Source organism: Cervus elaphus, chromosome 15 (assembly GCF_910594005.1).
Source record: "Cervus elaphus chromosome 15, mCerEla1.1, whole genome shotgun sequence".
Lineage (NCBI taxonomy): Eukaryota > Metazoa > Chordata > Mammalia > Artiodactyla > Cervidae > Cervus > Cervus elaphus.
In genome coordinates this window covers 84,213,113-84,357,291 of record NC_057829.1, presented here as the reverse complement: position 1 = coordinate 84,357,291, position 144,179 = coordinate 84,213,113, and the positions used below count along the sequence as shown (strand labels likewise).

Genomic DNA, 144,179 nt, shown 5'->3' with positions numbered 1-144,179 from the left:
GATTCCTGGAATTCTCCATACACTGGCTCAGCCAGTAATCATGAGAGCAGACCTCAAAACAATGATCCATCAACATTTCAGCTTCTGGCCACCCTGGGTTTTGCCTAAAAGCCCTTGAGCGCTCCTCTCATTGCAACCTCATTCCCCAAAGCTTGGAAGGAAGGGCCATAAAACAAACCAATAAAACGAAAAGAAAAATTGGCAACTTTTTTTTTAACCTCATGACGCAAGCCAACAACTTCTTTCTCTTCCTCGCAGAGTATGAAGTGCTCCTGTTACAAAAATATTTTTGTTGCTGAATCTGCAGAAGCCACCATGTCCACCAGCTGCCCAGCACATGCATTTCTAAAGGGCTGAGGCTCACGGGCTGGTCCTATGTGTCCGATGAAGTTTGCTTCAAAGGCTGATGTTGCAGGAACTGGTTGAGACTCAACTAAGTGATTCAATGTGGTCTTCTGGAAGCAGTTATGCTAACCTTTCATTTTCTTTAAAAAATATGCAATGGGAGGAAAAGGGCACGTACCCCAATCACAGTAAGGAGCAGTGCCACTGAACTTGCGTGCTTCCTAAGGAACAGCAAAGTAGACCATAGAGTTCAGGGGGATGTCAGCAGCTAAGACTTGCCTGAGACATGGGGATCCATCAAGGAGAGAAGTGAGCCCACGAGGGGCTGAAGGACAGTGGATGAACCAGGGCTCTGCAACATAATTTGCAGGGCTCAGGATAAAATAAAAATGTAGACTCCCTTGTTCACAAAGTACATAAAAAGTGCCATTAAAGGCACTAAGATATAAGGTTTTTTTTTCTTCTACTGCTCTCTCTCTCTCTCTCTCACCTCTCCTGATGTTTTTATTTGCTGTTTAGTGTCATGCTCCCTCGGGAACGAAGTTGTTCATGGGGTGAGTACAGACCCAGAGCTTCAGACTCAGTACTCTGCTCACCAGCTATCGGACAGACCCATGCACTGTGCCCAAGCAGGGACTCGGAAGTTGAGCCAGGCCTCTCCCCATCCCAAAGGCCCACTGCCCCAACCCACAGAGGACAGAGTACCCCCAAGGGTGCTGCAACTTCCTTTGGTGCCAGGATGCACCAGGTACCTGGATGGGGTGGGCAGGGCTTGGCTCTGCCTTGCTGCTGGCAGAATGAGTTGTAGAGTCATCTACCCGCTGCCCAGGATGCTGCAGGGGATACGTACCCCATGTCCGTACTCCCTGGGGGAAAGAGGGTGGCCGTGACTGCTGGGAAGGGGCCAGGGGTCCCAAGGGCCAGAGCAGCAGGGTAGCCAAGAACTCATCCTGGGGAAGTGGGAAGGCCACAAGGAAAGGAACAGCATGGAGGCCAAGGCTCCAAGCACCCAGCACATACTCTGCCCATCGGACTTCACTTACAAAGCACAAATTCAAAGATGAAACCAAAAGGGAGAGGGCATCCCTGGCGGCTCAGTGGTAAAGAATCTGCTTGCCAGTGCAGGGGACACGGGTTCAACCCCTGATCTGGGAGGACCTCACAGGCCACAGAGCAACTAAGCCCACGTGCCACAACTTTTGAGCCGGTGCTCTTGAGCCCAGGAGCCATAACCACTGAAGCCCTCAGGCCCTAGAGCCCATGCTCGGCAACAAGAGAAGCCACTGCAGTAAGAAGCCTATGTCCTGCAATGGAGAGTAACCCCTCACCACAACTAGGGAAAGGATCTCACAGCAACAAAGACCCGGCACAGCTATAAATAAATAAATAAAATCATTAAAAACTTTAAAAGAGACCTCAGAGCATTAATTGGAGAAGGAAATGGCAACCCACTCCAGTACTCTTGCCTGGAAATGGAAAAATCCCATGGACAAAGGACCCTGGTAGGCAACAGTCCGTGGGATCACAAAGAGTCGGACATGACTGAGCAACTTCACTTTTCAGAGCATTAAACCCTCAAGCAGGGTTCTCTTCTGTGAATGCACATGTCCTGTGCCCATAAAGCAGCGGTACCAGGGGAGGAGGAGGCGGATGAAGAATGAGAAGCTTGGGATTCAGATCAGAGAGGGTGGAGGTTATCAGTGATGACAAGGTCAAGGGTACAACCAAGGGAGGGGGGCTGCAGGGAGCAGGTGAGCCGAGAGGCCGGGCCAGGAAGGATCTCCTGCATGGCGCTGAGATCACAGCATACACAGAACTCGGAAGGACGGTGTCATCAAGTTACCGCCATCCATTTCCACAAATGGACATGTTCTTATTGCTGTACCGGGAGGGGAGGAGAAGAGGTGGGATGTGCGGGGTGGGGGGTGGGGGGCGTTCAGGTGGGACAGAGAAGAGAAGTGATGGAGAAGGAGAGAAAGAGAGAAAAGAAACAGAGGATGGTTACGGAAAAACAAAAGCGAGAAAAAGCAAATGAACCAACCTAGTCCTCACTGTTTACCCACACCACCATGATGTTTAGTCTCCCTTAAGCTATATCGAGAAACGCTGGCATTTCAAAGATCCCCTTACTCTTGCTGTTTAAACTGCAAAATGTCAACATTTTTATACAGAAGCCCAAGGGCCAGTGACTGTATATATTCTCTAGCATCAAGAGGAGGAAAAATATTGTCTCATTGAGTGCAACTTGCCTTCCCCATCCACCAGCTCCTCTGCTTCTATCCGGTGACTTCAAGTTGGCTAATGCTGCTACAGTGGTGTTTGGCCAATAAATATTTATGAAAATCAAGGGATGTGAAAGTGAATATATGAATGAGTAAACAAATCAGATCTTAAAAGATCCATCAGGATCCTAAAATTGGGATTAGGCCAATACTGGGGGTTAGCCAAGGCCTGGCATTTCAGTTTGGGTAACTGACTCTGGACGTAGCCTGGTTTTCTATGAGGCTACAGGCTTGGGGCTCAGGTAATAGGAGACAACTTATACCTACCAGTTCCACAAAGGGAAGGGTGTGGCCTCACTCTGTCTGGTAGGTTCAGTGCTCACCTTCTTGGTATCTGCTAAGCTGAATTGAAGGCAGAGTGGACCCCCAATACCCAGGACCACTTAGAGTGTGTGTGGCTCCAGAAGCAGGGAAGTTGCCCAGGATATATCATTTTCATATTATTTATTCTAAAAAATTCTTAAAGACGTATGCATGCTAAGTCACTTCAGCGATTCTATGGACTGTAGCCCACCAGGCTTCTCTGTCCATGGGATTCTCCAGGCAAGAATACTGGAGTGTGTGGTCCTGCGTTGGCAGGTGGGTTCTTTACCTCTAGCATCACCTGGGAAGCCCAAAGATGTATAACTTTCTTTACATAAAAATAATTTGGGTTAGTCAATGACACAGGGCTTATTACAATAAATTAATTCTTACATATTCATGACATAAAATGGCAGCATAAAAAATATTCTAGCCACAGGGCCAATGATTTCTATGAGTCGCCTGGCAGCCAAAGCAAAGAGGGAAATACCATGAGTCACATGTTCTCATTATCAGATTGTGGTGCCTTATTCAACAAAAGTGACTCATTAACTAGCACAATTATTAGAATAACCAGTCCTCAACTCACCAGAATGTCTTATTTATGCCTTGCCATGGAAAATGGTTGGTTTTAGGAAAGCACTTTTGGGAATCTACTTCCATCCTGCCATGAATGAGGCAACCAGCTCATTATGAACCCTCTGGACTTCTAGACTCTCAGGAGACTGACTGTATAAGAAAGTGGAGCTTTCCAGAGTGCGACCAGGAACCCCAAGGCCAATAAAAGACATAGACAATATGTGGAGGAACCAGTTAACGTGTGTTCTGGAAGCCTCTAGTAAACTCACTGGGAAATAAGGTTGCACTTGGTCCAAGGTCCACGTCCTCAGGCTGGGCAGAAAAGGAAAATGAAGCAACTCTAGGCCCCCCTACTCTTTCCCTTGGCTGGCTCTGTCTGTTCTTCACAACTCAGCATGGATGTTATCTGCTCAGACAAGCCTACAATAGCTTCAGAGGGCACCCCAGCCTCCAGTGCCTCCTACTGCTTTCTCTGTTTGTTCCTTCATTGAACCAATCACCATATTTATTCCAGTCTGCCTGTTTCTACACCAAACAGTAAGCTCCATGGCTTCTGTCCATTGCTTTTATATCTTCAACACAGTGTTTAGTCAAGTAGATGTTTATGTTAGTGGCTCAGTCGTGGCTGATTCTTTGTGACTCCATGGACTGTAGCCTGCCAGGGCCCTGTGTCCATAGGATTCTCCAGACAAGAATACTGAAGCAGGTTGCCATTCCCTTCTCCAGGGGATCTTCCCAACCCAGGAATCAAACCCAGGTCTCCTGCATTGTAGGCAGATTCTTTACTGTCTGAGTCCCCAGGGAAGTCCCCAAAATAGATGCTTAATAAATATTTATAGACACCATGTATGAATAAAGAATAACGGAAACAATGAGTGAATCAGACCATTAGGATTTAAAACTAGATAATAATTCAGAATTCACAAAATTTGAATTCACAAATTCCTATCAATGTTATAGAGAAAGAGGTTAAAACTAAGGCCTCTCTCTGCTTAATCCATCAAGACCAAAGCATCTTCTTCAGCAAAGAAGCACAGTCCCCACAAGAGCAAATGAGATCAGCTTCTCTGCCCTTTCCCCTGTGTTACCTCGGGCTTCACCTCACTTGGATCTAAAGAGCATATTTCAGTCCAAGCACATTTGGCTCCCCTGGAGCAAGGTGTTAATCATCTCACACTGGGGTTGGCAAATTTTTTCTGTGAAAGGTCAAAAAGTAATAACTGTTGGTTTCATGGACCAGGTGGCCTCCATCCCAACTACTCAACTCTGCTGCTGACCAGTAAGAGCAGCTGTAGACTCTACCAAAGCAAACGGGCATGGCTGTGTCTCAATAAAACTTTATTTACAAAAGCAAATGGAGGGCCGGATTTGGACTGCAGGCCACAGCTGGCCAACCCCAGGTCCCAACACACTGCTACATACACACTAACGAAACTAGCAAGTGGAACCAATGCATGCCTTCCCCCTCAGTGAAGGGGACATTCCCCATGGGACACCTACAGATTCACTCCCAACAACCTGGGAACTGCTTTGCCAGAACCATAAATAATAGTCTTGGTTGAATTCCCTGAAGAGAAATCACCAAAGTGAAAAAAAAAGCATTACCATATTAAGAGAAAAACATAGCCAAAGAATTTCCTTAACAATCAACTAAGTTCTTGAAATGGGGCCAGAAAACACACTAGGGCTCTGGTTTTTGATGGTTTGGGGAACTGAAATATTTTCACATTCCATGAGAAGCTGCAATCAGAACAACGAGAAGCCTCGTCCCCATGAGCCCTTGGGTGAAGGCCGACCCAGAGCAAAAATGCCAGCTTCCAATCCAGCGTCTGGATGAACATCATCTAATGAAATATTGATCTGCATCCCCCTAAAAATGGTAAAAAATCAATACGGTAACAGGAGCCTCTTAACATCGAGAAGAGTCTGTGGCCTCTTTAGCCAATGCAATGCCAGCCTCTCAGTTCAGGGAGGAAAAAAGAGGAGAGACCACAGAACGCCCAGGACGGAGGGAGTGGAGAAAAGAATTCAAAATGGAAAAACACAGAAACAAAATACCAGGGTAGCTATGGTACTGGGAGCTGCATTCCAGCTCCTGGTTACTTTACGAGGATGAGTGACAGGCTCCAGAAGACGGGGAGCCGGTCCAGCCCGGGCCCTGTGTTATCTGATTCACTTTTGGACAAGCTCGGGCGGCTGAGTCAGCGCCTTCTGACAATCAGGTTGTCTGAGGAGAGCTGGCTGGAGGCGGGGGGGGGGGGGGGGGGGGGGCATGAGTCACGCCCGCAACCCCGTCCCCTCCCTCGCCACCGTCCCCGGGTCACCTGGACCCTCCTCGCTCCGAGAAGTCGGGGCAGGCCCGCCACCAGCAGGCCAGGCTCTGACAGACAGGCCTGGAGAGAGACGAGAGCCACTCAGCAGCTCCTGAGACTCGGGGGTGAGGGTCTGGGACCCTCACTCTCCCAGAGCCATCCGGGTTCTACATTTCACAGTCAGGAGGTGTCAGCTCTTCTGGCCCCAGCAGCCAGCTCAGCAGGAAAACGACCCTCTGGCAACAGAGCAGCCCCCCAAGCCCAGATGTGTCACCTTCAGCCACTTCAAACAGCGGTAGGTGGCGCCTGGCCCAAAGATGGCCGCGGATGCTGCAGGCCCGGCCTGGAGGTGCAGGAAGAAACCCACTTCACAAGACGGGACAAGCCTGCTTCCAAACATCCACTGGGGGTGCTGGCGTCAGGGAGAAGTGCCCACAGGAAACCTCACTGCTCCCGGGGCTCTGCAGGACCAAGGACCACAGAGCCCCCGGGGCCTGGCAAGGCCATTGTCCCAGCTGCAGGAATCAGACGAGCACCGGCCTCGCGGAGTCTGGGGTGGGGGTGGAAGCGCTGCCTGCAGCCCGCTTGCTGTGGGGTCACCTCCTCTCCTGAAAGTGGGGAGCAGCCACTGCAGGAGCCCCAGCGCCTTCCTGCCCCACCGCCCCCCCCCAACTCCACAAGCAGCCGGCCTTGCCTCCTCCGAGCGGAGGACTCTGAATTCACCCTCTGCGCACGGCTGTTGAGCCCTTACAACATGATAAGTGACTAGGACGGCCGTGGCCCTCACACCCCAGCGGCAGAGAGAAACTGAAATCCGCAAGCAAACACGACAACTGGGAGGGAAATATGAACAGTGACGTGAGATCCCCTCTGGGGTTACGCGTCCCCCGAGTGAGGAGGGGGAGACAGGGACACGGACCCTCCCTGGATGGGTGTCAGGGAAGGACTCTCCGGGGCAGAATGTAACCTGAGGCCTGAAGGACCTGGGGCGTCCCCAGTGGCTCAGCGGTAAAGAATCAGGTGCAATGCAGGGGCTGCAGGAGCCACAGGTTCGATTCCTGGGTCTGGAAGATTCCTGGAGGAGGGCATGGCAACCCACTCCAGTACTCTTGCCTGGAGAATCCCCGTGGACAGAGGAGCCTGGCGGGCTACAGTCTGTGGGGTCGGGAAGAGTTGTAATGACTGTAGCGACTTAGCACGCACACACGGAAGGTCACCCTTGGAGGAGCTAGAAGGGGGACACCCTGGGGAAGGCAAGACCAGGGGCCCCAGAGAACAGCCCTGCTTTGTGGGAGGCGGCGGGGGATGTGGAGTAGTGGAGGGTTAGCAGAATGGGGGAGGTGTGGAGAGAAGAGTTGCAGGAGGGGAAAGTGGGACCCCCAACAGGCTGGGTGCACCTTCAAGTCCCTGGTTAAGTCGTTAAGATTTCTCCATCAGCAGAGAGAGAGTGTGAAGGGCTTCATAGAGGCAGACAGGACCCGATCTGAAAGCTGCAGTCCTGGGACTGGGGGTCAGGGCGGAGGGGACAGATGCTTTTCTCCTTCCTGTTTCTTAATCAACACAGCTGGAAAAACAGCTGCAACAAAAGTAACTTTCCTACCTTCTTCAGTATATCCCCAGTACTTATTCCTGTCCTGCACTCTGACCTAAAGAAACCAAATATATATTTTTTCTCTCTCTCTTTTTTCCTGAACTACTCAGCAAAAAAAAAAAAAAATGCTGCATGGACAAAACACGGCCTCTGGAGAAAAAATTTTTAAGTGTTCTGCACACACGGCCAGCGTCATGTTCGACACATTTTGGAATCCGTTTTTATCTGAGGCTGAACTAGTTTGCCCTCAAAGCTGCTTTCTATTAAACTGTTTGCATGCACACTATCCTTCCTTCCTGCAGCTGGCACCACCCCCCGGGCCCCAGGCGAATGCTGGCCCCCGTCCGTGGCCCTGAGGAAAGGGCAGTGGAAAGACATGTCTGGGCAGGCGGGCTGCCTTTGGAGGGGACGCCCTCCTTCGCCAGCTTGGCGGAGGCCGGCACCCTGCTCAGGGAGGTTCCCCCCAAAGGTTCTCCCCTGCTCAGACTCAGCAGGGGAAGTCAGTGCACATAAGTCGCTCAGCAGTGAGGAGCAAAAACGCTCTTTGGTCACAAGCCCAGAAATGTCTCTGGCAAGCTCAAGCCGAGGCGGGTTTACAGAAGATGTGAGGGGGCCTTGAAGAATGAAAGGGAAAGTAGGCTGGCTGATCAGGCTCTGAAAAGGCAGGAGCTCAGACAGCCCGGGGGTCCCAGCGGCAGGGGCCACACTGGCTTCCCCATGTCATTTTCCTGCGGTTGGCATTCAGCTACTGCTCCAAGCGAAGGATCTGCTTGGTCTGATGGATCCGGTGTCCCATGGCCCCAGAGGGGTTGGGGGGGGGGGGCGGCACCGTGACTGGTGCCCCCACAAGACTGCCCAGGGGGCTCAGAAATAGATCCAGAAGGAGATGCTGGCCTCTGCACCCAGAAGACGTGGGCAGTGACCACAGGTGTCCCTAGTAATTTCCATTCATTAAAAGTGGCAGGAATAGCACACTCAGGAAGGAGGGTCTCGGTGTTAGTGACGGAGAGCCCTTCACGTGAAATCCTGGCCCTGGGGGAGGAAATGGGCCCAGATTATAAGACACCAAGTTGACCACTGGGCCCGTGTATGTGGCGGGCAGTCACCCCAGTTTCACTGGGTTATGAGCAAATGGCCCTGGGGAGACTCAGCCATGACCTCACATGGCAAGCGGCATTCAGAATGAGTTCGATCCTCAAGTCCAAGTTTTATTGGGTCTGTTCTGCCTCCTCTGAGATTCCCTGCTGTTTCTTGCCCCCGAGGTGACACGGTGCAAGGTAAGCTCCCCGCTCCTTCCCCCACTCCCAGCACTGCAGACACATTTATAAAATCCTGTGCTGGGGCACAGTAGTCTTCACTGAATCAAGGGGCTCCTCCCAAACTGAGCCTCATTACAAACCAGTCCCTGCCCCCCTCTCCTAAATAATCAATCCTCCAACTAAGGGAACAAAATGGAAAGAGCTGGAAGAGATGTTTTCACTCTCCCCATTTCCAACTACTATCAGCAAAAAAAAAAAAAAAAGCAGTTTAGTCAGTGGAAACCAGCCTCTTGTGTGGGTGTCTGCAATTTAATATCCTTTCATTTCCGATTCCATTTTGCAAAGCCACATTAGTTCGACTTTAAATTTTCAAGCTCTTTTTTCTGGGGCTAGAAACTCATCTCAAATAGCCTGCTGCTGGCAGGAAGACTAGCCTCCCGGGAACAGCAAGAGCCAGGTCAGAAACACCCTGCAAAGCTGGTTTATCAAGATAATCCACATCCTGCTGGGACCTGCCAGGGATGACAGGAGAACCCACTCTCCACGTTGGCTCAGAAGCTGAAAAGAATATCCCCCGGCCACAGCAGCTGCATGGGATGCGCCCACGCGTGCCAAACATGAGATTACTCAGCGGGAGCAGCTCACGCAGGGTCCAGACCAGCACCCTGCCTGCAGAGAGAGCCCGCACGGCTGGCTGCCTCCCCAGGGCTCGGCGGAGCTGAGTCCTGCGTGTGGCCACAGGATGTGCTATTCTGGCCAGCCTCCTTCCGGTGAGACTACCACATCCTGGACACCTTGCGAGCTGTATGATCCTACACCGGGGTGTGCCAGCCTCCCCGTGGGTTATTTAAAGCCAAGCCATCTCATCACACCAAAAGGTCAGGCTTTATCCCTCCGTCATGGTCACGGGCTTGGGCACTTGGGGAACCTGGCAGGCTTGCGTGTGTGTGCTCAGTCACTTCAGTCGTGGCCGACTCTTTGTGACCCTATGGCCCGCAGCCGGCCAGGCTCCTCGGTCCATGGGACTCTCCAGACGTGAATACTGGAGTGTGTTGCCATACCCTCCTCTAAGGGGATCTTCCCGACCCAGGGATCAGAACCGCGTCTTCTGCGGGAAGCCCCCTGGCCAGCTTAGGAGGCTATAATTTCACCACAGTATTAGCTATGTGGTCTCAGGCAGGTGACTTAAGCTCTTTGAATCCCTATTCCTTCCTATGTAAAACGGGAATGATAAAAGCCATTGACCGAATAGGTGAAAGTTATAAATGAAGGCAGAGCCTGGTCCAGTTTTGGAGCTTATCAAGTAAAGTTAGTATGACTATACTGTGACCCATAAACACATTTTGAAAGATGAGTTGTTACAGAAATCCCATGGTAACCTAACAGAAATAGTATGCAATCGAGACCTCTCTAAAGGTCAGTTACCCACGCTGGGCACAGGGCCTGTTTCTGCCCTGATCAACAGCACAAACGAAAACAGCCTGTGCTATCTCACTGAGGTCTGACCTCACAGCTCAGATCGGGTAAAGGGCCCAGAGAGCCGGAAAAGAAGACCACTCTCTGCCTCTCCGTTATGACCTTTTCCTGGTCCAGAAACAAGATTCCAGTCTATCCCAATTCCTCCTTCCAGATGAAGTCTGAAAAATGACAAAGTGTGGAGAAACCAGAAAATCTCACCACGCACCTGCCGCTTAGCAAACCAAACCTCTGTTATCAACATACCAACAAGTGGGAACTGTTGATGGTCTAATAAAAATCGGACTTGATTTCAGCCAAGATTTTGGGCTTCCTTGGTGGCACTAACGGTAAAGAACCTGCCCGCCAAATGCAGGAGACGCAAGAGACGTGGGTTCAATCCTTGGGTTGGCAAGATCCTCCGGAGAAGAACATGGCAACCCACTCACTCCAGTATTCTTGCCTGGAGAATCCCATGGACAGAGGAGCCTGGCGGGCTACGATCCATAGGGTCGCATAAAGTTGGACACAACTGAAGCAACTTAGCACGCACGCATGAAGATTTGGCTAAACAAATCAACAGAACAAAAATGACTACAAGGAGAATATTTCAACAGAAAGCAAGCCATTTACCAAACTGAGCTCTTTACATCTCAATTTAAAAAAAAAAAAATCTACGCTCAGATAGTTGTAGTTCAGAGTCACACTCTTGCAGGAGGGTCCCATGCATATTAGCATAAGAAAAGCTTTGAGAAGTGCTATGAGGACAAAATCCATTAGCTTTGCTTCTTTATAAGCCTACTGCTTTGATAAAAATTTTGAACATTATTATTAAAACCCTGATCTTATAGCCTGCTTATTCAAGAAGCTTCCATGAGATCCCACCCTTTCCCCACCCGAGACCACACTCAGCATCTCCCAAATGCTCTCCTTTGATCCAGACCTGACTGGCTCGGTCCCACTTGAGAAACTCACAAAATCAGGGAGCTCTGGTGTCTTTGGACCTCTCCGGATTTAGCCAAGCATCAGCCAAGGCACCTGAGAACTTGGTCCTGCAGGTGGGAAACCCACCTACCTGGTGGTCGATTTTGATAAGGGCAATGTCCGCCTTCTCGTCCACGTCTTTGATCTTGGCCTCATAGGTGGCGCCGTTCTTCAGCTCGACTTTGACCCGGTGCTTGTTGGTCACCACATGGGCATTTGTCACAATCAGTCCATCTTCGGACACGATGAATCCAGACCCGCTCGCCACCGGCACTTCCCTCTTAGAAAAAGGAAGCCTAGAACCAAAAAGAGTACCCGGTTAAAGCTGAAACATTTAAAATCGACCCTCTGACACATTGATGCATTGGTTCTATAACAGCAACAGACACCTGTTACTAGCAATTGTTACTCTGCACAATGGCTTTACTAAACTTTAAAAAAATAGAATGAAAATAAAATAAAATTAAAAAATAGAATGTTAGACTGACTTTTATTTGCATCCCCAAATTCCACTTAGAAAATATTCTTAGGGAATCTCTTCAGAACCAGAGGCTCTTAAAAACATGTAGAAGGGTCAAGAATGTAGATTTCAATAGGCAAACATGAAAATATCCCAAGGGAGAAGAGCTTATCTTCTTGTAGGACTGTATTCAGTGATACTCTAAAGTGTCTCAGAAATAGTTCTGATGTTTTGCTTATGGCAGCAGTTTTCGTGGGAGCTTCGGAGACTGGGGGAAAAAAGGAAGGCGCTCTTTACTTGCGAAACAGTTCGATGTGAACCACGGCAGGAGCTATCTTCTCCACGACATCGGCAATAAAGTTGTATTTATGGCGCAGACTATTGGGATCTTCCTGACCTAAGAACAGAAACAAAGACAAGACACTTAAAGATCCTGTGCTCTGTGCTATGGGTTAGAAGAACCAGAAAACCTAAAGGAGGCTGAAGACAAAATCCCAGACCTGGGCTCAGAAACAAAGATCTTTCCCGCACTTGAGGAAATTCCCACTCAGATGCATGTGCGTGTGTGCTAAGTCACTTGAGTCATGTCTGACTCTTGGCAATTCTATGGACTGTAGCCCACCAGGCTCTTCTGTCCATGGGATTCTCCGGGCAAGAATACTGGAGTGGGTTGCCATGCCCTCCTTCAGGGGATCTTGCCAACCCAGGGATCGAACCCACATCTCCTATGACTCCTGCATTGTAGGTGGACTCATTACCACTGAGCCCCATATAAGGGAAGCCCCATATAAGACACCAATACCCACCAAAGATGACCTCTTTGCTTGGCTTCCTTGGTCTCAACTGTTTCATCACGAAAATGTTTAACCAGAGGCATCAGCAGACACCTGGGCCTCCTTTAGTATTCCAAACAGTGGATCGCCCAAGGGTCACCTTGACATGGTACCATCCACCAGTGTCCCTTCCCTGACTCCCCCAGAACCACAGAGCAGCCCTTCTCAGCATACCACCGCCGTCGAGGGGAGGGCTGAAGCTGTTTCTGATGAGATGATACCCATCAGACGTTAGAGATTTAAGAGGCTACTATGAAAAAGCACTAAGGCAAAGGCACAGATAGTGTCTTCCCCACTGTCTGTCCCCACAGCAGTTTTCCATCTTAATCATTCACTCCACTCCTCCCACACCAGGACATCCCAGGCCAAAAGATGCCTTGATTCTACTGGGGGAAAAAAAGGGAAAAATCCAATGACCAAAATTCTCTATGTAAACATATGCACTATAATTAGGGAATCCCCATACCGTGGGCATTTGCAAAGCCACTTTCAGACAAAGCTATCACAGATCCCACATAGGGTTTCAAGGAAGGCAAGAAGTTAGTTGCCACCAACCCGAAGCATGCACCCATGGCACCTGACTCAGAAATGAGCTACTGGAGACTCAGGGTACCGAGCCCCCATTCTGTGGGTACCTGAGTGGCAGAGGCAGTCTGAGCCTCTTACTTTGACCCCAAACCTGTGCCACCTGGTCATACCCCAGAATACAAGTCTCTCTGCTTGGACGGCAGAGTGGTTCCAGGTCAGTCTGCAGCCAAGAATCCCACACCCTGCCTTCCCCTCCTCTCTGCCTCGGCCATGAGTCTAGCTTAGGGCAGCACCCAGCGCTCTGCCAGCCTCACTGCCACCCAGCCTGGGGGGAAGGGACTCACAGGGAGTTTCCAGAAACCTACAAAGAAATTTGACAGAGAAATATAAAAAATTTTTTAATAGAGCTGGTTGTGTCTTTTCTTATTATTGTCTTTTCTCATTACTACATCTTGGTAGTAATTCATTTTTAGCGCATTCTATGAATGTATTGATCCATGATGGGGAGGAAATAACAAGGAAAGGAACCCTGATCCTTCACTACAGGTGGTCTGAGAGGCCCTGGTCTGCCTTCCTCACCATTCACACAATGGGGTTCACAAGAAGCCTGAAGTTTAAAAGGAAACCACTGGCCTGCAAAACTGCCCCTCATGAACAAAGGGTCTGTGCACCCCACCCCCAACACACAGACACACACACACAAGCCCACACCTACACTTACACCTTCATGAATACTTGCTCACACACACATATACACACATTCACTCTCATACTCATGAGCATGCACACATACACACACTCACAGGTACACACATATATAAAGACATCCACACACACTCATGCACACACATATATACAAACTCCATGTGATTCTTACAGAAACACAGCTTCATATATACACACACACTCTTACATTCACACACATACCCAGTTATGTTCACATATACACACATACATGCACTCTTACACACACACACACACACAGGATGCCTCCATGCCTGGGGCACAGCCACTGCTCCAGGCTGTGAAACCTGTGACATTCTCAAATTCTCTATGTCTCTTGGAACTGCATATCCACAGGTATCCCCAGCGGCTGTGTGACCCCACCAGGGACCTCAGTTCTCGGCTCTATACCCCTAGGCACAGAGACATCTTGGGGACCAGCCTGCCTCTCCCAACTTTCCTTCCTAGAAGTGAGAGACCATCAAAAAACAAAGGGCCCCTCTCTGTCCCAGCTCCTGGACTCTGCACTGCTTTATTTCAGGGCTGGAATCCACTCCCTTTATGCACAGCTTGATTGTTCTAAGGTACAGTTAAAAAGGTCTGCAACTACTAGACAAGATTAACTAACTCAGCAAATTTACTGCAGCATCATTTTTGTTATCTTAGTTTTCAGGACCCTTTCATATGGTACCATCAGAAAACCTTCCCTCATGATCCGCTTCCTGTGGAAGAGGAAAATTGGATATTGTTCCCATGTGCTTTAGAACTGTGGTGCTGGAGAAGACTCTTGACAGTCTCTTGGACTACAAGGAGATCAAACCAGTCCATCCTAAAGGAGATCAACCCTGAATATACACTGGCAGGGCTGACGCTGAAGCTCCAATACTTTGGCCACCTGATGTGAAAAGCTGACTTGTTGGAAAAGATCTGGATGCTGGGAAAGACAGCAGGCAGGAAGAGAAGGGGTTGACAGAGGATGAGATGGTTGGATGGCATCACCGACTCAATGGACATGAGTTTGAGCAAGCTCCAGAAGTTGGTGAAGGACAGGGAAGCCTGGCAAGCTGCAGTCCATGGGGTTCACAAAGAGTCGGACACAACTGAGCAGGTGAACAACAACAACCTTTAGAGACACTGAGGCTCACAGACTAAAAGTGATTTCTGTGTAGACACTAAACTTTCTCCATAGAGTGTACGAATCACAGAAAAACCTGAGCAAATATACAACATTTCCAACCTAACACTGGCCCCAAACATATCTGCTGTCCTCCCAGGATTCCACGTAGTTGTGGTGATTTAACTGGTGTGTCTCCCCGAGGTCTCCAATGGGAGAAATAAATAAGGGGATAGAAACATTCCTCCCCAACTCAGAACCTGGCGAACATCACCCAGAGACAGCTGTAAACAAGTGCTTCTGGGCTTCCTTGGACCTGCTCCCTGAGAAAGGCCAAGAGGAGGCTTAACTCCAACAAGACCAGCAACCCCAGAGAAGTGTGGAGATTCTGAGAACCTCACAAGAAGGACAATTACTAGAGCCCTGCCACTAAAAATCATCCCCTCACTTCCTCTTTCTACTTCCCACAAAGGCCTGGGAGAATCTGCCTACATTAGGGATGAAAATGAGCATGGGTTTTTCCAGCTAAAATGAGAAGCAGTTGCTTTCTTCCACACACTGGAGAAAGGGGCTCCAGGGTCTACCCAGCTGGGACAGCAACATGGGAGAGCAGTGTCCAGAGCTAGCCTGGACACCAGAAGGCCCAGGTTCCAGCCACAGCCTACTGGGTGGTCTCCATTTCCCCGTCTGCAAAATGGAGCCAACTACCTCTAGAATGAGCTGTGAAGTCTATTCCTGCTCCAACATTCTGTGATCTAATCCCTGTCTCTCCCTCTCATTCCAACACGCTACAGCAAGAGGAGATTGTGGGATCTGAGATTGGGCACAGGACTTGCCTAATTCTGCAGATGAGTAAACAGAACACAGGGGCAGTGGGAACACAGACCACACTGAGAAGCCCAAGGGACAAGCCTTAATTGTGCAGCTTAGATGAAAAAGCAACGAGTGACCTCTGTTATCATTGGTGGATCCGTGTCAATGGGAGACATAAACAGAGCAGAGAAACTGAACCGAAGCAGGATCAACCAGTAGTCCATATATGGGCAAAACGTCAAGCCAAAGAAGTGTTTGCCTTCTCCAAACACGATTTTCGAATGAGAAATAAAAGGGTCGCTAAGAGCAGCTTGACTCAGTGTCAGAGTCTGGTTCCATTTAAAAAGTTGTCCATCAAACTAGAGGAAGCTGCTGCTGCTGCCTCATGATCTTTAGAAACCCTGGTTGGCCCCATCTGCTGTGATTTCAACTGTGAGTCAACCATCTTCCTCCAAGAGGGGTCAGCTTGGGTGAAGAATTCCAGAGATGGACCTGGCTCTGCCATGACCCACTCTCCGAGTGATGGAGGCGGACGGAGGGCTGGGGCATCCAAGCCACTCAGCATGGGGAGGATGGGTCACAGCACCGGCTCTGGTCTCAGAAGGATCAGAGTGTGACACCTGGTCCAGGATTTCCTGGCTGTGTGACCTTAGGCGGAAGACGCCTCCAAGTCTTATTTGGTGGTTAGTCACTGAGTTGTATCTGACTCTGACTCTTGTGACCTCTTGGACTGTAGCCCGCCAGACTCCCCTCCTCCATGGGATTTTTCAGCCAAGAGTACTGGAGTGGGGTGCCATTTCCTTCTCCAGGGGATCTTTCTGACCTGAACCCCAGTCTCCTGCATTGCAGGAGGACTCTTAACCAACTGAGCTACCAGCAAAGCCCATCTACTTTCATGTGTGTGTGTGATTTTTTTTTTTAAGATGTTTTTAATGTAGACCATTTTTCAAAAGTCTTTATTGAATTTGTTACAATATTGCTTCTGTTTTGTGTTTTGGGGTTTGTTTTTTGTTTTTTTTTTTTTTTGGCCCCAAGGCATGTGAGATCTTAGCTCCCCAATCAGGGACTGACTGGCACCCCTGCATTGAGAAGTGAAGTCTTAACCACTTGACCGCCAAGGAAGTCTCCTACTTCCACATGTTTTTGACACTGACTTTATGAGCTACTGTGTATGATAAAGTGCTTGGCCAAGTTATGGCATAGCTTAAAAATTAAAAAAACCCAAAAGAACTGGTGGAGTTTCTCACTAGGCAGGTCCAGACAGGGTTGAGCACCAATCACCTCTGTAGCACAGCAGAAAAGGAAAGGGAGAGATGAACATGTCCAGAGAACCACTCTCCCACTCAGCAAATGTGTGTATGTCTTGGAGACTCCTAACAGGGCCATCATGGCCACTAGTGCAGAGGCAGAGATCAAAGTAAAGCTGTGTGGTAAGCCAGTTTTTCTGGCTTTGATGTGTACCTCCATTCCCCAGCTTACAAGAGCACCCCATAGCCACTGCAGAGCTAGATGAGCACTGGGTCAGCAGAGTAGCCAAGCCTGAACCGAAGCCCAGTCGCACTCTCAGATTCCCTTGGAGCAACCAAGCTGCCCCAGAAGACAAATATAACTCCCTCTGTGAAGTGAGGGACTTGTTTAATTAGGCCAGAACTGACACCGCAGAAGGTAGTGAGGTTGGGAAACCTCAAGCAGAGTCGAGGCCTGGGCCTTCTAGCTGCTCCCTTATCACAGAAAGCTAGAATTGGCTGGCATTCAATAGTGGCCGGCCATTTATAGAAAGCTGACAACTCAGAAGCACTAAAGTAAGGTATTGTCTACATTCCTGATTAATGTAAAAAAGATAAAAGACAAAAAATGGCCAACGTAGGGAGTCAAAGAGGGAGCATCACTACAGATCCTACAGACGTTAAAAGTATGATAAGGAAATATCATGAACAAAATCATGCACATAAATTCTACAGCTCAGATAAGATGGACAGATTTTTTTAAAGCCATAATCTATCAACACTCACTCAAGAAGATATTGATAACCCAAACAATACTATATCTAGTAAAAAAAAAAATTGTAGCTGTAGTTTAAAACCTTTCCACAAAGAAAATGTCAGGCCCATAGGACTTCATTGGTGCATTCTACCAAACATTTAAGAAAAAAACAATACTAACATTTCACAAACTTTCTCCAAAAACAGAAGAAGGAAACTACTGTCTAACTTATTTTATGAACTCAACATTACTCTAATATAAAAGACAAAGATATTATAAGAAAATTATAGGCTAATATTCAGTATGAACATAAAACTAGTATTAGTTGCTCAGTCATGTCCTACTCTCTGTGACCCCATGGACTGTAGCCCACCAGGTTCCTCTGTCCATGGGACTCTCCAGGCAAGAATACTGGAGTGGGTTGCCACTCCCTTCTCCAGGGCATCTTCCCTATGTAGGGATCAAATCCAGGTCTCCTGCATTATGAGTATTCTTTAACATCTGAGCCACGAGGGAAGCCCGAACATAGACTAAATGTCCTTAAATTTTTCAACAAATAGAATTTATCAATATAATAAAAAGGATACCATATCATGACTAAGTGAGGTTTATCCCAGGAAAGGATAAATACAATTGGTGTAACATCCGAAAATCAAGCAATGTAATTCACTATTCAGTTCAGTTCAGTCACTCAGTCATGCCCGACTCTTTGCAACTCCATGTATTAACATATTAGGAAAGAAAACATGAACAATCATCTCAATAGATACCAAAAAAAAAAAAGACTCTACAAAATTGAACATTCATTCATGATTAGAAAAATAAAGCCAACCTCATCAAACTAGAAATAAAAGAGACTTTCCTCAATTTGACAAAAGGGATCAAAACAAAAATCCCTAAAACTCACATCATACTTCATGGTGAAAAAAATAAATGCTATGCAAGAGACACAGGTTCTATCTCTGGGTCTAGAAGATCCCCTGGAGAAGGAAATGGCAAAGTGCTCCAATGTTCTTGCCTGGAAAATTCCATGGACAAAGGAGCCTGGTGGGCTACCGTCCATGGAGTTGCAAAGAATGGGACACGAATGAGTGACTGAGCATAGCACACACAGCTAAAAATGGGAACAAGGCAGGGACATCTATTCTTACCACTTCTATTCAATATTTTATTAAATCCTTAGAATAATTAATTAGAAAAAGAAATTTAAAGGCATAGAGATTGGAAAGGAGAACATAGGACTGTATTTGCAGATGTCATTAAGGGTCTACAAAAAAAAAGAATCTATAAATATGCTACCTAGAATAAGCGAGTTTATCAACATCACAGGGTTACAGGTCAATATGTACAATCAATTGTATTTCTAGGCTTTATCAGTAAACAACTGGAAACAACAGTAAACAACTTGAAACAAAATTTCAAATTATAACACCACCAAAAATATTAAATACTTGGGTGCTGTGCTTAGTCACTCAGTCCTGTCCAACTCTTTGAGACCCCATGAACTGTAGCCCACCAGGCTCCTCCATCCATGGAGTTTTCCAGGCAAGAATAATGGAGCAGGTTGCCATTTCCTTCTCTGGGGGATGACTCTGACCCAGAATCTAACTCATGTCTCTTGCATCTCTTGCACTGGCAGGCAGGTTCTTTACCATTAGCACCACCTGGGAAGCCCATTAAATGCTTAGGAAAATGTTTAATAAAATATGTGCAAGCCCTGTACACCGAAAGCTGCAAAGCACTGCTGAAATAAAGAAAACATAAATAAATGGACAGAGACATCATATTTGAGTCAGAAGACTCCCTCTTATTAAGCTATCAATTTTCCCAAAATTGGTCTATGGGTTCAACATAGTCCCAGTGAAAACTCCAGCAGGAAATTTTGTAGAAACTGAGAAGTTATTTCTAAAATTTACGTGCAAAGCAAAGAATGCAGGATATCAAAATAATTCTCAAAAGGAGAGAACTGAAAGGTACATTACGTGATTTTATTTCAAACAGAAAAATTTCTAATAACTAGGATTAGCAGAATGATAAGTCACGACATTTTACAAAGACGGAGCTTTCCACTTACCTAGTAAATATTTATCATTACTGATTTTAACACAACCAATGACCCACTAAGAACAGCCATTTCCTATAGTTCTATGAGTTTTAAAATATATTCCCATCCAAAGATAATAAATGATTCATCTTTCCTCTTTATAAACCCCTAGTCACGCACAAAACTCCACAAATGTTGCTTCCTTGGAACCCTCATCTCTGGGGTTTTACAAGTAATACTTCTCAACTATTTTCAACAACCTCCTAATAGGAGGAAAGGGAAACACACACATACTGTTGATAAGTTTTGATGATTATTATCAAAATTAGAATAACAGGGAGTTCGCTGGTGGTCCAGTGGCTAAGACTCCATGATCTCAATGCTGGGGGCCCAGGTTTGATCCCTGGTCAGGGAACTAGATCCCACATACCTCAACAAAGAGTAACGATCCCCTGTGCCACAACTAAGACCTGGCACAGTCAAATAAATATTTTTGTGTAAAAAAAAAATTAGAATAACAGACTCTTCCATTATAAAGTGTTTAGTGAACAAAGGTCAGGCAGTAAGTGAAGTATTTGACATACGTTATCACATTGAAGAAAAGTGGCTGCAGTGAAAATGAAAATCACAGTGAGGGGGCTATGAATCAAAGGCCAAACTTTTACCTGCCTTTCTCTCCAAAGACTTGGCACACAACTGCACATGTGCTTTAAACACATTAAACCATGTGCTTCTTTCGTCTTTAAGGCAAAACAGTCAGGTAAAGATAAGGTGTGAAGCAGGAAGCAATCTTTCCAGTCCTAATGCATTCATTCTCAAACTCAGCCCAAAGCCACCCCAGAGTACCACGGCAAACTCCCGGGATATTTCATGTTTCCTGGGAAGACGCTGTTGAACACCTTGAGAACGAGCCCTCAGCAGTTCACAATCTCAGAATCAGGCTGCATTACATTCTTTCAGCGATTCCGTACGTTTGTCAATCTGGATGCCGGGTGGTGGTGGTCGCTGTGATTAAAAGCCAGCACCATACAAAAACCAATGTTGAATCGGAAATGGGTGGCACTGTCCAATTTGAATCTAAGATTTGAGAGGCTGTGTGGTTCTCTGTGAGTGCACATAGATCATACGTATTAATTTTATAAGTAACTGTGGATAGTGACTAATAAAACTAAAATGTCACTTTTCTTTCTTGTTTATTTGGCTATGCCGGGTCTTAGTTGGGGTACTCGGGATCTTCACAATCTTCGGTGCAGTCTGCGGCATCTTTAGTTGCAGCACGTGGGACCTAGTTCCCCCGAGCAGGGATCAAACCCAAGCTCTCTACACTGAGAGGACAGAGTCTTAGCCACTGAACCACCAGGGAAGTCCCTCTTCCTTTTCGTGTTTATGTCCGACGACTACTGCGTTACAAGGACACAAAAACTTATTAAGTTGTTGGGACCTAATTATCTGATAAACAGAACTGTCAGACCCTTCTTTCGGCCCAGTGTTCAGTCACTCAGTCGTGTCCGACTCTTTGCGACCCCGTGGACTGCAGCACACCAGGCTTCCCTGTCCTTCACCATCTCCTGGAGCCTGCTCAAATGCATGTCCCTTGAGTCGGGGATGCTATCCAACCATCTCATTCTCTGTCGCCCCCTTCTCCTCCCACCTTCAATCTTTCCCAGCATCAGGGCCTTTTCCAATGAGTTGGCACTTCGCATCATGTGGCCAAAGTACTGGAGCTTCAGCTTCAGCAGCAGTCCTTCTAATGAATATTCAGGGTTGATTTCCTTTAGGATTGACTGGTTTGATCTCCTTGCTGTCCAAGGGACTCTCAAGTCTTCTCCAACACCACAGTTCAAATGCATCAATTCTTCAGCACTCCCTTCTTTACCATCCAACTCTCACAGCCATACATGACTACTGGGAAAAACCATAGCTTTGACTAGGTAGACCTTTGTCGGCAAAGTAATGTCTCTGCTTTTTAATACGCTGTCATAGCTTTTCTTCCAAGAAGCAAGTGTCCTTTAATTTCGTGGCTGCAGTCACCATCTGCAGTGATTTTGGAGCAATTACTAAGACACCCAGTGTGCACAAACCACGAAACTATGGGAACCTCGGCCTGGTCTCCGGGGCTCTCTCCAGTGGATAATGCTGCAGCCCAGCACAGCTACAATAATCAAAGCAGAAGAGGATTTATAGGGAAGGTAGTCAAGGTTTTGGCCTAGAGCCTGCATTTGCCCCATGAGGGCCCTAGCAAAGCATTCAGTTGTTAAAAGCTTCTGGAAAATCTGCAGAAGTGAAATATTTAAACTACAATTGGTTAAAACCTTGTCTCCTTCCCTCTGTCATCTCCTGTCTGCTGGAGTGCTGTGGACAGTCAGGGATATGGCTACAGGGAAAGTACATCTAGGAGGATCATTTTTCTTTGGGTTTAATTAATAAATACATTTATGTGCTTTGAAGTCACTTCTGGGTCTGATTATCTACCCTAGGACAGAAATGGTTTGCAGCGGGACTGCCCTGGCAGTCCAGTGGTTAAGACTCTGTGCTTCCAATGCAGGGGGTTCAGGTTTGATCCCTGGTTAGGGAACTAGGGATCCCACACGCCAGGAGACCAAAAAATAAAACAAAAATAAATAACAATTTTTTAAAAATAAATAACAATTTTTAAAAATTTCAAAAAGAGATGGTTTCCTAGGAGACACAGGAAGGCCAAGCTGGACTCAAACCCCAGAACGTTCCCGAGTGAGAGCAGCATAAAAAGCGTTAAACCCACCCCTGTCTCGAGGCCACAGGCTGGGCTATCACTTTCCAGCTCTCCACCCTGCACTCAGCCTCCCAGGCACATATCCACACCTCCCAGAGTTTCCTCCTCACTTCCAAAACTTCTAAAAATCCCACTTGTACATTCTAATTCAGGCAGGTCGGTTTTCGATGTCTCCCTTCAGTAATTACCACTTGGAGTACATGGACTTACTGCAGGACTCCCACGGCCACCCCCATCTCACCCACAACTCCCTCCATCACGTGGCTATGAGTCCCCAACTCTATCTCCCAAGATTCCTTAATGCACATTCTTCACGTGTGCAAACCTCTCACCAAGCCTCCAAAAACACCATTCTCCACCCCATGTCCTGCATTCACACACACATTTTCCTTCCTGGCCAGGATACAGATTCTCCTCCCCAACAGCAAGTCAAATCCCACCCAGCTTTCAATCTTGGCAATAAATAGCACCAACAATAATACTACTATACATTTACGGAGCATCTACTATGCATGTGTCAGGCGCAAAGCTAGGCACTGAATACCTGTTCTCTCTAATTATTCCTGCAAGCCTGCAGGAGGCTGTTACCCCTGATCTACAGAGATGCGGAGACGGAGGATCACAGAAGTCAAGCACGATGCTCAAAGTTTCAGAGCTGGCGAGCAGCAGAGGCGGGAGGACGACCCCGTCTGTCTGGCTGCCTAGCTGGAGCTCTTTGCTCTGTCTCTGCGGTCTTTCACCCAGCCTCCAACCCCCTGAGGCCCCTGCGGTTGTGGGAACCAGCTTCTCACTTCCAGGCCTGAGAACTCAGAGCCAGGATTTAGGATTAACAAGCCAACCTTCGCTTCCAGCAAGAACAATCGCGCTTTCCAAATTCTCCACAGGGTTGATAAGTAGGGCTAATTTGGAAAACAGAACGCAGTGTATTCGAGGGAAAAGAAATAAATCCCCCTTTATTCAACAGGAACAACATGTTCTCAAAATTCAAATCAGTTGCAGGAGCAGATTGGTCAAATCACTGGCATTTTAATGCCCCGTCCCACATTGAGGACCAGCTCGATACTTTGCAGAGCCCAGGGCAAAAGGAAACTGCAGGGACCCCTTGTCTCAAAATTATCAAGAACTCCAGGATGATGAGCAGAGCATTAAGTCAGGAGTGGGGGTCCTTCTGAATAGATGGCACACCCATGAAGCAGACCCTGCCTATATTCCAACCTCATCTGATTTAAAATCCAAAGTGCTTGTGAAGAACTGAGAAGCATCAGTAGGTCCCTGATCTAGAGGTAGCAACAACACAGGCATCTCACTGTGAAGACTAAGAGGTGAATTCTGTCCACAACCAGTGGGCTTGGAAGAGAATCCTGAGCCTGGGCAATGTCTCAGTTTCAGCCCAGGGAGGTGATGAGCAGAGCGAACTGTGCCTGGGGACCTTTTCATGTAACTTGAGATAATGACTTTGGGTGGTTTTAAAGCTGCTTCGTCTGTGGTCCTTCATCACCAGCAAGAGAAAACTAAGATGGGCAGGAGTGATGGTCTCTAAGACATCCCAACCCTGTGAAAGCTCCAGACAACTAGGGAAATCTACCAAAACTTGAAGTAAAGACTACAACAACAACACTGCTTTGCTATGATGCCACTGCGCAGGACCTGCTGGAGATGATGCCTTCATCTGGCTGCACCTAGGCAGACTCAGCCTGCCTAGGAGCAGGGGAAGCACCCTGTGTGCTGGAAGGCAGGTGTCTATCTCCTATGATCTAAGGTGCCTGGACCAGTTCACTCTCCACGAGGCAAATTGTGCAACCTCAGGCAAGCCCCTCAAGTCGAAGGTTCCTCCACTGTAAAATACGGAGGCTCAACTGGGGGGCTTCCAAGGTCCCTCCTGGCTCCACAGAGAAAGGGAAGAAGTCATTTGTGATTTTTCACCTAATTTCTTCAACTTTAAATGTCAGCAAATACTGTCATGACGCTTCGTGCATGCTCAATCGTGTCTGATTCTTTGTGACCCTATTGTGGTAGCCCACCAGGCTCCTCTGTCCACGGGATTTTTCAGGCAAGAATACTGGAGTGGGTTGCCATTTCCTCCTCAAGGGGATCTTCCCAAATCTGGCTACAATGCTAGGAGATACAGGAGACCTGGGTTCAATCCCTGGGTCGGAAAGATCCTCTTGAGGAAGAAACAGCAACCTACACCAGTGTTCTTGCCTGAAAAATCCCATGGACAGAGGAGCCTGGTGGGCTACAGTCCATGGGATGACAAAGAGTCAGACACAACTGATCACAAGCACACACACACAAAGACAGTCATCCTTTAAAAACTACTAATCATAGCACAGCCTGGTCCTGACAACTGACAGCATGTAGGGGAAAGGAATACCAGATCACCTTACATGTCTCCTGAGAAACCTGTATGCGGGTCAAGAAGCAACAGTTAGAATTGGACCTGGAACAACTGACTGGTTCAAAATTGGGAAAGGAGTATGACAAGGCTATATATTGTCACCTTGCTTATTTAACTTCTATTTAGAGTAAATCTTGTGAAATGCCAGGTTGGATGAATCACAAGCTGGAATCAAGATTGCCAGGAGAAATATCAACAACCTCAGATATGCATATGAAACCACTCTAATGGCAGAAAGTGAAGAGGAACTAAAGAGCCTCTTGATGAGGGTGAAAGAGGACAGTGAAAAAGTTGGCTTAAAACTCAACATTCAGAAAACTAAACTCATGGCATCCAGTCCCATCATTTCATGGCAAACAGAAGGGGGAAAAGTGGAATCGGTAACAGATTTTATTTTCTTGGTTTCCAAAATCACTGTAGATGGTGACTGTGGCCATGAAATTAAAACACGCTTGCTCCTTGGAAGGAAAGTTTCAACAAACCTAGACAGCGTATTAAAAAGCAGAGATATCACCTTGCCCACAAAGGTCCATATAGTCAAAGCTATGATTTTTCTGGTAGTCAGGTATAGATGTGAGAGTTGGACCAAAAAGAAGACTAAGCGAGGAAGAAATGATGCTTTCAAATTGTGGTGCTAGGAGAAGACTCTTGAGAGTCCCTTGGACTGAAAGGAAATCAAACCAGTCAATCCTAAAGGAAATCAACCCTGAATATTCACTGGAGGGACTGATGCTCACACTGAAGCTCCAATTCTTTAGCCACCTGAGGCAGAGAACCAACTCATCGGAAAAGACCCTGATCCTGGGAAAGACTGAAGGCAGGAGGAGAAGGGGACAACAGATGGTTGGATGGCATCACCGACTCGACGGACTTGAGTTTGAGCAGAGATAGTGAAGGACAGGGAAGCCTGGCGTGCTGCAGTCCCTGGGGTCCCAAAGTGAGACACGATTCAGTGAGTGAACACCAGCAAAGGGGAAAGGACAAAATAGGAAGAAAGCAACTCAAAGTGATGACTGGATTCGTCCAGGGTCTACTTGCCAAGGGGCTGTGGCAGACCAGTCAGGGCAGCCACTGTCCTGCATGGCTGGCTCTCCTGCACTTGACGCAGTCCCCCAGGCACTTTGGGTCCAGCCCTCTCTTCCTTGAGAGTACCTGGGCATAAGTGATCAAAGTTCTTCTTAAGGCAAGGGCACAAATGCATTGTACAGAGGTTGGAAATGAAAGACAGTGGAAAACCTTTCTGTTTTCATTGGAAAGACCAGGAAGAGTAATTACCCCTGAGATGCCAGCTTGGACCCACCACTGCTCTCTGCCCGGAAGCCTTGGGAAATTTCTCTTGGCCACCAGCAGACACAGCCAGCCAGTCTCCCATAGGCTCAGAAACGGTAAATAAAGGAGCAAGCATAGCAGGCTTGTAGTGGGTGTCAGGGAAAGTTTAAATAGCCTTGGGAATGGCTCAGTTGAGTAAGGGGTCTGGGATGCACTCCTCACCTGTCATCAGGCAACCCTCCCACAGTCAAAGCACCCCAAGAGGGTGCTCCCCATAGGAGGTCCAGTCTCTGCAGCCCCATCTTCCAAGGACCAGCCTAGATTCAGGCCTAGAATCCAGTGACCCCTCAGAATGCATTGCCAGGGGGTGTACGCCTGAGGCTGTCTCCTTCTTCATCTGTAGAGGGTCCCAGGGCCACATGTCAACATTTCTTTGTCCCTAGTAGGGCGAGATTAAGAGTAACTATGAAGAGGCTACTTGCTTGGTAAATAAATCCAGGCCCAAGTGCACAGAGGACCCCTCATCCCCAGGAAGAAATTATCACTCACACACCATCCACATGGGCCCAGGGGCCCAGTCTCACTGGTCCGGTTCCACTCACTGCTCAGTACCTTTACCACGAGGCCAAGTGGAGCCTGGCAAGGCTGGGGAGGGGTGGGGGACAGGGATGTTGGGCATCATACTGCCCTGAGCCAAAGGCCCCCCAGCTCCTGATGGGGCCAGAACAGACCCGAGAGAGGGAGAGGGCTGCAGGCCAAGGCCAGCCGCCGGCACCGTGGAGAAACAGAAGCCGGAAGACTGAGCTTTACCGTGAACGGCGAGCCCCGCCACGCTGCCCCCCACATCGGGACTTTGGATGGCAGGCCTCCACACCTCTGGCGGAGCTCGGGCACCCAGGGCCCCAGCTGGACACCTGTGCCAGGGGAGTAGGCGCGTGGAGCCGGACCGGGAGGCAGGCGGTTAAGTAACCTGACACCGCACAGCTGGGAGAGCGGCTGGTCCACATCCCAGGGAGGCACAAGGATGCTTTTCTCACTGAGCAAAGCTCTCTTTGTGAGGGTGCATGATGGATTGAGCATTACCTCGAGGGGCACAGGAGGAGAAGGGCTGGCCAGCTGAGGGGGAAGAAGGAACAGCAGGCAGCAGTTAAAGGAGCCAGGGCACCAGAGGCGCTCAGGACACCTCCTCCTCTCCCACTGACCTTGGACTACCTTCCCCCTGAGGGTCAGGAGAGACATTGACTTAAACAGGTTCCTAATGGATAATGACCCAGGATGTGCAAAGAGGCTTGTTGTTTAGTTGCTGAGTTGTATCTGACTCTTTGCGACCCCATGGACTGTAGCCCACCAGACTCCTCCATCCACGGAATTTCCCAGGCAATAAAACTGGAGTAAGTTGCCATTTCCTTCTCCAGGGGATCCTCCTAGACCAGGGATCGAACCCATGTCTCCTGCGTTGGCAGGTAGATTGTTTACTGCTGAGCTACCTGGGAAGTCCACAAAGGGGATGGGGCCTCCATTTTGGCAGAGCACTTGCTTGGAGAAGAAAAAAGCATCACCCAGCGAAGGTGGCAAAGATGCCCTGCCAGACACATTTTCTCCATGTTTTCAGTTTGAGCGACTGCATTCTGTTTGCCCCACTCCATTAGATTCCAAGGACATGTGTCAGCCACGGCTCCAACGTGGAGTCTGGCCCCGCGCTGGTCTGGAGCGTGGAGGCAGCAGAGACAGAAGCGAGACCTTGCACATTCCAGGAAATCAGACCCCCATTCTAATCAGTGCTGTGACTGCAAATTCCAGGGCAGAGGGGCCCGTGCAGCCAGGTTTCTCTGAGCCCTGCAGGGAGAACACACAGGAGGGACAGAGAAGCATCACTTGACTGAGGCCGAGCCGGCCGACTAAGGTCTGAAATCCACCCAGAAATCCTGTGCATCATCAGGGCCACTGTCTGCAAACGTCAGGAACCACGCAACAGAAAAGACAAAGCTTTGGAATTGAGGGTCCCGGGCCCAAAGGCCCTCAGCCCCATTCTTGTGAAAAGAAACTGAATATTCACAGGTAGCAACTGTTTTTTGGTTTTTTATTTTTTAAGATTCACAATTGGATGGAGGACCACTACACTCTCTCTTTTGCAGAGAAATAAAAAAGCAAGATGGAGGGGAGTTACTTGTGACCCATTTTTCCGCTCCTACTGAATAAAGGAGGAAGACGGGGCGGAGCCGGGGAGGCTGGCCTCGATTTCCAGCCCGCACTGGCACTTTCAAGGCCTGGCAGCTCCTGGCTTTCCGGCACAGTCTCCCAGACGGCTCAGAGTGGGAAAAGCTCGCCCGACGCCAGACCTCAGGCTGCAAACCCGTCCCCCACCTCCACGTGCCCTGAGAGGGTGCCTGTCTGCAGGGACTGGGCCGAGGCTGCCACCGAGGATGCTGGAAAAGACTCGGGCAGGTGAAGTGAAGGAGGAGAGAGACAACCCAAACAAGTCGAAGACAGCCTCCCCGGAGGAGGAGAATGGCTTTCAGGGGGCACCCGGCCAGCTGGCCAGTCAGTCATAAGCAAGGCCCAGTTCTCTGCAGTTTCAACTTTACTGGTAAAAGGCCTTTTCCAGAACAATGCGTCTATGTTTAAAGGTGCCTGTCATTGATAATCGCTTTTCAGTCTCACTGGCAAAAAAGAAAAAAGTCCTCGCTTGCATACCCATGCTGAATGCTTGGGTTTGCTGGGTATTGTTGCCTTTCATAGGTTTGTTGTTTGTTTGTTTTTTTTTCTGACGTGTTTGACGTATTAGGGGAAAAAAAAAAGAGTTTCCAATCCATTCCACCGCACAATTTCTTTTTTCAGAAGTCTCCTGAACACCCAGCATGATGTGTCTATTATTATCTTTGGGGAAACGGCTGACTACTCAGCTCACAAAAACACTATTAACTTTCCTCCTGATAAGCATCTGGCTCCGGTCTTGACCTTCCCAGATTTCTCAGCCCCGTTCTCTTCCTGCTCCAGCTCCTCCTGCTTGTTGTGTCTGAAGTGGCCAAGGCAGTTCAGGCTTCTGCGAAGCCTCCAGCCTCAAGCAGCGGGCTGGGAGGTGACCGGTCTGTCAATGAAGGGCCTGGGACACACTCCTGGGCTCTCAGCAGCCACCCTCCTACAGGCCCTGGTGGAGAAGGGCAGGCCTGGGGCTTGGGGTTAGAAGATGGGAAAGTATGGGGGCAAGGATGTGATGGTGAACCAATACCCTCCATCTGGGTAGGGACCATCCAGAGAGGTACCCCCTCTGCCCATTTACTGATAAGTACTATCCTTGAGCTTCCCAGGTGACTCTGTAGTAAAGAATCCGCCTGCCAAGCAGGAGATGCAAGTTCAATCCCTGGATCAGGAAGATCCCCTGGAGGAGGGCATGGCAACCCACTCCAGTATTCTTGCCTGGGAAATCCTGCGGACAGAGGAGCCTGGCGGGCAACAAAGGGGATCGCAAAGAGTTGGACATGACTTAGCAACTAAACGGTAAACCGTCCTCCGGTTAAGAGCAGGGTAACTTGTAAAACTGAGACAAAACTCAGAAGAAATCTTTGACTCAAGTGAGAAGTAAAAAGTGGGTCTTAAGACGTAAGACGAGCCATTTCCCTTCTCTGAGCCTCAGTTACCTCATCAGTAGGATGAGGGGGCTGACTAAACCATTTCCAACATCCTTTCCAGCTCCCAAAAAAATTATATGATCTAATATATCTGAAAAGTGCATTTCCTGATCTTTCCCTTTCAGTACGTAATTCCCATCCTTATAGAATATTCTTATTTTCCATCTTGGCTTCCTGCAGCCTGTGTTCCAGCTTCTTCTGGGCCGCCTCAGCTGTCTAGACTTTCAAAGTGACGTTTGGGGCTGGGATTAGGGAAACCCTAATGAAGAAGAGGGGATAAAATAAAAGTCTGGCCTTCCTATATTCACACAACAGAATATTGTTTGGTCATAAAACAAGGTGAAGCATGGACACCCATAATGTGGATGAACCTTGAAAATATTACAGTCAGTGAAAGAAGGTAGTTACAAAGGACCACAAATGTATGATTCCATTTATATGAAATGTCCAGAACACGGAAATCCATAGAGACGGAAAGCAGATTCGTGGTTCCAAGGGAAAGTATGGAAAGACTGGAAAGTATGAAGAGACTGCTAATGGGTACTGGGTTGCTTTTCGGAGTGATGAAAGTATTCTAGAATTACACAGTGATGACAGTTGGCACTACTCTGTAAATATATTGACCTGTCTGCTTTAAAGGGGTGAATTTTATGGTATATGAATAATATCTCAGTAGAATTGCATAGTCAGTTTCTTTTTACTTCTTTAATGTGGCTACTGGAAAATTGTATTTTGTATATGTGGCTCCTGTTGTATTTTGGTCTATGTGTAACCAAACATTCCAGTAAACATATTGTTCATTTTTCCAAACAAGCACAAACAGTCTGGCCTCCTCCTGCATCCTGAACTGAGTTGGCATCCGGGAGACTGAGAGCAGAGAGCCCTGGGCTGGGAGTCCAGGGACTCAGAGCCTCTGTCACATCCTGGCTTGTGACCTTGGGTTTTCACAGCCCCTCGCTGGTCCTGGCCCCGCAGGGAAAACACAAATGTTGGACCACGCAATCCCCATTAGGTCAGACAGCCCTGGTGGCTCAGATGTAAAGCATCTGCCTGCAATGCAGGAGACCCAGCTTCAGTCCCTGGGTCAGGAAGATCCCCTGGAGAAGGAAATGTCAACCCACTCCAGTCCTCTTGCCTGGCAAATTCCATAGACGGAGGAGCCTGGTGGGCTACAGTCCATGGGGTCGCAAAGAGTCGGACACAACTGAGCGATTTCACTTTCTTTTCTTTCACTTTCAGCAGGTAAAATCAAATTTTAAAAGTTCTTATTCTACCCCAAACATTATTTATCTCCTAAAAGCAGTCGACTTGGGAATAAAAGTCACATAAACACAGACCAGCTAATTTACTGACGAAGCAGAGTGACTGGTTTAGTACCATTGATTCCATTTATCCTGATGGATTTCTTTGGGGACAGTTTCTTCCTGGTTGCCCCAGCTTTCAGTGATTTAGGAGATTGTTAATTCTGTAGCCAATGGCAATGTATATGGGTATAATCCCCTCGAAAATACTTTGGCAACGTACACCATGGGCCATTAAAAACTCTTACCCTTTCATCCAGTCATTGTGCTTTTTAGTATCTATCCCCAAAGAATAACCAGATACAGAAAGCCATAAACACAAAAATGTTTGGTTTGGGAAAAACATGGCCCAAATGAACACAAAAAGGACTTGCTAACCAGATGGTGATAACGTTCGGGATAGAAACGATGAAGCTGCTGGAATAACAGTGGAATCCCAGATCTTTTTTATTCTTTTCTTTTTGATGTGATTAAAGTATAACTTCCAAAAACTGGCATAGTGTAATATGCCATCAAAGCATTTCCCATGATGTCTAAGCAGCACGGTGAAGAGAAATTAAAAAGAGCCTTTATGCTGAGAGAGGAAAATCTTAGTATATTCGTCCCCAAGAAAATCAAACCACAGCATAAAAGATATTGAAGCATCTCAGCCCTGACTTATCTGGCATGTCCACTATGATATTTATACTGACTTTTTTCTTTTTAGCAGGAGGACTGTAATTATGGTTCAAGGGCATTAATAGGTGCTTAGAACTCGTAAGAGGAGAAGTCAGTCATTATATGGATAGCCTTTTGATCATCTTCCAATCCAAGCAGATTATTTTTGGCGGGGGTGGAGGAAGCTTTCTTTAGCATCATTTTGTAATGAGACTAAATGAAAGTGCCCACTGTCTCCCTGCCTCATGGAAATGGTGTGCATGGACCCCCGCCTCTCCCAAACAGCCCCCTGATTTAGCAGGAAGGGACAGCTGAGGAGGGAAGGGATCCAGTGTGGAACCCACACCGGCCCACCACCCTCCTACCCCGATGAGCTAAGCAGCTTGTGAGAGTCATGTTCCCTTTGGATGCCTCTCTCTAAAGTGAAGGGTTGGGCTATGGGACCTTCGAGAACCGTCCACACTCAGATTTCGAGCTCTGGGATTCTGACCACAAGCCAACTGGTGGTTCTGACCAGTCAACAGTGCCTCTGCAGGGAAGGAGGTGTCTTTGTCCACAGGATCCCAGAAAACATGAAAGTGGAGAGTTGATGAGGTTAGAGATGGGTCGTGGAAGGTGTGTGCACACAGTTGTACGTGTCAGAGGATGGAGGAGACAGCAGTTCTGAGCTCCAGAAAAGACCCCGGAGACATTAACACCTATCTTTCAGGAACCAATAGACCAAGCAGGCAGGAAATCAGTAAGGATGCATTTGACCCAAACGGCATTATCAATCCACTAGACCTAAATGATGTTTACAAAACACTCCATCCAACAATACCAGAAAATTCTGCTGTTCACATGGACCGTTCACCAAGAGACACCAGAGAACACGTTCTGGACCAGAGAACACATCCTAACCAATTTAAAAGAACAGAAATCACGCAGAGTATGTTCTTAGACCACAGAGAAACTGAACCAGAAATCAACAGAAGGCGAGCTGGAAAATCCCCAAGGGTTTGGAGATTAAATAACATGCTTCTAAGTAACACTTAGGTCAACGATGTCTCAGGAATAGTTGGGAAATGAGGCAGACTGGGGTTCAAATTCTGGCTCCTCCTCCCTCTCCTGAGTAGCTCTGGAGAGTTATCACTCACTTCTCAGAGCCTCATCTACTCCTCAGCTGGACAATGAGATAACACTCCTCTCTCCCTGGGTGGCGATGAGGGATGCACGAGGTGGGCCCATGACACCAAGGGCACAGCACCCAGCTCCCAGGAAGCACCCAGCAGTGGGAGCTCTCCCGGTCATGGTTCCATCCACAGCACCTGGTTGTCCAGGAGAATACTGACCCTTCTCCCCTCTCCCCCAGGCTAGCTCAGTCTCTGCCAGAGAGACGTACTTGTGACTGCCGAGTGCCAAGCCTTCGCTCCTCTGTATCCAGTTGGCAGCCATCGGCCTGGGCAACCCCAGCTGGCAAAACCCTCTGTGTCCATCCATCCCCACCAAGTGGTGACGACCACTTGGAATACTGGCCACAAAGAGAGGGCTCTCCTAGTCACGGGGTGTGAGATGACTCAACTGTTGGATGAGCGAGTAAAACCTCGCCTGAGGCTGTGTGCAAGGGAACTCTACTGCAGATCTTGCCAAACTCGGAGGGAAAAAAAATTCATCAGGCAGACAGGCCTACCGTCTTCTTCTCGAGATCAGATTGCACAATTAACGAGAAAGATGTTTCCTGAGGTTTGAAAATATTGCACAAGGCTCTGACTCATTAAGACAGAGCTTATTCAAATTTGAAAACTATCGCAAATTCCAGCCACAACAATGTGCCCTCTGAAACCACCATGTGCCCAAGGAGATATAATTATCTCCTGATGAGGGACCAGCCGCTGTCACGTGACGCTGGGTAGGACTGCTTTTATGGCAAGTGCTGACATGCCAATTTGTACCGGGGATCGAAAACAATAGGCCACCCGTGGACTCTCAACTTATGTATTTTTCCCTTCAGATGTGACAAATCTTTCCTCATAAGGAATTCCCGAAGCATGGAAAACAAACCAAGCATCAGTCAAGAGGGTCTCAGGGTTTCTATGCACTGCTCTGTCCTGGGCATCACAAACCCTAGGAAGGGTGAACCAGATGACATTTGGAAAATCCCAGCTGTCCCAGACAGGCATCTCTTCAGTCCAGAGAAGTCACAAGCTTCTTAGGTGATGCAGACAATGACTGGGGGATTCAAAGGGTGACAGGCAAGGTGGTGTCTGAGTCCTTCTGCCCAGAGAAGCTTTTCTAACACGTTTGTTTGCAAACTCCAAGTCAGCCTCCAGGACACAGGCCTGGTGTCACCCTCCTCCTCTGTGATGCCTCCTTTAACCCACACACACCCCTTATCCCCAGGAAGACATCAAGACAGCACCACCTCCACTGAGCTGACTCCTCCTTGGCTATCTCTGTGATAATGATGACAATGATAATTATGACAACTAACACAGACCCAGTTCTAGTAATGCACTAGGTATGGTCCTAAGCACTGAGGGCATATAATTAGCTGCTTCCATCTTTCAACAATCCTATGACATAGGTATGTACGCACCATTATTTTCATTATGATTTTACTGATGAAGAAAATGAAACTGAGAGAGTCTGTCACATAAGAGACGTCATCCCTTTAGAGTGTGGTGATCTGACTCAAGAGAGTTCCAGAAAAACATCTATATCAGCTTCATTGACTACGCTAAAGTCTTTGACCGTGTGGATCACAACAAACTGTGGAAAATTCTTCAAGATATGGGAATACCACACCACCTTACCTGCCTCCTGAGAAATCTCTGTGCAGGTCAAGAAGCAACAGTTAGAACCGGACATGGAATAACAGACTCGTTCCAAATTGGGAAAGGAGTACGTCAAGGCTGTATATTGTCACCCTGCTTATTTAACTTACATGCAGAGTACATCATGTGAAATGGCAGGCTGGGTGAAGCACAAGCTGGAATCAAGACTGCGGGGAGAAATATCAGTAACCTCAGATATGCAGATGACACCATCCGTATGGCAGAAAGCAAAGAGGAACTGAAGAGCCTCTTGATGAAAGTTAAAGAGGAGAGTGAAAAAGCTGGCCTGAAACTCAACATTCAAAAAATTAAGATCATGGCATCCAGTCCCATCACTTCATGGCAAACAGATGGGGAAACAATGGAAACAGTGACAGACTTTATTTTCTTGGGCTCCAAAATCACTGCAGATGGTGACTGCAGCCATAAAACTAAAAGACGCTTGCTGCTTGAAAGAAAAGCTATGACAAATCTAGAAAGCATATTAAAAAGCAAAGACATCACTTTGCTGACATAGGTACATCTAGTCAAAGCTATGGTTTTTCCAGCAGTCATGTATGGATGTGAGAGTTGAACCATAAAGAAAGCTGAGCACTGGAGAATTGATGCTTTTGAACTGTGGTGCTGGAGAAGACTCTTGAGAGTCCCTTGGACAGCAAGGAGATCAAACCAATCAATCCTCAAGGAAAGCAGTCCTGAATATTCATCGGAAGGACTGATGCTAAAGCTGAAGTTCCAATTCTTTGACCACCTGATGAGAAAAACTGACTCATTAGAAAAGTCCCTGAAGCTGGGAAAGGTTGACAGCAGGAGAATGGGTTGACAGAGGATGAGATGGTTGAATGGCATCATCGACTCAATGGACATGAATTTGAGCAAACTCTGGGAGTTGGTGATGGACATGGAAGCCTGGCGTGCTGCAGTCTATGGGGTCGCAAAGAGTTGTACACAACCGAGCGACTGAACTGAACCGATCAGGCTCCTTAAGCTGGGTGTGATACGACCTACTACAAACTCCTCGACATCATGGACTACCCAGCCTTACTTACCTCTGACTCCTTCTACCTGGACGTTTTGAGTACACAGTAGGTGTTCAATAAATGCTCTGAATGAACTTAGAACTCACGTCGTTAATTCCAAAAGCTGAAATCTGAGCCCTTCCAGCAGCAACAGACATGCCTCTTCAATGGAAGCCTTTTGGAAAAGCATGTGGGATGGCTACGCTTCTCAATTTCTCTGTTGACATTAATTTTCTTTCTTTTTAATAGCAGGGTAGATGGGGAAGGAAAGAGAAAAGACTCAGGAGGGATCTTGCTCCAGAGGACACCTGCAGCCCAGCCTGGGAGCCCCTGGGAAGCAGGGAGGACCAGCAGGTTCAATGCAGCTCACCTCCTGCGTCTAGACGTGTCTCCACAGTGGTCACTGGGGAACTGCCACAGCCGGCACAAAGCTGCAGTCCAAGGCCACCGGGCCCTAGATGGGCTACAGGCATCAACGCCCACCTTGGCGTTAACTCTCAATAACTTAAGAAAAAGAAATAACTCTTGAAGAAGTCACTCCAGGCTTTAAAACAGGGATGTGTGTGTGTGTCCGACTTTGTGACCTCATGGTAGCCCGCCAGGCTCCTCTGTCCCTGGCATTCTCCAGGCAAGAATACTAGAGTGGGTTGCCATTTCCTCCTCCAAGGGATCGTCCCGACCCAGAGATCGAACCCATGTCCCTTGCATCTCCTGCATTAACAGGCGGATTCCTTACCACTGTGCCACCCGGGAAGCCCCCCAAGCAGGGATGATGTTACCGTAATTCTTCAGAGAGAGAATCATACACCATTCCATCCAGAAAACCCCTCAGGGATCACTGGTCCAATTCCCTCACTGATGAGGCTTTGTGAGGTCAGAGGCTGGCCACCTGGGCAGGTAACAGCCTAGGCAGGGGTCAGAGCCAGGCTTGGCCCACCAGTCCTTCCACCCGAGTTGGCCTTCCAAGGAACCCTCACCCACTGCCAAGCTTGATCTCTTCTTCAAACTAAGCCTGACCAGGGTTATTTATTCACTTAAAAGCTCATGGAAAGTCTGATTTCTCAATCCAAGGCATGAAATGATGTCCAGGATTGTACAACTGCTCGTGGACTCAGAGTCCAGCACCGCCGTCCTGAGGCTGTCGGACGTCTGACCACAGTTAGCTCATGGTCCTGCCGTAATCACTCACTGAATGCAGTTATTTTAAGCGCTAATGCAACCTATTTACGGCTCCTCTGCATGGAACGAAGTTACTCAAACGCTTGGCTTCTAGACACTTGGCTTACCAATTTTATGAAACCTTAATATTTTAACTATTTGGTGGCTCAGACAGTAAAGAATCTGCCTGCAATGAGGGAGGCCTGGCTTTGATCCCTGGGTTGGGAAGATCCCCTGGAAGACAGCACGGCAACCCACTCCAGTATTCTTGCCTGGAGAATCCCCATGGACAGAGGAGCCTTGGGGGTTACAGTCCATGGGGTCACAAAGAGTTGGACACGGCCGAGTGACTAAGCACAGCAGAGCAAGACCAACAGACAGCCAAGGAAGATGACCAACCAGCGTGAGCAAAGTCCTTATAAATTACTTCTAAGCTGGTGGTGGCTCTTCACCAGGAGTGCGTGGCCCAGCCTCCCCCAGAAGCCCTTCCTTGTCAGGCCTTGGGTGGGACCAAGATGGGGAGTCCCTGAGCTTCGAGACCTCTGGGCTCGGGGCTGCTGTTTGAGGCAGGGGTGGGGTGCTTTCCTGGACTGTGCACGAGGAGGAGAAAAAAGATTAGGCTTCCGATACTTGGGGAGTCTTTTTGGGCCTCTTTCCTGGCTTCCTGTCCGTTTTTCAGCAGAGACCGGTCAGAGATCCTGGCTAGTTTTTTGCAATGTCTGGGACTCCAAAGAAGCTTTTCTCTGCCCAAGAACAGTCTGGGGCCCAGGGCTTTGGTTTGGAAATATCTCTAGTACAGCTCCTTCTGTGCTTTTTAATTTTTTTTTTTTTTCCAGCAAGAGCTGCCTTAATGGCATCTGGGGGCAACCATGTTCTCCAACGGCTGTGCTGGTGGAGCGAGCGCCGTGACGTGTCCTGTGTTTCATCTCAAGGCCACGGCCATCTGGAGCTCTGTTTATTCCAGCTATTCTCTTCAGCTTAGCTGGGGTTGGCTTATAATCTCGGTTTCTCTGTCAATAGCACAGAATGAATATGAATGGGCTGTGGACCAGATGCACGGGTTCAAGTCCTGGGCAAGGCACAGCTCTGTGACTCTGTCTCCCAGCTGTCATCCCGGGAGGACGACACCACACCCCTCATGGGGTTGCTGGGAGGATCAAATGGGTTGGCACAGGGCTGGCACAGAACAAGCAGGAGATATATGTTAGCCCTTATTATCAGGTTATTATTACTTGCAATCCCTTTTTTTTTTTTTAATGTAATCCCCTGATCAGTGTAGAGCTTCTGCTTTAAACTAATCCAATCAGCTCCTGGTGGAAGACAGCAGCTCTCTAATCTCTGGTATAACTGTACACTTTCCCAGCCAAACCTTGACAGCAGCGTTGATTTCTGAAATAGATGATGCGCCCTCATTTCCAGAACCATGATTAGAGACCCTCTCCAAAGTCTTTGTGAAGCAGCTCATAGACGAAAGTGCCCTCTTTTCAGGGCTGGTGCACTGGGATGAGCCTGAGGGATGGGATGGGGAGGGAGGTGGGAGGGGGATTCAGGATGGGGAACACATGTATACCCATGGCTGATCCACGACAATGTATGGCAAAAACCACTACAATACTGCAAAGTAATTAGCCTCCGATTAAAATAAATACATTAAAAAAATAAAAAATTTTTTAAAAGTGCTCTCTTTTGAATGGGGACATATCCCACCATCCAAAGATCCGCCGCGACTCCCACAGGCTGCTCAGCAGCCCCCCTCACCTCCCCTGCCCTCTCTCTCTCCACCCCAGTCAAACCCTCCTTGTGATCCCAGGACTGGCAGAGCCGCTCCTGCCCAGGGAGCTCCTTCCCCACGTCCTCACGAGGCTCGCTCCAACTCCAGGCTGCTAGTCCAACGACGCCTCCTCTAAAAGACCTCCCACGGCCACTCCAGCTAAAGGAACGCTCCGGCCAAGCCTCGGAGCCAGAGCCAGCGGCCAATGCACCGCACTGAACAATGACGTCAGATGACCTGCTCATGGGCAAGGCTTCGACTGAATGAAGCCTTGGCTCCCAGGCTCCTGTCCTCAGAGATACCTCTGGAAAGTCAGCGGCAGTAGGCTGGATGCAGGGATCGGTGGGGGGCGGCGGGGGGGGGGGGGGGGGGGGGTGGCAGGGAGCAGGGGGAGCGGAGAAGGGCAGCAAAAGCAAAACCTTTCATTGAGGAAAGAAAGACTGGGTGGCCGTGGATTTCCAGTACCTCTGGTTTCTTCTTCCATTCATTTGTTCATTCAACATCCTCCCCACACACACATCTGCCAGGTGCCTCCCAAGTGCCCAGCAGACACACACACACACACACAGTGCCGGATGCACCGTGGAGCTCAGTAAATATTTGCAGAAAGAAAGGACAGTGGAGAACCGCTCTGCACCCTCTGTCTCTCTCTCCTCTCACCACGCTCGTCCTCCTGGGTCTGTCCCCTCTCTGGCTCTCCCCGAAGCCTGCTGCGGGCCTGCTGGCCAGCGGCAGACGACCTGTTCTCCGCATACACACATGGTGACTCTTAATGACTCCGCCAACTCCAAAACTTGCTAAGTGACTCCACCTCGCTGGCAATCAATCTGGGACTCCAATAGTGCCAGTTATTCAGGATCCTGTGCCCTGAGACTACAAACAGTAACAACTGACTTGTTTTTGACAAAAAAAAAAAAAAAAAAAACCATGCAATGTGCTTTTTTAAAGTCCTCACCTCACACCCAAATTATGGCATGCATCATGCCTCTGTGCCCCGGTGTGGTCTGCTTTCCACCGCTAGCTTCATCCTACCCAGCTTTTTTGTTTTGTTTTGTTGTTGTGAGCCGCCTGGCTCAGGAACATCTGAGAACACAACCCAGCCCGTCCCCTCTGGCCCTGGGACTCTGCGCCACCAACCTGGGTCACCCCGATGCCTCCCCAGCCACACCAATCTACTCATCAAACAAGGCTGGGCTCAGCCTGCATCCCCCCCTCCCCGCCACTCCACTTGGGACACACTTCGGGGCCTCCCCAGACTTCCTTTACCCTCCCCAACGTCTGTTCCCCAGCCCGGTAAAGCATTGGGTTGTTTCTGAATAAGGCTGTCTGGGTTCAAATTCCAGCTGAGTGACCTTGGGCATGTAATTCACCCTTAGGTGTCCCACCTGTCAAATGGAAATGACTTCCCTCCTCTTGAGGCTGTGAAGGCCGAGTGTGGTCGCACGTGTAACACACCCGGCCCAGGGACTGGGGCGCCAAGTGGGCACCCAATACACATGCGTCGTGGTGCCCAAACCCAGACTGGGCAGGTTCACTTCCCTCTGGAATAGTCTCCTCCACCCTCTAACTAGGCTGTTTCCGGAGGGCGGAGGTTCTGCGTGTTACCTGTACGGCTCTGGCACCCTCCTCCCCAGGTTGGTTAGCCTGTGCTGGGGGACCCCGGGTTGGTCCTAGACCATTTGCCTACCAAGAAAACCTAGCCTAGCTCCCCGGGGCTGGGCTCCCGTCTTCCCGTCTCCATGCACGGCCCGCGGTCAGGAGGCAGCCTTCAGGCTGAGGGCAAGTGCCCTGCCAAGCAGGGCTGGCCCGTCCCCACACCACTGGATTGGCCGGAGCTGAACTCAGCATTGTTTTTCCACATGGTCTCTGGGACTGGAGAGAAGCATCCTTCGGGAAGGTCCCGCGAGAGAGTTAGAGGATGGCTCCACCCTTCGCTCCCCCTACCCCCGCCTCCCGGGCCAGGACGGGTCTTACTGATACAGAAAAGATGCTTCATGAGGGAGAAAGCTACACTTTTTCCTCACCCCTAGCGCGCTCCCCTCACCCCTGCCTCTGCCTTTTCCCTGATCCACGGTCAGCTTATTCAAAAAGAGCCACTTTCATTTTTGTACGGCTGGCTCAAAACCCAGGAAGAGAGGCTGGCATCAGTGCCCGCTACGCCTCCTTAAAAACGGTGCTTGACCGGGAAACCCTGGCGGGGGGCAGAAACCGGGGAGCCTGAAGGGCATGGCCACCTCTTTCAAATAAAAAGTTAAAAGTTCTCAACCAGGAGATCGCTAATGTGAACATGAACCCTGTTCATCTTAAGGGGGGTGGGGGGGCGCTTGAAGAGAAGGAAGGGAAAGCCACAGAAATGAGACTTGGTGGTCCCAACACCCCGGGCTCACTCAGCACCGGACACTCTTCCCAGCCCCGAACACTCTTCCCAGCCCCGAACTTCTCAACCCTCTTTATGCCCACATTCCCGTCTTGTTTGTCCCCCAGGCCCTGGCGCGGTGTGGTTCCCCGCGGGGCAACCAGCAGGCGGCCATGGGCCCCGGCATCGGGTTCCCCGGGGGGGTGGGGCGGTCTTCGGGGTAGAGCAGGGCCATGGACCGCCACGCGCCGAACCGACCTTGCGCTTGGCGCAAAGCTCCGTTCCGAGGGAGCCCGCGGATCGCTGCCACCCAGGGGGTCGGTGCCCGCCTCTCCCAGCCAGTGGGTGCCCCCGGAAGACCCAAACAAAGCTTTGCGGCCCCTCTCCCGGCCCGTCCGTTCCTCGGGGGCGGGATGTCACGACCTGGGAGCTCCCAGAGCCCCGGTACCTTGGCCGCAGGCGCCGCGCTGCAGGACGATGACCGGCGGCTGATGCAGCCGCTCGGAGCGACGGCTGGCGGCACGCAGCTGGCACAGGTTGGCGTAGGTTTTGGCGTCGCTGCCGCACACCGGCTCGTTGCTGGCGCACACGCAGAGGCCAGATTGCGCTCGCCGCCGCACCGTGGCCGAGGCTGGCACTCCGAAGGGCACCACGCACTGCAGCCCCTCGCCGCAGGGACCCTCTTGCAGGCCGCACTCGGCCCCCTCGGGCGCGCCGCACACCTCGCAGCAGCCACACGCGTCGCGGACGCGGCCGCCCTCGCAGGATCCCGGCGGCGGGGCGCAGCGCGCAGGGTCGCAGCGCTCCGGACACCCGGCGGCGCCCGGCGCCGAGCGTCCGGCCCGGGCCGGCTGCGCCGAGGCGGACGCCGGGAGCAGCAGCAGCAGCAGCAGCAGCGGCGGTGGGAGGAACGGGGAGCGCGGGGACTGCATGGCGACTCCGACGGCAGCGGCGGCGGCGGCGGGCTGGGCGAGGGCCGGAGAGCGGCGCCGGGCAGAGCGCGGGAGGGACTCGGTACGAGCGAGTGCGCGCGGCCGCGCGGCCCAGCCCATTGGCCTCGCGGCGGTGACGAGCCGCCTTGGGGACGGGCACTGCGCCCGGGAGGGGGGCCGACCGGATGGCGGGGGATGGGGGGGCGGTGCGGGCGGGAGGGGGGCAGGCGGGCGGACCGGGGACCGCCCGCGGCGGGGCAGGGCGGGCGCTGCGGGGCTCGTGGGCGCGGGCAAGCGGGCGGGGCGGCGCGCGGGTGGGTCCGGCGGCTCGCGGGGCTCTGCTTCCCGGTCTCCGCTTTCCACGTATCCGCTTCTCGCGGCTTTCTCCGCCGCCACTCGGGACCTTAAAATCAAACAGAGGCTTCGCACAGGGGAACCCGCGCGGGGCCGGCGCGCGAGCGCCCGGGAAAGTTCCCGCAAACTGCCGAGTTGGGGACCCGCCCGGCCGCGGTGGGGGGGCAGTGGCTCAGACCCCGGGCCGGGTCACGCGCTCCAGGGCAGGGAGGCGAATATCTCTCTGGAACTGAGCCCCGCGCTCAGCACGCGCGACCGTGACCGTGGACACCCCCCAGCGAAGAAGGCGGGGCCCGCGGGGCTGGCACAAAGCCAGCGCCCATACCCGCCGACAAGCGACAAAAGCAGAGAGCAGAAATAGTTAGAATATAGTCATTAGAGTCATTTCAAAAGTTACGGGTGGGATGCGTGCTTGTGGCTGCCCAGAAGGGCTGGGGAAGGGGACGCGACAGGCTGCGGGGTGCGGGGGTTGGGGTGGGGGGCGGTGGTCGGAGAGGGGCTGTGTACTGTTTGAATCTTTCACCACGTGCCTGATTCCCTCCAAACGCTATTAAATAAAGGAGCTCGCCTTTGATCCCCCACTCGAGAGTCTTTGGTGCATATCATTTGGGACTGAAGTTAATCTAGGCGTGGCCAGGAGGAGCAGGGGCGACCCCGGAGGTGGTGCCCGTGCCTGGGCGGTGCCAGGCCCGCAGGTGGGCAAAGCTGGCACCGAAGGATCCGGGAGGAGGAGGGCTCCCGCAGCCCTGAGCCAGGGCAGAGGCGCCCAGGGGCACTGGGCTGGCCTTAGAGGAAAGGTAGTGGTGGAGGCTTAGCGACTATTCGCTGTTCTTCTGTATTTCGTTGTTCCCTTGGGTACCGGGTACTTTTCCAACAAAAATTGTTTAAATGTAAAATCCGAATATGTATAACTCCCCCCCACCTCAAAGCACCTCCCAAATGTGAGACATGTTAGCGTCCAGGGTCCAGAGGGGTCCCCGAGCCCAAGAAACTGGCCAGCAGGAGGTCCACATCCTGGGGCATGACAAGATGTTTTGGCCTTGTACTGAGTGTCTGGACCCCAGGGCAGTATTTCCTAAAGCCAGGACCTCACCTTATGGGAAGGGAGACCTGCGCTCAGAATTGACTCAGCCCTGGATTTGGGGGATAAGGGGTGAAAGATACCTGATTAGAGGCCCCAAGTGCTCAACTGGCTGAGATTACCCAAAAAAGAGGAGTTGGCCTGGTGTCACAGAGGAATAATATGCAAATCCATCAGGAAATGAAAAGACTCTCCCCACTGTAGCCCAGCTAGCAGACGAGATAAACGGGCCCGCCGTGGTGAAGAGACTGATGAAAACTTCTTTTCATCCAATACTTGTATTTTACAGATGAGAAAACTGGAGGCCAGAAGGGGTAAGTGACTCCCAGGTCACGCAAGTTGGGAGTGATGGAGCCACCACACTTTCTAAACAGGCCCTGCCCGTCCGTTGGCCGCATCCTCCATCCTCCAGCCAAGTGGCCAGACTGCAGAGTGAACCAGCTGATTCAAAGCAAAACATGACCACAACTTATCCAATCTCCTTCCTGGTCAGAGAATAAGTCCCTGAGTGTCTCACTGAGTCCCCATCACCCTCTCCCTCCGATTCTTCACTCCATTCCCCCCACTGCATATATTTTGCTCCCCCAGTGCTGAATAACTTGCATTTTCTGGAACATACCTTCCTGTTTAAGGCTTCTCTGCCTTAGCTCAAGCTCTCCTCTCTGTCTGAAGCATCCTTCCTCCCCTCCCAGGGTAAGTTAGCATGACCTAGTGAAGCAGGTGGGAGCCATGTCATCTGATGGGCTTGAATTCAGAATCCCAGTCTGGCCCTTAATTCTGTAACTTTCTGCAAGTTGGATCTCAGGGACGTTCACCAGGAAAATGGCAGCGACCTTGGGTCTCCCTGGAGGAACTAATCGAAGTGTGTTTTCAGCAATGGAACAACTCCTGTGATGGTTTGCAACCTAAAAGAAGTTTTTGTGCTGGTGATGATCAGAAGTGCAAGCCACAGAGGCCACAGCGCTGATCCACTAGGGAAGGAAGACAGCATCTCTTTGCTGTTGGAAACCACACTGGCGGTTTCATCACAAGGGGCCAACCAAAGGAGGAACAGAAGACCAAGCCAAGCCTGAGAAGCAGAATTGGAGAGAGACTCTGGTTTGATTCCTGGATTGGGAAGTTCCCCTGGAAAGGGATAGGCTACCCACTCTAGTATTTTGGGGCTTTCCTGGCTCAGACGGTAAAGAATCCACGCACAATGTGGGAGACCCCAGTTTGATTTCTGGGTTGGGAAGGTCCCCTGGAGGAGGGCATGGCAACCCACTCCAGTATTCTTGCCTGGAGAATCCCTGTGGACAGAGGAGCCTGGTGGGCTGCAGTCCATAGTGTTGCAAAGAGTCAGACACGACTGAGCGACTAAACACAGCACAAAAGGCTTTAGAAGGACCAGGATTGCATCATGATCACCTCCCAGGTGTGAGTGCAGCTCACCTTTCGGCTCCGAGGATGAGATGGGTCACCAAGGAGACAGCTTGAGTCCCAAGAGGACCATGGATGCCAAGTTAGAAGATTAAAGTCCCCCCAGAAGGATTATGGGGACCTGAACCATCCACACAGGAGGGTGCTGTGTGTGTGTGTATGCCTCGTGTGCATGACAGGGTATGTGTGGTAGAGCACAGTACAAGTCAGGTGAAACCTGGCCCCGGGGGCCCAGGCTGACCTTCCCTTTGCCCCAACGTCTCCATATCTAGAGAGAATGCTTTTGATCTGAAAGGGTTACTCCCTTCTTTCTTTCTCTCTCTCTTTTTTTCTTCCCCCTCTGATACCATTTATAAAGACAGTTTCTTAAAAAGATGCAGTTTTTGGGTACATCATGAAGTCATTTCTCACTCACCAGGTCTTGGCACAGATTCCCAGAGAGGATTTTTCCAGAGAAAAGGGGCCAGTTCTGGAGCCACACAGGCGAGTTCCCAGCCATCCCCTCTGCAGGCCAGATTAGCTGCATGGAAGCTTTAATTCCGGACCAAGTCAAGTCTATTCATGAAATAATGAACAATGAAACACCAGGGCTGCCAAAACCTGGGTTAGGAAGTACGGCTTCTGAACTGGAACAGAGCATCCATGTCTGCGCTTCCCAGAAGGAGAAACATCTCCCGCCTGGGGCCTGGGTACAGAGTGGTGGTGATGGGCGGAGGGGATTCTATACCCTTTCCTCACCCCAAGGACCAGAAGCTAAGGAGCTGTGGTGATGCTTTTGACTCTTCCTAAAGTCTTACCACTCCCCTAGCCCCCACTTTCCCGGCCTCTCCATCTCAGTCACATGGAGTCCAGACTTCATGCCCCACGCTCTCCCCCAGGCTGTCCTCTACCCAGGCTGTCCTCTGGCCCCAGGGCAGCAGATATCTGGGGCTCTCCCAGGCAACAATTTTCATCCTCTCCATAGTAACAGAATCCTGGCTAGGACATGCCACCCAGAAAAAAAGATGACCTCCACGCTGGTTTGGGCTCCCTCCCCTCTGAGTACCAGCCACACTCCCACCCCTTCCCCCAACTCCACCATCAGAATGCTGTGACCTCTGTTGACCCAGGCACCCTGAGCCTGCTATTCTGAAGCCAGTCTCACATCCAGTAGGTTTGGTTTGGTTCAAGAGAAGCTTCTTGAGTGTCTGCCACGTGCTGGCCACTCTGCTGACCACCAGAGATGTGATGGTGAATGACCGAGGCCCTGCCCACCAGGAGCTCAAAGTCTAGAATTCCCTGCCGTGATGGAAGGTTTCCAACTGGTGCCCTCCAAGGTGGTCACCACCAACTGCACGTGGTTGCTGAGCATTTGAAATGCTGCAAGTGGCGGCAAGGAACTAAATTTTATTTGTCTTTTGTTTTAAGTCATTTAAGTGCAAACAGCCACTTGAATGCAACCCATGAGGTGCATGAAACTAGTGCGGGAGAGAGAAGCATGAGAAGAAAATTGCTGGGGGGTTGAAGGAATTCTGTGAGGGGAAAATTGGGGCATTAGAAAGATGCTAACTGAGCTCCATCGTGAAGGAGGGGGAAGACCAGGAAACACATTGTGGGGGAAGGGTGTTGCAGAGGGAGGGAATATTATGAGTCCATCCAGATGGGGAAGTTCTCTCGTGTGGCTGCAAAGAGGAAGGGGGTCACTGTGGGCAGGAGAGGCAGCTGAAGTGGAGGGGGCAGGTTGTGAAGGGCTCCGGCTATCCTCCGAAGGAATTTGGGCTGTCACTGACGCTGATGAAAAGTTCCACGAGGCTTTTAAGGAGATGTGTTTTAGCAAAATTACCCTGCTGCAGTATAGATGGTAGATTGAGTTTAAAAAGTGGATTTAACAACACACATGTTAAAATACAGATACATTATTAGATTTTAGGTGAGGGAGTACTTCAAGTTATATTGAAGATGCAGTTATCATAACCTGATAGGATGAGAAGAGATTCCATCAGCTTTGTGATAGTTCGTTCACTTCAGCAATGACCTCTTCAATGCAAACCCCATCTTCAGAAATAGTGCAAATGGTGTGGATGTTTCAGTAGTCTGGAGAACTTATGAAACGCTTTGGAAATATCAAAGTGAAGTGAAAGTCGTTCAGTCGTGTCCAACTCTTTGCGACCCCATGGACTATACAGTCCATGGAATTCTCCAGGCCAGAATACTGGAGTCAGTAGCCTTTCCCTTCTCCAGGGGATCTTCCCAACCCAGGGATTGAACCCAGGTCTCAAGCATTGCAGGCGGATTCTTTACCAGCTGAGCCACAAGGGAAATATTAGGATTTCTAATATCAAATCTCAAAACATTCAGGGCTATTAATTCAAGAAGGATCCCCTAGAAAACAACCCCAGACCTAGTTGCTACTCTGTTTTCCTTCAAGCCTTCAAGATCTGTAATTCAGAATTTTCATTAATTTAGGCTAACCCATCCTCTAAATCAACTATAGGAGATCAACAGCCCATATATGCCTAATTGGCTTTTTCCAATATATTTGCTTTAAAAAGTAAAAGTACACGGCACATGACCAATTTTTTCCACTCTTCGTTTCACATATTGGACAGACACAAGTTCAAATAGATCCACAGGCAGCCACCAACGGGTAATGAATGATGGCTTGTCGATTTGCTGTTATTCAGGAGCAGCATGAAAAGCTGACCAAGGTCACATGTAGAACATGCTGCCTTTTAGGCAAGATTGTTTGCCTTTTATCCCCCCCTCCCCAGGGGGAAAAAGGGAACAAGCATTTTTTTTAGCATCAGCACATTCCCAGTAGTTTAAATATCCAAATCTTACAACAACCTTGTAACATAGGTATTATTATCACGACCTTGTTTTTTAAACAAGGAAACTTGAGACTTGGAAAAATCCAGTAAATTATCGAGGTCATAAGTGTTAGAGGGCTTCCCTGGTGGCTCCGCTGGTAAAGAATCCGCCTGCAATGCAGGAGACCTGGGTTCAATCCCTGGGTTGGGAAGATCCCCTGGAGAAGGGAATGGCTACCCACTCCAGCATTCTGGCCTAGAGAATTCCATGGACTGTATAGTGCATGGGATTGCAAAGAGTCAGGCACGACTGAGCGCCTTTCACTTCACTTAAGTGTTAGAGGTGAGAATTGTACCCAGATTATTCTGTCTCCTCCCCACTGTGTGTGGATTAACTCTTCCTGGCCAGGCTGGAAAGAGCTTCATGGAGGAAGTGACGTTTGAACGAGGCACAGAATGCGTGTCCTAAGGCACGGAACTATGATGAGGCTGTTGAAAGAGCCGCGAGGAAGGAGCCCATTTGTCTAGACAGGTGGGAAATAAGAATGGGAAGGGAGGTGGGGGCGAGACTGTTAAAGGACATGTGCTTGCTAAGAAGTTCGTGTGAGTCAGCACAAACCAGCACCTCCTCATAGAAAACAAACCAAAACGCAACCCCCCTGGTGGTGGGTTGATGACGTCATCTTTAGGTAGAGAAGGTAGCATCCTGTTGCCCCCTTCGGTTAGTCACAAAATGAACCCTGGAAAATATCATTCAGAAATCAGCTGGAAAAAACTCTTACTGGAAAAAAAAAATCCGCCTTCTGAAAAGGGATTTTCTTGTTTTTTAAGAAAATATTTTTTTAACATTTAGAAGGCTTTTCGGGATGTATAGTATTTTTAAGGATATTTCGTATTTTTATTGATGTATTTATTTTGGACTTCAGGTGCTGAGGAGTGAATAAATCATTCTTTTAATATTTTTCCATCCAAGGCCCCTGTCTTGTTTTATATATTTATTTTCTTTTATTCACATTATCTATCTCTCCAGCTCCATTCCACCATCAGTCATTCTGATGGTTCACTGTGTATCTGTTTACTTGCACTTATTAGTGTAAGTGGGTATTATTTTGGGTGCATGCATTTTTATTGAAGTATTATTGACATATAACATCATAGTAGTCTCAGGTGTATATATAATGATTTAGTGTTTGTGTATATTATGAAATGATGGTCACAGTGAGTTGAGTTAACACCTGTCCTTCATGGACAGTTAAAAAATTTTTCCTGGGATGAGAGCTTTAAAGATTTATTTTTGTAACAACTTTCAAATATGTAATACAATATTATTAACTCTAGACGCCATGCTGTACATTACATTCCCAGGACTTATTTATCTTATAGTTGGAAGTTTGTACATTTTGACCCCCTTCATTCACATGTGAACCATATGTGACCCTCTTCACCTACATGGGACCAAGGTTACGTGTAGAACATGCTGTCTTTTAGGCAAGATTGTTTGACTTTGACTGAAGGAAATAAAGACTTTTTTTTAAGGGAGGGGGCTTCAACCTTTGAGTTATCTCACCATCTAGTTATGTAGGCACTAGAAAAGAGTTAGTCACTCAGTCGTGTTTGACTCTGCGACCCTGGACTGTTGCCTATCAGGCTCCTCTGTCCATGGAATTCTCCAGGAAAGAATTCCCCACTCCAAGAGTGGGTTGCCATGCCCTCCTCCAGGGGATCTTCCCAACACAGGGATTGAACCCAAGTCTCCTGCATTGCAGGTAGATTCTTTACCATCTGAACCACAAGTACCCACAAAATAGCAAAGTTCTAGAAGCATTAAAAAGCATTCACTAGGTTTGTTTATCAGTAGAATCTCTAAGGTGCTTGGAAGCCAAAGTTTAAATTAACTTGACCTAGAAGACCCAGATTCTTTCTTTTTAAATCTGAATTGTTTTTTTCTTATATATAACTGCCATTTTTTTTTGCTTTTAATTCTTGAACTAATAGGAACCATGAGATATGTAAAGATGTAAGAATATGAAAGAATTATGCAAGTTTCCCCATGTCTACTCTAATTAACCTGGACCAGAAATTGCAGACAGCTGAGATCTTGACTTCCATCAGTGTAACCCCAAGCCCTGCCACCAGCTTGAGTGGTTGCCCAGATGGCCTTATACAGGCTTTGGAATTCCACTCACCGAGTCACATTCTCCCACCCAGGCCATCGTCCTATTTCCTTTGTCTGGCACATAGTAGGCACACTGGTCATACCTAAATGGTCTAGTGGTTTTCCCCTACCTTCTTCAATTTAAGTCTGAATTTGGCAATAAGGAGTTCATGCTCTGAGCTCCTTAGTTCAAAAAACTAAGATCATGGCATCTGATCCCATCACTTCATGGCAAATAGATGGGGAAACAGTGGAAACAGTGAGAGACTTTATTTTGGGGGCTCCAAAATCACTGCAGATGGTGACCGCAGCCATGAAATTAAAAGACGCTTGCTCCTTGGAAGAAAAGCTATGACCAACCTAGATAGCATATTAAAAAGCAGAGGCATTACTTTGCTAACAAAGGTCCGTATGGTCAAAACTATGGTTTTTCCAGTAGTCATGTATGGACGTGAGAGTTGGATTATAAAGAAATCTGAGTGCCGAAGAATTGATGCTTTTGAACTATGGTGTTGGAGAAGACTCTTGAGAGTCTCTTGGACTGCAAGGAGATCCAACCAGTTCATCCTAAAGGAAATCAGTCCTGAATACTCACTGGAAGAACTGATGCTGAAGCTGAAGCTCCAGTACTTTGGCCACCTGATGCGAAGAGCTGACTCATTGGAAAAGATCCTGATTCTGGGCAAGATTGAAGGCAGGAGGAGAAGGGGACGACAGAGGATGGATGGTTGGATGGCATCTCTGACTGGATGGACATGAGTTTAAGCAAGCTCTGGGAGTTGGTGATGGACAGGGAAGCCTGATGTGCTGCAATCCATGGGGTCACAAAGAGTCAAGCGTGACTGAGCTACTGAACTGAACTGAGGTGCACTGGAAATGTTTGTCATGATTCTTGATTCACCGGCTATAGAGAAAGTGTACTTTGAATAACTAGAAACAGAAAAGTGCTGGTCTTTCCTGGACTTCCCTGTGGCCATAGCTACTAGGCCAGGGGGTCTCAAACATGAGCATGCTTTAGAAGTACCTGGATGGCTGGTGAAAACTCAGATGGCGGAGCTCTACCCCCTGACGTTTCTGATGTGATGGGGCTAACATCACATGTGAAGTTGGAAAGAGCACAGCTGAGATGGCCAGAGCTCACATTTATTTATCTCTAGCAGAGAGGCATCTTTTCCTAAGTCACATAAAGGTGCCCTGGGGGGTGGGACATTGTGAAAACTCTGCCCTAAATCACTGGTGACCTCGGGGAGGGCATTGTCCTCCCTGGAATTAATGGTCCTCTTTGATGACAGGAGGTGACAGAGATCCTGATATCCAATAGAATCATCTGTAGAGCTTTTTAAAAATGCTGGTGCCTAGAAATTTGGCAAAACGTGGATACATTCAGTTACAGATAGTGTTGAGTCAATGATGATTTTCTGATTTTGTTTTTTTTTTTTAATTGTATTTTTTTGTAAACACCAAGAACATTTTGCATCGGGGTAGAGATGACTAAGAGTGTTGTGATAGTTTCAGGTGAATAGCAAAGGGACTTTGATCATTTTACTGTGGTAGAGTAAGAGAAACCTGGTTTTTGTTTTGTTTTAAGAAAATATACACTGGAATATTTAGAGGTAAAGAGGCTTCATGTCTGCAAGTCTTAAATGTATCAGAAGTGGAGAATGATCAAGCATGTGTGGTTTATTTGGGGAATCTAGGCTAAGGGTTCTTTACTAGCGGAGCTACCAGGGAAGCCCAAATTAATTAAAAAGCAGAGACATTACTTTGCCAAAAAAGGTCTGTCTAGTCAAGGCTATGGTTTTTCCAGTGGTCATGTATGGATGTGAGCGTTGGACTGTTAAGAAAGCTGAGCACTGAAGAATTGATGCTTTTGAACTGTGGTGTTGGAGAAGACTCTTGAGAGTCCCTTAGACTGCAAGGAGATCCAAGCAGTCCATCCTAAAGGAGATCAGTCCTGGGTGTTCTTTGGAAGGACTGATGTTGAAGGTGAAACTCTTAATACTTTGCCCACCTGATGAGAAGAGATGACTCATTTGAAAAGACTCTGATGCTGGGAAAGATTGAGGGCAAGAGGAGAAGGGGATGACAGAGGATGAGGTTGTTGGATGGCATCACCAACTCAATGGACATGAGTTTGGGTAAACTCCGGGAGCTGGTAATGGATAGGGAGGCCTGGGGTGCTATGGTTCATGGGGTCACAAAGAGTCGGACACAACTGAGCAACTGAACTGAACTGAACTGAGGCTAAGGGTAAATGAGAGTTTTGTACTGTTTCTACAGTTTTTCTCTAAACCTAAAATTATTTCAAAATTTATAAAATTTAAGGGAAAAAAGCACCAGTAAGCACATGAAAAGATTCTCAATATTGTTAGTCATCAACAAACCAATGCCACAATGAGATGCCACTTCACAGTCACTAGGGTGGCTAGAATTGAAAAGTCAGATGATAATAAAAGATGGCAAGGATGTGGGGAGATGGGAACTTTCATATATTACTGGTGGGAATGGAAAGTGGTGCAGTCACTTTGAAAAAGAATCCATCTGTTGATCAAATAATTAAACAGAGTTACCAGTAGAGACATCACTTTTCCAACAAAGGTCTGTATAGTCAAAACTATGGTTTTTCCAGTAGTCACAGATGTGCACGTTGGACGATAAAGAAGGCTGAGCGCTGCTGAAGAATTGATGCTTTTGAACTGTGGTGTTGGAGAAGACTCTTGAGATTCTGTTGGACTGCAAGGAGATCCAACCAGTACATCCTAAAGGAAATCAGTCCTGAAAACTCACTGGAAGAACTGATGCTGAAGCTGAAGCTCCAGTATTTTGGCCACCTGATGTGAAGAACTGACTCATTGGAAAAGACCCTGATGCTGGGAAAGATTAAAAGCAAAAGGCAAAGGGGACGACAGAGGATGAGATGGTTAAATAGAATCACCAACTCAAAGAACATGAATCTGAGCAAACTCCAAGAGACAGAGGAGGGCAGAGGAGAGGAGCCTGTCCTGCTGCAGTCCATGTTACATGTTGTAACATGGATTATCCCTGGGAAAGAGTCACAAGACCTCCCATGGGGTTACTGGATAAAATCCTAAGTGAAAGAAGTCAGTCAACTTTGTATTGTGTATTATATGCTTCCATTCACATGAAAGGCCTAGAACAGGGAAATTTACAGAGACAGAAGGTAGATTTGTAGCTGTGAGGAGGACAAGGGGATAGAGAGGTAATAACCAAAGTGTACAGGGTTTCATTTTGAAAATATTACAAAATTGACTATGGTGATGGTTGCACGTGTCTTTGAAGATACTAAAACCCACTGAATTGTACACTTTTCTAAGGAGAATGGGATGCTATTTGAATTATATATATATAAAAAAATACCCTCTGGGATGTGGTTGAAAATCCCTGGTGTCTAGTTTTCAGGGTCTTCCAAGAACTCTAATGAGCAGCCCAGCTGACGACCGCCGGCCATTCCTATATATTGACGCTATGCGAACACATGTTTAAACCATCCAGTTATTCTATAATCAGGGCAATATCCTTAGAGATCCAAAATTCAGTGGCACTGGGAATTCCATTTGTCTCAGCCACAGCCCTTCTTTAATCAGCCACACTGTGTTCGATGGGTCATTCCATGCCATTCTCCCGCCCCACTTCAGGACTGGAAGCTTCCTGGATCGGCCGCCTGGCCTGCCCATTGAGCCAGACAGCGCCAGCCACATAGCAGACACAGGGCTTACGCTGGCTGACTTGGAGATGCTCGCTCGCAGCTGAAGCCAGGTATTGCCCTGACGTGGTACACTTTCATCTCGCTTTTCCTTTACTTTCTTCCCTTCCGTGTGGTTCCGTCTTTGATGTGACCTCCAGCTGTCACTGCCGAGCTCCTGGATGCCGATGGCGGGGCACCAGCCACGTGTTATCCGTGATGACTCACGAACGAGGTACTTTTCCACTGGGCCCGCGGCCACAGCCCCTCCTCCACTCCATCCTTCTGTAGTCACCTCACCCTGCGGAGACTTCCGTCTCTCTCTCCTCCTGGACTCCACTTCTTAGGGACAGTTTCTGGGTGCTCAAGCCTAGCCATTGCTGGCACCCTATTATTAAATTGATTCTCTATTCCTTAAAAACAAAAACAAAAAAAAGAATATCCACCACTTTTAGAAATCAGACCTGGAAGCTGAGTCTCCCGTCTGCCTTCCTGACCTGCAGCTTCATAGGAGGGGAGGGAGGAAAAAAAACAGAACTCTCAACTGGAGGAAGACGGAGCCCAACTCCTGCGATCATTCAAGGGGATTTCAGGAAATCCTCCCGCTAACAGCCCAATTTCCCTAGCTTGAGACTCAAAAGGAAACAGAAGAAAGACCCCAGGGGGTTACTTATACCCCGAACAAGAAATGCAGGATATAAAACTGTGCGTACTGTTTGCCCCCAATTGTTTAAAAAAAAAAAAAAAGATCATCAGACTCAAACCTGGAAGGAACAAAGCCTGAGTGTTAACAGTGGTCCATTCTGGGTGGAGGCGTGATGAGTGATGGAAGGTAGTTTCTGCTTCTTTTTATTTTCTGTACTAACCATTGATACGAGGGGAGAGAGGATTCAAACGAAGGAAGGAAATGTCGAGAAAACCAAAGCTCTATAGGGGGACAACCAGCCCAGTCATGCTCTCCTGATAGCCAAGGGTCCTTCTCCTGGGGCCTCTCAGCTGTGTGCTGCGCTTCCTCCTGGGGTCACTCCTAGTCCCTTAGGCATTTCAGACACTTTGTCGCTCCTCTGAGCTCAGCATCTGCCCCAGCCATGACTGCTTTCTATTTACTGGACACGGAGTAAAAAGCATCTCAAGTGCTGAGCACCGAATGAAAACAAAAATCTGTTGCAGTGTTTCAAAACTATATTTTCTGACATTTTTAATATGAGGGTGCCTTTATAAGTTTTTTAATCTACAAGAACATCTCTACATCTTTTTTCTCAATATTTGTTTTGATGTGGATTAGTTTTAAAGTCTTTATTGAGTTTGTTACAATATTGCTCCTGTTTTTTGTTTTGGTTGTTTTGGCCACAAGGCATGTGGGATCTCAGCTTCCCAAGGAGGGATCAAACCTGCTCCCCCCAAGGAGGGATCAAACCTGCTCCCGCTGCTCTGGAAGGTGAAGTCTGAACCACTGGACCACCAGGGAAGTCTTTATACATCTTAAAAAAACAAAAAAGCTTAACGTCTTTCAGATATCTGAAATATCAGATATTTCAGGTATCTGAAAGAAAGTCAAAGTATTGCTCAGTCGTGTCCGACTCTTGGCAACCCCATAGACTGTAGTTGCCAGGCTCCTCTGTCCATAGGATTTCCCAGGCAAGAATACTGGAGTGGGTGGCCATTCCTCTGTTCAGGGAATCTTCCTGGCTCAGGGATCAAACTCAGTCTCTTAAGTCTCCTGTGTTGCAGGCAGATTCTTTACCATCTAAGCCACCGAGGACCCTTTGGTATCTGGCCATGGCTTACCCCTCCAGTTCTGTTTTGCCTGTTTCACTGTCCCCATTCCTAAGGGCCAGTGCTCTGTGTCCCGATGCAAGGAATTGCCCTTGCAAAATCTACAGAGGTGGTAACTCCCAGGATACCTTTGAAGATGGTGTTTGGATATCACAGCATAGTGTGACAATAATCAGGACTGCTGTGTATTGGCATACAAATGAAAGTGTAGATCAGTGGGCCAGAAATGAGCCCAATCAGATTCATGTAGAAATCACCTGATTTCACAAAGGCATAACTGCAATTAAATATGTTATTTTCAATAAATGGTGCTGGATTAATTGGATGTTCATATGGAGGGTGAGGGAATGAACATTGGTCCCATACAGACATCAAACGTAATTAATCCAAAGTGGATCATAGACCTAAATTTGAAAAATAAAAATAAAGACACAGGGATTGTATGGAGAGCCTAACCATTTACTAGCTGGTCTTTTACAGGAAAAGTTGCCAACCTCTCATTTAGACAGTCAGTAAAAGAATAAGTCAAGGCCTAATTTGTAGCATTTGCCAATTTCCATGGTGTAAATACCCGTGCCACGCTGCCAACATGACGTCACTGAATGTGGAATTGGGGTGAGAGCGGGCACAGCATCACGCAGTCTGGCGACCCCTCAGGTCCAGGAGTTGTAAATAACCCCTAGAGCATGGGCGAACGCAAAGTGTGGTAAAACTAGGGAGTGATGAGTTTGAGCTTTTATTACCTTTATTCCTAATGAAATTTATATAATTGTAAGTTTATAAGTCTGATTTTCAACTATGGCTGGTTGACAACAGCCAGCTTGCACAATTCCCCCAAACTCAACAATTGACTCTCCGGAGCCAGCCCCAGCACCTCACTGACTGGGGTGACTCATGGCCTGGCAGACAGACGTCAGCCCTTTGGGCCGGGTCCACACCAAGTTCTGCAGAACTGGGGAGAAGGCCCTTGTCTGTACCCGCTCTGCCGCTTGGTCCTGAAGCAGAAGCATCTCTTATCATCTTATCTCCAAAGGCAGATGTTACTCACAGCCTTCTCTGTGTTCAGAGCCGCACCCAGCCTTCCTCTCATGGTGCACAGGGCCTCCTCTCTGCAACCTCCTTCCCCCCAAATGCAAACAGCTACCAGGAAGATCCCTGGGGGCGGGAAAGACTCACCTGCCCAGAGTCACCAAACACAGGTAGTGTCTCTTCTCAGGTGTAACAGGAACTAGCACCTCACAATACTATAAACTCAACGTAATTCCAATTTTTTAAAAAAAGGATATTTTTGAACTCCAAAATAAAGATCCAGAGGTTTAAAAATTGAATAGAAAAATATTTATGTGCTATTAAAATGTATTATTAACTGTAATTTTTCATATGATTCTGGCAGAGAAATACCCATATTCAGGTTATAGGAAGTTCAGAAATGGACTCTACGATGAGTGATTATCATATCAGGGCTTCCCTGATAACTCAGTTGGTAAAGAATCCGCCTGCAAGTCAGGAGACCCTGGTTTGATACCTGGGTCGGGAAGATCTGCTGGAGAAGAAATAGGCTACCCACTACAGTATTCTTGGGCTTCCCTTGTGACTCAGCTGGTAAAGATCCGCCTGCAATACTTGAGACCTGATTCAGTCCTTGGGTTGGAAAGATCCCCTGGAGAAGGGAGAGGCTACCCACTCCAGTATTCTGGCCTGGAGGATTCCATGGACTGTAAAGTCCATGGGGTCACAAAGAGTCGGACACGACTGAGCGACTTTCACTTTCATGAGTGATTAGTGCTAGAACCTGAATGTCTGTGTTCCCCCCAAATTCATGTCTTAAAACTTAAGCCTCAAGGAGACGTGCTAGGAGCTGAGGTCTTTGCCAAGTGATAAGTCATGAGGGTTTCACTCTCACCCCTCTTAGAGATCGCTGGGAGTTCCCTCCACCACATGAGAGCCAGGAGACCTCCGCCTATAAACCAGGAAAATGAGCCTTACTAGACACTGAGACAGCTTGCTCTTGGACTTCTCAGCCTCCAGAATGGTGAGAAATAAATTTCTGTTGTTTATAAGCCACCCAGTCTAAAGTATTCTGTTGTAGCCGCCCAAGCTAAGACACTGATAAAAGCCTTATTTCAAATCAGTGGGAAGAAATAGATTATAATACTAACCACATAGAGAAAACTGGACGAACTCCTGTGCTGGTGTTAAGGACACTGGTCCCATCTTACTCAGTGTCCCTTGTAACACATCCACATGACATAAGCTTCTGAATATTCAATGTCAAGAAGTTTCTCTGGCTCAGAAAAGGTGACACGTTTCTTTCCGTCAAACAACCAAAGACTTCTAGAACTCAACATCTGGTTCTTCCATTGCCAGGAGGCTGAGCTAGATGGTGTAAGCACCTTTTTAGATTCTTGGTAAAATTCTGTCTCTATAGAAGGTATCAGGCTTCCCAGTTGGTGCTAGTGGTAAAGAACCCACTTGCCAGTGCAGGAGATATAAGAGACGCGGGTTCAATCCCTGAATTGGTAAGATCCCCTGGAGAAGGAAATGGCAACCTGTTCCAGTATTCTTGTCTGGAGAATCCCATGGACAGAGGAGCCTGGTGGGCTGCAGTCCATAGGGTTGCAAGGAGCCAGACACAACTGAAGCAACTTAGCACACATAGAAGATATCAAACAAAGAAAACTTTTTATTCCTATTTGAGTGTAATCTCTCAAAGCAGGCGGTTTCAGGCAGCCTTTCTCAGTGGGGTTCCTTAACTGAACCCCAAAACCCAGATGGTGATGTGGATTGACTGTTTTCTCAGCTCTCCTAAGGAGATGCCTAGGAGAGAATTCATTACACACAATGGATGCTTTGGGGCAGTTATCTCAAACTACTGGCACTAGAATCACCTGGAGGTATTAAAACAAATTAAACACACACACACACACACAAATTGCCAGTCCCCTCCCTACAGGCACTGGGGAGGAACAGATAAGTTGCACGTCAAGTTCTCCGATGATGATGATGTTCGACCAGTTTTAAGAGCCACTGCTTTCAAGAATTAGAGTTTACTTTCACTGCAGGCTCAGAAGAGCCATTGGGTGGTTATGGGTGACCTGAAACTCAATGTAAAATTGAATGTGTTGAGTGTGAAAGGGACCCTTGACCTCCAACAGCTGGGCATGACTACTGAAATCACGCATACTTGAGTATTTTTACAGAGCTGCCATTAATACCAGAATCTGTTTAAATTTTGCTTCTGGTCTTATGTACTTCTTTTTGGGGCCAATCTAATCAACAAAGAGCTAGATTGGGGCTGTTTCCATTTTCTAATCTCTTCCAAATTTTGAAGTCATTGCTTGTTTTTTTTTTTAAAGACTACAGTGGTGAGAGAAAAAGCTTTATAATCAGCCCAGAGTTTAAGAACAAAATCTTAAATTGAATTCCAGTTCCAATTAACTGAATTGAATGTTGGCATGGGAAGGGAGAGGCAATCAGGTATTTTGGGGTCATCATGGCTTGTGTTGTGGGGAAGATGAGAAGGCAAGTTCAACATCTCAAGGAGAAAGTTGCATCTTAGTGGAAATTGAACAATGAGTGGAATTAAACATCTGTAAGTGGCGTTCAGGCAGAATGACAGCAAGAATGACAGGAAGGTGGGAAAATCAGGAACCAAAGAATGATTCAGTGGACCTGGTGTGTAGGAGACACAAGGAGCAGTATAAGGAGGTGGAAATGTGAGGGCCTGAAGCTAAGAAGTTTAAACACTTTCCATAAGGAGAGAGTTTCTCAAGTGGGAAACCCAGATTTGTTCTCCTGGGATCACTGTTTCCTTACGAGAAATTATACATGTCACACTTGAATTTTTAGAAGACCCTGACATTTGATTTGGGCTTCCCTTGTGGCTCAGCTGGTAAAGAACCCGCCTGCAACACGGGAACCCAGGGAGACCTGGGTTCAATCCCTGGGTTGGGAAGATCCCCTGAAGAGTGGGCTTACCCACTCCGGTAGTCTGGCCTGGAGAACTCCACAGACTATATAGTCCATGAGGTCACAAAGAGTTGGACACGACTGAGCAACTTTAACTTTTCCCTTTCACTGACATTTGATTTAGTGGCTTCCTCATACCTGAATCAGTTCAGTCCCTCAGATAAGTCCGACTCTTTGCAACCCCATGGACTGCAGTACACCAGGCTTCCCTGTCCATCACCAGCTACTAGAGCTTATTCAAACTCATGTCCATCGAGTTGGTGATGCCATCCAACAATCTCATCCTCTATTGTCCCCTTTTCCTCCCACCTTCAATCTTTCCCAGCATCAGGGTCTTTTCCAATGAGTCAGTTTTTCACATCACATGGCCAGAGTATTAGAGTTTCAGCTTCAGCATCAGTCCTTCCAATCAATATTCAGGACTGACTTCCTATAGGATTGACTGTATTGATCTCCTTGCAGTCCAAGGGACTCTCAAGAGTCTTTTCCAACACCAAAGTTCAAAAGCATCAATACTTCAGCACTTAGCTTTCTTTAGTCCAACTTTCACATCCATACATGACTACTGGAAAAACCATAGCTTTGACTAGAAGGACCTTTGTCGGTAAAGTAATGTCTCTGCTTTTTAATATGCTAAGTTGGTCATAGCTTTTCTTTCAAGGAGCAAGAGTCTTAATTTCATGGCTGCAGTCACCATCTGCAGTGATTTTGGACCCCCTAAAATACAGTCTCTCACTGTTTCCATTGATTCCCCATCTATTTGCCATGAAGTGATGGGGTCAGTTGCCATGATTTTAGTTTTCTGAATGTTGAGTTTTAAGTCAAATTTTTCACTCTCCTCTTTCACTTTCATCAAGAGACTCTTTAGTTCCTCTTTGCTTTCTGCCATAAGGGTAGTGTCATCTGTGTATCTGACGTTATCGGTATTTCTCCTGGTTGATTCCAGCTTGTGCTTCATCCAGCCCAGCATTTCACATGATGTACTCTCCATATAAGTTAAATAAGCAGGGTGACAATATACAGCCTTGACATAGTCCTTTCCCAATTTGGAACCAGTCTGTTGTTTCATGTCCAGTTCTAACTGTTGCTTCTTGACCTGCACACAGATTTCTCAGGAGGCAGGTAAGGTGGTGTGGTATTCCCATCTCTTGAAGAATTTTCCACAGTTTGTTGTGATCCACACAGTCAAAGGCTTTGGCATAGTCAATAAAGCAGATGTTTTTTTTGGAACTCTCATACCTGAAAACCACCACTTTATTTTATGGTCCTTGTTTGTGTCTGGAATTATCTTGGTGCAAAGTTAAGAATCAGATACCGCAACTTGCCATATAAATGAAATATTCATGTTAGTTCATTTATTTTCAACTGAAGACAAAGTGAGTTCTTGTCCTGCATATTTTGCTCAGCTCATACAAATACACTTGAAAACTTGTCTAATTTTCTAGGAATACTGTTTATTAAAATGAATTCTAGAAAAGATCGGTTCTAAGTGCATCAGTTTTCATGGAGGAAATGAGGAGGTTGTCAGGATGCACCCCCACAAAAGGGTCTAGAATGTTTAATGGGGAAAGTTCACCAACTCTTTAATCATTCCAATTCTTTTCACGTTGTTCCAAAATAGTTTAGAAGAAATCTACTAAGTTCTTTCCATGAAGCTAGTTTAACACCACAAAACCTATAAAGACTAGACCTATACAGAAGAAAAGTACAAACCAGTATCACTTGTATTTAGGCAAAAATTCCTGATAAAATTATAGCAAACAGCAGCAGCTTATTTAAATATATCCTGACCAAATGGTATTTATTTCCAAAATGTAACGATGGATAATAGGAAATGAATTAATATGATTCATCAAATTAACTGATCTAAGGAGGGAAACAAGATTATTTCCATGTTAGTCACTCAAGTCGTGTCAGACTCTTTGTGACCCCATGGTCTGTTGCCTGCCAGGTTCCTCTGTCTATGGAATTCTCCAGGTAAGAATACTGGAGTGGACTGCCATTCCCTTCTCCAGGGGGTCTTCCTGACCCAGGAATTGAACCTGAGTCTCCTGCATTGCAGGCAGATTCTTTACCCTTTGAGCCATCACAGAAGCCCAACAGATACTGAAGATATTTGATAAAATTCAACTGCCCTTCTTCATTTAAAAAAACTCAATAAAATATGAATAGTTGAATCAAATATTCCCACCTCAGCCCAAAAGCCAGCACCATGCCCTTCAGTGGGAACCTAGAGGGCTTTTCAAAACAGAAGGATGACAAAAATGACCGCAGTGACCTGTTATTTAACATTAACCTGTAATTCGTGAGCACAGGCTCAACTGGGCTCCCAGTGCTGCCAAGATGTCCTCTATGTCCCTGGTCCCTTCCTTCTCCACAAGCAGGGACAATTCATATCTACTCTCTCCTCAAACCTCGCAATACTGCCTTCCCCATCTCACTCATCGCTGAGGATCACTTCCTGATTCGCTGGGACTGAAGCAAGTGTACTTTCAGAGACTTCCTCCCACCCATGCCTCCACTTACTCTGCCCTCCTACCACAGACAAACATCGATGCTGCTGTATAAACAGCCAAGCCCCCTACTTGTGCGCTAGATTTCATCTCATCTCCCCCCGGACTTGGTTCCAACCACCCTTCCCATCTCCTACATCATCTGTCTTCCTTTTGCTATTGGGTCATCTCATCAACCAAATGCCACTATTCCATCTTAAAACAGAAACAAAAAACTTGACTCTGCTTTTGCTATCGGCAAGCATCCCACTTCTCTGCTCCTGTTATAGCAGAACTCCTCACAGCAGCTGTGTTTGGTTCCACTCCACCAAAACTGCTCCTATTGATTCCCAATGGCCTTCACATTGACAAACCCAATTTCTCAGCTGGCTTCTTACTAGACCTGTGAGCATCATTGACACGTCTGACCCCTTCCCCTTGACGCATTTGCGTCCCTTGGCTTCCAACTGACCAGTAATCACACCTTTTCATTTTCCACCACTGGTTCCTCTTCTGAGCTCTTAGCATTGGAATGCCCCATCCATTCTTTGGTCCTCTTTTCTTCTTTCTTCATCTCTCTAATCCAGTCTCAAAGCTTTAACCACCACCTAGTATGTTGAAGGCTCCCCAGTTTTTATCTCCAATGAAGATTTCCCTCCATTCCAAATTTGTATATCCAACTGCCTTTCTGATGTTTCTCCTTGGTATCTAATAGTCATCTCAAACCCTCACACTCAATACTTCAGTCACAACCTCCGCCTCCAAACCTGTTCTACCTGCAAACTTTGCTACCTCAGATCATGGACTCCGTTTCTCCAGTTGTTCAGGCCACAGGACTTGCCTTTACCTCTAACATATCACTTCCTTTCACTCACCATTTCTAATCCATTAGGAAATCTTCCACCTTTGCAACACAGACAGGCAAAAGGAGAGTGAGAAACAAGGGTAGTGCTAACATGAGCCAAGATGAGAAGCTTGGTGTATATGAAAGTCACAAAGGAAAAATGTTACTGGGACCAATGGTCTCTACTTGGAAATAATAATAAGGATCCACAAGGAACAGAATAAGTTAAGTTGTGAAGTTACCAAAGACAGGCAAAAATGAGCCTGAGGTGGTTAAGTTCCTAAATCTTGGAATGTGTATGTGTGCTAAGTCATGTCCAACTCTCTGCGACCCCATGGACTGTAGCCCGCCAGGCTCCTCCCTCCATGGGATTCTCCAGGCAAGAATACCGGAGTGGGTTGCCATTTCCTATTTCAGGGAATCTTCCTGACCCAGGGATCAAACCCACGTCTCTTGCATCTCCTGCACTGGTAGGTGGATTCTTTACCACTGCACCATGTGGGAAGCCCATGAAAAGTTCCCCCCCTTCCCACCCACTCAGCCATTCTCCTGGCTCCCTCACCCAACCCTCACCAATGCTGAAGAAGATCAGTATGACAAGGAAAAAGTACCATAGTTTGGAAGGGAGAAAATGAAACTTCAAGAGAACAACTTAAATTTTATGCACCAACTTGGAGACTTCAAATTTCAAATCAACACTTCCAAATTTACTGTCTTGTCACATAGCTTTTACTTATCAAGAAATTTTTCTCTCCTGGGACCTTTCCAAATCCCCATCATCTTCTGAGGTTTCCTGTGCACATCATATTGTACACTGAAGACACCAATTTGACCTGACTTTATCAGAAGTTCCAAAGTTTCTCCACATGGAAAAACACCTCATTCTTACCTTACACCCAGTGACTATAAACCAGTTTCCACAACTCTTTCCAATTCAAGAATTCGACATCCTAGAGCTATTTTATAATCATTATTTTGGTGACCTTATTAATTTATATAATGGCAATGTCAGGGCTTAAAATCTTCCAGGGAGGTAATGATCAGGATACTTATCTACTATTGATTCTCAAATATTAAATGCAAATGCATGTATAAAGAAATCTATCATTTGAAATATTATGGTCCTGAAAATAAGTTGAAGGAAAGTTCAACTCCTTGGAGATAGTACAATATAAACAGAGCAATTCTGAAGACTTCTACTGTGGCAGCAATACCATAATGGTTAAGATCGCAGATCTAGGAATAAAAAAGTAAATTTTAAACCTAATGTGAATTTAAGCAAATGACTTTTACTTTCCTCCTGTAAAATGGGAGGTAAATGTGATTATAAAAGGGCAACAATGAGAGATCCTTGTGGTGATGGAATTGTTGTTTTATGGGTAGAACTGAGTGAAGGGTATATAAGACCCCTGGATTATTACTTACAACATCATGGGAATCTATGATTATCTCCAAATAAAAGGTTTAAAGAAGTCACTCACAAATGTTACATTAAATTTTATATTAATTTCTAAGTCATCCTAGGCAATTACATGTTTTAATTTTCTAAGTGAAACAAAGTGAGATTTCAAATTACTTCAAATTTAACAACGATATAACCAGAAGATGGCGCTATTACTTCATGAATATACCACATCACAGACCTAGTCACTGTCATAAAAATAAAACACTAGGACTTTATGGATCAAAATTGTAAATGCAACTGTAAATTGCATTGAATGCTGTAAATTCAGCAGTATTAATACAAGCCTTAAATGAGGTTTGACAAAATGTGATTTTCATAAGTCATTAAAAAATAAACAACACATACAAATAATCAATTCTAGACCCGCTTAACAGGGAAGTTTACATATGGCAAATACAAACCCATCTAAGTGAGTTTACAGCCATGTCCTGTGTGAAATGTCAAACCCCTCATAACAAGGAAGACTGTTACATTATTCCATTTTTATATGAACATTTCCTGCCTCACTGTTAGAACTTTTGATAGACATAAGTCCAACTTTAACTAGAAGTAAAAAGATGACTAAGAAAGGGATCTCTTTTTTTCTTTTTTGTAAAAGTAACGAAGTTTAGAACTTTCTCATTTTTTAAATTAAGAACATTTAAAACACTTTTCAGAGAAAGAAATTAAGTTGCACCAGTCAATATATCCTTATCCAGTTTCATTATTATTAGATGCTGGATACACAGCAAAGGTGGACTATTTGTTATTAGTAGCAGGTTTGCGAGAAGCAGCTTCTAACACTTAATGGGGTGTTTTTACGAGTCGTGTCCACAGCCCACGTGTGGATCAGCACATCCTCTGCACTCATTTTTAGTCATCTCACACCCATCTAACTAATAACCAAGCAATACAAGTGCAGCCCAGATGATTCAAATGATGCTTTAAACCCAACACAGTTAATATTGCCTTTGAGAACATGTTTTCTAATTAAGCAAAAATAAGCTCATTTCCCCCAAAACACTCATCTTTCCTTGCACAATTTCTTATCAAGTTATGCCTTTCCAAGGCTACCAACTAATTAGCCTGTTCTTAAACATGTAAATTCACATCAATTAATGAAACATATTTTGTATTCATTTTATTTGTTTACACAAGAACTGAATCAGTCCTGAGAAATAAGTTAGAATTAATTCTGAGTTTATTTTGAAGCATTACAGTGTTTAACCAGTTTGATGTATAAAGATACCAGACATAAAAGTAAACATCGGGAAGCACACATATATTCCCATTCTGAGAGAAGACATGTTATATATACAGAAAAAAATGCAGCAAATATTAAGGTATTCAAAGTAATTCTTTGACAATTCGGATGTGACATATTTACAAGAAAAGTATATGTTTTAAAATAATTAAATAATTTTCATAGAATTATAAAAGTATTGAGATAAATATTAGAAGACCCTGACAATCACAAGAACATTTTCCTATGCTACTGAATGCAAGGGTAGTTCTATAAAAAGTCCCAAAATAGAGCTAATATTTTGCCACTATGAAATATATCAAATTACCAATACCAAAATATTAAAATGAACATGCAGTGTGGAAGCTGTACCAAAGAAAACAGCATTAGGCTCCTGAATATTCAGCTCCTGAATATCACCAACTGTCTGCACAAGATTTCTTAGGTGTGCTCATGAGAAAAGAGCTTTCTAAAAGAGCCGACGAAATGGATGCATCTGCAGAGAAAATAACAACTTAAAACCTTTTCATTCTATCATTTTCAAATGTAGCTGCAAAAAAGAAGAAAAATCTAAATATAAGTTTCAAAAATAATAGCTTATGAATAAAAATGTTGAGTGGTGCATTCTTTATGCATTTGGATTTTTAAACTGATGCTATGATAATTCTAGTGTAACAGATAGTAACCTCTGGACTCCACTCTGATTTAAGAAATCCACTCCCACTTTCTCGCTCTCAAACAAAAAGTCATCTGAGAAAATGAAAAGGAGAAACAGTGACATGTATGAATTCAAAACAAAACAGTACTGTAATATGGCAAAATATCATAAAAAATAGCAGCATATGAAATTCAAGACTATTTTCTTAAAGCAAATGTTTAAGACTGAACCGTAGAAACAGTACTTGGTCAAACTGGTCTATTATTCAACACCTGAAACTAACGACGTTTTTGAGAGAAGCTTGTATTTTTGACAAAGCCATGATTAAATGTATACTCAAATTTGTGCTTAAAACATGTATTGCACAGATAGTAGAATAACAACATTCTGGTATCTCTAACACAAAATGGTATGTTATTTAGCACATTAACTTATGCTACTAAAAATTAATTTTATCCCAATTGTTTAAAACCAATCACATAGGACTTTTAAGCACATTAATCTCAAAACATTCCTAAACAAGATGAACACTTGGATACAGGTTACTAGTGACAAAAAGCAGAGGCTACAACCACATGACTAAGGGCAGTATCTTTACATATAAACGAGGTCTTCCACTGATTCAAATATAGAAGAACTATTTACAAAATTTTGACAAGAAAATCAGACCTCCAAGAAATTTCATACCAAATAATTTTCACTGAATAAAAGCAATGACTGTGCTGCACATCTTGACTAAGATTTTACAAACAAATGTCCAAGATATACCTGTCTGAATTCTAATTCCCCCCTTTTCTCCAACAGTACAACCCACAACCCTCACTAACAGTTCAATAATACCCTCTAATCAAAATGCACTGCTCACCTTGAGATCCAGAGCATCAAAAATGGTTATCGTTTCAAAACTGTCCACACTGTAGTATAAATTTTACAGCACCACAGACGTCATGAGTTTAGACATCTTTGTCTGACAATATTTCACTCAATAATATTAACCAGTAAGAGTGTATAGAGACTGAACATCTAATAGGAAGTCACAGTAGCTTTTTTAAAACAACCAAAGTAATTAATAAGCATTTTTCATGTTTTAAATTGTGAAGCGGTTAAATTGTCAAATTCACTAGGAAAAAGTGTCACACACACACACACACACACACACACACACACACACACACACATTTTTATCATCCCAATGAGAACAAAGCTTCAGACAGTTGATACTAACAGGGCTTTTTTCTTTCTTTTAAAGAAATTACATTTAGTTTGGCCACTTGCTAGCTCCTTGGCTTACCAGCTTATAAAGAGGACACCGACGAGGCAGGATACTCTATGCGTTAAAACCCACTTCCCCTTTATCATCTTTGGCGAGAAGCCTTGTGAAAAGGACACCGCGGGCTGATGAGGCGGGTCAGGCTCCACGAGCTTCCACCTCACACGTCACTGACTGGAAGGCTTGCGTCATCCAAGTCCACAGGGTCACAATCTTGTTCCTGAGGGCCATTTTTACTTCGAGGTTTTAGCAGAGCTTGTTCAGTCACTTTGGAAGCTGGTTCTCTTGGAGAGACAGTCTGGACCTTGAAGTTCCCTGGCTTGACCTTGGCAAGAGATTCGTAAAATCCTCGCTTCTCCATGGGAAAGCTTGAGACCAAAGAGTTGCTGCGAGAGGCTGCGGAATGTGGGGTGGCTGCTGCGGCACTGGCAGAGCGGAGAGCGTGTTTGGGCTCGGAAGGACTGTTGGAATGCTCCTGCAAAGAGGAGTGGTGGTCAGACATAGGCAATCAATAACGACAGGGTTAGTAACTCAGTGTGAGACTTTATTCTCTGAAAAACAAACAGAACAAGACACACACGGAGCAGAAGCATGAGCCATGCAGCGTACGTGTGCAAGTTCTTTCCCGAAGCAGTGCATTTTTAGGAGTGAGTTTAGAGCAATGACAGCCAACAACCATCTCCACTAAGAAACCAGTTCTGTCACCAAAGTCAAATCTGGCAGCTCTGACACTTGAAAGGCTCAGTCAGCCTAGACTGGAATGCAGTGTACCAACTGCAACTGAACTGTGTTTAACAGGGGGCCTACCAGCTTTACCATTTTTACTTAAGAGTTTATTCTCAATAAACAGTAGGAATTATCCCATATGTTTTAGAAAGATTAAACAATGAAAATGTAGAACATAAAAATAAAAGGCAATTATTTCTTTAATAAGCAGAATTAAACATTTTTCAAACCTATTATTTTGTCTGGTAGCCTCATAAACTTAGTTTTTGCTTCCCTGAATTTCACCTGCAACCAATAATATCATAGTCCTTTTGCTTCTTATTTAACTGCATTTATTTATTTTTGCACATGGCACACATTCACATGGCTTGACACTTTAAAGACAGCAAAGGGTACATACTTAAGCAATTATTAAAACTGTCATAAAATAATGTCAGTTGTGAATATTCATTTCAATATGCTTCTGACTAAATCAAACCTGAAGTTAACCTTAAATATGACCATACTAAATGCACTGCCATATAGTTCCTAATTTATTGTGTTCATTTGTAACATTGGTGGCTTTGAAAACAAAGTGCTACAACAAACCACCGAAACACTACAGAATTCCATTAGCTGGCTAAATTTCACCTAAGAGCTAATATGCCATGCAAACTACAGTAATGTAAAGTTTATCCAATGCATGTGCACCTGTGAGTTTGTACATATTACCACAAAGGTGCATTTCAAGTCATGTAGTATAAAAAAATTCCCAAATACATTAAATACAGAAATTGAAATTCTTGTGGCAACTCAGGAAATTAAGCTTTAGAAAATAGACAGGGCTTTTTAAATTAGTAAAGTTCTATTTTTTTTCTTAATTTTTTTAATAGACATATCCAACCTGATGACCGTAGTGAAACAGTTTGCGTTAGTGTTGACAAAGTCAGTTATGGTAACTGCAGAAGGCAGTTTGGTTAACTCAACTTTCTAGAATCAGTTGTGAGTAGTGAGTAAGTCCGGCCCTCTAGTAAGAAGGCCTGTGTGCGTGAGAGCCCACATACGTGCTGCATTCCCCAGTTCTTGACGTATACCTCTGTATACAAGGGTTCGACAGCCTTCTGGCCTGCCGCATCTGGAACACAGTGCAAAGCTAAGATTAGAGTTAACCTATCCTGGGGAGGGGAGGAAAAGAGACAGTTCTGCTGACAGTTGGAGCCAGAGAGTCCATTTTGCCCCCACCACAAAGCACAGAACACAAACACCCTTCTCCAGCCTTTCCTCTTCCCAACAGATATTGTTTTTGCAGAGAGTCTCATACTTGACCGCTGAAAAGGTCACATAAAACACAGGTGGTTACAAAATTAACACCTCTAAAAATAATTTCTGAGCTATTCCAAAAAGGATATAGGAGGAATAACTTTAAAAGTGAGAAAAGATGAATTTTTTTGTATTTACTGACCTAGATCATTTCTAACAAGAAAAGATTAAAAGACAGCATTACTGCAATACTAGCAGTGCAGGAAAATACTAGAAGTGCAGAATATCATCATCGATGATGAGTCTCGGTAATAAAGGCTATCATGCTCTGTATTAGGGTTAGACTACCTTCTGTAGACAAATATACTGCATTTTAACATGCTTGAAAGTTTTTCATTCCTTAGTAGATTTGTATTTTCAGATCAGAGATCAGTGACCAAAGTATCCTAAAGCTAAATCTTATTCTTATGATGTACATGGTAAATTAAAAAGCAAAAACATACTCCTTACTGAGAATGTTTAGCTGGTTTAATTATACTACCACAAAGATAATTAACATAGTGAAAAGCAGCCTTTTAAATTAACCAAGTGAAAAATGAGAATGAAATGGAAAGAGAACATTATATTTAAGGTTCAAGCTGCTCAACTGTCTTATGGCACTACTGAGGCAAAAAACCTAAACTGAAATTACAGGAAGTTAAAAAGGAAACTTCACGAAATTGTATAATGGTACAACTAAAGGTGCCTTAAATGATTAGGTCAGATACCACACTAAGAATTGGTAAAATTATACCAAATCTGGACCTACTGACAAGTAAGAACTCCTAAAACAAAACAAGGAAACGTTCATTCTTTAGTTGCCCTGCTTGTGCATTTAAGACAATACAATGCACAGAAAAGTTATGTATACATAACACTATAGGAAGCATTAAATTAGAAATGCATTATTTTTTTTTTTGCAAGTCCAATCGGTATGAAAGTCAACATGCAGATAAATCTCAAAACAGAAAGAAATCAAAAGGATTAGGGGGAGAGGAAGAAAAATAACTTGACAGGATCGGGGATCCAAGGGAGTATCACCCCAGAGAAGAGGAAACATACAGAAGACGCTGATCTGCCGGGTCCCCGCTGTGCTACAATGGCACCCGAGACTGCTTTAATCCAACTGTGCATCTCTTCAGGGCTATCAGCCTAAGGGGAAGGAAGGATTCGTTCAAGTTTTCCTCAAAATCAGCTCTTGTGTCTATAAATCCAATGTGTTCATCTTGGTAATTAACATAATGTCAACAACAAAATCAGCCCAAGGCAATGGTTTCTAAGAAATTTTAGAAATCACTTTTTTAAACCAGATTTTGCCGGGTAAATGATAACACATAGAAGTAAGTTGGGCACTTAATGTTCTAAAATGAGACACAACAAAAAGTATCAACATGAACAGTTTTGGAGAGAAAACAAGAAGAGGAAGAAGTCAAAGACCTTCTCATTTTGCTCTCCAATTGTCACACTTGTCTGAATTTTCAAGATGGATATTTATGAAATTGTCCAGTAAAAAAAAACCAGTGACATCATTTTATGTTATTTTTCTAAAAACAATTTCTAATTGTACCCTAAAATCCTAAAAGCGGTGTTAGCAGTCATATGCCAAAGCAGGCTGTTCCTTGATAGGTCTGTGGCTTCCAATGTGCATTAGAAACCTTCCGATGACGTCAATTAAACAAGGCCCTCAGAGGGGTGGCGAGGTAGGGCCCCTTCTAGATTAAGTTTAAAAATTTTAAAGACACAAGTAATATTTTTGAACCAATGATAATAACAAAGAGTTTTTAAAAGGAAAAACTCAAAGCAGGCAGAGGTAGAGTATACTTTCGTCCACTACAAACAGGAGCACCGTCTAGAAATCAATTCGGTAAAAGATAGGTTTAAAAAAGCTCGTGCTCTAATAGTTATTTCTGATCTAGAAACTGATCAGAAGGAAGTAAGAAATCCAGACAAATTTATTCACAAAATGTTCACTAACATGTTATACCACAGTAAATGTACAAAAACTATGTTAATGAATGATCGGTAACAGTATAGAGAAATAGTTTAACTGTAACACACTCATATAAGAGAACATAGTTCTAAAAGGCTTTCAGAGAATTCTTAATGACATGGGGAAAAGTGACCATGATATAGTAAATAAATAGTATATAACACTATATTTCATATGATCCCACTTGGTATAAAAACATATATCCTAATAAAAACAAACAAACAAAAGAACAGCTGCCTGAATGTAGAATTCTATGTTTTATAAAGCACCTTTCTCTTCATATTTCTGTATTTTTCTACATTTTCTGCAAAAACCATATGTAATAACTTTTAAAAACAAAACTAAATGTTCTTATAAAAAAAACTTTTAAGTAAATTAATGTGTTAAATAAAAAGCATATTTTAAACTTAGATATAGGATACCTATCCACCATTAGTGAAATAAAATCTACTATTTACTTTTATTATGGATATTTGAGTCTCCCTTTTTAGAAAAGTACCAAAAAGTGATATAATTGAAATTCCAAAATATGTGCAAAAATAATCCAAATTGGAAATACCCACTTAGCATCTAAATAGCACATTTCCCTTCTTCCATATAAAACTTAATTCTATTCAGTTAACTTATAGCAAAGAATATCACTTTGCTGAACATATGACCTACCAATAATCTTAGATATAAGATCTTTTTTTATTAAGTCGGCAATTGCATTTGTCATATTTTTGCTTTTATGAGCAACACATTTATTTATGCCTATTTCACCTCTAAAATTATTAATTCCTTGCTAGGAGGATCTATAATCTCAAAAGAAGTATCTTACCTGCACATAGAAAGTTCGAGACGATGTTACAATTTCAAAGAGGTTGTCTCTCATCATTATGTCACTGTTAACAAAACAAATTTTCCAATTGTACTCAAGTAGCAATTGTTTGACAGTTTTTTTTTCACTTATTTACCCAGTACCAAATACATGTCAATAAATATTAAAGGTAAAATACTGATTTAATTGAGAAATACCAAAATTATCCTTTTTCAATTTATTCTTGCATTGAATTCTACATATTTTATACAGTTATATGTATTTTTAGAAAGGTGCAAAAACAACTTTAAAATCCAAAGTTTTCAACTGTGAAGAAAGAGTCTGCTCAAAGAAACAGTGGCACAGTTAACATATTTTCTTATTAAAGCTCTATTTTGCAGCAACCTGGAAATACTAAAATTAATAATACATCAATCTGTCAAGTATGACAGAAGTTGTTCATATTAAATTGTCCTTTCCATTAATAAGCTTAAGAATTGTTCCCTAATTTGTAGTTTTCAAACAAAAAAATCTCAATATTTAATCTGAAGGCTTTGAAAGTTTTAGCAAAACTCACTGGCAGTAATATAGAAAAATATCATCTGAAAGTGCATCAATTAAACTGAGGAACTATATACTGTGTGCTATTAGCTGTGTTAGGCACTAAGTCTGAGGTGGTGCTTACCTTTGCTTACATTCCTGGACTTTATGAACCTCCTTAAGTGGTATTACACGGAGAGGTTCCTTTTCCTATTGTAAAAAAAGCAAATAAAGACAGATATATGACATACATTTTTAAAATCCTTTTGATCATTAGTTGTCTTATTTGGAGATCTACTGTGAAAATCATGCTTCCTTCCCAAAGCACATCTAAGACATAAATCTACCTTCTTGAACCATCTAGCATTAGAAGGGCTCAAGTATTATAACCTTATATACACTGTGGTTTGAAACAAGGAAACTGACATATAACCCAGGTTCACATTACTGATGTCCTAAATGATAGTGTAAGCTGATTAAAAGCCAATAACCATCCATCTTTTCCTCAACGAACCGCTATGGACCCAGTCAGTACTTCCTCTTTTTTTTCCATATAGGAGGGACCAGAGTAGTGAATACCCAGCTTCTCTGAGTTAAATTTGTCTTTTTAACAAACACAGTTTATTAAACATGTACTAAGTGACAGGACATGTGCTAGGTTTTAAATGTGTCACCCTACTTTCCACAACCCTAGAATACACGCACTATTATTCCCCTGAGCAAACAGGATTAGACATACTAATTACTTTAACTAAGGCTACAAAACCAGATACAAGATTCGAGTATGACATAACTAGTTCCTAGTTGGCATGGCATTCACAGTAAACATTTCATGAAATACTATATACTGTATTTCACCGAAAATGACACACCATGAGTTTAAGACATACCATTATTTTATGCAGCACTAACAAAATAATTAAACCATAGTTTTAGAAAGTAGCTCATGTTAAGATAACCTCCAGGACGGCCTCTTCATCCGCTTGGGCTCTGGCTGCCCACACTGGCTACTCTAGCTGCTCCTGCTTCTGTCCCACTACCAGGGACACCTGCGGTGATTTGCCTCACCTACAAAATCTACTCTGAATTGTTTGGGATTGATGGGAGGAAAAGAGGATGAGGAAGGATCCCTCAAATCTTCAGGTGCTTTATTATGCTATAAAATGCAGGTTTTCGAATTAGAGTAAATATGTCTATAATAGTTCTTGTCTTATATAACTACAGTGGGTGACATGTCTATTTCTCTGGTAAAACTGAACTCTTGAAGGCCAGAACATTGCTGACTGGCCTCTTTATTCCCAGTTCCCAGGGCCATAGAGGGCTCAAGGAATATCTGGTGTGGGAATGACTCTTCCCACAAGGACTGGCATTAACTGAAAGCAATCAGTTAACCTGTCAACCAAGCAAAAGTGCAGCCTCTAAGACACCAAGGCTGGTACTTTTTGAACCAAGTAACTACTGCTTCCAGTTAAGGCTCTTAGATTTTGAAATCTAAGAAAGGGTCCCATGCTAAAATGGCTATTCCTGTTATGCTAAGCCATTTTTCAATTCATTCAAAATACTTGTTGATTATTTTCTAAGTACCAGGCGCTGTGTTGATAAAAGAGTCCAAAAGAGAATCTTTGCTTTCAAGAAGCTGGTACAATTAACTGGTAAAGACAAATATATACACAGTAACAAACCACAGTGGGAAGTGTTATGACCGAAGTGGGCATCGGATATCACATATGTAAAGGAAAGGCATACAAGTTTTCCAGAAGAACAGACACCTGAGATGAATCTTAAAACATGCCCTTCCTATTCTCCAGTGCTTTGTTGTCCAAGAGGAGTCACTAGCTCTGTGTAACTATTTGAATTAAAAGAATATTAAATATGACTGGTTTTAACTTTAAAATTAAACACAGTCAGGCTCCTCAGTCACAGTGGCCATATTTCCAGCTGTATTTTACAGGCACAGGTACCACTATCAAGGCAGATAACATTTCTATTAGTGCAAAGTCCACCTGGACAGTGCCACTCTGTGCCTTCGTTAAGGTATATGGTTCCTCTGTCAAACATCCATCAGAGAAGATGTAGAACTGCATTCAATTTATCCAACAATCTACTGCAGAACACAGGTCACATGACAAGAGTATTTTAAATAAGGATGCTACTCAAACAAGTGAAAGAGGGAACTTCAATCTTTGATTCTACCTTCAGATGGGACAAAAACATCTTATGTGAAGAAACATAAAAGTCAATCTGAAATAGGAAGAGAAAATGTCAAGGGAGGGCAGGGAAGAGAAGGCAGAAATACAGAGGGTCAAATGTGGACTTTCTCCCATTTCCTCCACTGCCCCTTTAGAAGAAATGTGTAGACTGAGGGGTTCTGATGTTTTTAATTCTTTCAGAGTAGAATGCCTTTGAAGGTACACTCTTTTTATTTAAGATGTATTGAATAAAAATGCCATTAACCAAAAGCATCACAACAAAATACTGAACTGTATATATCTCCCAAATTTAATTATTTTAAAAATAGAAAACAGGACAAGAAATTATATAATTTCCACAGTGTAACACTTCTAAAACCTTTTTAAAGCAACATTTATGACAAAGCAACATACCAGTTCAGATTTGAAGTAGCCTATTGTGTTTTCATCCAATTGAAAATATCTTCTCTTCCAGTTTTTCATCTACCAGAGATGAACACAGACATAAGACTTCTGTTTCTAAGATGTCAAATGTTAATAACCACTTAATTCTTCTGATATGAACCCACAATCAGAAATGTCAAGCACCGGAAAACCTCACCACCCTCCCTTAGAAGAGGAGATACAGGAAATTTCATCTCTTTTGCTACTCAGGCCTTGAACTTCTAATTCAACTTTGGTGCTTGGCTTTTAGCTCTTATTATATGCTTTTATAATATGGTCTTACATTTTTGATGCTCTGAAAGTTAAAAAAAAAAAAACAAAGCAAGTACTTCCCTACCCCCTGCATTCCCCACAAAGTTAAGACTGTCAAGAGTTCAACAGCAAGCACAGGAAATGTTATTAAACTACATCAAGCTTCTTCATCTATAAAATGCATGAATCCTCAACAGGCACTTTATAATACTACCTAGTAAACTAACACGTTTAATAAAGTGAACCTACTCTGTATAAACATTTTTTGTCAATGAAATATAGTTTTTGTGAAAGCGCTTCAGATTTTCTAAGGGTCAGTATTTTGGATTTAAAAGTACAAAGAAAGGAATGTCTCCTTAAGAGCCCTAATTAACACACAGCCTGATGAGAATTCTGATTTGATCTACAGACATGCAAGAATGAAAAACCTTCATTTTCTGTAGCCTAGAGAGGGTCAAACCATTAGGAGTGAAAGAACTTGCCTTGGTTGGCCTGAGTTCACCAGAGTTGCCAGAAGTTATTCTATAAGATCAAGCTGAACTGCCAGTACACATTTAAGTAAAAAAATTTTAACTTTATTTCTAAACTTTGAAGTTTATTTTCTCATGAAAGTCTAGACTTAGTTCAGCTTTGGAACTGCAGCAATACTGGTGAATGTACTTGCTCTTTCCAGAGTTTCCTATCGCTGATCTGTTATCTGCGCCAACCAGTAACAGCTCTTACTAATGACCAGGTGCTATGCTGCGAGTTCTCTCATCTACATCTTTCAAAAAACCTTCTGGATGGTAGGCTTTATAATATGATTTTCTACATACACACACACCAAAAAACAAACAAACAGAAACTGAGAGCCTGAGAGGTTAAGTCAGTAACCCAAGGTCTCAGCATTTTCAACTCAGGTCAGCCCAACCCTGCACCGAGTAAGTGACCCACACCCCACCCTCCTTTTCTGTCATCTCCCTACTAGAGTTCCCTTTCCCTGACCCACTCCCAAGGGAGTGAAAAAATCAACAGAAACACTTCCTGGAATAAATTTAAATTGTTAGGAAAGCTCATTTAAAATTGCAGGTTAGTTGTAATGGACATTAACTTACCCAGCCGCCTACAGACCAAGAAAATAATAGCACTGAGTTTTGAACACAGAATAACCCCTATGCCCTCTCCTGACTCCTGGTCAGCAAGCTGGTCTTTCACAAAACAAAGCAAACCATGTGTATGTTGAGAGTTTGCTAATGCATACTCATTTTTCATTATTTCGCATACTTTGTTAAACTACTCACCACTGCTCCTTGTTTTACACAATATCCAGCTTTGATAACTGCGCTATCTGAAGGTGGTTTAGGAGTGAAGTAAGGAAGATGGCTTTGTGACCGCTTCAAATTATTTCTGTCAATAGTTTCACCACATTCATTTACTTCTTCTTTCTAGAATGAAGCAAAATAAAGTCTTTTCTTGCTTGTTTCGCTTAAAAGCATATTGCAGTTCATGTTGTTATCCCAGCAATCTTAAAATCCATTAGTCAGGAAAACAGATCTTCAAGTGTTTTCTAATTAATTTGAGATACTTAGTCACAACTTTTAACAACAATGATTAAAACCCAGATTTCTATCTCTCTTTTTCTGCAAAAGTCTTGCCACCAGCATTTTTTTTTTTTTGGTAGGGGATGCTGGGGTTTAACTTTCTAATTTGAAATAATTATAAATATTCACAGGAAATTGTAAAAACACAATGTACAGGAGGTCTTATGTGCCCTTCAGCCAGTTTCTCCAAACAGGGAAAACTACTCTACAGCATATTATCAAAACAGACACTGAACATGTCACAGACCTGTTCGTTTCCCTGTTTCACAGGCATTCACCTGTCCCTGTGCGTGTATCCTTCGGTGCAGTGTTACTTACCAGATCTGTGTCCCCGCCACCACCCCAGCACAGAAGCATCCAGCACCCCAAGGCTCCCTCAGGCTGCCCCTTTAGAGCCTCCATCCCCAACTGCTTGGCCCCCACTAATTTGCTTTCCATCCTTCTTGCTCTGACATTTAGAGAATTTAATACAAATGGAATCATACAGTACGTGGGCTTTTGAGATTGGCATTTGCCACACTGTATTATTCGCCAGGGAATTCATTCAGGTTGGTCCTTGTACCAACTGTTCGACCCTTCTCACTGGGAGCAATATTCACGGTTTGGACGTCCCATTGGCTAAATCACCCATTAAAGGGCACTTGGGTTACTACCATGTTTGGGTGATTAGGAATAAAGCTACTACACAGTCATGATAAGTGATGTGAAATAATTTTTGGTGACTTGGAAAATGTTTCAGACCTAAGGAAAAAAAGCTGTTTACAAAGTATTTACATTTCTAGGGGGCAAAAGGGTCTAAATGAAAGGCTCAGAAGAAAACATGTAAAGTGCTAAATGTTGTTTACCTATGCTTTCCAGATTTTTACAATAAAAACATACTTTTGAAATAAGTATAAAAGTCTTGTGTTTTAATTACTGCATTTATTCAATAAACATGTACCATTTACTTTTGATAACAAAAAAATCAATATGCAGTAGCTAAACCATCACACAATAGAAGAACTGATTTCTTACCTGAGTTGGGGTAATGATGGGCACACCACCAACAATGTCAGTTCTGTAAGAGACCTGCTTCTTTCCACATTCGCCTTGGCGATTTGGGTTATCAGGATGAGGCTGTGAGTCTAACGGCTTTGGGACCTAAAATAGTAAGTCGATGAATCATTTTGCAACAAGCATTATCTGAGATCCTCTTTTATCAAAGAATTTCCAACCAATCATAAGTCTATGTATAATTGGTATATATAAAAATTATTTTTTAGTGTATATATATATATAACCTTTTAAGTTTGCATACTGATTTTTCTTTTACAGAATTTATGACACAGCCATCATTTACTGTGTGCTCACTTGGGCAGGTACTATTTCATATATTTTCCCTTTTAATCCTCCTGTCAATCCTATGCATAGGAGGAGCATCACCACAGCAGTAAGAAAACAGGCTCAAGAGGCATCAGGCAATGTAAGTCTAGATCCCGCTGGTCCACGTTCTAGCTAAGTTTGTATAACTCTCTTTCACATTTAACCACTATAACGACATCCCCATTTTATCAGAGCACTTGAGAATGTATTACAGCTCAGTGCTGTTACCCTTCCCATTCCTCCATTCCTGCCCAAGACTGTGCAAATCCTGAGGACAGGGGATCCTGTTTCTTTAGATGTTCCCCTAAAGGCTTTCTCCCCAGGCCTTAGGCCAACCCTCCACCCTCTCATCCATAATTAAACTATAATACCAGTCGTGGGCAGAAACAAAAGAATGAAGGAAATAAGAAGGACAGGGAAGAGAAATGAATTCTGGAGGGGAAAGTTTTCTGAATTCTTCTAAGCGATTTTATCTAAGAGGTTGCACGTTTTGGAAAGCTTTTTAAAGACAACATGATTACAGACAGAATTTTACTTGCCAAGATTCGCAAAAATACTTAAGAGTGAAAGAGCTATAGAAAGTTCACTATACCCAGAAACAATCTGCTAAGAAGTCCCAGTGTTAAGAGGGGGACTAGTGAAGAGCATCATCTACTTCAATTATTCTGACAGGGAAAATGTGGCCATGTTATCCATAAGAACAGAAAAACGCATTAAAAGAATTTGAAACCAGAGAGAGAATTAGCTATCCAACATTTGTACTAGCTGCAATGTGCTGCTGAAACGTGACCCATACAAAAAGTGGCTACTCCCTCTTTCAAGAAGTTGAGGGTTTAGTCATATGTGAGATTTTCCTAAGAAAATACCTTTAATATCTCCCTAAAAATATACTAAAATTTACATTGGCTTTTTTTTTTTTTCATTTTTCTTCTAGAAATGATAGTATATTAAAAACCCCTTGCCTATACTGTTAAACCCACTGCTTCTCATTTATCCTTATGAGAATGCTAAGTACAGCGTAATTCCAATGTTATATAGCTCAACAATTGACTTAGAATTACATTTTTGAATCAAAATTATCTAAATTGTAAACATTTCTAAGAGCAAGAAAAAGATAAGCAAAATACTCATGAATATAGTAACTCCCTTAAAAATTCTGAAAGAAAAAAAAAAAAAATTCTGAAAGAAAAGTTAGCTCTCATTGCAGTCATTAAAATAAACATATTTTCAGAACCAAAAAAACCAGTCAGGCAACTTGTAATGGGAATCAGAAAAGTGACCTCACTAGACAGATGGGAAATGTCAGACACCGTACATGCTTGGTTTCACTGCCGACTGCTTATCCCCCTTCCCTGCTTCCCATCCATGACTGTTGTGATGGTTTTTCTGTGACAGATTTGCATGTATTTTTGGCAAGCATCTGCACATGATCCTAATGATAGGAAATTCTAATAGCAGAAAAAGAAAAGGTAAAAATGACTAGAGAAGAGATGAACAAAATGGCAAGCCTGAAGACTGACACCTGAAACATTCAGGAACAAACTCCAGGATGATAGGAGCTTTCTGAGGGCTCTACCTACAGGCTGAGAAACACAAGTATAAAGCCTTCCACTTTGGGTTACATACATACACCCTCTTGGTAAGACAGAAGTCCTCTATTCAGGTTATTCTATCTACTCCCAGTTGCCAATTAAAATTTAAAAAAAAGTGTGGAAGTTTGGCCATAATTTCAAAACACTTATTTTTAGATTAAAATCAAATACTGATTTTTTAAATCAAAACCTACAGTGGGAAAAGACACTATTTTAAAAAATAGTAGGTTTCTGTTTAGGAATATGCCATATGCATCAATAAAAATAGTTGAAAGTGTACTTTGAAGAGTTGACTTTCCAAATTCTAGTTATCACAATACTTCCTTCAAGGTTGGTTCCTCTCAGTTCAGTTCAGTTCAGTTGCTCAGTCGTGTCCAACTCTTTGCAATCCCATGGACTGCAGCACACCAGGCTTCCCTGTCCATCACCAACTCCCAGAGTTTACTCACACTCATGTCCATTGAGGACAGGGAACCATCTCATCCTCTGTCATCGCCTTCTCCTCCTGCCTTCAATCTTTCCCAGCATCAGGGTTTTTTTTTCCCAATGAGTCAGTTCTTTGCATCAGGTGGCCAAAGTACTGGAGTTTCAGCTTCAGCATCAGTCCTTCCTATGAATATTCAGGACTGATTTCCTTTAGGATGGACCTTTAGGTCCAAGGGACTCTCAAGAGTCTTCTCCAACACCACAGCATCATTTCAAAAGCATCATTTCTTCGGCACTCAGCTTTCTTTATAGTCCAACTCTCACATCCATTCACAACTACTGGAAAAACCATAGCCCTGACCAGATGGACCTGTGTTGGTAAAGTAATGTCTCTGCTTTTCAATATGCTATCTAGGTTGGTCATAACTTTTCTTCCAAGGAGCAAGTGTCTTTTAATTTCATGGCTGCAGTCACCATCTGCAGTGATTTTGGAACCCAAAAACATAGTCTGCCACTGTTTCCACTCTTTCCCCATCTATTTGCCATGAAGTGATGGGACCAGATGCCGTGATCTTAGTTTTCTGAATGTTGAGTTTTAAGCCAACTTTTTCACTCGCCTCTTTCACTTTCATCAAGAGGCTCTTTAGTTCTTCACTTTCTGCCATAAGGGTGGTGTCATCTGCATATCTGAGGTTATTGATATTTCTCCCAGCGATCTTGATTTCAGCTTGTGCTTCATCCAGCCCAGCCTTTCTCATGATATACTCTGCATATAAGTTAAATAAGCAGCGTGACAACATACAACCTTGACGGACTCTTGTCCCAATTTGGAACCAGTCTGTTGTTCCATGTCCAGTTCTAACTGTTGCTTCCTAACCTGCATATAGATTTCTCAGGAGGCAGGTCAGGTGGTCTGGTATTCCCGTCTCTTTAAGAATTTTCCAATTTGTTGTGATCCACACAGTCAAAGGCCTTGGCATAGTCAATAAAGCAGAAGTAGATGTTTTTCTGGAACTCGCTTGCTTTTTGGTTTCTCTCCTATTGCTCTTTCTCTCTTTTTTGTAAGTAAGGGGAAAACTGTTTTAATGACAGCCACCAACACACAGTCACACAGAATTCATGAAAGTGAGGAAAGCCATGAACTATGGTGCTAGAGGATGGTCCATTAAGATGGCATGGTACTATAATTAGTAAGTAGATAATCACCATTCCCTTACCCACTGTCCTCTAATCACCTCTATTCTGAAACCATACACCTCCAAAACCTAATTTTGAATTTCTAAAACTTTCAAGTTTATATATTACATTGTACTCAGCAGACTACTAAATTACACAGTTTACCAAATGTCACTTGGAGTGACTCCACAGAAAGGTAAACTGTACATATATTAAAATGGGAACTTGAAATTTACAAAGAAATCTACATGTAAATTACCAGCAACTTCCATAGGGAAGTACGCTAGATTAAAGATTCTGCACTTAAATGCATATGGAATTAACACTGGTAAGATTTTTTTTTTAAAGAACAGTGAAATAAAATGTTTCTTATTAAAGCATGGGAAATTCTTTCATTGCTATCTTATGAGTTAATGTGTACCTACATAAAACCAATTTTTACTAAGTGATACCGATTCTATACTCAATTTAACATAGTTATAACCACTTCGCCACTTCGTTGACAAGCATGGATTTCTATATCTTAAATTTATATTTTCTAAATGTACAACAGATTCATTTTTAAACTATAAAAGTTTCAACAACAGCTGCAAGACCACAAAAGCTATTTAAGAGTCCACATACTTTGACACACTACCCAATTCCTAATCAGTTTCTTGTGCATTTGAGTAAGCTTAAAATGTCACTTGTATAAGACAGTTTCATACCATTAATTAGATACAGCAGTTCAAAAGACCTCCCAAATGGTAAAAAGTCTGAGACCATTCAATTGACTACTTTTTTCTCTTAAAGCACTAAGAAACCAATGCTGCTGCTCATTCCAAATTGTAAAAAAAAAAAAACAAAAAAAAGAATTACTTCAGTGACATTACTACATACTGTGTTTATAAAAAATTTCCCAAATAGGGAATATTTGCAAAGAGTCAAAAACAATCAGCTAAAACCTTTTAAGAAAAGGCACTTCTGAATCAGTTTTTAAAAAATTGCTTTCCTGAAACTGCACAAACCTAAAATAACTTCTGCTTCATGTACAGATCAGATGCAGTGCGTGGGTGTTTTCTGTCATGTGGTAACAAGCTGTTCTGGTGCAAGACCCAAAAAAATCGACCTAACTCTGAGAACAGCTTTAGTTACATTAACTCTTTATTGTGTTATGATATAAACATGGAATTATTCATTTAAATGGAAACAAACATATGCTGACTGTCAGGGCATATGTTTTTAAAGAGTAAGTCATATTGGGTCAGTAAATAACCTCATTTTAGTAAACACCCTTCAATTTAGACAACCTCACCCAGGACCTCCTTCCCCATTCTTCCCCTATGGGCCTGCTGTGTGTGCTTCTCCAACAGAGTGTAAGAGGGGAAAGGGAAGGAGAGGCTTCATCAGGGAACAGTTCCCGTCACTTGCTCAGCAGCAGCAGTACTAAACTCTCCCAGAAGTTTGTGTTCTGCTTTAGGGTCAGAGAAGAAGGATGGAGGCTCGTTCTTTCAGGAAGCACTGAGGCACTGAGCTTCAGAGTTAGGCTCCAGAGTCAAGCAGATGGTGTGGCTCACAGCTCCACAACGTAACAGCTATTGAACCTATAAATGTCACTCGATCCTTCTAAGCCTCACTTTTTCAGGTACTTCAGTGCAAGGCCTGGCACACTACAGACAAACAACACATATTAATGTTCATCAGAAAATCAAGAAGAGAAGCCCGAGTTGGAAGCAGGAAACTGCAGCACAGAAAATGAGTGCCCAGGAACTGGAGGGGAAAAAGCAGCGCGACAAAGTCTCAAGCCTGAGTCAAACCCCCAAGGACCACGCGGGCAGGACCCTCTGGCTACCGCAGTTCTTCAGATCAGTCCCCACCCTGAAGTCCTTTCTAAGCCCTTCACTGCCTTGTCCTGCTCCTATCTTCAACTCCTACCTACCTACGACCAGTCCCAGTCATGGCTTAAAAGGCAGACAGAATGCCATTTCTATTCCCTGGATAGGTGGCAAGAAGTCTTTTACTCTTCCCTGCGGGCGGGCAGGGGGAAAACATATCCAAAATGTAGAACTCTACCTGCATTTTCCCTTAGAAACACTAGGATAAACAGCAGTTAAAATCTACAGTAATACAGACCTTTATTAGGTACACAATGGGTTAAAAAGGCATCAATGGGTTGATTTTTAAGGGCAAAAGTTACCATGTATTAAAACAAGAGAAAACATTCATATTATAACCTGTCTTTTAAACAAACTTTGAGGAACTCTGGGATAAACTGTTGGTAAGCTAAGGACACTCAGTAGGTATATTGTACAATCTGTAAAGATCATGTGAAGATAATAAATTTTTTTCACACAAAAAATACAAATACTTACTGTAATTTTAATAGCTTTGTTCAACACATTCACCCATTCTACTAGGTCCTGCTGATCATTGGCTTGTAGGAAATATTTCCTCATCCCTGCATTCATAACTGTTGAAAGAAAAAACAAACTACAACAGGTGAAACTGTGTACTTATTACCTAGACATATGTCTGCAGCAGCTGAAAAACCTTGCAGCTTCAGTACTGTGACTCTTGAATTTGACAGAATGTTAGACTATATATGATATTGCTTTCATCACTCAATAAAATAGTTATTATTAATAAGACTCTAATTTTTAATGGTCACGTTTCTCACTAAATGTAAAAATACCACAGTATATTTAGCCAATCATCTAATGATGGACATTTAGACTATTTCTGATTTTTGAAACTATGTAAAATATCCCATGAAACATCACATATGTATACTTTTCCACACTTTGGCTAGCATTTCTATAGGATAGATTTCTTACCATAAGCTTCAGTAAGAAGAAAATTCACATTTAACATGTTTACAGATATTAGTAAACTGTCTTCCCCAAAGGTTGAATCCACCCAATAGTGTATCCAAAGGCCTCGATTATCTAACATTCCTCACAAGCACCTCTTTTGTTTTCAGCCCCGAGATGCTGTGACATTATTTCCCAGACTCCCTTGCCAGCCTGGGCCATGCCTTGCTATAACGGGCGGTACTGGTGGGAGACAAGAGGTGGGAGGGAAGTGGGGGAGGGGACTGCTCTTGCCGACGCCCCTCCAGTAGCAGCAACACACAACCAGTTGTGGCTCCAAGCTCTTCTGCTGCTCCCTACAGCAGCCTTGAAGTACCCTCAGCAAGTCCTCAGTTCTGGTGATATCACCTCTTCCCTTTCCTCTCTCCAGCCCTGGTGATGGAAGCTGCTTCATACAGTTTTTAATCGCTGGGTTACTTTAGCATTCCCTTCCTGTGCCTTCAGCCTCTCAACATCTGGTCAACCAATTCCCTGTAACAAATCCCCTGGGTTTGAAATGCCAAGTGTGGTGTGTTTTCCTGACTCTCTGTCCACCTAATTGGTAAAAAATTATAGCTTGTCTAAATCTGAATCTTTGATTACTGAGACAAATTAGTTTTGTATGTTTACTGGTTGTCTACACTTGTTTGTAAGCTCTGTTTATTTTCTTTACCCATATTTCTCCTGAGTCGTTCATGTATTTTTTCTTGATTTATAAAAGCTTTTATTTATAAGAGGTTTTCTCCTTGGAAGAAAAGTTATGACCAACCTAAACAGCATATTAAAAAGCAGAGACATTACTTTGCCAACAAAGGTCCATCTAGTCAAAGCTATGGTTTTTCCAGTAGTCATGTAAGGATGTGAGAGTTGGACTATAAAGAAAGCTGAGCACTGAAGAATTGATGCCTTTGAACTGTGGTGTTGGAGAAGACTCTTGAGAGTCCCTTGGACTCCAAGGAGATCCAAGCAGTCCATCCTAAAAGAAATTACTCCTGAATATTCACTGAAAGGACTGATGTTGAAGCTGAAACTCCAATACTTTGGTCACCTGATGCGAAGGACTGACTCATTGGAAAAGACCCTGATGCTAGGAAAGATTGAAGATGGGAGGAGAAGGTGATGACAGAGGATGAGATGGTTGGATGGCATCACCAACTCAATGGACATGAGTTTGAGTAAGCTCTGCAAGTTGGTAATGGACAGGAAAGCCTGGGGTGCTGCAGTCCATGGAGTCGCAAAGACTCAGACAAGACTGAGCGACTGAACTGAACTGAAGAACTTTTATATTAACCCTTTCAGTTTTAATTCAAGTACTTTTCCCTGTCTATCATTAGTCTTGTCACTTAGTTCACAGTATTTTAATGAATCAGAAATAGCCTATCAATCTTTTTCTTTAAAGACTCTAGCTTTCATGTGATATTTAGAAAGTCTCCCTGACTCAAGATTATAAAAATAAACCTTTATTTTTCTAGCACTTATGCATTTTATGTTTATAATCTTAACACATTTAGAACTTTTTATGCAGTTTAATTTACATATACCCATTTAGTGACTACTACTTCTAAGAAGCAAAGCATTCCTGCATATAGTTGTCAACAAACTATTATAGTCAATGTTAAAATTAAAGCTTATTAATTATATATTACATGATTTATTTTAAAAAAAATATTCTAAGAGCTAAAGCATCTGAACAGCTACGATGCATCTTTTGTTTTTAATATACTTTTTTTTAATGACTTCTATACATCTCCAACAAAATTTTAAATAGCATATTAACACTCAGCTGAACGTGAGGCAGAGGGGGAAAGGCTTACTTCTCAAATACACTAGATTATGAAACTAAGACTGAGAACAAGATACTAGAGCAGAGCTTCCTTGAATTGACACACATCTTATCTTGTGAAGGGCTATAAAACAATTAGTCTGGACCTAAAGAAATTTAACACACTATAAATCTGTTCTTTTATATCTTACTAGTGACTGGAGAAATTTAAAATGCCATAAATACCCAAAAAAAAAAAATGCCATAAATATAAATTAAGATAAGTAACTCACTAGACTATTATATATGTCAATATATAGTTTTTGTTTTTAATCTCCAACACTCAGTAAAGCATCCTTTATAAGCTTTTCCAACTTAGGCTTATGCGCTCCCCTCATAATGGCTTTTTCCCGCTCAATGTTATTCTGGGCATCTGCCTAGAATATCTAAAGAGTATAAAATTCTAACCACTTGGTAATATACTATACCCACTATAAAGGAAGTGCTTAATACATATATTTTTTGAATAAGTAACATTTATAGAAATGTATCTTTTAAGGGAAAGAAGAGAGGTAAATACACCTCTAAAAAGACTCTTAGCACAATTTGCAGTCTAAATAAAAAATCATGTGCTTTAAGAATTATTTTCATGGCAGGAAGAGGCATAGTGATTTGACAGGAGAGAAAATCTGAGCCTAGAGCTAACCAAACCTAACTAGCTCATGCACTTACTAGCAATCCCATCTTATAAAATCTATTTAATCTCTGACTCTTTGTTTTCCTCATCTATGAAATAGAATGTAACCCATCCCTTCTTTGAGGGTGAAGGTGATGTGTGTAAAGAAGCTAGCACAGGGCTTGGGAGAGAACAGAAACTCCTTGTCACCATCTTCATCACCTTCATGATCATCAGTATCATCTGGAGATTTCCAAGTAAAGAAGCATTGTGAAAAATGTTAGTGCACCCAATGTTCATCGCAGCACTGTTTATAATAGCCAGGACATGGAAGCAACCTAGATGCCCATCAGCAGATGAATGGATAAGGAAGCTGTGGTACATATACACCATGGAATTTTACTCAGCCGTCAAAAAGAATTCATTTGAACCAGTCCTAATGAGATGGATGAAACTGGAGCCCCTTATACAGAGTGAAGTAAGCCAGAAAGATAAAGAACATTACAGCATACTAACACATATATATGGAATTTAGAAAGATGGTAGCGATAACCCTATATGCAAAACAGAAAAAGAGACACAGAAATACAGAACAGACTTTTGAACTCTGTGGGAGAAGGTGAGGGTGGGATGTTTCAAAAGAACAGCATGTATACTATCTATGGTGAAACAGATCACCAGCCCAGGTGGGATGCATGAGACAGGTGCTCCGGCCTGGTGCACTGGGAAGACCCAGAGGAATCGGGTGGAGAGGGAGATGGGAGGGGGGATCGGGATGGGGAATACGTGTAAATCTATGGCTGATTCATGTCAATGTATGACAAAACCCACTGAAATGTTGTGAAGTAATTAGCCTCCAACTAATAAAAAAATTAAAAAAAAAAAAAAATGTTAGTGCAACTTACGAAAAATTTTATTAACAGTGATGGGGAAAAGGCGGACAGGCAAAGGAAGGAAAAATACTTTTAATAAGAATAATGATAAACTGTATGAAACCTGTTAGGTTTCCACGCTTTTAAAGGAAAGGTTTCATTGTGTATAATGAATGTAGAGCAGAGGCTTGCACGCTTACTAGCTTTTCACTTAAGTACCTCCCTTATTTCATTTCAAATCTTAACCATCAGAGTGAATGTTATCAAATGGATAAAACCTGAAGCACAAACATTAGCTTGATTCAAAATAAAAATCATCTCACAACCAAGGATCAACCGCTATGGTTCAAATACGGCTATGGATAAAATAGTTATGAGACATTTTATCATATTTCTTTGCCAATTTTCTCCTGTTTTCTCTGTTCCCTCTTCTTTCTCGTCCTTTCTTTCTCTACTAGTCACACATCAGTTTTCTGAAGGGAGCCTCTAATTTAATCATCTTATCTCTCCTACTACCTGCTTCATTTTTAGCTTTCTTTGACTTGTTCTTCTGAGTTTTTCACAGTCTCATGTTCTTTTTCCTATTTGACAGTTTTCTCCCCTCAAATGTCATGTAATTCTGGGCTGGCCATTCATACTTAAAAACAAGATACCAAAAAACTCCTTGGAAGTTCTCTTGAATATTATGTAAGGATTCTGACTGGTGAGCATCACTGTACAGCAAGCCCCTCTGACAGAAATGCCAGCTGTCAGTACCTATGGCTCTCTTCTCTGGGGTGTTCAGCTTCTTGCCCCACTTCCACCTGGCTGCCCGATGCTCTGGGCCTGGACATAGGAAAGAATTGCATTCGGTGTGCAGACTTTTATTTAATCCTCCCGTTTTCCGTTTCATGCCTCATTCCCCCTCTTCTCTGGGACTACTGTCCCCAGGCACATCGCCTCACTGATTCTATTTCGGGAGATACTACACATGCCATTCCTTGCTGGGATGGGGGAAGGGTGGCTGCCTGCCTGAGCCAGCTGGAGGTAGGGACCAGAGGGTGTTTCTACAGAGACATGCCAACAGAGTCACTGATCTGGGTCCCTCCTCTCTGATGCTTACCCAGACAGGATCCAGCACCTAGTCTGTCCAGAGTTGGTGTGGGGGCAGGATATGGAAATGGCTAGCTTTTCAGGGGCCTCTTCTACTCTGCTAAGTTATTTCCTCCTCCTCCATCCACTTCCCATCTTTATATACTGTGAATTAACAGAAATCTGCTCATTTCAGGGAATATGGTTTGAATGTTTCTTGTTCTCACTGTTAGGGGGAATTTGAGAGGAAAGGGGGGAGGAACAGTCATTGGAAGGACTGATGCTGAATACTGAAGCTCCAATACTTTGGCCACCTGATGCAAACAGCTGACTCACTGGAAAGGACCCTGATGCTGGGAAAGATCGAACGCAGGAGGAGAAGGAAGCAGCAGAGAATGAGATGGTTAGACAGCACCACCAACTCAATGGATATGAATCTGAGCAAACTCTGGGAAACAGTGAAGGACAGGGGAGCCTGTCATGCTGCAGTTCATGGGGTAGCAGAGAGTTGGACATGACTTAGCAACTGAACAAGAACAAAAAAAAGGGAGGAAAGTCTTTATGCTGCCATTTTTACGGAAGTTGTGGGTCCATTTTAGAAGTCAGTGCCTCTTTCTGAAGGTAAACATTTTATGAATCCTTCCTCTAACAGGGGCCTCCCAGGTGGTGCAGTGTTAAAAGAATCTGCCTGCCAATGCAGGAGACCCAGGAGACAGGGGAGGGTTAGGAAGATCCCCTAGAGAAGGAAATGGCAACCCACTCCAGTATTCTTGCCTGGAAAATCCCACGGACAGAGAACTCTGGCGGGTTACAGTCTGTGGGGTTGCAAAGACTTGGAAACAACCGAGCAACACTCCCTCTAATAGAAGACTAATAAACTACTGGCAGAGCAATAGATAACTAATCTTAATCTCTGATTTCAATTAAAATCCCTCATTCTAAATACCGCACTAACTGAATGTCAAATCTCTCCCTGTGTACTGCTAGCCCTTCAAATTGTATGTTTGAGATTTTACATTAACGACTTTCAAGAGTGTGTGTATGATATACTCTAAAATACAAAGTTCTCTGTCACGTGACTTGCCCCCAGGAGCTTTTCATTCAACAAGGTTCTGAGGCATTTTCTGATTTAGCAACCAAAAATTATAAATCTGTAAGAAATACATGACTTTTTATAGCTTCTTAGTGGTGACAAAAGCATTACAGAGGATCCTCATACTATATCCTGCTTGTATCACACTTTCTGAGTGGACATATACAATGCTATCCCTACCATACTGCCTACAGAAGAAACCTGCCCTTCCCAAGCAAAAAAAAACATATTTAACAAATATCTTCTACTTTCATGTAAAATAGTCTCTTTTGAGATCAGCTGGAAACTCCTACTAATTTTTGTCCCTTTCCTCACTAACGTCCACACACTGAGAGCATATAGATTCTCCCAGCTTTAACTATACCCACTATGATAACAGATTCTAACATTCTCCATTCTTGATCTTCAAGCTCCATCCACTCCCTAATTACTGTCACCAGAGTATTTCCATTTGGATATTTCTCCACGACTCAAACTCCATACTAAATATCTCATCCTATACTAAATATTTCACCCTATCAAATCAGCTCTCCTAGATCCTCCATTTCTTTCCTTGAAGCAAACCTATTTGACATCTCTGTCTTCCCTTCGGTTCCCACACGTCCAGTCACCAAGTCCTTGTGCTTTTCCTTCTAATGCTCTTCATCCCTCCTCTTTCCCCCAATGCCATTATCCTAATTCAGGCTCATGTTAGGAACAGTAGTTTAAAAACCACTTAACCTGTCTCCTTGCATCAAACTCTCCTGTCAACACAAAAAAACTTCCTTCACCTTCTATCTTCTCTCTAGATGTTCTCTAATCTCTTACCTCTCATTTTCCAAAAAACAACAAGAAAAAATCACTTGTCAACATATTACACCCTAACTTCTGCCTTTTCACTTTTCAGTCTCTCACCACTCTCTCCAGCTTCATTCAGTGTTCAGATCCCCCCATACACCATGTTCTTCTCCCCTGCACGCCTCTGTCCAGGGGTCCTCCCACCTTTTCTCCCCAGTGATAAAGGATGATCACGTGAGCCTCATGCAGTGTGGCTCCCTTGACTCTCAAGATTCCCAAAAAAGGATTTGAAGCTCTTCTTCTGTGACTCTATTAAATAGATTGCTACCCCTTTATCTACCACCTGTGATAAATGCAATGATAATTCCCTGGCCCTGTACCTGATTTTGGGCTCCAAAATCACTGCAGATGACGACTGCAGCCATGAAATGAAAAGATGCTTGCTCCTTGGAAGGAAAGTTATGACCAACCTAGACAGCATATTAAAAAGCAGAGACATTACTTTGCCAACAAAGGTCCATCTAGTCAAAGTTACGGTTTTTCCAGTAGTCATGTATGGATGTGAGAGTTGGACTATAAAGAAAGCTGAGCACTGAAGAACTGATGCATTACAACTGTAGTGTTGGAGAAGACTCTTGAGACTCTCTTGGACTGCACGGAGATCCAACCAGTTCATCCTAGGACTGATGCTGAAGCTGAAACTCCAATACCTTGGCCACCTGACGAAGAACTGACTCACTGGAAAAGACCCTGATGCTGGGAAAGATTGAAGGTGGCAGGAGAAGGGGATGACAGAGGATAAGATGGTTGGATGGCATCACCGACTCAATGGACATGAGTCTGAGTCAACTCCAGGAGCTGGTGATGGACAGGAGACCTGGGATGCTGCAGTCCATGGGGTCACAAAGAGTCGGACACGACTGAGCGACTGAACTGAACTGAACTGAACCTGTCTGTGAGATTGCAGCCTGGGAGACTCTCAAGGGCAACAGCTGCTTCTCATGACTCTCACAGCCCCAGTGCCAAGTAAAGTGCACATACACTAGGCCTTCGTTAAATGTTTACTGAGCACTTAATCAAATGTACTTAATCAAATATCCCCAACTACCTTGCTCCCAAGCTGTGCACTTCTCATTTCCCATAAGCTGCAAACTAAATCCTTTCCATTATTTAAGCACTGAACATCAAATAATAATAAAACTAATCTCACTGGATGTGATCACTGTAAATGCCTAGATAATGATTACACATGGGTAGAGTGGGAGGAGGTTGTGACTGGGATGGGACACAGGAAGAGGTTTCAGGGGTGGGGGAGCAGTTTTACTTCTTCACCAGACAGTAGTTTCAAGGCAATCTGCCTTAGAATAATTCATTAACCCACAGGACTAAGACATGGGCCTTCTGTGACTGTTTTCTCTTGCAATATGATATAATTATATTAGTCTAACTTAAAATTACTAATGTATAAAATACAGCTACTCACCAAAACAGAACTCAGCCTTTGGCCTTAGTTTAGTTGCATCGCTAACCTAACAAGAGAGAGAAATGAATCACTCACTTCTTCATATGCTATTATAATCAACCTTAAACACTGTGTGAACTTCCACATGTACGATTTCCCAGTACTCACACACATTTAGCACATAGATCTAAAGTTAAACTTTAAGGCAAAAGAAAAAGAACTATAAATTAAATTTAGAACATGAGTCCCAAATGTTAAGATGCACAAAAACAAGTGTTACTTCCATGCTCTCTTTGAACAAAATTGTTTTTTCTTCAAAGGAAGTACGAAGAAACTGAAAATAAACCAGTAAGTTTTATGTCACACATATAAACATTTTTGGTTTCATGCAATTTTCAAAATACCCTCAAGGAATACTCCAAAGAAACCATGAATTCTTCCCAAATTTCATATTTCTAAATTAACTGCATGAGGAAATGGTGGTGGGTAAGGGCCAAATTGTATATTTAATAAAGTCCAAAAATCCAGAAGACACTAATCTGCAATGAGGAAACCAAAATGGCACTGGATCCTCATTTGTACATTGAAATACCCTAGGATAAGGGACCCCCCTTTACTACATGCAGTACATGGTCCCATTTGGAAAGTGAACAACTAGCTGCACCTGGTTGCTGCTAGCCCTTTAAATAGAGTAGCTCACATTGAAGCCCATTCATGGCTGTTTGCCATGCTGCTGCCCAGTGTCAGAACTCAGAATTGTAGCATCTGTTCTGTACCTTCAGAAGGAATTCTAAGTTTAGGTTTCCTGACTGATCCCAACTACAAATTCAGAGCACTGAATCACAATGAAGTTTGTTCCAGGGATAAATTCTGAGGGAAAAGTGGCAAGTCTAAAGTAGAGTACAAGCATACAATTCAAACTTCAGTATGGGGCAGAGGTGAAACTTCACTACACAGAGAAGGTTATATTTCAAAAGGGAAGCAATGGAGGAGGGGAAAGCAGTGGCCAGTCTGCCTGTTTTATTGAATTACTATCTTAATCCTTAAAAAGACCTCCCATTCTTAAAAAGACCAGGCAATAAGCAATTGAAAAGATAGAGGCACATGGGCAATTTCTACCTCAACTGCCTATTCCAATGAAATAGGCCTTTCCACATCACTTCACTAAGAGTCAAAAATCCCTGGCAGCATGTTTACACTGCAGTGTATGTATACTGCACACAATCAAGGAAACTGATGAGGGGGTGGGGTGTTGGGGGGCATCTACAGTCTATTCTACAATGGAATCCTACACTTCCTAACAATAGTCTCTATAGAATTTAAGTTGCTATCTACCCTGAAGTATTACTAAATGTCTTAAATTTATAGGAACACTTGAGGTATATTTAAACAAAATTTGTCTTCTGAAAATTTACATAATAATGATTTTAAAGTAAAATGGTTCCCTTTAAATATGTAATTTTTGTTGTCCAAGGACTATTTTATTTTTTGGTCAGTGAGAATGAATAGCTCTATTATGATACTGATAACAAAGCTTTTTATTTATCAAAAATATCTTTTTCTTTTAAACAGAGGCATACTTGTAAACTGGTCCCCTGATGAAGACCTTTGCTAATAAATCCCAATATATGCATAACAGTATGTATATGCATATTATTTAATCATACTGTTTTGCTACTTTCATATCTCAAGTCATCACCAAGCTTATTACTTTCTGTAAAACAAAACTATTAATAGTTCCTCAGCATCTCTCTATCTCAGTTCCCAAAACACTAATAAAAGATAATAAGAGGGGAAAAACTACCTAATACAAATCTAAATTTTTGAAAAGAAAAATAGTATTGCAAAAATTTCTAAAAAGTCAACAAACATTGAAAAGAAATTAATAGAGACAAAGTCAAATGAGGGAAAAAATCAACTTTCATCATGAAGATAGTTCCTATTCTCCTCAAAGTAAGATGTAAAGAAAAAAAGGTAATGAGATTAAAAATTAGTTTCAATAAATACAGATTTAGAAAAATCTTCACCAGATTTCCCAAAGACAGAACCTAACAATTAACAGATCAATCTCCCCTTCTGACATTCATATGCCTAATCATAAAAGTTAATGCTAACCTCCCAATTTGCTACATTCTATAATGTGTCTCTGTATTCTAAATTTGATAAAATATCCTAATTTTACCAAAGAACTTCCTAAACATAGTAATCAAGTACTGTTTTCAGTGTGATATGAACCAGAACATCATCTTAAATGACAAAGAGAAGAGTCGGCTCCTTTCATTCATACTCTCACTCTAAGGGATCTTCATTCAAGCATGAATGTAAGACAATACAGAGAAACTACCTTTGAAATGTAGGTAAGTTTAATGGCGCCAACACGTGATGATCCAGAAGGTAGGTTCTATAAACAAATTATTAATATATAATTAATGATCCAACATTACAAATTTATTTCACATAAAATGTCCTATACACACTAAAAAAACAGTTAAGAAATCAGACGTTTAGATGTCACATTTAACAAATTAACTTTTCAGTTCAAGTATTTACTAGGTTTGAAATCAAGTGGACAACACAGATAACAACACTGAATTCTTTCTGTTCCACCACAACACATTCTGTTATAGCTAAAGGCTATTTTACTATCATTATAACTAAATTTTTTTCATGAGCTTAACAAACCATAAGCAAGATCAGATTTTGTTTCAGAAAGCAATGGGGAAAAAATATTTAAACATAAAACAAATACAAAGGTAAGAAATTTCAAAAGAGTAAATATATACTTTTATTAAAATTATTAAATCACATATATCTTTAAAAAGACTGGATTTTCCCCCATTTAAATTATGTTAGTATTTATTACACCATTACTAATCTACATTGACACCATTTTTCAAGAAAATTATTGACACTTTTAAAACCATATGCAGGGAATGTATATATTGGCACATTCATAAAAAATGTAATTATTCTTCCCTTCCCAAGTTTGGGTTATGGTATGTGTCTTAAAAGAAGGAGAATCATTTCTGGCTGAGGCTATCAGAAAGACTCAATGGAAGAATAAAAAGCACTGAAGCTGGACTTTATAAAGTTCAAAACACAAAGAGCAGGACGGAGAATATTCCAGGCAGAGAAACAGATGAGCTTCACCAAGCAGAAGAGGATGTACTGTACTGAAATGGGAAAGAGACCACGCTGGCCTGTAAAATGGGGCCACACAGGGCTGAAGTAGGAAACAGTGGTTTAGGAACTTAAACTAACAGCCTAATCATAGAGGACCTAAACAAGAAACAAAGGAGCAAGGAATTTATACTGTGAAGACTTGGAGGGAATTCCCAGCCATGCAGTGCTCAGGTCTCAGTCCTCTCAGTGTGGTAGCTGGGTATCAATCCCTGGTTGGGGAACTAGTATCCTGCAAGCAGCCCCCCCCAAAAAAACATATATATATATATATATATATATATCTCATTGAAACAATTAAAGAAGGCTTGTAAGCAGTTCTGTAACCAAAACTGTGCTTTAATTAACGTGTCTTGGACTATAATAGACAGGGAAGATGGAGATGGGAAAACCAGATAGAAGAATCTGGAAAAAAGTAATAAACATAAAGACTGATAGATGATTTCAAAAGTAAAAGTAATAATAGTCCTGATTTTGAAAAGTTTCCTCCACTGTAGATTAAGGATCAATTTTTAATTTCCTTTATAATAATGTACATTAAAGAAAAAAATCTATGGGCTTATTCTCATGAATGATTAGGAGGTACCTGTCTCAAACCTCTGTAAGCTTAGTGGAAACAGTTAATGATACGGAAGCCTAGACATTTAAAAGACGAGATTCTCAATCACAAATTCATTATTGTTAACATGGACAAGTCTTTTCAAAACTGTCACTTCTATGCAGAGTAAAACTGCATTATGTTTTGCTTTAAACTCCAGACTATATACTGATACAAGCTTTTATATTTATATCATAAACATGTACATAAAATTATAACTTTTAATGTGTATCTTTAAATGGTTGTCCTTATACAAAATGTTTTATGTTTAAAGGGTTTTTTCTTTTCAATTTGGATAAGGAAATGAAATATTAAAATGTCTTCAAGCTCTTCTAACCACTATCAAAGAGTTTTTTTCCCCAAATACTGCTATTCCACAATTCGAAATCATTATTTTTCTTTTAATCCTCCATAATTCTATCATTTGAACTAGCTGAATACAGCTCTAATCCCATGGGTGAGAAAAAGAAATGAGCAACTATATCCTGACTGTATGACATAAAAGGTCATAGATCAGTGACACGGTACAATGAAATATAAGTACCTGGCAGACAAAGGATATTCAAAATACCTAGTTTCTACGAAGTGGTGTGATTGCTGCCAATTCACAAAAGAAGTGGGTTTCAAATCTGTTATTTGACAATGAACAAGAGATAATAAACTAGTATGACATTTAAGATAAAAAGGGAAACAAGCCATTTGTTATGAGTTCCTCTACTCATTTTGCGAAAATCCTCTTTCAGGTTTTTTCAAATTCACTTTCTAATAAAGCTACTTAATTAATTCTCCACCATGTCTCACACCATCAACAAAACACAGACAGCCCCAAATTGATTCCCTAGTAATACTCTAGAATGGATTTTTAAACCAATGGTTAATGTAAAGAAAGCAGTGATCAGAGGAAGACTGGCTCCCTAAGGACAGGGTATTAAAATCAGTGAAACAGTGCTAGGGCATGTAACATATGCAACCAGGTTGAATCATATGAAATCACCATTCTTTTTTTTTTAGTAGGTCAAAATGGTAGTAAAATGGTAATTTCATGTGGTTCAACACAATAATCTTAGCAAGACATTTTACTAAAGTTTTCATGACATGTCTTAATACATTTTAAAGTGACACAAAGCTGGTATTGAAAGCTAATACACTGGATGACAGAATGCAGATTGTAAAAGATTCTTATTAGTTGGTATGAAGAGATAAAATTATTAAGAATAAACTGAATAGAAAGACAGATTTAAAATTCTGCACTCCAAAAAAACTAATGGGCTAAGTAATTACACCACAGAAATTTGGCTTTAAAAAAAGTGTGCATGTGAGAAAGATCTAGCTAAGCACATACTTTAACAAATACCCTCCCTGCTACAGCCAAAGCCAATTATTTTCCAAGTATGCCACAGGGCTCCTTACTTTGATTTCCTGCCCCACCTATTGGGTGAGCACCGAATACCCATTTCTCTACATCTTGGCCAAAATCATACTCTTTCTTCCCGGTCAATTTCAAATGTTACTACCACTTCAGGGAAGACATTCACTCTCTCTGCTAGCTACAATCACAACTTCCCTCTGAAATCCAAGTTTATGTAATACACATATTCTATTTTGTTCTTTTCCTTTAGTTCTGTTTAAGTGGGAAGTACTGACAAAAGGAGATATTCTAAGGAGAAGAACCTATTATATGAAGACAGAGAAACAATCAAGCAGGTGTAAATAACATTCAGGAGAAACTGTACAAGAGTCAACCAGATCTTATGAAAGAGAGAAATCAAGGGAAGCTCATAGATAGAACTAAGCACTGGTTTGTGTGGGGAGGAAAATCAGAAACTGGAATCTAGTAAACTGTAATCAGAGGGAGTCAAGAGGGGCTAAGTTACTCCCCACCTTGGAAACGTGGAGTGGGATTGTGCTACAGATAAAGAGATGGGCAATAAAAAGGAGGAACTGGATTCATGTTTTTTAAAAAAAGGAGAAAAGAAAATAAACATGAACTTTTGATTTCTGCTGACTTGCTCCTTCTCCCAATGACTCTGATCAAGTAAATAAAGGTATTAATCACGTAGCTGCATAGACAGGTTACTATCACCCAAGAAAGTTGGTCATAGTCAGAAATAAGGAAGTAAAACAGGGTATCGATAAGTTCAATAAGGACAAGGGTAGAAAAGACACAGTTCCTAGCAAAAAAAAAAGCCTCATACAAGGTCAGCAATCAAATAATGTAAACTAATTAAAATACAAACAATCCTCCGAAATTTGAAAGACTCCATGTGGATATAGGACTAAATGTATAGAGAATCAGAGGGTGAAAGTAGATCCATAAATAGAAGATACAAAGAACTAGATTTTGGCATGCAAAACAATAACTAAGGCTGTCTCAACTATAATAAATACTTTTTAGTAATGTGTAGTTCAAACAACATAGTGAACATTAGGGATAAATGGGTCTCTTGCATTAAGGAGGAGACTGAATTAATACTAAGGATTAAGATCCCTTACAACTCAAAAAAATTAGTTTGAAGTTTATAATTTCTTTCAATTATCAGTAGAAGCTGTCAGTAATATCAGGTATGCTGCTGCTAAGTCGCTTCAGTCGTGTCCGACTCTGTGCGACCCCACAGACGGCAGCCCACCAGGCTCCGCCGTCTCTGGGATTCTCCAGGCAAGAACACTGGAGTAGGTCGCCATTTCCTTCTCCAATGTATGAAAGTGAAAAGTGAAAGTGAAGTCGCTCAGTTATGTCCGACTCTTCGCAACCCCATGGACTACAGCCTACCAGGCTCCTCTGCCCATGGGATTTTTCAGGCAAGAGTACTAGAGTGGGTTGCCATTGCCTTCTCCGAATATCAGGTATAGTAAATGATAAATGTATAAACTTCAAACCCAAGATATATGACATTATATTTTCTAAAATAATGGCTGATGATCAACTTCCAGTTACAATGTGTGAGCTTACGTACATTATAAACCCCTAGAGGACTTGATTATCACCTTATTACCTTTCATATAAGAGAATTTTTTAAAAAACTTATCACTATCAAGCTCCAATTCATCATCTCTCCTTGTTCTGTCCCCATTAGAAGAGAGGATGAGGGGATGTTTGCTTCCGGACTGGACTTGCTTTTCACAAAGTCCTGCTGGGATTACTCAGAACCCCGTGGCCTTCAAGGATACTATCAATTGACTACTTTTTCAATTGTCAAGTATTTATCCTATTCTCTTTTTTCTTTGACTTTTTGAATGAAGTATAGTTGATTTACAATGCTGTGTTAATTTCTGCTGCATATATATATGTGTTCAGAAAATGAACATATTTTCTGCATGAATTAAGAAAATGAAAGAAAATGAATTCATTTTTATATTCTTTTCCATTATGATTTATCTCAATGTATTAAATATAGTTCCCCACAACTCAAATTCTATATGAAAAAACATAAATGTATTCGCAATATGCATTTTGCCTAATCTAAAATCAATATTGAAGAGAAAAGAATACCAGACTAGTTGTTAGGGGTTCTGGTTCCTTCTCTGTGAAATAGAACAGAACCTCCTACCAGTCCCTCCTCTCCCCAATTTTTCATTCCTCACCTATACAGGTCATCCCCTAGACCAGATCAGCTTAAAAGTTTGCTAGGGACTCATCTCCTGCTTTGCACATACTTCCTTGCAATATACATCTCAATTTGAATTAAGAGTTTCACAGATAAAGAAAATTTAAAACCATTCAACAGATGATCTCCAGGCCAAGGCCTCTCACAGATCTTAAAAATGGGATTCTAATTTTTAATATATGACATCTGCCCCCAATAATTTGCAAGGTAACAAAAAAAAATCAAATTCACAAATGGCTGTCACTCAAGTCTGACACTAAAAGATGAAAGGACTACACAAGTGCAAGAGAGTCAAATTGGTTAAGCAGCTTATTTACCAAAAGATAGTAGTCTCTATCTTAGAGACAGTACCTCAAATCTAAATAATCCAAAAATTTTCTACCAGAGTTAGAGTTGCTTCTCCCAAGGAAGGAAAAACATAATCACATGCATAAATTTTTATCAAACAGAGCTTCATCTTCTGAACTTTAACAGTAGGAGTTGGAGGTACAGGGCAAGGAGAATAGTAGAAATAAGTAGTCAGTAGAAATAAACTTAAACATATGTTGTTTAGGAAGACCAATCCTAACACCTGCACAGTGTGTCAAATACTTTAATAATTAAAATCCATATGCTTTTGAAGAGGGAACCTTTTGGATTTTACAAACCTGTGGATTATCCATGTACCATACAAAACTATCTTCTCTGGTATCCAGTATGAAGTACCTCCGAAGAAATTTCCCACTGTTTTCATTTTCTTCAATGTCTAGAAAACCACAAATGCGATTCTGACGATCCACATAAGGCATTTCTGAGCTTGAACATTACACTGTTAAAAAAAAAAAAATTAGCAGTAAGTACTTCTCAGTGGACTTCAAGCATAAAACATGCTATGGTACAATTTATTCAACAAACAGCCTACTTTCCAACATTAGTTGGGAGCTGATTAATGTGAATACATAAAAGCAAGGGCAAAAATCACTTGCAATTAAGCTTACTTTGAGTGGTTACTATATGCAACTGTACACTGATGGGGACAAAGGAGAGCTATTCATCTCAGCTGAATAATTTGCTTACTTTTTTCCCCATGAGTAGACACCATCATCCCCTCTTCATGTTAATAGATAAAAAGTTAACACTGAGTAGGGGAAGTGAGTTTCCAAAATTAGTGAACTAGTAGGTAATGAAATAAAACATGAACCAAGATTCCTGGACTCTAGAGCTTGTATCTTAACCTTTCCATCTAAAACCCCTAGAATTATTAAAACCAAAATGAATCAAAATAAAGTAAGCGAACATGATAAAAACAGACATAAGCAGGTATTTTATGCTTAGTCACTCAGTCGTGTCTGACTTTTTACAACACCATGGACTGCAACCCACCAGGCCCTCTGTCCATGGGGATTCTCCAGGTAAGAATACTGGAGTGGGTTGCCATGCCCTCTTCCAGGGGTTCTTCCCAACCCAGGGATCGAATCCAGGTCTGCAGCATTGCAGGTGGATTCTTTACTGTCTGAGTCACCAGAGAAGCAGGTATTATGTGCCTCCTAACAGAAGACACTAACATTAGCAATGAGGTGCATATAACCAAAAAAATGTTTTATCTCAATCTGATCAAGTCTCTAGATTTCCCTAAGGTCAACTTGTAACTCACAGGAAATAAAGAACACAGGAACATATCAAACTGCACCACAGTTATTCAATCAGCAAAAGTAGGAAACATTAGGACCAAAAGTCCATTTTCTTCAGCAAATAAATTATTACAGGAAAAAGAGAGAGAGTAGAGAAAAGTTACAGATGAAAAGAAACTTCAGAGGCATATCATATTTTGGTTCTGAAGGACTGAAATTTTTGTTGTGTTGATTAAAGTTAAAAACCATGACTTGGGTAAAAGGCAGTGTTTCCATCCATTTTTCTCTAAGAAACTATAGATATATGATTCCCTCCTGATGTGATGCAAATCTCTAGACTATTCTTACTCTGGGCCTTCTAGAGCAAGTGTCAACATCTTGTGACAGATTGAATTATTTATGTAGCTAGTTTTTCTTTAAACTCGTGGCGAAAATTCAGTTAGAATATGCCCTGATACACTGCTTATCTAAATCACTCATCTGTATGCAGCTAGAGAAATGGTGAAACACACCAAAATGTTTTAAACAAAACTATCCATTAAGTTTGTATACATGTGTTATCATAAATCTGACATTTGGAGATGATTTTTTAATGAACTAACCCAAAGTTTTTAAATAAAAACTTCTAAAATGTAACCAAAACTTGAAAAATCAATACACTATACTAACACATATTAACAGGTAAAAACGAAAAACTTGTGTGGTATACTGCCATGAAGAAAGACACAGGCCAAAGGAATAGAATTAAGAGTCCAGAGACAAACCCATACATCTGTGGCAGATATTCAACAAGGGTGCCAATATCATTCAATGGGAAAGAACAGCCTCTTTAATAAACAGTGCTGGGACAACTGGCTATTCACATGAAACTTATATTTTTCACTCTCTCAGTCGTGTTCGACTCTGTAACTCCTCCTCTGTCTCCAGACAAGAATACTGGAGTGCGTTGCCATGCCCTCCTCCAGGAGATCTTCCCAACCCAAGGACTGAAGCCAGGTGTTGGAGAAGACTCTTGAGAGCCCCTCAGACTACAAGGAGATCCAACCAGTCCATCCTAGAGGAGATCAGTGGTCACTGGAAGGACTGATGTTGAAGCTGAAATGCCAGTATTTTGGCCACCTGATGCAAAGAGCTGACTCATTTGAAAAGACCATGATGCTGGGAAAGATTGAGGGCAGGGCGAGAAGGGGACGACAGAGGATGAGATGGCTGGATGGCATCACTGACTCGATGGACATGGGTTTGGGTAGACTCTAGGAGTTGGTGATGGACAGGGGAGGCCTGGCGTGCTGTGGTTCATGGGGTTGCAGAGAGTCAGACGCCACTGAGCGACTGAACTGAAACTGAACTGAATTAGTGTCCAATTAAAATAAATTAATTAATTTTTAAAAAAAGAAAGAAAAAAGAATCTGCCTGCAATGCAGGAGACGCTGGTTTGATTCCTGGGTTGGGAAGATCCACTGGAGAAGCTACCCACTCCAGTATTCTTGGGCTTCTCTTGTGGCTCAGCTGGTAAAGAATCTGCCTGCAATAAGGGAGACCTGGGTTTGATCCCTGGGTTGGGAAGATCCTCTGGAGAAGGGAAAGGCTACCCACTCCAGTATTCTGACCTGGAGAATTCCATGGGCTGTATAGTCCATGGGGGTCACAAAGAACTGGACATGACTGAGTGACTTTCACTTTCATGTCTTACACCATATACAAAAATTAACTCAAAATGAATTAATCAAAATATAACAGCTAAAATTATAAAACTTTAGGAAAACAGAAGAAAATCTTCATGACCTTGGATTTGGCAATGAATTCTTACATGACACTGAAAGCACATACAACAAAAGAAAAAAATAAGACAAATTGGACATCATAAAAATTAAAAAAAATTTTTTGCATCAAAGGACATCAGGAAAATAAAACAAAAACATGTAGAATGGGAGGAAATACTTGAAGTCACAGTCTAATATCCAGAATATACAAAAAAACCTCTTATTTTAAGCTCAACAACAAAAATACAAATCCAGTTTAAAAATGGACAAAGGATTAAAAAGACATTTCTCTCAAAGAAGAGAAGCAAATGGCCAACCAGCACACAAAAAGATGCTCGATATTATTTGTTACTAGGGAAATGTAAATCAAAAACACAGTGAGCTACCACTTCACACCCACTAGGATGGATATAATTAAGAGAGGAAAATAATAAGTATCGGCAGGGAAGTAGAGAAATTGGAACCCTCCTACATTGCTGGTGGGAATGTAAATGACACAACAGCTGCATAAAACAGTTTGGTGGTTCTTCAAAAGTTAAACACAGAATTACCACATGACTCAGCATCTCCACTCCCAGGTATATATCCAAAAGAATTAAAGCAGGTACTCAAACACTTATACATGAATGTTCACAGCAACAGTAACCACAAGAGCCAAACGGTGTAAACAACCCATGTCCATCAACATGCATAATACATACAATGGAATATTATCCAGACACAGAAAGGAATGAGCTATCAATATTTTCAATCAAATTCCAAGATATTTTATAAAAACTGATGAGGTGATTCTATTCTATAAGTTGAAATGCAAAGACCTAGAAAAGCTAAATCTATTTTCCAAAGAACAGACTTACACTACTTGATTTCAAGACTAACCATAGAGCTACAGCAATAAAGACAGTTTAGGATTGGTGAAAAGATAACAATAAATACAGGGAACAGAACAGCATCCAGAAACAAACTCATATATATACTGTCAACAGATTTTCAACAGATGTCAATGCAACTCCAAACATCTTCAACAAATGATACTGGAACAGTTAGTGAGCCATGTGGAAAAAAATTAACTTGAAATGGTTTGGAAACCTAATATACAATTAAAATTCTAATACATATATACACACATCTATAAAATATATACTGATAATATTTTATGAATATATGGGATTCCCAGGTGGCTCAGTGGTAAAGAATCCACCTGTCAATGCAGGAGATTCAGGAGATGTGGGCTGGATTCCTGAGTTGGGCAGATCACCTGGAGGAGGCAATGGCAACCTGCTTCAGTATGCTTGCTGGGAAAATCCCAAGGACAAGAGAGGGCCACAGTCTGTGGGATTGCACAGACTCGGACATGACTGAGCACACACCCACATATATGAATATATACAAATATGAATGAAAGTCTTCATGACCTTAGGGTTAGACAAAGATTTCTTAGGTAAGACATGAAGAGCCTAACCCATAGAAATTGTTAATAAAATGGACTTAATCAAAATTAAAAACTGCTCTTTGAAAGACACCGGTAAGAAGTCAAATGATGAGCTGCAGAACACAAGAAAATATTCAGTACATATTTATCTATCACATAACACATATCCAAAAATAGGCAAGGAACTATTACAATAAGACAAACAAAAAAATTGGAAAATAGGCAAAAAAAACTCTGGACAGACAAGTCAACAAAGAAGATATACATAGTTTTTTAAAAATAATAATAAAAAAAAAGACATACAAATAAAAATAAGCATATAAAGATGCTCATCATCATTAGTGAAGAAGATGTTGCAAATAAAACCTGTGAGATACCACTACACACCTACTAAAATGGCTAAAACAAAAACAAAGAAAACCCTGGCAATACCTAATGCTGGCAAGGATGTGAAGCAAATGAACACTCTCTCATATTGCTGATGGAATGCAAAATGGCAAAGCAACTTGGGAAGACACTTTGGCAGTTTCTTAGAAAGTTACACCTACCCTTAACAATACAACCCAGCAATCCCACTCCTAGGTATTTATCCAAGTGAACTGCAATCTTACATTTACACAAAGTGAAGTGAAAGTGAAAGTTGCTCAGTCATGTCTGACTCTTTGAGACCCCATGACTATACAGTCCATGGGATTCTCCAGGCCAGAATACTGGAGTGGGTAGCCTTTTCCTTCTCCAGTGGATCTTCCCAACCCAGGGATAGAACCCAGGTCTCCTGCACTGCAGACAGATTCTTTACCAGCTGAGACACAAAGGAAGCCCATCTATAGCAAATATTTAAAACAACATTATTCATAATTGGCAAAAAGCAGAATCAAACCAAATGTTCTTTAACTGGTAAATGAAGAAACTGTTACATCGAATACAATGGAATACTATCTAGCAAGATAAAGGAACAAAGTAGAGATATATACAACGTGTGTAAATGCCAGATGCATTTTGCTAACTGAGAGAAGTCAGACCAAAAGGCTACAGGGAGGAGAACAGATCAGTGAGAGTGGCTGACTTCAAAGGATAATTTATGGAGTGACGAAACTGTTCTGATCATGATTGTGATAGGATAAACAACTATGTATTTATCAAAAATAGGCTCACATATCACACAAAGTGAGCTGTACTGCATACAAATTAAAGGAAAAAATAAAAACCTACAGTGATATAAAGCAGACATCAGTTGCGAGGGCTTGTGATAGGCCTGACTACAAAAGAACACTAGAGAAAAAATTTTTTGGCAACATAGCTGTTGCATATCTAGACTGTGGTAGAGGTAGAACAATTATATGAATCCATCAAAACTTATAGAACTGTACACTAAAAGGGGTAAAATTCACTGTATGTAAAATTATACCTCAATAATGGCAATATGTTTTTAAAACATATATACTCACCCAGAATGACTAAAATTAAAACAGATTGGCAACACCAAATATTGTCAAAGGTGTGGGGCATCCAGAATTTACGTATTGCTGATGGGAATGCAAAATGGTACAATCCCTGTGGGAAAAGTTCTGGCAATAAAACCAAATATACACCTAACCTATGACACAGCCACTCTATTTCTAAGTATTTACTCAAGAGAAATGAAAATATATTCATGCAAAGAGTAATTTATAAATATTCATAGCTGCTTTATTCATAACAGCGCCAAACCAGAAACAACACAAATGTCCATCAAAAGGTGAACAGATTTTTAAAACAGAGTATATTTATAACATGAAATAGCACTCTATAATATAAAGGAACTCGTAATGCATACAACAATATGGTCAAAATTCATCAATCGTTTTTTGGGTTTTTTTTTTATCAATTGTTAACTTTAAAAGTTTAGTGTATGTAATTTAACTCCAGAATTTTTTAAAAATCCAGAACAAAAAATTCACTGATAAATGTGACTACAAATAATTTTTTAAAAAAATATTCTGTGTGACACATCCTGATAGTAACTCAAAACCAGCAGAAAATACTTGCACCTTACATGACAAAAGGCTAACATCCCTAAAGTTCAGCTTGCAAAAAATGCCAAGGGCAATATATCAAAACTTCAACAGAAAAATCAATTAAGACATGAACAGATATTCTACAAGAAAAAACATAAAAATGACCCTTAAATATATGAAGAGATGCTCAACTTCACTCATAATAACAAAATCCCAAAATAACATACAGAGATATAACAGACATTGCTACTGACATCACAAAAAAAAGGCAACAGACTTCATGTGCCTCCTTGTGGAATTTATACCATCTATCACTTACGGGGGGAAAAAAGTGTAAAAATACCTGATACAAGATCTAACTACCAATTTATAGGAAATAGAGAAGACAGAGAAAAGAACATGTTCCACTATATCAGAGTTTCAAACAGAAAAAATTCAAACTCTTGAAAGTTTCTCAGGACAAACGACATGGTTTCTTCAGAAATAAATTCTAAAGGGGTTGGGGAAAGAAACCTGAGTAAAAACATAAAAATTAAAAGACCTGAAAAGACATAATCACAACATGTAGACCTTATTTAAATCATTAACAACAACAACAGCAACACTGGCTTATCTAAGGAAACTGGATATTTGAATACCATCTCAAGATATTAAGGAAATAGTTAATTTTTTTTCCAGTGCAATGACATTGTGGTTATATTACTAAGAAAATGGATCCTTATCATCTAGAGATATTTATTCACACAAAGTGTTACCTGAATAATCTGGAAGGAGGGATGGATGAAGGAGGGATGGCTCAGGTTGATATCTGTTGAGGCTAAATGCTGGGTACTGTAGTTATAACCATTCTGTCTGCTTCTGTGGATATTCACAGCTCTTCATTACAAAAAGAAAAGTTCCCCCCAAAATCTATACTGCACAGAGATACCATTTCTGATCTATGAGAGTGGCAAAAATTCAAAAGTTTGACAATATGCTATACTAGTAAGGCTGTGAGAAAATAGGAACTCTTTTAAATTGCTGGTGGGAATGCAGAATGGTACAGCCCTACTGAGGTGAATTTGGCATCATTTAACAAAATCAAATGTGCACTTCCCTTATGACTGACAATCCTACTTGCTATTGTAATTCTGAAACTCTTTTATTTAAATGATAGTACTTCATGTACTTCAACAATAGGCCAATGCAAACATATTGATGCTATGATTATATTTAAAATAAAATAAAAAAACTTATTTGTTATTAAGAATCGGGATTTTCACAGTAAGAGAAAAAATATACAAATGCAACACAAAACAAAAAATTCTACACAATGCATCTGAATGATGGAAAGCTATGACAAACCTCAGTTCAGTTCAGTTCAGTCCCTCAGTCGTGTCTGACTCTTTGTGACCCCATGGACTGCAGCATGCTAGGCCTCCCTGTCCATCACCAACTCCCAGAGTTTCCTCACACTCATGTCCATTGATTGAGTCGGTGATGCCATCCAACCATCTTATCCTCTGTCATTCCCTTCTCCTCCTGCCTTCAATCTTTCCCAGCATCAGGGTCTTTTCAAATGAGTCAGTTCTTCACATCAGGTGACCAAAGTATTGGAGTTTCAGCTTCAGTCCTTTCAATGAATATTCAGGACTGATTTCCTTTAGGATGGACAGGTTGGATCTCCTTGCAGTAAAAGGGACTCTCAAGAGTCTTCTCCAATACCACAGTTCAAAATCATCAATTCTTCAGTGCTCAGCTTTCTTTATAGTCCAACTCTCACATCCATACATGACTACTGGAAAAACCATAGCTTTGACCAAACAGATCTTTGTTGGCAAAGTAATGTCTCTGCTTTTTAATATGCTGTTGGTCATAACTTTTCTTCCAAGGAGCAAGTGCCTTTTAATTTCATGGCTGTAGTCACCATCTGCAGTGATTTTGGAACCCAAAAAAATAAAAGTCTGCCACTCTTTTCACTCTTTCCCCATCTACTTGCCATGAAATGATGGTACCAGATGTCATGATCTTAGTTTTCTAAATGTTGAGCTTTAAGCCAACTTTTTCACTCTCCTCTTTCACTTTCATCAAGAGGCTCTTTAGTTCTTCTTCACTTTCTGCCATAAGGGTGGTGTCATCTACATATCTGAGGTGATTGATATTTCTCCCGGCAATCTTGATTCCAGCTTGTGCTTCATCCAGCCGGGCATATCACATGATGTACTCTGCATATAAGTTAAATAAGCAGGGTGACAATATACAGCCTTGATGTACTCCTTTCCCTATTTGGAAACAGTCTATTGTTCCATGTCCAGTTCTAATTGTTGCTTCCTGACCTGCATACAGATTTTTCAAGAGGCAGGTCAGATGGCCTGGTATTCCCATCTCTTTCAGAATTTTTCAGTTTGTTATGATCTATAGTCAAAGGCTTTGGCACAGTCAATAAAGCAGAAATAGATGTTTCTCTGGAACTCTCTTGCTTTTTCGATGATCCAGCGGATGTTGGCAATTTGATCTCTGGTTCTTCTGCCTTTTCTAAATCCAGCTTGAACACCTGGGAGTTCACAGTTCACATACTATTGAAACCTGGCTTGGAGAATTTTGAGCATTACTTTACTAGTGTGTGAGATGAGTACAATTGTGTGGTAGTTTGAGCATTCTTTGGGATTGCCTTTCTTTGGGATTGGAATGAAAACTGACCTTTTCCAGTCCTGTGGCCACTGCTGAGTTTTCCAAATTTGCTGGCATATTGAGTGCAGCACTTTCATAGCATCATCTTTTAGGATTTGAAATAGCTCAACTGGAATTCCATCACCTCCACTACCTTTGTTCTTAGTGATGTTTCCTAAGGCCCACTTGACTTCACATTCCAGGATGTCTGGCTCTAGGTGAGTGATCCCACCATTGTGATTATCTGGGTCGTGAAGATCTTTTTTGTATAGCTCTTCTATGTAGTCTTGCCACCTCTTCTTAATATCTTCTGCTTCTGTTAGGTCCATACCATTTCTGTCCTTTATTGTGCCCATCTTTACATGAAATGTTCCCTCGGTATCGCTAATTTTCTTGAAAAGATCTCTAGTCTTTTCCATTCTATTGTTTTCCTCCATTTCTTTGCACTGATCACTGAGGAAGGCTTTCTTATCTCTCCTTGCTAGTCTTTGGAACTCTGTGTTCAACTGGGTATATCTTTCCTTTTCTCCTTTGCTTTTAATTCTCTTCTTTTCACAGCTATTTCTAAGGCCTCCTCAAACATTTTGCCTTTTTGCATTTCATTTTCTTGGGGCCAGTCTTGATACCTGTCTCCTGTACAATGTCACGAACCTCCGTCCATAGTTCTTCAGGCACTCTGTCTATCAGATCTAGTCTCTTGAATCCATCTGTCACTTCCACTGTATAATTTTAAGGGATTTGATTTAGGTCATACCTGAAGGGTCTAGTGGTTTTCCTTACTTTCTTCAATTTAAGTCTGAATTTGGCAATAAGGAGTTCATGATCTGAGCCACAGTCAGCTCTCAGTCTTGCTTTTGCTGACTGTATAGAGCTTCTCCATCTTTGGCTGCAAAGAATATAATCAATCTGATTTCGGTATTGACCATCTGGTGATGTCCATGTGTAGAGTTTTCTTTGGTGGTGTTGGAAGAGGGTGTTTGCTATGACCAGTGCCTTCTCTTGGCAAAACTCTATTAGCCTTTGCCCTGCTTCATTCCAGAGAAGGCAATGACACCCCACTCCAGTATTCTTGCCTGGAAAATCCCATGGACAGAGGAGCCTGGTAGGCCGCAGTTCATGGGGTCGCTAAGAGTCGGATAGGACTGAGTGACTTCACTTTCACTTTTCACTTTCATGCACTGGAGAAGGAAATGGCAACCCACTCCAGTGTTCTTGCCTGGAGAATCCCAGGGATGGGGGAGCCTGGTGGGCTGCCATCTATGGGGTTGCACAGAGTCAGACACAACTGAAGCAACTTAGCAGCAGCAGCAGCTGCTTCATTTTGTACTTCAAGGCCAAATTCGCCTGTTACTCCAGGTGTTTCTTAACCTCCTACTTTTGCATTCTAGTCCCCTATAATGAAAAGGACACCTTTTGGGGGGTGTTAGTTCTAGAAGGTCTTGTAGGTCTTCATAGAACTGTTCAACTTCAGCTTCTTCAGCATTACTGATTGGGGTATAGACTTGGATTACTGTGATACTGAATGGTTTGCCTTGGAAATGAACAGAGATCATTCTGTCGTTTTTGAGATTGCACCCAAGTACTACATTTTGGACTCTCTTGTTGATTATGATGGCTACTCCATTTCTTCTAAGGGATTCTTGCCCACAGTAGTAGATATAATGGTCATCCAAGTTAAATTCACCCATTCCAGTCCATTTTAGTTTGCTGTTTCCTAAAATGATTCCCGCCCATCAGAACAAGATCCAGTTTCCCCCTCAGTCAGTCTATCCCATCAGGAAGCTTCCATAAGCCTCTTACCCTTCTCCATCAGAGGGCAGACAGACTGAAAATCATAATCACAGAAAACGAACCAATCTGATCACATGGACCACAGCCTTGTCTAACTCAATGATTAACTATGAGCCATGCCGTGTAGGGCCACCAAAGACGGACAGGTCACGGTGGAGAGTTCTGATAAGACGTGGTCCACTGGAGAAGGGAATGGCAAACCACTTCAGTATTCTTGCCTTGAGAACCCATAAACAGTATGAAAAGGCAAAAAGATAGGACAGTGAAAGATGAACTCCCCAGGTCGGTAGGTGCCCATTATGCTACTGGAGATCAGTGGAGAAACAACCCCAGAAAGAATGAAGAGACAGAGCCAAAGCAAAAACAACACCCAGTTACGAATGTGACTGGTAATAGAAGCAAAGTCCAATGCTGTAAAGAGCAATACTGCATAGGAACCTGGAATGTTAGGTCCATGAATCAAAGCAAATTGGAAGTGGTCAAAAAGGAGACGGCAAGAGTGAATATCGACATTTTAGGAATCAGCAAACTAAAATGGACTGGCATGACAAACCTAGACAGCATATTAAAAAGCAGACACATCACTTTGCTGAGAAAGATCTGTATAGTCAAAGCTATGGTTTTTCCAGTAGCCATGTATGGATGTGAGAGTTGGGCCATAAAAAAGGCTGAGCACCGAAGAATCAATGCTTTCAAACTGTGGTGCTAGAGAAGACTCTTGAGGGTCCCTTGGACTGCAAGGAGATCAAACCAGTCCATCCTAAAGGAAATCAACCCTGAATATTCACCGGAAAGACCAAAGCTGAATCTGAAGCTTCAAAACTTTGGCCGCCTGATGCAAACAGCTGACTCAGTGTAAAAGACGCAGATGCTGGGGAAGATTGAAGACAAAAGGAGAAGGGGGTGGCAGAGGATGAGATAGTTGGATAGCATTACTGACTCCATGGACATGAATTTGAGCAAACCTCGGGAGATAGTGGAGGCATCTTACACTTAACAAACTGGGCACAGATATACATCCTCGGCAATCTGCTCCCCTCTGTCCTTCCCATCTCAGTAAATAGCCACTCGCTTCTTCCAGCTGTTCAGGCAAAATCTGGGTCACACTGGATCAAGACTTCTTTCGTTCCATGTCCAATCCATAAGCAAATCCTATTTGCTCCATCTTCTAAATACATCCAGAATCCCACCACTTCTCACCAGACATATTCCTGCCATTCTGGCCCAAGCTACCATCACCTCTCAGTTGGATTATTCCAAGGGCTCTCCTGCCCGCTTCACTCCATTCTCCATAAAGCTGTCAGTGATCTCATTAAAACACATAGTTAAGGGTTTATTCAATATTTGCAAGTAAACATTTGATTTAATCCTTATAACAACAATTTTACAGATGAGAAAACCAAAGAACAGATTTTTTGTTTAACTTTTTATTTTGTATTGGGGTATAGCTGATTAACAATGATATGACAGTCTCAGGTGATCAGCAAAGGATCTCAGCCATACATATACATGTATTCATTCTCCCCCAAACTCCCTCTCATGCAGGTTGCCACGTAACATTGAGCAGAGATCCATGAGTCTCTTAGTTCCATGACCAGAGATTGAACCCAGGCCCGCTACAGTGGAAGTGTGGAGTCCTAACCACTGGACCTCCAGGGAATTCCTTTCTCTAAGATCTCTTCCAAAGCACAGAAGGTTTTACAAATAACTTGTCCAAGGTCGTGCGATTAGGAAGCAGCAGAGCCAGGATCCAAACCAGAGGAATCTGGCTCTAAGGCCCATGCTCTTCAGTACTGCATAATGTCACTCTGCTCAAAAAAGCTCTGCAACTTCAGCTGCTTATTAGAATTACCTGATGCCTAGACTAGAGCATCCAGATCAACTAAATCAGAAACTCTGGAGATGGGATCTAAGCATCAGTACATTTTTAAAGCTCCCCCAATAATTCCCATGTTCAGCCAGGGTTAAGAATCATTGTTTTAATTCGATCCCATCGCATTCAAAGTAAAAACCAAAGCTCTTACAAAGATACACAGGCTTCCCCTGCCCCACTCAACCTGTCCCAAGCCCCCGTGACTGGCTACACATCTGGCCACTGGATGCCTACTACACTAGACAAGCTCCCCACTCAGAGCCTTTTAACTCAAATATCACTTTCTCAGTGAAGCCTTCTTGACATCCTATCGAAAACTGAAAATGCTCCAAATTGTCCTGCCATCCCATCTCCCCTCCCTGCTTCATTCTTCTTCTTAGTATTTATTGCTAACAAACAGTATCATTTACTTATTTATCTATTTCTTGTCTGTTTCCCGACACTGAAAAGTAAGCTTCATGACAGCAACATTTTTTTTTTCTATTTACTATTGTTTCTCCAGTGCTTAAAACAATGGCTAGAATATGGAAGGGACTCAGTAACAATTTGCTGAATGAAATATTAAGGAACCTATAATTATTGTATCAAATATTAACATTTAAGTTTCCAGACAGAAAGCTGCTTTTTCCTCATCTGATGAGAAATTGTTTAGGAGACTTAACTGATTTGCTTAGATGATAGAACAGATAAAATTGTATTATTAAAACCACCACAAAATCTATCCTTCAGATTTACTTGTGTTCTTAGGAGTGGTTAGCGTATACAAACACTCATTAGTTGACGCACACAGTTAAAAACACTTCATCAGTCAGCAACCATGAAGTGAGTCAAAAATAAAACAAAAATCAGAAAGAGAGAAAGAAAAGAAAAGAAAATTCTGAACAGTGCGACCTCACGAGGCCCATAGGACTTCAGCACTGTTTGTTGATTAGAAGTTGAGTGGGAATAGTCTTGTCCCAAAACTGTTGACAAACACAAAGCCAAAGATATACAGTCATCAAGGATCAAACATCCGTGAAGTCTGACACCAACACCCCCCCCCACACACACACACACAACTCAGGGCTGTGGTACCCTAACCAGTGCCTTATCATCATTCCACTCTATACAATCAATTGACAGAAGACAGGGAGAAAAAAGAAAGGTATTCCAAGTGTTCAGGAAGAACACAGAGAAAGGAAGATGCTGCTGTTGCTGCTGCTGCTAAGTCGCTTCAGTCGTGTCCGACTCTGTGCAACCCCATAGACGGCAGCCCACCAGGCTCCCCCATCCCTGGGATTCTCCAGGCAAGAACACTGGAGTGGATTGCCATTTCCTTCTCCAATGCATGAAAGTGAAAAGTGAAAGTGAAGTCGCTCAGTTGTGTCCGACTCTTTGCAACCCCATGGACTGCAGCCTACCAGGCTCCTCTGTCCATGGGATTTTCCAGGCAAAAGGGTACTGGGAGGCAGATGCTATCTACCCACAAACTGTGGAAGGGGGCCCCAAGAGAATCATTCACCAAGATCAGAAGCGCCCACGAGGAGCAGAGAGCGTCACCTCATTCTCCAGTTCGATGTCGGCTTATGAGGGAGACTGAGTGACTGTCCCAGGGCCTGTGTGAGCAGGGGGACAAGGAGAATTGTTGAGAAACGGCAGGCAGCACACAGAAAGGGTGCAGACTTAAGCAGCCTGCGTGCTGCCATCTGACATCAAGAGGAAGTAAGCTTCCAGTGAGTTAAGTGAAAATTACAGCAGGTAGCTGGACTTGAGCTGTCTTTCTGTTATCAAAAACTCTGGATGGCAGAGTGAAACCCATCTCATCCCCAAACACTCATACGAATCAGCAGGCAGACTGAGAGGACAGAAACAAGGAGGACGGAGTATAGGCTGGTAAAGGTCTACCCGCAGCAAATTTCACATCCAGGGACTATGCAGTGGGGAGTTTCCCTGCAAGATCTCACCAAAATTTCCCGTTTGGAAGCCTATCAGTCAACATTAATGGCCTGCCATTGTTATTCAAGAGAGAACTTTATTAAGATGGTGAGAGATAGTTGCCTTTTTCCGTTTTTCTTCTAACCAGTCCCTGTCCAAATAGACCGACAAAGAGGGAAAAGAGGTATCCAGGGAGCATGCAACAACCCCTCCCCACTGCAAGTGCTTTGAGGATAAAGTGGCCAGATATTGGGGTAAAGGAAAAGAGGGGCTTTCATAGACTGAAGGTCTAAACTGAAATAGATTAGACTGGAGCTTTTAAAAGCTGTAAATGATAGAAAAGCTACCACTCGCCCATGGAGTCATGAGGTAGCAAGAGGGAAGATCCAACAAAGCATGGTTCAAAGCAGTTGATGCTGAAAAATATAACCATCTTAAGTCCGGTTCTCACCAAGCTCAATGACCTGAGGACATATGGAACAGCATCACTGCCCTCACTAATGAGAGGAATACCTGATGTGGAAATCCCCATGGGGGATTTACTGTACCTGGTAAGACGCTACATTAGAAGTCCTCTGAGAGTGCTTCCGATTCTAAGTGTCTGTGACTGTCCTTTCTTCAAAAAGAGGTTAAACTTCTTGAATCCAGAATCCAGATTTCAATGGGTAAACTATTAAAGGCCCAACAGAGTAAAACCACAACTTTTTGAACAATAAAACTCTCAGATTGATAAGTCTGATAAGAGTTTCATGAAGGAAAAAATATTTAAGACTTCAATATTTTTAAAACTCTCACGACTTAAGTAGACTTAAGTGTTAAAAAAAATCCTAAGTGACTTTGATTTTCTTTTATATTCAACAGAAATTTCAGTTCAAAGAATGTTTACAATATAAAATCCTCAAAATACCATCTTCCTGAATCAAAGCAACTCAGCTAATCAAAGGCTTACCAAAATAAACAACAAACACATGTTTGCTTAAATATCTTCTAGGAATTACAAACTCACATGTTCTTTATCATACAGCAGCTACTAGGAAAAGAAATCACTCAGAGTTCAAATGGTTTGATGTCACTCATTAAGCACAACAAAGTCCTACGGCTATAGCAAATACAACAATTTTTATCTTTATATTTGAAAAATCCTACACTTTTATGTTTCTAAAAATAATTAAGCATTACAGACAAGTGTCTAAAGCCACAGAAAGTTTCTACCCTAAGAACTCTTTCCTGATACCAGTAAATAAATTTCCAAATGCTATGGACTTACAAATGCTCAAAAGAAGTAAAGCTAAATTTTAATATTTATCTCCTAACAAAGCCATTTTATTGTATTATTGTAGATCTAAATGCAAGGCAATCATTTTGAAATTTTAAATCAAATTTTAATATTATCAAAAGTAAAATACTCAAGCATGTAAAAAAGCAATATGTGTATATTACCTCAATTCACAACTTTGGCAGTTACCGCCACAGAACTTGAAATTTTCTAATAAAGGCAGAATGTAACTACTGTCACATCTGACTAATTACTACATTTTGTTCAGAAAACTATTTATCTCCCTCATTCTTAAATGACAATTATTTAAACAAGAATAATTATTTAACATCAAGCAGTGCGTCAATGTGAAAGCCCAAGTTAAATTACACTAATAAATTACTTCACAGATTTTATTCTAGATTACAAATTGTCATCAGCAGAAGTAACTGTGGGTTTGGCAGTAGGGCTGTAAAAACTTTCAGGCTTAAATAAAGGTCTTATTTTTTTTAAACTGCATTAAATGTTTTTTGAGAAAATGCCTTATAAAAAGATAAAATGTTTCCACCTCTCTCAAGTACTTTTCAAGGAGTCTTCAACATCACATCCTATATATTAACAACCAACTTGTGAGTATTGCCCACAGTGACTTTTTAAAGAAAATAACTCAATGCTATTCTTAATGTCCTTAAACAATTCTAAAAAGGTCCTTCCGGCTTATGAACTCAAGGCAGCTTCCTAACAATTGTTTACTTATCCTGTTTCACTGTCTCTCCTAGTCCATGACAAACTCAAATTTACACACCAGTTCTTTCCTATTTTGCTAAGTTGCTAAAACTTAGGAAAGGGGGGATACAAACCTGCTACTTCCCGCCTTTATCCAAAGCAACAATAAAAATACTAATTAACAAGATAAAGTGAGGCAGAAAGCAATTTTATACAAATCACATCTTCTCAATGTCACAAAAGTTATCCTCTGCTTACCACAAAGTCCTGGCCATATCCTTTGATATGGATATACTCTTCAAGAGAACCCTGTCAATGGATACACTGTAGGGCTTACAGCTCTACAAAACTGACTATTAACTCAAATTCTGCTAAGCTTAAATATTCTTGCTTAAATCTGCAAATATTCTAACATGTCATTTCCCCTGGGGAGATATGGCCAAATTAAGGATATTTTAAACAAACTCTTTGGGGAAATATTTTTTGCCACAAACATGTTAATATGAAAATTTGAGTATGAAAAAAATAGGCTTTTTAGTCAGAAAGAATCTTACTATTTTTTTTAAATAACAATTCTTCAGTCTTTTGCGAAGAAAAACAGTTTTACAAAATTAATTTTTCAAGTTTTTGTCTGACTCATATAAAGGGTACCCAAATTTTACTGAGAAGTATTTCAACGGCATTAAACTAACCCAGAGAGTTTGGAAGCTGAGTGCTTGGGGGAAATAAAGCCGACTGATCAGTAGTTCTAGGATAAAAGACAAAGGTATAAACCGCATAGTGCGCTATTGGTTCCAGTCATTAAGCACACAGGAAATAAGATTTTTCTAGTTGAAAAACGAATTCACAAATGGCAATGGCTTCCTTAAAGCAAAGAAAATCGTAACAAAACTGACAACGATCAATCATAAAATAAGAAAACAAGTATTATAGGACTGGAAGGTGAAATAGGAGGAGAAAAAATGGCACAAATTGCCTGCCTCTATCTTCTATAACTTCCTCTTATATCTGCCTCCAAACAACAACGATCTAGTTTCATTGCTGAGGTGCCCAGCGGGGTCAGATGCTCTGCCGTGGGGCACAACACAACTAGAACTCTACCAAAGGCCACTTTCATTATGACAACACTCTCCCCTCTGATGGTCTATCCAGGACGGTCAATAGAAAGCATCCGAAAGAAACCACAAACCATTCAAGCAGGTCCCAAAGCGGTGCGACTGGCAGCTGCTGGCCTCTTAAGCTTTCAAGACCTGGGTTCGCCTCCTCCGTCCTACCTGCGTGACCCTGGACGAGTCACTTCCAACTTTTTCCACCCTATGGTCATTGAACCACGAGAGTGCGAGGGTAAAAAAGCACGAATACTGCAGGATGCCGGCGGGGGTACACTGGGCGGAGTCGACTTCTGACTCGGCGAGTCCTAAAGCGAAAGCGCAGGAAAAAGAAAACCGTGCCCCAGGCGGCTGAGCACCCCCTCCGGGGGGTGGGGGGTGGGCACAACCCTGAAAGTCACCCCCGCTCGACAAGCGTCGCCCGCCGGGAATCCCCACCACCAACCCCGACAGCTGGCCGGCCGGGCCAACCGGGAGGCGAGGGCGCGACGGTACTTTTGAACCGAGTCACCGCAGAGCTCCTCTGCGACGGCCGCCCGGGGCGCTCCCCACACCCTCCTCGGCCGGACGCCGCCGAGGGCCGAGGTCAGGAAAACAATGAGGGCGCGGGAGCCGCGCGGGAAGAGGGACCCCCGCCGCCCATGACCTCACGCGCGCAGGTGAGCCCGGGCCCCCCGCGGCCTCGCCCAGGTGCAGCCGCGCCGGCTGACCGGCCAACCCCGCCTGAGGAGGCGCCTCGGGGAGCCGGGGACGCCGCGCCGCCGCCCGCCGCCGCCGCCGCCGCCCCGCACTCACCGGCGCCCGCCGGCCCCTCGAGCGTCCCAGCTCGCTTCAGTCGGCGCCGCGCTCCGGGAGCCCGGCCCCGCTCACCCCTGCCCCGGCGCCGCTCCTCACACTCCTCACGCCGAACTTCAACGGCGGCCCTCGGCCCCCGGAGCACCCGCGCCGCCACGGTCCGGGGAGTGGGGCGGGGGGGGGGGTCCCACAGGCACCCACAGCTGCCGGGAGCGGCGCCCACGACGGCCCGCCCGCGCACTGCGCACGCGTGCCCGCGCCGCCTCAGCCCCCCAGACGGCGGCCGAGATTCCGGAGCGGGCACTCCCAGCCGGCGGGGAGAGGACTACAAGTCCCAGCAGGCACCGCGCGGACCCCGGAGGCGCGGCGGGCCGGGCTCTGGGCGTCTCCTGGGTTCCAAGGGGAGGGCCGCGCGCGGAGCTCTGGGCCCTCGCGCTGCGTTGCATCCTGGGATCCGTAGTTTTGGAGGAACGCGAGGCTTGGCTCGCGAGTGGAGCTCAGGGTTCTCTTATGTCACCGCCGAGAACTTCCAGGCGCAAGGATCTTTAAAAATAGGCTTCATTCGCGACAGACAATTTGTTTGCAAGTAATCCCATAAATCAGTCCGGGAAGTGTAAAATTCACAGGCTGCTGGGTCACCTGAGGGAAAAAATGCTTTACCAGCTCTTCATGCCAATTCTTTTTTCTCCTAACAATTTCTCTCTTCCTAGAACTAGCTCCGCCTCCTACTTAGTAGGACAGGAGGCTTAGGGAAACTTAAGAATGATTAGTCAAAATTCAGTTAGTCGATATTCAATTAGTCGACGGGCTGGAACATAGATGTCTTATTATAAATATTTATTCGTAAACCTACCATGCCATGCCAAGTCCCTTGAGAGGCGCTAGACACATGCTAAAGGGTCGTCCTGGCCTCAGGGAGCCTGCGGTTAGTAGCCAGTCCTTAAACCGGTAGGATAAACACAGCTGTTTAGGAAATGGAGAAACCAAGCAAATTAAAGAGATAGTGGGGATGAGTTTCTCAGCAGTTAGGCCTGTGCTTTAGAGCCCACGTGCTACTGAAGCCCTCAGGCCTTACAGCCCTTGCTCCACCACGAGAGAAGTCAGTGAAATGAGAAGCCTGCACAGCGCAACTGGAGAGCCGTCCCGACTTGCCTCAGCTAGAGAAAAGCCCGTGCACAACAAGACCCAGCACAGCCAAAAATAAACACGTAAAATTATATATTTAAAAAGAGAGCGATGGGGGAGACGGAGGGGTTCTTTGGAGAGAATGGTCAGGGAAAGCTCTCTGAGGAAGTGAATTTTAAGCTGAAACCTGAGGGGGGGAAAAATCATTCAGACATGCAAAGAGCTGGCAAAGGATTACAGGCCACGGCTTTCACAGCACATGGCACACATGAGGCTCTCGATAAATATTTGTTCCGTTTGTGTTCTTCTTGCTTTCTTTCGCCTAACCAGTCTTAGATCACATCCTTCCCCCATCAAAATCTTTAGCAACACCTTTCAGAACATCCTTCCTTATGTGAAGATGTCCAGGAGACAAATCAAGCTGCTGGGACAAAAGGCACAAGATACGTGCGGACAAGCCTGGTGACACGGATGGAACCTTGACGACTTAACCCCTTCTTTATTTGTGAACTGGGTCAAAAGTCTCAGCACTTGGCCTGGCCTCCTGACTCAACTCTGTTTATGAGGCAGAGAACCGGATTTGGAGTTTGCCTTCCTCGGGATCCTTGAGGAAGCTTAGGTATTATCTCATCTGAATCAGAGGTGGAGTTAAAAATAGCCCTAGACTTACCTGTGGACATTCCCCTGTGTGACCTTAGACAAAGGGTGACACTCTACCCTTCTGATCCTCAGTGACCTCAACTGCTCAAACTTCCAGAATGTTCTCAGAGTCCTCTAAGCTGATAGAGAGGAAAATGCTCTTTAGACTGGATGGAATGGTCCCGCCCTGGCTCTTTCAGGCTGCTTGTCTTCAGCATTTCCAAGATGACTGTTCTGTTATCTTTTGAGAAACCTTAGCTGGGCTGCCTTGCTGACACCTGTCTTCCCAGGGCCACATTTCCTCATCTTTACAATGGTTGAAAGGATTTGGCCTCATCGTAGTTTATAAACTGGCCAGAGCTATTTCCTTTTGTCCACACAGTGGGTTTTATTTTTAACTGAATGGGCGGCTAGCATTTAAAAATAGGGAGATTTCACCAGATGTCATTTGCCTGATCTCTCTGGACATTTGAGCTGCTTGTCCCTGGCCAGAGGGTCTAGAAGGGTCTCCAGCTCCAGAATCCTAGAAGATCCTAGATGGGACATATTTAAACTTAAGAAAAATATTCCTTTGTTTATCTAAAATTCAAACTTAACGTCTTGTGTTTGATCTGAAAATCCTAGCTCAGCGATTAGGCCACTAAAGCAGAGAGCTCTCACTCCCTCCAGATGGGACCCAGAGCGAATCTTTCTCCTGATGGCTATTCTCATTTGACATCATTGACTGAGTGGTTTTAAATTATTCCTTTGCTCTTTTTGGGTAACAATCCCCAACGGTGGTTTGATTCTGACTGTCACCTTTACAGACAATGAGGAAAAACAGAGAGGTGACTCAAATTGCCCAAAGACATACAGCAAAGTAAGCCCAGGGCTACTCTGAGGCTGCTGTGTAACCAGAACCTGTCAGCATCCTTCTATGTGGCTCTGGATCAGCGAATAAACATGATGGTCCCCTTCCCCCCACCAAAAAAAAAAAAAAAGAGAAAAGAAAAAGAAAAAACAAAACAAAAAAACACTCTCTGCTTTTCCTCCAGTCTTTTTTTGGATGGAGAGGTTCATTGCATAACAGGGCTTTCAGTGTTATTTAAAAAAAAAAAAGTATGTGGAATATTCCCTTGTTGAAATTACAGTCTGGGAGCAAACCAAGAACATTCAGGACCCACAGACGGCACTGAGAAATGCTGGAATATTCCATGGATACTTGTCATCCAAAGAAAAGGGAGAGGAGGAGTCTGAATTCAAGAATCTGCAGTTTACCTTTAAAACATTCTTGTCATCACCATCATCCTGCCTTGCAGGTGTAAAGCACTTGTTTCCAGCAAAAATATTTATTGAGCCCCTCCTGTATGCTTACCTGCTGGGCTCTTGATCCTCCATACAGACTTTAGCTCCTTTGACAATGCAAATTAAAACAGTGAAGAGAAGTCAGGAGAATAATGCAAAGTCACACAAAGAGACCAAGCACTTGACTTTTCCTCCCTTCACAGACACTTTGTAGCTCTTTCCCTGCTCTTTTTTTTTTTTCTGCTTTATTTTTTTCTCCTTAGCAATGACCACATTCCCACACATTATATGTTTTACTTATTTATCTTGTTTATTCTCTGTGTGTCACACTAGAAGGTAACATTCACACCCACAGGGATTTTATCTGTTTTGTTTTGGTTTGTTTTTGGCCATGGGATGTTGCGTGGGGGATCTTAATTTCCTGACCAGGGATCCAACCCTTGCCCCCTGCAATGGAAGTACAGAGTCCTAACCACTGGACTGCCAGGGGATCCTCAGTGCCTAGAGTAGAAATATCTGTAGAATGATGGATACCACCAGTTCTCTCCATGGACAGAGTCAGAATCAGAAGTTAACGTGAAGAAGCAACTCCAGAAGTAAACTTCTGTTTTTACTAAAAATCAGAACCGAGAGACACCAAAATGCAAACATGAATCACTCATTCTCTGAACCCAGCATTTATCCTTTCTTATCCCCTTCAGAAACTGGCTAGCAGAGAGTGAAAGACAGTTCTTTCCTATTTTTTGGTGTGAAAATGAACCCCACACCCTGGGAGGGGAGTTGTGGGGGTTGCTTTTGAGGTCAAGGAGTCAGAAGACTGGCCCGCCCGTGTACCTGGTCTCAGCCATGCAGTAGGAAGAGTGATTCTCAGTCATTAACCTGGACATAGCAGGATGAGGTGACCTGCTCAAAATACAGATAAGGTGACTGATTCTCCTTCTGAAGCTAATCCTTGTGTCCTGGGGCTGGAATACAATCCTCCTTCAGGGAGGAGCTCTAAGGGACTGCCCATATGTCATACTTACTGAGGTTCAAGAACAGGATTTCCAAACAGGTCAGCAACCAACCTGACTTCCAGGCTCACAAAGGGAAGAAAATTGAGGGTTGGGGAGGATGACTGCCTCCAAGATGTTTGGAAAGCAGGACCACCTGCCCTGGATACACTTTCCTGCCTTAGGACAATCAGGCAACAAAGAAGGAGCCTGGCATGGAATATCGCCTGATGCCACAGGAGCCCTAAGGGTCCCCAGCAACCCCTGTGATCACTGGGGTCTGGTGAGGTCCCAGCCCCATCAGATACCCCAGTTAGGTCATGCATTAACTATTCTGACCACATGTGGCCAGTCTGCAATTCCTATAAGCCCCAAAATTGCAGAGCACACAACGCCTGCATCTTCCAAACATGTGGACTCTTGCTCCAATGTGACATGAAAATTTGCAAAGGAAGATGTTCTGAAGCCAAAGTACTTGTCCAGGGTCACATCTGAGCAGCTAATTGCCACACTGAGGTGGGGAACATTCTAGAAGGTGAAGGCTCTTTCCAGACAAAGCTGGGGGAGAATTTGGGAATGAGTCCCTCTTGGGCAGTGGAAATTCCTCCTCAGACCCCTGCCACTCACCTATCTAAGGCTAGCTAAACCCAGCTCAGGTCAGAGGCCAATGGTTTCACTCATCCATGTTGCCATTTGTCAGGAGAATGTTTCCGTTCAACAAGAACAAATGCCTCAAGCGTTCAAGAAGGCTGATGTGTGCCACCGTGCTGTGACCCCCAGGGGAAGAGCAGCAGATGTCACAGCTTCCACCAGCTGACCCTGTGGGCACCAGGAAAGACAAACAAAAACCCTGGTCTTCTGGAGTCCATCTGAGCTGACTAGCCTTGACCTTGGGCTTGTTACCTTATTTCTCTGAGCCTCAATATTTCCTCAGTGCCTATCAAATGGAATTGGTAACAATTCCTACTTCACAGCCTCATCCTAAGTCTTAAGTGGAATAACACATGTGAAGCCCTTAACCAAATGCCTGGCACATACTACTGGCTCCATCAGTGTGATCTTGTTTGGCCCACTTCCTGAGCCTGTCTGAGCAAGGTGGATGACACATTCAGAGTCTCTCGCCTGGGTAGTGAGTAAGTTCTAGAATTATTTCAATTACTGTGGACCACACACGTAGCTGGATGACGAGATAGCAGTGGTCATTGTGGTCTAAGACCTTGGGGAATTCAATATGACTGGGGAGCAGGGCCATGTGGACACGCTGCTGGGGAAATAAAAAGGGCCTGATTTGGAAGGACCCAGGATGCCATTCTCGGGGGATGTGATGGCTGATTTTATGCATCCACTTGACTGGGTTAAGGGATGCCCAGATAGCTGGTAAAACATTATTTCTGGGTGTGTCAATGAAGGTGTCTCTGGAAGAGACTGACATTTGAATCAGTACACTGATTCAAGATCACCTTCCCCAACATGGGTGGGCACCATCCAGTCCATTTAAGGCCTGAATAGAACAAAAAGGCGGGAATAGGGTAAATTGACTCTCTCTACTTGAGCTGAGACATCCCTCGTCTCCTGCCCTAAAATATTGGACTCCTGATTCTCAGGCCTTTGGACTCAGACTGAATTACACCACTTGTTTCCTGGTTCTCCAGCTTATAGACAGCAGATAATGGAACTTCTCTATAACTATGCAAGACATTTCCTATAACAAATATCCTTCCATATCTATGTCTGTATATCTGTCGATCCATCCATCCATCTCCTGTTTGTTTCTCTGGAGATCTCTAATACAGGGGAACTTCAATTTGCTTTCCCAAGCGCTCTTTCCACCCCCTTCTCCTGGCTACAAAAATAAATAAATATAAATAAATTGACGTAAGAAGATTAGAGCAGGATTGTGATGACTTCATCATTTCCCATCCTCTTTGTTCCTTTAGAAATCTTTCACTTACACCTAAAAACTGGAACCACCGCTCCAAGCCCTTCCCCATCCACAGTCTTAACATCAGGGCAACTCTAAAAATAACTTGCCTTTCCCGACCCCCTGGCATGTAAATACGTCTTTGTTCCCGGCTGGGCATTTAATAACTGTACTTTATGGTGAAACAAAAGCTGTAATCAGAGCCCAACAATGGAAGCTGCAGTCAGTGCTGAACAATACCCAGAATTCCCATGGTGATCCCCCATCCGCAGCTGTGAGAACCAGAAGTCTCGAGCATGGATTCCATTCACAATTATTCGCCTGGTCCTAGTCCCCCTGTGGCTTATTCGAATCCCCAGCTTCCCTGCCTCCTCGGCAGGGCTTTCGAGAAGCTGAAAGGGGATGCCAAGCCTGGGCCCCTGCCAAGAGCAGCCCATGCAGGTGTGCACGTGAGGCTGGCCCTGAGAAGCAGGGGGACAGGGCCAGGCTGCCCCGAGGCTGGAGACTTCAGCAGCTGTCTCTGCACCAGCAATTCATGCAAGACTTCCTGCAGATAAAAGAGAGCTTTACACTGATCTTCTTATCCAGCACAGCAGTCTATGCAACCCAGGATAAGCCTGGCAGCTGGCTTCTTCTCCTGCCAGATTCAAGCCCTAGAACCTCTGAAAGAAGTCTTTAAAAGCGACCACTCCAGTGAGTCTTAAGCCTTATTGCATGTCAGGATCACTGAGTGCTTTAAAAGTATTTCTTAGGACGAGACCCCACCCTAGACCAATTGAATCAGAATCTCTGGCAATAAGGAATTAACCTTAGCATTATTTGTTTCTTCTTTGTTTTGCTTTGAAGTAAAACTTAAATATGTTTTTTTCCAGTAGTCACATATGGAGGTGAGAGTTGGGCCATAGAAAAGGCTGAGTGTAGAGAAATGGATGCTTTCAAACTGTGGTGCTGGAGAAGACTCTTCAGAGTCCCGTGGACTACAAGGAGATTAGACTAGTCAATCCTAAAGGAAATCAACCCTGAATATTCATTGGCGTGACTGATGCTGAAGCTGAAGCTCCAATACTTTGGCTACCTGATGCGAAGAGCTGACTCACTGAAAAAGACCCTGATGCTGGGAAAGACTGAGGGCACGAGGATAAGGGGGCAGCAGAGGATGAGATGGTTGGATGGCATCACCGACTCAATGGACATGAATTTAAGCAAATAGATAGTAAAAGACAGGGAAGCCTGGCATGCTGCAGTCCACAGGGTTGCAAAGAGTCGGACATGACTGAGCAGCTGAACAACAATGATAACTTAAATACAGTATTATGGGCTGAATGTGTCCCTCCAAAATTATACATTGAAGCCCCCATCCCCAATGTGACTGTTTGGGAGCTGGGGTTTTTGTGGAAGTAAATAAGGTAAATGAGGTCGTAAGGATGGAACCCTGATCCAATAGCATTAGTGTCCATACAAAAAGAGACACCAGGACTTCCCTGGTGGTCCAGTGGCTAAGACTCTGTGCTCCAAATGTGGGGGCCTGACTTCGATCCCTGGTCAGGGAACTAGATTTCACATGCTCCCACTAACAGTTCGCATGCTGCAACTAAGACCCAGTGCTGCCAAATAAATACATACTAAAAAAAAGAGGAAGAGACACCAGAAAGTTCAAAATGTGAACACTCAGTGCAAAGGTGGCCGTCTCCAAGTCAGGTAAAGAGCCTTCACCAGGAACTGAATCAGCCAGCGCCTTGGTCTCAGGCTTCCAGTCTCCAGAATTATGAGAAATAAGTTCTATTTAAGCCACCCAGTATAGTATTTTGTTAGAGCAGCCAGAGCTAAGGCAATGTAGTAAAGTCTACAACTCTTAAGCATACAGACCAATAAACTATGTAACAACCATCCAGATCAAGACACTACATTTCTAACACCCACAGAGGCTTCCTATGCCTACTAGAGGTAATCACTCCTCAATTTCTACCACCCGTAGATTAGTTTTGCCTGTTCTGGTACGTCATGTAATTGTAATTACATACTATGTTGTGCACTCTTTGAGGTCTAACTTCTTTTGCTCAACATCCTACCTGTGAAATTTATCTATGTCACTGAGTGTTGTTAACAATTTGCTTTTTTTTCTTGCTATGTAATGTGTCATTTTATGAGTTAAGAACAATTTATCTACTCTCCTATAAATGGACATTTTGGTTGTTTCCCCTATTGTTTCTTTTTCCGTGTTGCTCCCTCTGCCAAAATGGCCCTTCTCTCCAGCTTCATTCCACCCCCTGATCTCTTACAAATAAAATCTCCCTACTCCAACAGGCAAGCACGAAGACCCCAGGCAAAACTCATTGTCTCTGAGAACCTTTCTGACCTTTTGGAGCAATGAGCCTCTCTCCTCTGTGACACCACTGCTCTCCAGTTTGAAATTATTTAGGGGGATCTCTGTCAAGGGACCATGACTTCCTCAAGGACAGGGACCATGTCTTAATTATCTCGATAATCTCAGCCCCCAGCACCGTGGCATGGAGATAGGAGGGGTCAAAAAATAGTGACCTAGGGACTTCTCTGGAGGTCCAGTGGTTAAGTCTCTGTGCTCCCAATGCGGGGGGCATGGGTCCAAACCCTGGGTAGGAAACTGAGATCCTACATGCCACACAGTGCAATGAAGGAAAGAAAAAAGAAACCGCCAAAGTGTTTTCCAGAGTGGCTATACCATTGTACATTCCTACCAGCAAAAAGGGGCTTCCTAGGTGGTGCTTCCCAGATGGCATCACCAACTTGATGGACATGAGTTTGAGCAGGCTCTGGGAGTTGGTGATGGATGGGGAAGCCTGGCATGCTGCAGTCCATTTCAGTTCAGTCACTCAGTCATGTCCGACTCATTGTGACCCCGTGGACTGCAGTATGCCAGGCCTCCCTGTCCATCACCAACTTCCGGAGCTTACTCAAACTCATGTCCATCGAATCGGTGATGCCATCCAACCATCTCATCCTCTGTCACCCCCTCCTCCTCCTGTCTTCAATCTTTCCCAGCATCAGGGTCTTTTCCAATGAGTCAGTTCTTCACATCAGGTGGCCAAAGTATTGGAGTTTCAGCTTCAGCATCAGTCCTTCCAATGAATATTCAGGACTGACTTCCTGTAGGGTTAACTGGTTGGATCTCCTTGTGGTCCAAGGGACTCTCAAGAGTCTTCTCTAACACCACAGTTCAAAAGCATCAATTCTTCGGCACTCAGCTTTCTTTCTAGTCCAACTCTCACAGCCATACATGACCACTGGAAAAAAATATAGCTTTTACTAGACAGACCTTTGTTGGGAAAGTAATGTCTCTGCTTTTTAGAGACATTGGTCTAAAGTTGGTTGAACCTGCCTTCCAATGCAGGAGATATAAGAGACATGGGTTTGATCCCTGGGTTGGGAAGATCCCCTGGAGTAGGACATGGCAACCCACTCCAGTATTCTTGCCTGGGGAATCCCCATGGACAGAGGAGCCTGGCGGGCTATACTCTATAGAGTTGCAAAGAGTCAGACACACCTGAAGCAACTTACCGTGCATGCACCTACCAGCAATAAATCAGTGATCCAGTTTCTCAGGGGTACACCTCCCACAGGAAATAATGACCAGTTTCTGGGAGGCCAGACTCCTGCCAGGGACAGTGGGGACACCTGGGGGCAGATCTGGCTTTGGGATGGGAGGCTGGCAGGAACTAAGCATGTTCCACGAAGGCACCTGACAGGAAGCCCCAGCAGGACAGATTGGGTGTGAGCATGGCTTGCAGCTGCCCAGGACTCACCGTTGACAGTAACCCCAGTGTCCTAAATCCAAGCCCCTGGCTTAACTTGGGATGCCGAGCCCCACATGGTACCTGTGGAGATGAGCTCAGGAGCCTGGGAGGACAGAGCCCTGAGACAGGGTGTCAGTGGGCCCTCAAGTCTGAGGGACTGGGTCTCCTAACTCTGCCATGGCCCAGAACTCTGTCTTAAGAACTGCCACGTGGCCCCTGTCCCTCATGATTGTCACGCCCCTTCCAGTGGGACATTTGGCATTACCCAGGATGCTGGGTGAGTGGGAGTCAGTGGACTTCCTGCTGCAGGGTTACTTTTTCTAATTTCTCTCCTGTCCTTCACTTACATCACTTAAATAAAGCTACTGGTACAGTTCTTAATTCTCTATGGCAACCCAATAGCACTACTTAGAAAGGCCAGTCTCTGAGTTAACAGCTCTTCAACAATTCATGCTTTAGGTCATAGATGATTAGCATTGCTTAGAAATTCTGCTTTCACAAAGACCTAAATGTTTACATCTCTGTGATCTAAGCTTTTTGACCCCCAACACTGTGGCAAAGGGCTGCTGTTCTGAGTTCAAATCGACCGCTTGCTGGCTGTGTAACTGAACCACTCAATTATAAGTTCTGTGCTTCCGTTTCCTCTCTGTCAGACTGTCTCTCTGCTGCATAGTGGTTGTCAGGATGGGGCTTAGTGCCTGGCAAGTGCTCAGTAAGGCTACCACTATGGTGTCCACCTGACCATTGAAGAAGCCTCACGCCCCTCCCCTCTCCAGACCCATTCCTGGGTTCATCATCTTTATTTCCTAACAACAACAGACAAGCTTTGCTCTGGGCGCTCTCTTGGTTATCCTGAAATGCCCTCCTCCATTTCATTCTGCTGCCCACATGCCACCCGCCAGACTGTTTGTTTTGGAAGCAAGAGGGCAGCCTGGGAGTGGCAGGCTTGCCCATGCGGTTCCTTGAAACAAAAGCTGCTCCCTGAATCACTGCTGGGAGAAGCCAGCACATCCAAGCAGCTACAAAGGCATGTCAGAGGTAGGATACTCTGTGGGCAGGACTGCGGGGGTATGGGGTGGGTGCTCAGGCAGAGTGGTGGGGATGGAGGGTTTGCAGGCCAAGCATGTGGTGTCGGCTTTGTCTTGGGGGATTTGGAGAAGAGGCATGACAAAGTTTTAAATAAGAAAGGGGTGTGATCAGAGTTGTGGGTTAGAAAAGTCCTCTGAACTCTTTGATGAGTCTTTCCGGAAGGAAAGACACCCCCTAGATTCCAGTATCTTCTCCTTCCTTTGCCCAGCACAGGTTGTCTGCTGTAGCCAACCCCCTACATAGATTCTCTGCACCCCTGCCCCACTGGAGTGCTCTCCACATGGCAACATTTTCCCTGTACTTAAGGCCTGGCTTGATTCTTCCTCTTCCAGAAATTCTTTCCTATCCCTCAGCACATGTTTACGGCTCCCTTCCCAGACCCCAGGGTTCTTTCCCACACCCCACAGGCCAGCGCCACTCAGAACTTGCTACTCTGTGGGCCTAATTCTTGGAGCGTGCAATGCTGTGGAAAGAACAAAACTGTACAGTCAGAAAATTCAAGTTCAATTTCAGGTTCTGTCCTTGGCAACTTGTGATCTTCAGCGTCTCCCTCAACCTCTCTGAGCCAGAGTTTGGTCACTTGATCAGTAGGACCATACGATGCAACTCTCAGGACTGGGATATGCACCAGAAGAACTAAAAGCATACTGTAAATAGTGATTTTTAAAAAAGAAGTAAAATGATCTTTATTTCTAGATAACATGATTGCCTATCCATAAAATCTGAAGAAATTTACTCCAAAAAGCTAGTCAAATGAGCTTAGGGTGGTAGAATACAGGAGCAATACACAAAAACAATTTTATTTTTATATACCATCAAGTGAGAGAAGCCAGACCCATACACAGGAAAAACATAAATAGGAAAAGAAAAACCACTGCTCTCCCATAGGACGTCCCTGGTGGCCCAGTGTTTAGGACTATATGCTTTTACTGCCAAGATCCTGGGTTCAACCCCTGGTCAGGGCACTAAGGTTCCCACATGCCGTGCAGTGCAGCTGAAAACAAACAAACAAACAAAAAAAAGCCCACTACTCTCCCTCCAAAAAACATACTCCATGATTCCAGTTTTATAATAGAAACTGTGGGAAGTGCAAGCTAATTTATGGTGGTGGCGGTGAAGTTGCCAAGTTGTGTCCGACTCTGGCAACCCCATGGACTGTAGCCTGCCGGCCTCCTCTGTCCATGGGATTCTCCAGGCAAGGATACTGGAGTGGACTGCTATTTCCTTCTCCAATACTAACTTATAGTTACAAAGAAATTAGAGGATGGAGAGGTAAAGTGGGGCAAGAGGAGGGTTTGCAAAGTTTGAGGTGCAATGAAAATGTTGACTGTTGTGATTGTGTTATTGTGTAAACAATGATGGTAAACAAAAAAATGGGAAGAGGCATGGGCTGCAAAGCCAGGGGGACCTGGGGTGGGACCTTGGCTCTGAGTCCCACTGGTTGACTGTCTCTAGGCAGGTCAACCAGAGTCTCTGGACTTGCTTTTCTCCTCTGTAGGTGGGGAGCTTAGTACTTGCCTCTGGGATTAATGTGAAGATCAGATATGGTAAGAGGTTGGCACATTGCCTGGCACATAGTGGCCTGGCAATTGGTGTTAGCACCATGCCCTCCTTATCGCCAAACAACAGTCCTTTGGACATGGGAATACATATGTGTCTATTGATTGCCTGGCTGATTTAATTATGGACCACACAAATAAAGGGATATAGGATGGATAGGTAGGTAGACGGGTGGGTAAATGGATGGATGAGTGGACTGGTGGACAACTGTCTGACTGAATAAATGAATAAATAAATGAGTGGATGACCAAACGGATAGCTGAAAAAAATCAAGAAGCAAAGGAATGCCTGAATGAATGAATGAATGAATGAATGAATGATGAATGGAGTGAGCACATCACTAAATGAGTGACAGGAGGGACCTGGCAGTAAACAACTGATCTCCTTCAGGCCAGAGGCCCACCCTCCTCCTGGCCTTCGTGGTATGAGTAAAGCACCAGTTGCCTTGAAGGCTCTCTTAGCGGCGGCCAGGTGCCCCTGCCAGGTAACCAGGGTAACCAGGTTCCTGAAGAGAGGCAGCTGTTGGCTCCTTGGCAGTCCCATCGAGGCCTATCTTGGCAACAAGGACAAATGTTCTGGGTCTGCACGGACTAGAGGCGGTGCCCTCTCTGAGCTGCCAGTGGGCAAGCTCGGACAAGGTGCTCTCCCAGCTCGGACTGGGGCTTCGTCCTTGGTGGTCATCAACTTCCTGCTGAGGAAGTGGGCATCGCTTGTCCCACGAGAGAAGAGGCAACTGGCCTGAGCAAGCTAGGGAGGCAGGTTAGATTCCTAGGAAAGGAGGACCTGCAGAGAGGCCCCCATCCTGCTGATTGTGAGCTCGTGGGTCAGGAGATGGCTCCGTCAGTCACAGCAGCCTCTTGGGGCAAGGAACAAAGACCCATTTGCAGCAGCGCCCTGACTGAGGAGCCATTCACAGCACGGGCCCCATACTTACAACATCTGTGGGAGGCAGCCTGGCAGTGCTTGCCTGTCAACCCGTTTATAGACAAAGAGGCCCTGATAGGAAAAAAAGACTTGCCCAAGGTGTGAGAGTGCAACAGCAGAGACTGAAACCCCCCGCCAGGCTCTCCATACCTCCACCCTTCTTGGCTGACTTCCTGCGTGCGTGCTTAATCGCTCAATCATGTTCGACTCCTTGCAATCCTATGGTCTGTAGCCCACCAGGCTCCTCGGTCCATGGAATTCTCCAGGCAAGAATACTGGCATGGGTAAGCATTCCCTTCTCCAGGGAGATCTCACCGACCCAGGGATCGAACCCAAGTCTCCTGCCTTGCAGGCAGATTCCTGACCATCTGAGCCACCAGGGAAGCCCGTCTCTACAGGCCACAGGGGATTCAGTGACACAGCAGGAGGAGGACACCCTCTGGCCACCCCAAAGAAGTGGCTTTTCGTTGCTACTCCTGTAAAATTGTGCTGAACTCGTTGCCTGGGTCACTCCGCAACTGGCTAGCTGAGAAGAATCTGTCTCTGAAGCCTCAGGTCACTTTGTTCAAGTCCTTCTTTCCTCCTCCCTGAGTTGCAGGTGAGTCTCGTCTGCTCTCTGCTGCTGGGCCTGAGCACTTCAGTGGAGAGCATGGCCCTTCTCCCAACACCCTTCACCCCTGCCTCCCCCCACACCTGTCATGTCTAACAAGTCCCCAAAGTGGCCACTGAAGTTCCCATGGCAAGTTAGTGAAAGAACTGAGTGGCCCGAGGATAAACAGCCAAATAAAACACAGAAGATGAAAGCAGAAGACTTCTAGAAACAACCGTGTGTTACCCCAAAAGCACAGATTTCTAAAGGTGGGATTCTAGGCAGCAGGACGTGTCTGCGGACAGATAATCAGGCCACGGGCTCTTTTCAGAGGTTTAATCACACAGCCATCACCAATTCCGTCCAAGCAGAATTCTCAAGTGTATCACCTTTCATTTTTCTTAGGACAAACGTGCCCTTTTGTCTGCTCTGTTGGCTTTTCATTCAGGAAGAGTGGGCAAAAATACCCTTTAATTTACCAAAAATGGTTTTTAAATGCATCAGCCAACTCGGAACTATCAGGGAAGGTAATGGTTCTTTCCCTTCATAATGATGGAGTAAATTTCAGCCAAGATGAATTTAAATGATGTTCATGGGCTGTAGTTTTTTTGTTGTTGTTGTTAATTTCATCCATCATGACTAAGTCACTGAACTTTCACAGCTCCAGACCATTCTTAGAGTATCTCTTGCCTTGTTCAAAACCAGCCTCAAACAATTTTCAGCTGGATAACAAGAGGTGGGTCTTTTTTTCCAGCAGGGCAGTGGCTGAGAGCTCTGGAATCTGACAGTCCTGGGCTCGGGTCTTGGCTTTGCTGGTGCTTGGCTGTATGGCTTCGAAACTGCCCCTTAACCTCTCTGTGCCTGTCTCCCTCACTTATTTCTCAAGGGCAGATAAAGATGTTATCTGGAACTTTGCAGGGTTATTTAAAGATTAAATGAAATGATGTATGTGAGGGATCTGTCACAGTAAACTCAATGAATCTTAGTTACTGCTACTATTCTAATACGAAGGCAGCATTATCTTTATTTTGTTGTCACTATTTGTTGCTGTTCAGTTGTCCAGTCGTGTCCGACACTTTGTGACCCCAAGGACTGCAGCACGCCAGGCCTCCCCGTCCCTCACCATCTCCAGAGTTTGCCCAAGTTCATGTCCATTGCTTCAGTGATGCCATCCAGCCATCTCAGCCTTTGACGCCCTCTTCTCTTTCTGCCCTCAATCTTTCCCAGCATTAGGGTCTTTTCCAACGAGTCGGCTCTTTGCATCAGATGACCAAAATACTGAAGCTTCGGCTTTGGCATCAAGTATTCAGAGTTGATTTCCCTTAAGATTGACTGGTTGGATCTCCTTGCTGTCCAAAGGACTTTCAGGAGTCTTCTCCAGCAGCACAGTTCGAAGGCATCAATTCTTTGACGCTCTGCCTTCTTTACTGTCCAGCTCTCACAACAATATGTGACCACTGGGAAGACCATAGCCTTGAGTATACAGACCTTTGTCGGCAGAGTAATGTCTCTGCTTTTCAACAGACTGTCTTAAATTTGTAATCACTTTCCTGCCGAGAAGCAAATGCCTTCTGATTTGATGGCTACAGTCACCGTCTGCAGTGATTTTAGAGCCCAAGAAGAAATCTGTCACTATATCACTCTATCCTTTATCTTTTTACCAAGCCGTTTTCCTTTATGATTTGGCTACTCCCTCCCCACAGGGCTTCTCAGGTGGTACAGTTGATAAAGAGTCTGCCTGCCAATGCAGGGGATGCTAGTTTGATTCCTGGGTTGGGAAGATCCCCTGGAAAAGGAAATGGCAACCCACTCCAGTATTCTTGCCTGGGAAATCCTATGGACAGAGGAGCCTAGAGGACTAGAGTCCATGGGGTCACAGAGAGTCAGACACAACTGAGCAATTAAATAACAACAACTATCCTAGGTACTCGGGATATACCAGTGAAAAACACAAAGATTCCCATTTCCATTTCTCTGGTTCTCCAGTTCTGTCTGGATGCGGTTAGTGGGCATGGGGAGAGAGGGACAGATAAACAAAAAGAATGAGTAAATTATATGGTACATTTAAGGTGAAATAGTCGAGCCAAGTAAAGGAGATTAGGGACGCCAAGGAGGGGCGGGTGCGGTCAGGCTTGGTCTCAAGGAGAAGGTGATACTTTACGCACACACCTCAAGGAGGTAAAAGAATGAACCACACCGCTGTTCTCAGGAGAGGCGCCCAGGCGGGGCTGTCTGTGCGAAGAGCATCCCAAGCGCCTATGTGATGGAATATTTTAAACTTCAGGCATTAAAAAGACACTCCCTGGACCCATGAGCCTTTGAAAGTGATTAGGACCAGAAGAAAAGAATCTATTAGCTTCAAAATTAAAAATGACGATATTGAAATGAATAAACATTGAATTGTATGTCCACCTGTAATGTAACATTTTGTCAACTTCCCTAATTGCTGAGTTTCCCAATTGCGTGTTTGAATGTCTTAACATTTAATAACAGAGATTAGATTTCTTTTACTTCACAAAAAGCTCCCAAACATATATGACTGTTAAGAAATCATAGACCATTTACAGTAAATTATTTATTAAATAATTTATATAATTATAAATTACAGTAAATAAATGATTTATTATAAATTACATTATCACTTGTTATTATTAATGGTTTATTTGTAAACATTTATTAAAAGCATATTTATGAAAGCCCTTGTAAAATTTGTAGCAAAATAGACTTGCTTTGATGTGTAATGGGCTAAGTTTTAGTATATTTGATGTAATAAGGAGTGGAACCTGTGAAAGTAAGATTAGGTCCAAGATGATTTTAAAATAGTCCTGCATCCAGTGTTGGCATCACCCCACAAGAATGGGTCACATTTCAGCAAACAAACGAAGAAATGCAAATTGTCCAGTCTCAGCCCGGATACTCTGAGTCTCCCTGGGCGGGGGCTCAGCAGTCTACATTAGCAGCCTTCCAAGTGATCCTGATACGTGCATGCACACTCAGGTTAGAGAACCAGTGCTCATAGCAAGGTTATTTGTGTGACCGGCTTCTTGCTCTAACATCACAGTTTCAAGGCACAGAGGTTACCTTCGAGGTTGGCAAGTCCTCAGCCAGGGATCACTTCTGAAGGTCTCTGAGAGGCTCACATCAGGAACAGTTGAGATTTTTGAGGACTGGCTCCCGATTTCCAGAGGAGCTGACCTTGCTTGAACAAAAGGATTCTCCAGCTTGCTCCCCTCCCCCTGCCCCCTCTTGGCACCACAGATTTTGAAATTCTAGAATCACTCAGGACGCCCAGTTCTGAAAAAGTCTTTCAGAGGAAAACTCATAGCGAGAGTTGTTTTTTGTTTTTTGTTTTTTTTAGATCTTTTGTGAGATCTGCGTAGACACCCAGTGACCAGGAGAAACCTTCCAGAGTTTTCATAACTGTTTTTTAAAAATAAATTTATTTTCTGACATGTACACACTGCTAGATTTGTTTATTTAATTTTGCCTGTGCTGGGTCTTCTTTCCTGCATGCGGGCTTTCAGAGCAAGGACTACTCTCCAGTTCGGTGCTCTAGCTTCTTCTCACTGCGGTGACTTCTCTTGTTGCAGGTCATGGGCCCTAGGCCCACAGCCTTCAGCAGTTGTGGCAAATGGGCTCAGTTGCTCTGTGGCACGTGGAATCTTCCCGGACCGGGGATCGAACCCGTGTCCCCTGCATTGGCTGCCGGATTCTTATCCACAGTGCCACCAGGGAAAGCCTTCCTTAATGTGTGACTAGAGGAGCCAAACTTGAGAATAAAGAAGGCAAGGCAGTGGCGAGGACAGAGAGATGCCATGGGGGATGATGTTACAAAACAAGGCCAAGGAGGAGGTGGGGAGAGAAAGACCCCAAAAGAGACGCACGTGCATCTCCCGCTCCATCTCTCCAGCCCCGCAGGGAAGAGTAAGCTGTAATGTGGCAGGAGAACCAGGACAACGCTTCCAGAGCTTTCCACTGACCCCAGCTCAGGCCATCCCGATGGAAAATCACTTCACTGGCTTCCTGTGCCTTTTCCACTCGGCTGGTTCCTGAGATTTTCCAGCCCAGTGAGCAGTGGATTTAGATGAGCAGCAGGAAGAAAACAGGAGAGAGGGATGGGGCAGAGAGAGCCTGGAGGACTTCAGGGAAGCCACCCTGGGGGGTAACCAGGAGCTGAGACCTGGGACCTAGAGGCCAGCGGTGTTAGAATCTGGAGAGGAATATTCCAGGGAGAGAACAAAAAGCCCAAGGGCTCAGAGCAGGCAAGGACTCAATGCTCAAGCAGCAGGAAGAAGCTCGGAGCGGTGGGAGGTATGGGGAGCAGGTAAAGAGTTAAGGTGAATTCACCAGGGGGCGGGGGTGGGGGGGGAGGTGGGCTCTGCAGGATCGCTGTGCCAAGGTGAGGAACTGAGATGGCATCCATCATATTCAGTTGGGGTTGCCAGATAAAATAGAGGGCACCCAGTTAAATCTGAATTTCAGATAAGTTTTATACTAAAAAATCATTCATGTGTTACCTGGAATTCAAATTTAACTAGCATTCTGTGTTTTTATTTGTGAAATATATTTTCCAAGTCCTATTTGAAAGGTAGTAGAGGGTTGGAGGAGCCTGGTGGGCTGCCGTCTGTGGGGTCGCACAGAGTCGGACACGACTGAAGTGACTTAGCAGCAGCAGCAGCAGCAGAGGGTTTTAGGGCTTCCCTGGTGGCTCAGAGGTTAAAACGTCTGCCTCCAATGCAGGAGACTGGGGTTCGATCCCTGGGTCAGGAAGATCCCCTGGAGAAGGAAATGGCAACCCACTCCAGTATTCTTGCTGTGCTTAGTCACTCGGTCGTGTCCAACTCTTTGCGACCCCCTGGACTGTAGCCCGCCAGGCTCCTCTGTCCAAGGGGATTCTCCAGGCAAGAATAATGCAGTGGGTTGCCATGCCCTCCTCCAATGGGTCTTCCCAATCCAGGGATCCAACCCAGGTCTCCCACATTGCAAGCGATTCTTTTACTGTCTGAGCCACATGGCAAGCCCCAGAATCCTGGAGTGGGTAGTCTATCCCTTCTCCAGGGGAACTTCCTGATCTAGGAATCAAACTGGTGTCTCCAGCATTGTAGGCGGATTCTTTACCAGCTGAGCTACCAGGGAAGCCCAGTGATACCTGTGAGGGCAAGGCAACCCACTCCAGTATTCTTGCCTGGAGAATCCCATGGACAGAGGAGCCTGGTGAGCTATAGTTCACGGAGTCGCAAAGAGTCGGACACGACTGAGTGACTTCACCATCACTATACAGGGTTTTAAGCGAGTTGCCCAGGTGGCACTAGTGGTAAAGAGCCTGCCTGCCAATGCGGGAGATGTAAGAGACCCAGGTTGGTCCTCTGGAGAAGGGCATGGCAACCCACTCCAGTATTTCTTGCCAGAAGAATCCCATGGACAGAGGAGCCTGGAGGGCTACAGTCCATAAGGGCACAAAGAGTCGGACACAAGACTTAGCATGCACAGAGGGTTTTAAAACAATGGAATGGCAATTTGATCTAATTTGTAGCCTAATTGGGTCGTTGGGTCTGCTCTGTGGGCTGTGGGCTGGGGAGTGGGGAGGCAGGAGGAGAAGTGGGAATTGCAGATCAGGAGGGCACAGAGGCTGCTCAACCAGGCTGGTAGCCGAGGAGCACAGCTGCGCAGGTGAGTGTCTGCTCACAAGGACAGGCCACCCACTCAGGGTTTGTCGACTAATTGAGCAGAAGGGACCCCAATCCTAGGGCTACCCCCAGTGGGCAGGGCACCCTTGCCATCAGCTGCAGTGCTGATGGGTTAACAAAACTCTCTAAGATACCCGGTGCTTGAGAAGTCTTGGGACACCCAGCATCTTGCTGGGCCACTGGGGTTGACAGCTCTCTGGGTGGACCCAGAAAGAGAGTGGCCAGGAGGAGGAGGAACTCTCAGAGATTCGTACGTGAGAGCCAGGGAAAAAGCCGCAATATGAAATGTTAGGTGTGGTCACCTCTGTGCAGGGAGTGGAGTGGTGGCTGTGAACTGGGTCAGTGGACCTTCAGGGAGTAGATGTCCCGGAGGGAAAACCTGACGAGTGACAGGAAGGGCAGACAGGGGCCAAGGCTTCATCAGTGACACCATCATATGATGTCCACATTCCAGTAGCTTGAGTTCGCCTTCCCGAGTGCTCACTGCATTACTTCTTTGAGGAAGGTGCAGGGGAACTTTGTGTCTTCGGCTCAAACCTCTTAGTGATGCCTGTGCCGTGCTGTGCTATACTTAGCTGCTCAGTCATGTCTGACTGTTTGCGACCCCTTGGACCGTAGCCCGCCAGGCTCCTCTGTCCAAGGGGATTCTCCAGGCAAGAATAATGCAGTGGGTTGCCATGCCCTCCTCCAATGGGTCTTTCCAATCCAGGAACTGAACCCAGGTCTCCCACATTGCAGGCGGATTCTTTTACTGTCTGAGCCACATGGCAAGCCCCAGAATCCTGGGGTGGGTAGCCTATCCCTTCTCCAGGGGAACTTCCTGACTTAGGAATCGAACGGGTGTCTCCGGCATTGTAGGCGGATTCTTTACCAGCTGAGCTACCAGGGAAGCCCAGTGATACCTGTGAGGGCAAGGCAACCCACTCCAGTATTTTTGTCTGGAGAATCCCCATGGACAGAGGAGCCCAGTGGGCTACGGTCCACAGGGTCGCAAAGAGACGGACACCAATGAAGCGACTGAGCACGCACGCATGCTGCTGCATGCAAGGCTCCGAGGGGGCTGTTTCTCCACTGGCCACCTGGACAGTGACCAGGCCAAGGCTGAGGTCAGCCAGCGGTCTTGAGACACAGGCTTCAGGGTGCCAGGACATGCCCGGCCGTGTCTCCTGGGCCGCAGCCAGGCTGTGGTGTGTCTAGAAATGGGACAAATGCTGCCTACGCCCTCTGTGTCCTGCCTCATCACTGGGCCCCAGAGCAGGACAGCTTGTCCCCATGAGGCTCTCTCCAGAGCCTCTCCCCACTGCCCTGGCGCGCAAATCTGGTGACCAGGCAGGGTCCGGGCGCAGGCGTGCTCCAGTCAGACAGCCGCTTGCCTCGGGGGCACCTTCCCTTGGGCAAATAAGCTCATGCAAAGAGACACCTGCGGTCGGCCTCCTTGCCAGCTTATCAGGCACTCCCACCGCCTTTGGCCTCACCTGCTCTGACGACATTACAGCAAATCCTTCTCCTTGTGGAGGACTGTATATTTTCACATCATCCTGTATTCATTTCCTGTGGCCACTATGATGAATTACCACGATCTCAGTGACCTAAAACAACATCCATGTATCCCCCTATGGGTGTGGCGGCCATCGTCACTGGGATAAAGTCAAGGTGTCGGCAAGGCTGGTTCTTCCCGAGGACTCTAGGGAAGAAGCTGATCCTCACCGCCTCTGGCTTCTAGAGTCTGCTAGCATTCCCTGGCTTGTGGCCACATCACTCCAGTGTCTGCTTCCACGGTCTCCTCACCTTTCACCTTTCCAATCTGCTGCCAACCCCACCCCCCTTAAAGACTCCAACGCCTGCTTCGGGCCCACCTGAATAATCCAGAATAATCTCCCCAGTTCAAAATCCTTAATGTAATCACTCCTGCCATGTCAGGTAACATTCAGAGGCTCTGTGGATCAGGACATGGATATCTTATTGCCAGTATTCTGCCTACCACACACCCCCATCCATCGCAGCATCTCGTCTTCACGGTGGCTCTGGGAGGCTGGAAAACTGAGGCTAAAGAAGGTTATGTGATTTTCTGAAAGTCACACAGCTAGAAGGTTGAAGGAAAGGGGAAGTGGACTCCAGGCCTGCGTGATCCTAACTGAACTTAACAGATGACATAGTCATTTAAGAGGCGAACAAGGCACCTGCATCATCAAAGAGGTCTTTGGTGTTTTCCTTCTGAGATTTCTGCTCCTCAACGTGCCCGGGCCGGCCTTTGGCCCTCCTTCTTTTCTTGGGGGTTAAGATTTGAGTATCTGTCTGAGCACAAAGGGAACACCTGCAGCCTGTCCTAGTTCGAGGAGTGACCCACATTCGGAGAAGGCGCTCAGCAAGCCATGCTGGGTCTCCGGTCTGCACAGCAGTTCAAGGGTTGCTCACACGCACGTTCACATGTGGTTTGGTAAATGATTTTCTCAGTTAACCCATGAGTTAATAAGCTTCCTGTTACTTAAGGAAATGCCCCAGACCCCAGGGACCTTCAGCCTTGATTCAACAGCCAGGAGAAGAGGGGGAAAATGGGGACTCATCTCTTGGGTGCTGAAACCAGCAGGAAAAAAAAACTCTGGGGCAAAGTTTTGTTGTGTTAAGGAAGGCATTACAGATTCAACATTTAGCTGGTGTTAGAGGGGGACAGAAAGTGTTATTCACTCCCTGGGTATCTCAAGGGCACGTAAAGGAACAGCTGCACCTGCCTACCAGGAAACGTGCTCAGGCCGCAGTAAGACAGCGGTGACTCATGCAGAGCTTGCCGGGGAAGCCAAGAAGTTGGCCGGGCTGCTCAGTGATGCGGAGATAAAGAGGAGTTAATCACTGTGTTCGAGACTCGCCTAGCCCTCGCTGAGGCTCGGGTGGACACGTGACAGCCCCCTGACGCCGGCTGCCCTCCCACCCCATGCCCATAGAGTCTGGATTCCTGCTTGGTTTTGTGCGGTGCTGGGCTTGAAAGGTCTCTCCTTCAGGGGGTCCAGGAGTCAATCCGGCCCCTTTTTTGAGGTGAGAAATGGGTCAGGGGAAGATAGCTCTGGCTGGCTGAGAAACCAGGAAATCCTGTTCAGTGAAATAAAAGTTGAAGCTATGTTTGCTTCAAGTCACATCAGCTCTGAGAATGGATTGACCTGCTTCTCAAATGTGGCTGGTGGGAAGTGACTGGGAGCCAGAGAAACAGGAAGGCTCACTGCTGGTGGAAAGAAAAAGTGGACCATCCACATTACAGAGCAATTTTACAATTTGCCCTTGGACCCACCAACTTCATATAAAGTGAAAGTGAAAGTCGCTCAGTTGTGTCTGACTCTTTGCAACCCCATGGACTATACAGCCCATGGAATTCTCCAGGCCAGAATACTGGAGTGGGTAGCCTTCCCCTTTTCCAGGGGGATCTTCCCAACCCAGGGATCGAACCCAGATTATCCCATATTGGAGGCGGATTCTTTACCAGCTGAGCCACAAGGGAAGCCCAACTTCATATAAAAGTGTACTTAAAATATGCATATTTGAATGAGATCACATAGGTTTTTAGAATTTGTTCTGGTTTTCCAATTAATAGTATATCCTGGAAATCTTGCCACTAGAATGCTTCAGTAATAACTTTTCAATGATTGCCTAGTGAACAGTATTCTAATTCCTACTGTTGGACAGCTGAGATCATGCTGACGTGTTGTACTGTAAACAATGCTGCAAGGAACAACCTGTAACTAAGTCATCGGCTCTTTCCTGGATTTTGTTTTCACCCATATAAACGCCTAATGTGGATTTCTTTAACCAAAAGGCTGCATTTTTCAGTACTCTATTATTGCTGGGTGATAAGCCACCCCAAAACTTAGTGGCTTAAAACAGCCTTAACTATTTCTCATGATTCTGAGAAATAGGGCTTTCCTGGTGGCTCAGAAGGTAAAGCGTCTGCCTGCAATGCAGGAGACCCGGGTTCGATTCCTGGGTCGGGAAGATTCCCTGGAGAAGGAAATGGCAACTCACTCCAGTACTCTTGCCTGGAAAATTCTATGGATGGAGGAGCCTGGTAGGCTACAGTCCGTGGGGTCGCAAAGAGTCAAACATGGCTGAGCGACTTCACTTTCTTTCTTGTTACTTTCATGATTCTGAGTGTTACTTAGAGAAATCCTTCTCAAGGGAATACCCTTCTGGGGTCATTCACACAACTGTAATCCCCTGGAGGGTGCGATGGGCTGGAAGGTTCTCGGTGGCCTTATTCACAGGTCTGGCAATTGATGCTGACAGTTGGCTGAAGCCTCAGTTCTCCACGTGGCCTCTCAGCCTCCAGTAGCCTAGCCTGGACTGCGGCACAATGTGGTCCTGGGGCTCCCGGAGGACCAGGGTGGAGGTTCCAAGCCCCTGTGGTCCCAACTCTTGAACTCACTCAGTGTTACTTCCGCCACATTGGCCAAAGCAAGGCCCAGGGCCAACCCACATTCAGGAGGGTGGAGAAAGAGACTCCGTCTCTTGATGAGTGGAGAAGCAAGGCCAAGAGGCACAGACACAGGAGGTGGGATTCACTGAGGACCATATTATAAGCTCAGTGGCAAAGAATTCGCCTGCGATGCAGCCGACACAGGTTTGATCCCTGTGTTGGGTAGATCCCCTGGAGAAGGAAATGGCAACCCACTCCAGTATTCTTGCCTGGGAAATCCCATGGACAGAGGAGCCTGGCGGGCTGCAGTCCATGGGGCTGCAAGAGTCAGACACGACTTAGCGACTAAACCATCCCCATAGTAATTTACATCCTAAGACATTTTCTAAAATGTTTCATATTACCCTCAGAAAGGCAGTGCCGATTGACACTGCCACCAGCCAGTGTCCCTTGGGAATATTTATTTTTAAACAAACTGGGGCAAGCACTTCTGGAAGAATGCACACAGTGTGTGACAGCAGGGGAGGATTCTGTCCCCTGAGTGGCCACAGTCACGCCCTGGGGTGGCCCCCCGGGGACCTGTTAGCACAGCCAGCATCCGGAAGGGCGGTGAAGGGATGGTCATTCCCTTCGGGCAGAGCAGGCCTGAGCTCTGTCCCTCCTCGTCTGTCTGGCGGTCACCCCTGCCCAAACCCCTCATCTCTCCCCAGACAAAATCCTCTTAAGTGTTAAGCTTCCTTCCCGCTCTGTGCCACCCGGATCTCCACCTCTGTGCCATATATCATTCAGAATGATCTTTCAAGGCACACATTTTGTTTGCAAATCCCTCTGATGTCCAGCCCATCACAGCTCCAGCCACTTCTGCCTGCTGCCCTGGCTCTGGCCACGTGGCCTCCTGCCTCATCCTCTAATGGAGCTGGCTCCTCTGCTCATGTCCTTGTCTGGACTGAATTTCCTGAGCCCCCAACTTTTCCTTTTTTTAAAAAAAAAACAAAAACAAAAACCGCTTCAGTGAGATATAATTCATGTATCATACAATTCACCCACTGAAATGTCCAGCAATGGTTTTTAGTATATTTACAGTTTTGCAACCATCACTAGCAATTTTAGAACATTTTCACCATCTCAAACAGAAACGCTGTACCCCTTAGCTGTCAGCCCTCTTCTCTCTCCAGCCTTGTCCTCCCTCCAGTTCTAAGCAACCACTAAACTACTCTGTGTCTATTTTCCTGTTCTGGCACTTCATATGCGAGAAATCATATAAGGCTTTTTGTGTGTGTAGACTTGGCTTCCTTCACTTAGCATCATGTTTTCAAGGTTCATTCACCTTATAGCATGTATTAATAGGTACTTCATTCCTATCTACAGCTGAATAATATTCCATCGTAGGCATCACCGATTCAGCAAACATGAATTTGAGCAAATTTGGGAGGTAATGGAGGACAGAGGAGCCTGGTTAAATGCAATCCATGGGGTCGTAAAGAATCAAACACAACTTAGCGATTGAACAACAACAATGGGTCTACTACATTTATTTATCCATTCATCAGCTGATAGACATTTGAGTTCTCTTCACCTTTTGGCTACTACGAATAATGAATATTTTTTAAAAGTAGGAATATGGATTTTTTTTTAAATTTTAAAATATTTTCCTGTGTTTTCCACAAAGAAAATACATGAAAGAGGAAATATGATTGAACAGCAGGGATAAAGGAAATGAAATGAATAACAAACACTTGTGCACAAGTTTCTGTGTGGACATATGTTTTCGTGTCTTTTGGGTATATACTTGGTGGAATTGCTGGATCATATGGCAATTCTATGTTTAATCATTTGAGGGACTGCCAGATTGTTTCCCAAAGTGGCTGCACCATTTCACATTCATTTTCTTCATCATCATTTCACCACCAGCAGCAGCATATGAGGGTTCCAATTTTTCCACCCAAACCCATTTTAATTCCACTCCTACTCAGGTCTCAGCCCAGGTGTTACTTCCACGTGGAGGGCTCTCGCTGGGCCATGCATACCCTCCTGGGACTGAGGTCAGCTTCTTTGCTTTAAAGAAGTGGCTTCCTCTCTTCAGGGCACTCAGGCATCAGTTATTGCAAGGATTCCATCAACACCCATCTCTCCCCACACTGTAGGCTC

At 44.2% G+C, this 144,179-nt stretch overlaps 2 protein-coding genes and 1 long non-coding RNA gene across 9 annotated transcripts in view; 1 reads left to right on the top strand and 2 right to left on the bottom strand.

Moving 5' to 3' along the window:
* The window catches only part of HTRA1 (HtrA serine peptidase 1), a 57,064-nt gene extending 15,279 nt beyond the window's left edge, over nt 1–41,785 (bottom strand). Inside the window, exons 1-3 of one of the 2 annotated variants that reach the window (XM_043925103.1) lie at nt 41,180–41,785; nt 11,868–11,967; nt 11,202–11,406 (exon numbers count right to left, since the gene is read on the bottom strand). In XM_043925103.1, the coding sequence (XP_043781038.1) occupies nt 11,202–11,406; nt 11,868–11,967; nt 41,180–41,783 (909 nt within the window). In that variant the 5' untranslated portion in view covers nt 41,784–41,785. The remainder of the gene's footprint in view (nt 1–11,201; nt 11,407–11,867; nt 11,968–41,179) is intronic. The other variant, XM_043925104.1, reaches the window with a different exon arrangement.
* Nucleotides 41,786–64,868: 23,083 nt separating this feature from the next.
* PLEKHA1 (pleckstrin homology domain containing A1) lies at nt 64,869–118,347 on the bottom strand. Of its 6 annotated transcripts, none has more exons than XM_043925617.1 (13): nt 118,053–118,347; nt 99,786–99,946; nt 94,100–94,156; nt 91,777–91,822; nt 83,566–83,663; nt 77,673–77,798; nt 76,359–76,502; nt 74,797–74,865; nt 72,339–72,403; nt 71,675–71,738; nt 69,927–70,016; nt 68,630–68,700; nt 64,869–67,335 (listed from the first exon to the last, which is right to left on the bottom strand). In XM_043925617.1, exons 2-13 carry the CDS (start codon nt 99,924–99,926, stop codon nt 67,125–67,127), a joined length of 1,182 nt encoding a protein of 393 aa, XP_043781552.1. In that variant the 5' UTR covers nt 99,927–99,946; nt 118,053–118,347; the 3' UTR covers nt 64,869–67,124. The 6 variants fall into 6 exon arrangements, with proteins under 6 accessions (XP_043781552.1, XP_043781553.1, XP_043781549.1 ...); XM_043925618.1 differs by having other exon boundaries at nt 68,660–68,700; XM_043925614.1 differs by lacking the exon at nt 68,630–68,700.
* Nucleotides 118,348–127,257: 8,910 nt separating this feature from the next.
* On the top strand, nt 127,258–135,752 carry LOC122708871. Its single transcript, XR_006345340.1, has 3 exons — nt 127,258–128,821; nt 131,709–131,954; nt 135,304–135,752. It is a non-coding gene; the product is annotated as an uncharacterized LOC122708871 (long non-coding RNA).
* Nucleotides 135,753–144,179: the final 8,427 nt, after the last annotated feature.

Bases quoted from the DNA above. Each gene is read 5' to 3' on its own strand.
- PLEKHA1 (XM_043925614.1), bottom strand. From the start codon at position 99,926: ATGCCTTATGTGGATCGTCAGAATCGCATTTGTGGTTTTCTAGACATT. The intron at 76,503-77,672 runs GTAAGAAATCAG...GCTTCATTCTAG, and splicing joins CCATCATTACCCCAACTCAG to AAAGAAGAAGTAAATGAATG. The intron at 74,866-76,358 runs GTGAGTAGTTTA...CATCTCTGGTAG, and splicing joins GTGTAAAACAAGGAGCAGTG to ATGAAAAACTGGAAGAGAAG.